We start from the raw sequence: 144179 nt of genomic DNA on the forward strand, positions 1-144179 counted from the left end.
TGCCAATGCAGGGGACATGGGTTCGATCCCTGGTCTGGGAAGATGCCACGTGTTGCGGAATGTAAGTCCGTGCCACAAATACTGAGCCTGAGTGCGGCAGCTACCGAAGCCTGTGTGCCTGGAGCCTGCGCCTGAAACAGGAGAGGCCACCAGTGAGGGTGCAGGCACTTCAACGAAGAGCAGCCTCCGCTCACTGCAACTACAGAGCCTGAGAGCAGCAGTGGAGACCCAGTGCAACCCAGAATCAATCAGTAAATAAAATTTTAAAAAATGACTCTGCTTTCTGCAGTTTCAGAAGCGGTGGCCTGTATTAATCATTGCAGAATCATCAGAGGACAAAAACGGAAAGGCTCCCATAAGTGTGATTTCATTTTGTTGCAGCTGAGAGTCCAAGTTTAAAACTTGAAAAAAAAAAAAAAGAATAAGTAAAATGTAAGTAAACAAATGACACAAATTTTAAAACATTTCCCCAAACGGTACCACTTTTAGACCCAGGCAAAGGGCCAGTGCCCTGAGCCCTTCTTTGAAAGACCCTGCATCACACACACACACACACACACACACACACACACACACACACACACACACAGGGAAATTAAAGAACATATGATTTCTCTGTTATTTGGGAGTCAGGACTGAACAAGGATACAGTGCAACTTTAAACTTCAACATCTGCTCTTGTGACTAACTCCATTCAGGACCCATGGAAATGCTTCTACCATTTGTTGTGTGTCCTCAAAGTAGAAGGCATTCACATCCCAACGTTGTAAACATTTGGGCTATGCTGCTCAGAACACTGGAGGTGAACACTGCTTCAAGAGCAGGCAGAAAAGACAAATGAATCAACCTGGCAGACCCCACAAAGGCCTTCCCTCATGCAGTATCATTTCCCAGCAGGCCTGGCACTGTGTTCTTGCTTCTCTAATACACGGCTCTGCAGGTATTGAATGTTTAGCAAATCCTTGGAATAGCTGCCCCTAGCAGCAGAACATTCTACTGTCAATTCATATCATTACCAGGTTGGTAACTATAAATCCACACAAGTAATTCATGAAATCGAATACCAATACCTTACCTTGGAAACCAGCTACATTAGCAAATACTTGTATTTGTTTAAAATAGTTCAAATTTGTTTTCCAAAAATTAAATAAAATTTCAGCTTTTAAAAAATCTTATATTCATGAGTTATAATTTTTCTTTTCTATTTGTATGTATAATTTGAGTATTTTAGAATAAAAATAGCATAAATAGTAAGTATTAAATAAATTTAACTTTAAAATTTTCCATATTCATATTAATGCACATTCTTGATAAACATATATTCAAATTTTTGGACTCTTTTAGTAGAATTACAGTGTATTTGCAACCCTTCAAGGACACAAATTATGGGATATTGATTGTAACAATACAGCGATTTTTACTGAAATGCAGACAAAGAAATCAACTCAATGGGAGAGATAGTAAATTATGAATTATTTCTCTTTCATTTTATCACTCATCTAAACATTTCCAGCCCAACAACAAAACACCCAGACATATGCAATAACAATTATACTTACTTGTCTTTGATATTTTCCCAACAAAAGCCATAACTTTACATAGTGTTCCACTTTTTACCATGATGGTATATTTGTCAAGGTAGAAGGATGGAACATATTTTATTTAACTGTGTTTTAGCTGATTTTATAACTTTTAAATATTTAGACATATGGTCTGTGGGCGTTCATTTGTACTCTTGCTGTGGGCTCTGCAAATGTTAGAGGCTGGCGTGACAAAGGAAAACAAGACAAAACAAAACATAACAGAGACAAAACAGCAAGCCAAAGGTTAGGAAGTTGTAAGGACCACTGTCATCTTAACCAAAGCTTCTTAACCAAAGCTGCTGGGCTTTAACCGCACTCAAGATATGCCACTTTCAACCGTGCTGTGCCCACTCCTACAACAGACAACGTTCCAGCCTGCTGCGGCAGTTCTGAAGCATGCTGTTTTTCATTGCTGAAGCACTTCAATACCCAAAGGGGAAGGATCCTCTCTGGATTTAGAGAACCCGCAGAAAGTGCAGAAGTCACTGCCTTTTGAGTGTGAGCTCACACAGGCAGACTGACGTGACCTACAGCCTTTTCACCGCCAGGTCTGGGCCGTGGGGTGTCACATCCGGGTGACACTGACAGTCCACATTCTCCCCATCCCGGGAAAAGGCCATGGACAGAGGGAAGAAGAGCACAGTGGCCTCGAATGCCGTGCAGTTCAGTGAGGAGCCAGGAGATGTGCGACCACACAGTTAGCTGTGCCTACAATTATCCAGCACGTGTTTACAGCTCTTTTTCTCTGTCCTGCCAATGGACCTTCAAAGAAGCAGTTAGTCTGAGCTGGGTGACTCAGCAAACAAGCTCTGGTATCTGCCTGATTCCACTCAAATCCTGACTTCGCCAGTTACCAACTAGGGACGTAGGGCACTTCTATGCCTCTTCTACAAGGTGGATACTAATGGGTACTTCCCCCAAAGGATGGCTGTGAGAATTATGTGGGTTGGGTTCCTAGAAGAGTGTGGGAGCACGTGTTACTGTTGTTCAGTCGCAAAGAGTTGCGTCCGACTCTTTGCAATCCCATGGACTGTATCACGCCAGGTTTCCCTGTCCTTCACTATCTCCCGGAGTTTGCTCAACTTCATGTCCATTGAGTCAGTGATGCTAACCATCTCATGCAGTAAGGGCAAATAAAAATATTCTTAATTATGCCCCCATTTAAAATGTCTGAAGGAGTAGTATTAGGACATATGTCTTTTCAAGAATTATAGTGTAGTAGATTTACAATATTATATTAGGTTCAGGTATACAACATGATGATTCAATATTTTTTATAGACAATGCTCCATCTAAAGTTATTATAAAATAATAGCTATATTCCATGTGCTGTACAGGCTTCCCTAGTAGCTCAGATGGTAAAGCATCTGCCTGCAGTGCAGGAGACCCAGGTTCAATCCCTGGGTCAGGAAGATCCCCTGGAGAAGGGAATGGCAACCCACTCCAGTATTCTTGCCTGGAGAATCCCATGGACAGATGAGCCTGGTGGGCTATAGACCACGGGGTCGCAAAGAGTCGGACACGACTGAGCGACTAACACACACACATGCTGTAAAATATATCCTTATATCTTATTTATTTTATACATAGTAATTTGTATTTCTTTTTATACCCTCCCCTGTCTCACCCCTTTACCTGCCCTCTCCCCACTGGTAACCACTAGCTCATTCTCTGTTTAGTGTTATCTATGAATCTATTTCCAATTTGTTATTCATTCCTTTGTTTTATTTTTTAGACAGCACATATTTTTTAGACCGTTTCTCTGTCTGACCTATTTCACTTATCATAATACTCTCCATGTCCATCCAAGTTATTGAAAATGAGGTCATATGTTTTGAGCGGACTGCTACTGCAGGTCCAAGAAAAAAAATCCGGGCTATTTGTCTATTGTAAGGCTCCCCTTATCCTAGACTTTAGGTCACTTAAACAGAATAATTAATTGGCCTAACGTCTTTTTCCTTTTCCCTTTCTCACAGCCCAAGCTCCCCTCTGAGCAGTGTTGTGATAGCCTACAACATCAAAGGGGTTCCCTGCTGGCTCAGTGGTCAAGAATCCCCCAGTTCATGCAAGAGATGCCAGTTTGATCCCTAAATCGAGAAGATCCCCTGGAGAAGGAAATGGCAACCCACTCCAGTATTCTCGCCTGGGAAATCTCATGGACAGAGGAGCCTGGCAGGCTACAGTGCATGGGGTCGCAAAAGAATCGGACATGACTTAGCAACTAAACAACACAACATCAAAGCCCACTTCACGAAGGTCAATGAATACCAAAACAAAGAGATAGAGAATTTCTCAGGGCCGCAAATGCAGTCCAAGGTGCAGCTGCTTTCCTGTGGCTCTGTGGCCCAGACATATGGGCCAGAGTTACAATTTCTCCCCTGCAACCTCTCTCTCCCTTCAACACTTTTCCTAAAAGTGTAAAAGTGGAGGAAGGTTCAAAGAGGCCTGGACATGGGAAGGAAGAGAGATGGTGCACTAACCTCAGTATATTTATTTATTCTTACTGTTCTGGTTGCTGTTGTTCAAGCAGAAGCCCTAAAATTCTCTCCTGAAACTCAGACGTTTGGGGCATAAACCTAGAAAAAGTCTGATGTAAGAGGTCAAGATGCTGTTTTTCAATCAGGCTCATATTTCTGAAATAACGATCTTTTTTTGCATGTTTTTGGGAAGGACTGTCTGTGATTTGGTTACAAAATTTTTAGCAGACACACCAAATGGCCCTTCTATCATCTTCAAGATCCCTCATGTGTTTCCACAGATGATTTGCAGATTACTGGATTCAAGCAATCTTTATATCAGACCCTCAAACTTTTTAGATGAGGTATGTATGTCTCCCTGTGTTTTCTTAACAGATCTGAAAGCTAGGCAAGGATCATGTCTTTTAAAGTAAATTTAATGCCGTTGTTGGCAGGATTTTGCATACAGGTGCCCCATAAATATTGACTGTTGATTATTAAAAAAGAAAACAATGAAAAAACAGCTCAAATTTTGTGGGACTTTTTTTGGTAGGGGAGGGCTAAGCTAGAAATAGTCATTCTTATCAACTAATCACTATTTTCCATGACTACAAAAAACAAGCATCAAAAGTCAAATATCAATACCTTAAAAGATGCTTAAAATTTAAAACGTACATGGCTTCAAAACTATCGTGCAAGCAATTAGACTGATTCTCTAAACACACAGCCTGTTTGTAGGAGAAGAGAAAAGAAAGCAGTTTGTCACTCCACCTCCATTCCAGTTCATGTCTGTGGCAGCTTCTAGTCACACAAAAAGCACTCCTCCAAGGTCACTCAAGGTAACTAAGATCATCTTTGCATAGGAGTATATTACATAAGGTACCCGCTAGGTTCCTTTAGCCAGAATCCTCAAAATACAGCAACTCAAAGAAGAGGAAATTTGTCTCCCAGTAGAGTCCAGAGTTCAGTAGCCTAGGTGGTAGTAGGGGGAGTGAGGGGGTAGGGGAACAAACACCGTGGTGGTTTAGTCAGCCACTAAGTTGTGTCTGACTCTTAGGGCCCCACGGACTGTAGCCTGCCAGATTCCTCTGCCCATGGGATTCTCCAGGCAAGAATACTGAAGTGGGTTGCCATTTCCTTTTCCAGAGGATCTTCCCAACCCAGGAATCGAACCCAGGTCTCCTGCATTGCAGGCAGATTCTTTACCAACTGACCTACAAGGGAAGCCCACCTGGGGTCAATCTAGTTTGCTGTCTGTTTCTAAGGTAAGAGTAATTTCCACATCTTTAAATGGCTGGGGGCGAGGCGGGGGGGGGGGGGGGAGCGTAAGAAAGGTAGCATATTTCGTGGCACATGAAAACTTTATACAATTCAATCTTCAGTGTCCATTAAGTAAACTTTTACAGGAACGCTGACCCACGACTCATTCACAGTCAAGTATTATCTACCTCTACTTCTGCACTACAAATGGCAAAATAGAACAGAGAGGTTATGACCTGCAAAGCCTAAAGCATTTATTATCTGGCCCTTTACAGACTTAGTCTGCTGAGTCCAGGCCAGGGAGCTCTAACTCAGGTGGTCCATCCGAGGCCCCCGGTTCTTTTCATCTAGCGCTGGCTCCACTGTTTTAGAGGCTGTTTTCCGATTGGCAGATTCAGGCCACGCCCACATCCGTGCCCCAGCCCTCCTTAACAAAGAACAGTTAAAAAGAACGCAAACAAAACCTCTTTTTCAGCATGGTAAGCGGAAGTTGCACATAGCAGTTTTGTTCCCAAGCTTTCTCTTGGTGAACTTATTCAGATATCCTACACAGTTTGCCCTACAGCAGAAACCAACACGTCCCTGTAAATCAACTATGTAAATCATCCAATAAATTTTTTAAGAAAGATTCTACCCAGAGATGAAAACAAAGAGGCTGAAAGTGAACGCAGGGAGGGTGGATAGAGGACGGGGTGGAGTGAACCAAAAACTTGATACAGGCGTGTACATATTGTAATTAAATCTTAAAAACCTATTGAGTGCCTTAAGTCCATTTTAGGTTCCAAATATGGAGAGTCATCCTTGCTTATGATGAAAAGTCTTCATGATATTTATTAAAATGGCCACTTTTTGATGCGAAGGCAAATTGATTTTCAAGCTAGAACTTCCGCCAGAAATTCTCATATTTCAATGCACATGTTGAGGACAAAATGTTCTCCAGGTTCCCCTCAGAACCCATGCAGTAAAGACAAAATATTCTGGAATTAAGAGAAAAGATGAAGCCTCAGTTAGGGCTCGGGGTTACTTCCAGTCCTGTCTCAAGCTGTATGAGGTAGAAGAAGTCATGAACTCACCCAGATCTCAGCTCTGCTGACGCTTATTACAAGTATTTTCTGCACTTATATGTAGGTAATTTTTTTTAATTGCAGTGATAAAATTTTTGCATTTTTGTCCGAGTGAACTTGCCTAATTTGCGATCCTATCGAAGGTTCTCTTCTTGACTTGCTGTTTTGGGGAGGGGGGAATTAATTCACATTCTATAAGTATGTATGTGAGAAAAAAGATGAATTTTCTTTTTTCAAATCACAGATGGCAGGGACTCATCACTTTTACAAATAATGTTACATTGCTGGTGGTTGGTTATTGCTTGGTATGTTTGAAGAGCTCCAATCAGCTGTATTCTATCCTGGAGAATGTGGCTGCCTGAAATTACTCTCTTATTTCTTAGCAGAACCAAGACAGAAAAAAAAAAAAAAAAAACAGCAGCTTCATCCTAGAACAGTACTGAATTAGCCTTCTAAACAAGAACCATAACCTGGCCGCACATATTACTATTCTAATACTTGACATGTTCTGAAATTAGAAACAGAATAATATTGGAAGTTTTTGGAGCCCAAGATGATTTTAAAAATTTGAAGATTAAATTTATTACAGTCTATTGGGTACAACATCTCTCAAAACCTTGCTAGACCAATCTACATATGGAAAGGAATTCACCACATATACGAGAAAAGTTATTTCAAATTGATGGGGGGAAAGCTCTTTCATAAGTTCCATAGGAATAATTGACCATTCAACTGAAGAAGAAAAAAAAAATCAAATTTGACTCCTCCCTTACAACACATGCAAATTCATCCCAAAAGGATTAAGGAGCTGAGTGAAAACCATTTTTTGAAGTATTAGAAGAAAATACAGACTTTTGCCTGCTTGCTAAGTTGCTACAGTTGTATCTGACTCTTTGCAACCCTATGGACTGTAGCCCACCAGCCTCCTCTGTCCATGGGATTCTCCAGGCAAGAATACTGGAGTAGGTTGCCATGCCCTCCTCCAGGGGATCTTCCCAACCCAGGGATTGAACCTATGTCTCTAATGTCTCCTGCATTGGTGGGCGGGTTCTTTACCACTAGTACCATCTGGGAAGCCCTCTATTGACCTGTGTTCATGTTTAAACCTTCTGTAAGGCAAAAACCAAATTAGGTAAAAGGCAGTCTTCTTAATTCACATTGTCAATATATAAAGTATATATTTCATGGAAGAAATGTTCTTTAAAGAAGCTTTTTATAAATGAATAAGCATCTAACAAGGATATAAGCACATTTCTTCAACAAAGAAATACAAATGACTTATAAATTAATGAAAAGTCTCTGAAACAATGAGACCTTATTTTACTTATCATACAGGCAAACATGATGAAAACCAAACATATGGAATGCTATGCAACATGTGAGGAAATGGAAACATTGTAGTTGTAAGTTGGGAGAAGATTGGGGGTATAAGTTGGGGGGAAATTTCTAAGACCTATAAAAATTTTTAAATCCTGTTTCCCCCAATCAAGCAATTCTACTTCTGTGGTTATTCCTTGAGAAACACATACATGCAGAAAGAGTCCCCTACAAGAGTATTTAATGTTTATAATAGTGAAAACTGAAAAGACAGAAAAGTTCATAGGAGAACGCATAAGCAGATTATGGTGCATGTCATACCAGTTAAAAAGGTGGAGTTCCATTTATATGGACCCATATGAAAGTTCTTAATGAAATCACTGAGTGAAGAAGCAAGTTTTAGTTTATTATTGTGTGTGTGTGTATGTTCACATATGTAAAGTATGGTCTCATTTACTTCAAAAACTCATAAAACAATGATTTGCTTATATTTGTGTATGTCACTACATGGAAAAAAAGTTGAAAAGAATGGCCACCTCTTGGCTGTTGCCTCTCAGAAATGTGACTGGGTGGAGCTGGCTGAAGGGGAACTTTCACTTGTACTGTTTTGATGTTTGAGAGTGCATTTATGGAGAAGGCCCTCTGAGGGAGTTTATTCTGTACTGTGTATGCAGTTACAGTTATATTATAAAGAAAGCAAAAATGAGATATTTCGGGGTCATCCATCCTCCTAGTTTGCTCAGGATGTCTCTGCAGCTGGTTCTCTGGCTGCTTGCTCTGTTGTTTCACTTACCCACTCCAGTGTGTATCTTTACAAGTCAAACTGGCCAAGTGTGAGGAGGACCGGCTATTTGTTCATAAATTTACTACGTTATACTATTTGGCTGGGGAGCAACAGTTATTCCCTGGCTTTGTAATTCATTACATTGCTTATAAGTAATAATTGAAAGAGAATTTAAAAGCAATATTAGTTTCAAAAACTTTGACCAATAATTGTTCTGAAGTGTCAGGTTCCTTGGTAACATACCAAAAGGCTTAACATGAAGACTTCTTATTTTTTTCTTTATTAGAAATTTCAAATTACTTACATTTATAACTACACTCAAAGTTCAATAGGATGGATGAAGATTTCTGCCAAATGCTCTTACTTAACATTTTTCTAGTTTTAGCAATAGCAATTGTTACTTGCACATTAAAAAAAAAATCTTAGTAGCATAAGGCAAGTTTGTGGAAAACTTAAAATCTGTATTTTACATGTTAGTAAATTCAGGCTAAACCAACATCAGATTAATTATAATTAAGATTAGGGTTCAAGTTTTGTGACTTGTGGCCTAAGTTTTGGGTTTTTTCCCCACATGTGACCAATATCCACAAACTACATACACTTTCTTAAATCTTCTGATAGTTCTTTCTAAAACTGAAAGTTTTACTTCGGAGGATTATAAAACAGTATTTCATATACTGGAGATTGGAATATAGCATAAGAAATTGAGTAATATTCATTTTAGAAAAAGGTGAAATTTAAGATGATAAATGCATCTGTACTGTGGATTAAAAGAAGGAATTTCTCTCTTGCATAGATGACACTTGCAAAAATAAAATTCTTGTCTATCACACAGTACACACTCACTTGTATATTACAGAGGAATTCTCCACACTATTTCACTTTAAAATGGATCCTCCACTGTTCTTTCATTTTTAAAATGGATTCTAATTATTAGGCTACAGTCTAAAGGAATTACCATGTATTAATTTTTCAGTGACTTAATTTGAGACTGAGGTGTATGCTATTCCTATGACAAAAACATTTTGCAGAAAGACTTTTTGCTGTGTATATCAGATTTATGATGATCTTACATGTAAAAATGCCTCAAAAAGTCAAAATCCTCCAAATACATTTTACATTTGAGTAAATACAGTTAAGACTAAACAATGAAATTCACTTGTCCTCTACTAGACTAAATACTACAAGAAACAGTTAGGTAAGCAGTAGAATACTGTGAAATTGCAAGCAACTGCATGCATGCCTGGTGCCTTATCCAGCACAGCTGACCAAAATATATATCAGAGGGGCGTGTTACAGCCGATTCAATTCCATTATATATGGCTGATGACCACCATCAGTCACAGAGTCCTTTGAAGAGAACCAGCCTCTTCTTCCTATGAATTATAAACTGGATCTGCTTTTGTTGTGAAACTTATTCGCTGCAAGTCAATGGCTGAAATCTTATGGTGTATCCTTGACTTCAAGTCCCCACCGCGAGGTCTGTAGACCCACGACTTCACTGAACCCACCCTACAGAAGTCAAGTGCAGCGCCCGGGGCAAGATGCGAGAGTGCCACAACCGCAAACTGTGCGATAAAAGAGAACCAAGGGCATCACGAAACGGGAACAACTGGTAATATTTGTCTGCCGGATGCACACAAATTTAAACCAGCGCCCCTCTCTGCTTTAGACTGTGGCCAGGGCACAGTCGCGTATTTCAGGGGATAACATAATGGAAAATTCGGGGGTGATCAGTGCTGGAAACAATGGCTTTAGTGTACGTTTTAACTACTTCCAGCCACATTAAAAGGAAGAGGCTTGTAGGGCCACCGCGCCAGGCTGGCCAGCCACCTTTAGGGGAGAAAAGAACAAATGATCTCATAACTGTCAAGCTTGGGGGAAATCTACTTTCGCTCTTAAAAAAAAAAAAAAAGAAAAGTGTCGCTGCCGCAGTGGGGCCCGAGGCGAGAACGCGCGCGACGTGGCGCGCTTCGCGCCGTGGGGCCATACGGGTTGCCAGAAGCCTCGAACTTCCATAGTACCTAAACCACAGCTTTCGTTCCTCTATTTGAGGCGATGGTGGGAAGGCAAGTTTCACCTGTAAGAGAATCTGATAGGAGTCTCTCTCTCCTTGCATTGTGTCCAGGCTCGGGGTCCTTCCGAGTTCCATCCCCTTTGCTCCACGCAGGTCCTGGCCCCGCACTCGCCGCCTCTTCCACACCTGGGTCGCCGTGGGTTGCGCACCTGGGTCCGCCTTGACCCCGCCTAGCCTCCCTCCTTTCCAGCGCTGGCCCTGGAAGGTGACTCGTGCCTGACTTGGAGGCAGCCAGGACCGCAGAAGCCCAAGGACACGAGAAAAGGGCGCAAACATCTTCTGCGATCCGCTCTCACGCGTTAGAGGCACAAATCGAGCTCTAACTAACCTCACTCCAGCTCATCGCGAGGGGAAAAAAGTCGGGGGAGGGGGGCGTCGCAGGGCCCTCTCCTGCCTAGCCACGCGTGGCGAAATTTCCGGCGCTCGGGCCAGCGAGAGCACAAGATGCGCACCGCAGCCGCCCAGCTCCAGAGCCTGAGCCGGGAGCTACTGCATCTTCTCCAATCGCACCCCGAAGGGAGAAGGAAATCGCCCCTTTTGTTCCCTGCCCACGAGGCCGAGGGATCTGGGAGCCGGGCCCGACTGGGTAGGAATCGCGGGCCGGGGGATCCCCGGCGGCGCCGGCTGCGGCAGCTCCTCGGCGGCGAGGGTTAACAGAGGTCCCTGCGGTGGCTTCCTCTCGCTGGCCCGGGAACGTGTATACCGCGCCCGCAGGATGTTCGCCGGCTGGGCTGGGCAGTCAGGAAACATGAGAAGGCCTCGCTATTCCTGTTCCCGGGCCGCGCGCGCCCGTCCGGGTAAATAAAGCCGCGACGCTGGCGGTGGCGGCGGTGAGCGCGCCGGAGCCCGCGCGGAGAACATGCGGCGGGGATGGGAGCGCGCCTAGCCTCGACGCGGGAGAGCCAGCCGCTCTGCCGCCGGCCGCGGGCCCCACCGCGACAGGTACAGCCCCGGCCGCGCCGTCCCCGCGCGGAGTCGCGGGAAGGCAGGCTCCCTCCCCTCTCCAGAAGCCCCTTCCCTCGGCGCCCGGCGCTTGGAGCTCCCGGCCCTTCCCCCACCTCCCTCCGAGGTCCTTCGGGGACGCGCCGGGGAGGGGGGTGGCGGGCGGTGGTGGTGGCGGCCGAGGCTGGCCGGATGGGCTTCGAGGAGTCGGAGAGCCCACCTGGCTGTGCCCCCTTTGCTTAAAATTGTTCGCGGGGGTTGGGCGGGGCGGATCCGAAGGGAGGGCGCTCCCCAAGCCACAGTGGAGGGAATCTGGGTAAGTGGGGGAGCGCGGGATCCGAAAGGCGGCGACGGGGACCGCGCAGGGCCCCCGGGGAGGGTTAGGAGCTGCAATTCACACGCCCCCGGACGTCGGGGACCCAGCTCTCGGCCCTTTGCCGCGCTGGGATCTGTAGTGAGGACCTCCGTACGGGCTTGGGGCAGCGGGGAGGGTCGGCAAGGCGAAACTCGCGGCGCAATGGCCAGGGAAAACACGCCGTCGCACACAGGAGGACAGGGCTGAGGTGGGGACAGACGCGGGCCGGGAACGGGTGTGCTTCCCAAACAGAGCAGCCTGGACGCAAATCACTAAGTACACAGATTGTAAAAGAAAAACAAGGCGCGTCCGGACAGGGGAACATGGGCCGCGAGCGCGTATGTCCGCTTTCCCCGCTGCTGGCTGAGGCTGTCTGAACCTCAGACGTACCTGTGTGAGTCGGAGGGCTCGGCCCTGCGGTACAGCGGGCAGCCGGCAGAGGTCTGACTCCACCTCTCCACGAACACTGCAGGGAGCTGAAGTTAACCGCTGCGGTCACGACCCTAAACATCGCGCGTGGCCGCTGCTGCGGTGGCCCGAGGGCGGGGCGGGGGCGTTGGCGAGCGTGGGCACCCGGCGTGTGTGCCTGGGGGTGGTTGCCCTCGGTGGGGCCGGACGGGGTGAGGGGATGCGGATCGCGAAGCGGGGGCGGCTCGGAAGCCACGCGAGCTGTACCCCCCTCCTCCCCAGGCGCGAGGCGAGGAGGTGCGGCGGCTGCGCGCCTCCGGGCGGCCACCCGGCTGCCCCCGGGCGAAGCGGACCGGCCCGCGAGGCTCAAGCGCGGCGGGCAGAGGCTCCCGGCGGTCGCGACCCGGGAGGTGAGCTGCGGACTTTTCCCCGCAAGCTCTGTGGAGCGCGGACCGCGACGCCTTTCCCCCGCTCTTTTAACATCGTTTGCAACTTCTGCACTGGTTCCCTGAGACCCCAGAAAGGGGTGGGAGGGAAAGGACTCCGAGCTCGCGGCTCGCGCCCGCGCTGCGGAAGAGGACAGCGCTGACAACCAGCTCTGGAGGGCCGGGACTCGGGCGCGTTTGACCTGCCCGGACCCTGCGCATCCGGGGCGGCGGGAGGGGTGGCAGGAGCCTCGAGGGAGGGCCGTTTAACTCCCTGAGGCCACTTAACTTTCTATCTGTGGAATCTGCTAACTTTCCCTGCCCTCACCCCGCCCCCCACCCCAAGGGCTGTAGCTGGAAAAAAAAAAAAAAGGACGCAGAGGTTTCAGCCAAACCACCCAGGATCTAGCAAACAAGCAAATCCCTGAAATCCTGTTATGCGCTGGGACTCATTAACTGGGGCTGGCGGAAGCGGTCGTTCGTGGTACCCCCAATTTTTCCTTTCTTCCAACCCTTCCTGACGAGCCCGAGTGGGAGCTCTGGGAGGCTTTAGTCTCCGGTTGTGATTGAAGAATCACGCACGGCCCCGCGTTGTCCTCCCCCGCTTTCCGGAGTGTGCATCATCCAGATTAAAGGCAACTCTGTAAGGCTTGTTTAGGAATCACTTTCCTTTGTCAGGCGGGTAAACTGTTTCTGGCTGACATTCCTTGCGGGCTGGGAAGGCAGGGCAGAGAGGAGGGTGGGTACCAGTCCCGGGAGTGCTCGGGGGCGGTGACCCGGGTTACCCGGGAGCGGTGTAACCAGGTAGGGGAAGGCGGGAGTCCCCGGGTTCAGGTGCCGCGGCGTCGCTGCTCCCTGGGCTCCGCAGCCCCGCGCCAAGGCCAGCTTCGGACTTGGGACGCTCCCGAGTGTGAGCACTGTCAGCGAGTAATGTGATTCATCTTTATCTCCTAGAACCCGAGCCCTGCGGAGCTCCTGGCGGCCCGGTCCCAAGGCGCTGCGGCCGCGCCGCGCGCCCTTGCCTGCCCGCGCCATGAACACCATCGTCTTCAATAAGCTCAGCGGCGCTGTGCTTTTTGAGGACCGCGGGGCTCCGGAGCGGGATCGGGGCGGCCGGCCCTACGGCGGCGTCCTGGACAGTCCCCACGCTCGCCCCGAGGTGGGCATTACGGACGGCCCGCCCCTCAAGGACAACCTGGGCCTGAGACACCGGAGGACCGGGTAAGCTCACCCTCCCGGGTCCCCTGCCCGCCGGCTGCCGGGAGAGGTGGGGACAGAGAGACGCGGGCGCGCTGGTGCCAACCCGGGCGTGCGGGTCAGGGGCCCAGAGTTTCCTGGGAGGACAGTTCTCCGGCACCCAGTTTCGTACATTCTCATTTTAAGATACTAGTTTTTCTAAGTAAGGGGGGCGGGGGGAGGGGAGGGGATCGATTCGTTAGACCAGCTCAAAGGAGGCTCGCTGGAAGCGGAGGACTCCTGAAAGTGCCCTTGAGTGCTCTGAATCCTGGACCTCAGGGATGGGGGTGGGGGTGACTTGTCCCTCTCCGGACCGTTGTGCAGTTGCGCGGCTGAGGATGAGGCAGAAAGGCCTGCTTAGGGTGCACGAGCACGGGGCAGGGTCAGGCAGTCGGGGCTCCCCCCGGTCAGGCCAGCCCCGTGGGCTTCCCTATCTTGTGTCACGACAGGGCCTTGCATCGGCCAAGGTGTTTGGGAAGGTCGGCTCTGCGCAGGACGCCCAGGATGCGCGCGCGGCTCGGCGGGGTCCGCCGCGAGCCCGGAGGGTGGGTGCCGCGGGGCCTGGGTTTCGGTTTAGCGGGCCGAGGGCTGCGGGTGGGGTGGGAGGCGCGCAAGAGCTCGCAGGCCGCCAGCTGCTCCGGTGCAGAGGCCGTCTGCGGCCCCGCCACGTCCGGGCGACTCCGGGAGCGCCCCGCGGGGTGGGGCGAGGAGGGCGGCGGGCGGCCGTGCTGGCCGGTCCATCTGAGAGATTGCATCAGCTGCTTGTTCTGCGGCGTTGCCTGTTAGTGAAGTAGAGATCAGGTTTCGTCAAAATGTTACTACCAGTCCTCACGGATGGAATTGGATTTCAAAGAGTTTAAAGAGGCAAAAGCCCTGGAGGCTGCGGCGCAGGCGCGCGAGCTCGCGGAGCGGCCGGGACGCCCGGGCGGCGGCGCGGCGACCCCTCCCGGAGCCGCCGAGGAGCGCAGCGCCCAGCGCCCCGGCCCGCTCTCCCTCCTTGGAAAAAAACTCTTCCTGAGGTCTTTACACTTTAGCCGCTGGGACAGTCCTGTCCGTACTTTTAAGCTCTTCCTTATGTGGTGGAAAGTCCCCGACAGTGTTTTGGGTTACTTGTTTGTTACTTGTTTTGTTTTTTCCAGTTCAGCATCTTTCCTCCACAAACCCTTTCTTGGACAGTGTCCCCTTTACCCGGAGGATCCAAGGATATAGGGAGAGTTCGCAGAGGAACCAGGGCAAGGGGCGGCCATCACCCCCTCGCTTTATTCCCACCGTCCATTGGCGACCTTTGACCAGCGGCGGGGCTTGAGTCCCTGAAAGAATGTTCTTGGCGTGTGTACACGACCCGCGCGCGAGGCCCGGGCCCCTGGAGGGACAGCCCTGCTGCGCAGATCTGACCACCTAACCCTCCAGCCTCTCGCTTCAGGATCTCTCCCCGCCCCCCCCCCCCCTTTCAGTATAAAGCTGGTGGCCTTGTCCTGTGACTCCCAGGCCATCTGCGCCCTGGCACCTCTAAAGCCTCCTCCACGTCCGCGCGCGCGGGACAGGGGTCCACACTGAGACGCGTGCAGACGCGACCCTCGGGGTCGCGGAGGAGGGCGCGGCTCACGGCCCCTCCTCTCTCGCTGTCCCAGGGCCCGGCAGAACGGCGGGAAGGTGCGGCACAAGCGGCAGGCCCTGCAGGACATGGCGCGACCCCTGAAGCAGTGGTTGTACAAGCACCGCGACAACCCGTATCCCACCAAGACCGAGAAGATTCTCCTGGCGCTCGGCTCGCAGATGACGCTGGTGCAGGTAATCGGGGCCACGAGCCCCTGCCCCTCTCTTGGTGAGGCGAGGCCGGCGCGCAGGCCGCCTTTCTCTTCCCCGCTGCTGGGAAAGGACGGGCCGAGACCGGCCGGTCCGGATGCTCCTCTGGGTCCTCCGGCCTGTGGGTGATGCAAGGCGGGCACAGGGCAGAGCGCTGATGCGGGAAGAGCCTCCGGGTTTCCTCCCATCTTATCTCAGTTTGGTCCGGGAGGGATTGTGTGGTGTTCGTTAGGGAGAGCAGTGAAAAGTCAAGTGCGGACTTATGAGAAGGTGTACAGATTCTATGCAAGTATAGATGGCTACGGATGGACTACCCCAGCGGTGATTTTCAAACTTGTGTACGCATCAGACTCACCAGGAGAACTTGTTGAAACACGCATTGCTGCGCCCCACCCGGAGTTTCTGGTAGTCCTTGGGCGAGAACGATAATTTGCATTCTAACAAGTTATTGGGGGTGATGCTGAAACCACACTTTGAAAACCAGGCAGAAAGACACCCCACATCAGGGCCCCATGTTAAAGGTCAAGTACAGGATAACTTTTAACCATTCTTGACAGAGCTAGGAGGTGGATTGGAAAGGCAAGAAGTGGATTTGGGATTTTCTTTTCTTTTTCTTCTTTTTTAATAAATGACACCCAGGGCATTAGCTAGAATCCACACAGTTTTGCCGCTGTTTATCTTTCTACTCAGGCTAAAATGAGGCAGATTTCAAATGTCAGGGTTACTTGTTCAAGTGTAGAGAAATGGTGTGAGTTTGTTGCCAATCTAGTGAATTACATTTGACAAGTTTTTCCCCTCCATAGTATCACAAGCTTGGGTGACATGGATAGAGCCCTTATCAGCCTTGTGTAGATGATGTAATCAAGGCAGGAAGAAGTTGTGTTCCAAGGGGTAGGGAAGGCCTGGAAATAATGTAATTCTATATCAAATGCTCTTTCCATCACACAAGTTTTCTTTCATAAATGTAGTTAAGATAAACTTTTATGCATCAAACAAAGCATTTAACTGAGAAAAAGAGGAGGAGGAGGAGGAGCTAAATGAGCCAATAAATCTCATGCATAATGTAGCGCTGCATCACTGCATCATGAAATTTTGGTCATTCTGTGAAAGTTACAGTGAAAACCCCCAAATAGCAGGGAATATTTAACTATTAGATAACAAAGATTTCTTTCCAGAGTGTAAGACTGTCCTTTTAGGAATTACTAGAAAGTTTGACAAAGCATGAAAATTGACTTGTATTCAGCCTTATTAAAACTGTAATATGCATTTTCTGCTTATTTTCAGAGTATGATTGTAGAGAAAAACATCTGTTTTGCTTTATATTAACAGGCAATAGTATTAATAGTGATTTGCTGCAGCACTGGAGGGGAAAATTAATTTAGTGTTCTTGGCTTAATATCTGTTTAACATAAAACTATGATTTTTTATTTTAACATAAACTAGTGATGTTCAAAATTAGTTTTTAAATAAGTTATTCCAATCAGAAAAACTTGACTTAAGAAAACAAATGCATGTGTTCAGATTTCAGTTTAACCTGGTATGCTATTTATTTTGAAAATACACTACTTTATAGAGCTGTATGAATATTTCACTCTGATGTCAACAGTAAAGCATTAGATTATTGATTATATAGTTCCATATTTAATACTTGCCATTCTTTCAGACACAAAGCAAAAAATGTTTATGACATATTTAGGACATTTTTAAACATGAAATGTATTTGTCATTAGCAGAGACATTTAAATTTTTATGTGCAGTAGTTTTTTGAGCTGCAATGGAAATAGTTATTTTTTAATACAAAATTAAATTGTTTTCTACCTGAAATGGTCATTCAGATGCAGTTAACAATTCTTTTTGTGTTAAGATCTTGGAAAAATTATTGCATTTTTCTAATTTACCTGAAGTTTTTATACATGTATGAAAAATTTTGCCATTATTTTTTCTATTTCACTATAGTCTTCAGAAAATAAAATGCCCACAAATATGTAATTTTTGAATGGGGCAGAGGTACTTATTTATAATTATAATTGATACCCATTTAATGATTTCCAAATTTTATAGTAAATGAAGTTGGTTTCTAGAATATTAAAGTGATAAATGGAAAAATTCAAAATGTATAGAATGACCAAGGGACCCTTATATAGCATTCAGTTTGGATCTAGTTATTCTCAATTAGGCACAATGGAATGTCTATTGAAGAAAATATGTATATTTATGAATATAAGGAGTCTGTATAAGTCAGACATGTATTAAACATCCAAAACAAATTTTGACTCTGTGGAAACCAAATAAATTATGTCAATGCCTTTTACTTCTGGGGGAAAAATGTCAAGCTGTGATCTGAATAAAGCTTCTTGAGCCCTGGAAATCAGACTTCTGTTTCAGGAGTCAGGTTCTCCCACTGAATCAATTTCTCCTATTCACTCAGCCTTCTTGACAAGAGTGATCATGTCTTATCCATCTTCATCTTCCCATTTCACCCCAGTCCAGTACTTCCCATGTAGTAAACTCTTCATACGTGTTTGAATAGGTCTTAATTGGGGAATACTGCTGGAATCACCATGTGACTTATCCAGACATATTTCTGAAAACTGGAGAATGTCTTGAAATCAGAGGAAGATATTCTGGTTTGAAAATTTATCTCATTGTAGGAAATACATGGAGAGCAGCAGAAAATGAATGAATTATCTTTAATGACGCATGTTAGTTCTACAGAACAAGCATGTAACCAACCTTATTATTTTTAGTTTATCTAGAAATATGTCATATTTTGTGTCTATAGACAAATATGGAATATTTCCTTTATTTCTGGCTCCAGACTATATTTTTTGTTTATTATAATACTTCTTATCTCTGCTTCTCATAATTTATATTAAGTTGTCAGCGTAGTTATTTATTCATTAACTGCAAGAGTGTCATAATTTTGAAAATTTCTTTTGCACTTAATATTTCCTTTTTGATTGTGTGGTCAAACTCTCAAACTTTTCATAAGAAGTGCTTTTGCCTTATTTTGCTACTCTGAAGAGTGTAAAACCTGGTTGGTCATCTCCATTAAGCCTAGAAACAAAAAGCTGAAACTTTAATGGAGGGAATGTTTTAAGATCACATAAGTTACTTTTTCCGATAAATAGAAGCTCTAAAGGGCATTAAACAAGACTACGTTTTGTTCATCCCTGGAAGATGAAGCAGAGAGAGATATTTACGCAAACTTCATCTTTTTCCACCCACTAGACTTGGCAACTTGTCTTAATTAGTTATAACTCTTTGTGTTATTAATCTGCCATCTTCCTAATAAGATATAAGGATTTTTATAAAAAATTAACAGGAAGATGATTTGTGTGCGTGTTTTGACTTTTACCAACCAAAACAATTCCATAGTGCTTATTTCCTATGACTGACCATTGTTCAAACATTGTGAAAATACACTCTCTACTCTCAAAATATAAACAACTTTATTGTGGAATAACAAGTGTGTGATTGGGGTTTTGTGTTATTGTAGGATATGGAGCTTACCCAGGCAGTAACTGACTCTGAAGAAGTTTTTCAAAGAAAGGCAGATGAGGGCTGTACCTGGTGTCAGGATTTCCCATTGCTTATGCATGTATATTTAAAAAATATTTTTTTCTGGATTATAAGAGTGAAATGATTGTTTTTTTTTCAGATAACAATACAGAGTGCAATGCAAGTAGAGTTTGAGACTGTATTTAGTGATTGGATGTTAATGCTCCCTTCACTTAACTGAAGTGAAGTGAAGTGAATTGAAAGTTGCTCAGTCATGTCCAACTCTTTGCGACCCCATGGCCTATACAGTCCATGGAATTCTCCAGCCCAGAATACTGGAGTGGGTAGCCTTTCCCTTCTCCAGGGGATCTTCCCAACCCAGCGAGAGAGAACCCAGGTCTCCCGCATTGCAGGTGGATTCTTTACCAGCTGAGCCACAAGGGAAGCCCAACAATACTGGAGTGGGTAGCCTGTCCCTTCTCCAGCGGATCTTCCTGACCCAGGAATTGAACCAGGGTCTCCTGCATTGCAGGGAGATTCTTACCAACTGAGCTATCAGGGAAGCCATACACTTATAGTAGATGTTCCAAATTCCTGTCATATAGCCATGTATCATTTGGTGAAATCTGCTATATTGCAAGATATTGTCTCCATGTTGACATAGCTTTTGCTTAGTATTGAATGTGTCTGCTGAGATATGTGTGCAGTTATCAACTGCAAGGCTTATGGCTACTGTTAAATTTTCAACAAAATCTCAGATTGGTCCTGCATTCTTTTTTTTTTTTTTTGACATTCTGGGTCTTTGTTGCTATGCGTGGGCTTTCTCTAGTTGCAGTGAGCGGGAGCTATTCTCTATTTGTGGTGCACAGGCTTCTCTTTACAGTGGTTTCTCGTTTCAGAGCACAGGCTCTAGGGTACTCTGGCTTCAGTAGTTGCCAAGTATGGTCTTAGTTGCCTTGAGGCAAATGGGATCTTCCTGGACCAGGGATCGAACCCACGTCCCCTATATTGGCAGGCAGATTTCTTAACCACTGGACCATCAGGGAAGTCCTCTTCTGTATTAGTTTAAGTGTTAAACTACATGATGTAGAAAGGAGGTGTTCAATATTTCAGTAGAGTGACTGAGTATAAGTTAATTCTGTGCGTTCAAAGGTAGACAGATACCAGAATATCCCCTTGGGTTTACCATAATGATTGCTCTGCCAATATGAATGTAAACACTTCAGTTAGAGTAGGATGAAAATGACTTAGTTTTTCTTCCAGCTTCTAGATATTTGGTTTTCTAAGCTTTCCCTATAAAATACAGTGTTTTTAAAAGCTCTGAGTTTGACGTTAAAATGCTGTTGCAGCACCTAGCCTTGGTAAGGAGGCTTGTTGCATGTAAAATAGAATTTCAAGAGAATTTGAATGATAACCTGAAGGAATCCATAGAAAGTTAAGTGTGGCAAATTTGAACTGGTGTTTTCACCTTCAGTGAAACAGAGGGCCTTTGCATCAATTAATCGGGAAAAAACTTGAGAAATGATACTTATGCAGATTTGTTCGCCACCTATCGTCTGCTGTTCGTATGACTTAACACAGGAGGATATTAAACACCCCCAACTATATACAGTCATTAAGGCTGTACTGTAAATTTCTGATAATAAAACATTGGCAGAGTAAATGTGTTAGTAGATTGGGTGCCAGTCAGACTTCTGAAATCAGTTTAGAAAGAACCTATTAGACACCAGCAAACCTTTATGGAAAATCTTCTGGTGTATGATTAATATACTCTGGTAAGAACTATGAATAGGTAAAACATAAAAAAAATGTGATTACTGTATATGAAAATCTAGTCAGTCCCACCATGACATTTAAGGGTTCCTATTTTTGTATGTTAGAATTATAAGTGTATTGATTTTTTTAAATAAGAAGTCCATTGCATTTTAATAAAAACATGAAGAGTTTCATAAGAATTGGATTTTACACTATGTGGTACAATTTGTTGGTTGTATTAAGAGTTAAGATCAGTTAAGATTTAAGATTAGCCTCTGAATTATATGGTGTTTAGTAGAGAAAGTAACAAAAAATTTCTGGAGTTGGATTCTTTTAAGTGACGTGGCAAAGGGGAAGTTGCAGGCTGTCCTGTGTGAGAGGAGCAGAGAAGGACATTAAACACCCCTCTGTGATTGCTGAAGGAAGTGGTGGTCAAGGGCAGAAGGTAGGTTGGTACCAACCATAAAGGAGATAGATTAATACTTGTGTAGGAGAGTGTGGACAATAATTTGCAGATTTTAATTTTCAGAGCTGGCAAGGATGTCAGGAACCATGAAATTCTGAAAAATTGAATGACTTACCTAAACTCACATAGCCTGTTTTTGGCAAAGTCAAAAGAGGAAACCGAGTCTCTTTCTGTTACACCACAGTTGGAGGATAACAGGACATGAATGAGGATTTGAAGATGTTAAGTAATTAAATCACAACAGTGCATCATCACTTGAATTTGAAGATCCATTCACGTGGGCAGAAAGAAAGATAAGGAAGTTCAAAAAATAATGTTCTAAAAAAAAAAATAATAATAATAATGTTCTAAGTGTTCCAGTTAGTACTGATGAGGACATGGACGAACATTTTGGCCATGACTTGGAGACTAGAGAGAGGTTTGAGAAAAAATTGAGCAGGCATTTCATGCCTCCATAGTGCAGGTTCACCCGTGTGTCATAATTAATCTCTTCACTGCGAGTCCTTCTGTGTGTGTAGGGGACAAAGTTTATTCATTCCTAGCACTTAACACCATGGCATACAAGACCTTCTCAGTGTGTGTTTGTTGAATGAATAGCCCCAGAGGTTTTCGGTTTGTAGAGGTTGGAGGAGATGGAGAATTTGAAGTCAGGCTAAAACCATAGTAATAATAGCACAGTTTGGCAGGAAGAGTGGTTGGTAGTGTCTAAGGCTTCTGAAATGCCATGGTGAGATGTTACACCACTGCTCATAAATTTGAGGACAGTCATCATTACTTAAGACAGAAAGGTAGGTTAACATTGAACATATGTATATTATATATGAATTGAATATATATGTTATGTATGATATGGTTTGTGTGTATATAAACTGGGATAGACTACCTTGTTTTACCCACGGGGGAAAAAAGAAAAATAAGTTATTGTTTTTTTTTTAAAGTAGGATTCACCACAGGTTCATTAAATAATTAAGGCTTGAGTAATGTGCAAAAAAAAAAAAAAGTGTATTTATAGACTAAATGTTAAAAAAAAAAAAGAAAAGAAATTCCAGAGCAAGTACCACCACACAAACCGTTAATATACTGTGGGATCATGTTATAGAAAAAATTGACAGAAAGACATAATCTTCTTTCCACATTTCATCCTTTTAAAGGCAAATATTAGCCTTTCAGGTTTTTAATATCTATATATTTGGATGAGAACATGATATTTAAAAAGAAATGTCAAGTGTCATTTTAGCCTCTAGAAATTGTGTCCAGCCCTTTGCGAAACTGTGTCCAGCTCTTTGCGACCCCATGGACTGTTGTCTGCCAGGCTCCTCTATCCATGGGATTTTCCAGGCAAGAATACCGGAGAGGGTAACCATTCCCTTCTCAGGGGATCTTCCCGACCCAGGGATTGAACCCAGGTCCTCTGCATTGCAGGCAGATTCTTTACCATCTGAGCCACCAGGGAAGCCCTCCAGAAATCCAGCAGCACCTTAAACAAAAACAACGGGACTAACTTTATTTTGCAGTATTCATTTCTTTGCCATCACCTATTTAGAAGCACTTAATTTTTAGCTTAAAGCTGGGTGTTATTTGGCCTTTTCTCTCTCTACTTGTCTGATTGCTTTATCTCTGCTTTGCCAGTTGCTACCTCCTTAATTGCTAGAGGTTTCCAGGGTTTGTTCCTTGACTCTCTTTTCATTCTAACTACTGTCACAACCTCAGCTCTCACTTCTGTGCATTTGACCCAAATCTGATCTTCCTTGCCCTTGAATCTCAGATGGCCTTTTTATTTTCTCACTGCATATTTCACCTGTATGCTTTTCTGGTACCTCAAACTATAAACGTTCCCAGACCAAACCCATCATTTCACCCTCAAACAATTCTTTCTTCCTCAGAATGGCACTGTCTTCTCTTCTTATATAAGTTTGATAACTCAAGGGCATCTCTAATTCTTCCCTCTTATTTATCTCCCATAATGTCTCTGTAATTTGATTTCTATTGTTCCAAGTCTGTACTGGAAACACACTTCCCCGCCATTATCCCTGACATATTCCTTCAAAGTCTAGCTTCACGAACTCTTGAGTCACATGAAAGTAACCTCTCTTTCTGTTTCATTGCTGTAAGATTTTATTTTAATGCATCTTAAGCCATTTATCACCTTCTTTCCTATATTAGAATTATTTTTTTGAGTTATAGTTGATTTACAATTTGTTAATTACCAAGATGATTCCGTTATAGACATATATGTATGTATTCTGTTTATATATTACAGACATGTATATATGTATTATGTTTATATGTTATAGACATATATGTATTCTGTTATAGACATATATATATGTATTCCTTGATTCTTTTTTTATTTCATTGTTTGGTTCACTTGTGTCACTTTTTGGGTTCCACATAGAACTGATATCATATGGTAGTTGTCTTTCTTTTTCTGACTTACTTCACTTAGTTTGATTATCTCTGGGTCCATCCATGTGGTTGCAAATTGCATTTTTCTTTCTTATGGCTGAGTAATATTCCATTGGGTGTATGTACCATATCTTCCTTATCCATTTCTCTGTTGATGGACATTTAAGTTGCTTCCGTGTCTTGGCAATGGTGAATAGATTTTAGAGTTATTTGTGTATTCTCCTACCTCTCTTACTAGCTTCAAAATTTTAGGGCAAAGTCCTTTAATATTTTTTTATTCCCAGGATATAGCTAGTTCTCAGTCTGTACAGTAAGGGCTCAGCACATTTGTTGAATGAATGAATGAACAGATATGAATTCTAGTACTGTCATGTCTGAGAATATGTAATGATCAGAGATTATGAGAGAGGCTTAGGTCCTTTCTGGGAAAGTAACTGTATGATGGATAATTTTTTATGTTGTGTTAACTGAGAAATAAAACCTTTTTAGGTGTCAAATTGGTTTGCTAATGCAAGACGTCGGCTTAAGAATACTGTTCGACAGCCAGATTTAAGCTGGGCCTTAAGAATAAAGTTATACAACAAGTATGTTCAAGGGAATGCTGAGCGGCTCAGTGTGAGCAGTGATGACTCCTGTTCTGAAGGTTTGTTAACATTTTTATCTTGCTTTCTTTACTCTGCCTCTGTAAGGAGACATTCACCTCAATTCCTATTTCTAAGGTCGATCCCACAAAACATAATGCTGTCATAATGGTTCTTTTTTATTGTACAAGGTAACTTGACTTTTATAATACTATAAATGACCAGCCAGATTATGGCTGTTTCCTCTTGTTCATAGATTTATCATGTGTCAGAATAACATTTTCTGTGAAGTTTATTAACATTAAAATGCCAAAGGGAGAAATTACTTAGATTCCTGTTTTTCTTTGCCTAAAAATTAATTTTAAATATCAAAGATAACTTTACACACTTTAAATATTCTTCCTACATGTATATTTTAAATCACTAAATATAACAATTGGGTGTCTGGGGAAAAGTACGTGTAAGAACTTCCTAGTGGTATTTTCCTTCTTAGATGGAGAAAACCCTCCACGAAACCACATGAATGATGGAGGCTATAATAATCCAGTTCACCATCCCGTGATTAAAAGTGAGAGCTCAGTCATAAAGGCTGGAGTCCGGCCAGAGTCACGAGCCAGTGAGGACTACGTATCACCCCCCAAATACAAGAGCAGCTTGTTGAATCGTTACCTTAACGACTCTTTGAGACACGTCATGGTCACAAATGCGGCCATGATGGGAAAGACAAGGCAAAGAAACCATTCGGGATCTTTTAGTTCCAATGAGTTTGAGGAGGAGTTGGTATCTCCCTCGTCGTCAGAAACGGAAGGCAACTTTGTCTATCGCACAGGTAAGTCTGTGCTTTTCGTGATAACCTTGTTTAAACAGAATGAAGGCTGCAGCAGAGGGCTTTTTTCTACAGGTGTCAAGACATAATTTTTATAGCCAGCACATCAGATTTGCACGTATGGCCCACAGTTCAATTTGAAAGCTTTCGTTTTGTTCTTCATTAGCAGTTAACGCTTGTTAGCAGATGATGGTCTACTGGGAAGTTTTCATCCTCAATGAAGATCTTCAATCTTAGCAATAAACATACTTAGAGGAGATAAATGTTGGCTTTAAGAATAAATTATAATGGAGGAATGTCCCAGATCATAACCAGCCATGCAAATATTTTGTATTCCATCTTTTCTCTTAAATTCTTTGACTGCTTATATTGATGGAAAATGAATATAAACTAGCATGGGTCGGCGAGATGTTTGTGAAGGAAAAGTGGCTTAAATTGCTTTGGAAATCTTACTTTTATTTCTGAAAAACACAAGTAGGGCTGATAAATAGCTTTGAAATCTTTACTTTTAGTTCAGAAAAAATGAATCAATTTCCACCTGTCGTCAGCTTTCAGATGGAGTGGCAAGCTTGGTAAAATTTTCTATCTTGACTTCAGTTCCCCCAGAACTTTGCATGTAAAGAGTGTTTGAGCAAGTTTGCTTTAGGACAAAGGATTGTGTGTGTTCTACATCTGGTATAGGTAGAGTCCACGTCCTGAAAATGCCAGGCAGTGAGATTTAGAAATGTTACCCCGGGAATTAGCTTCAGGAAGTGTGGAGTCCAGCCGTATTATGTCACAGATAAGAAAGCCCAGACAAAAAACAGATAGCTAGTGACTTTCCTATAGATCAGCAGTGCTGCTGAGCCTGCACCAGGGGTCCGAGGAATGTAATTACTGCTAGACTGCTGTTATTATTACACATGTTGTCACCAGTCACTAATTGAATATTTGTGATATACTGGGTTCTATGCTAAATAATATGCATGTACTACTACCTTGAGTCCTTATAATATCAAGAAGCTTGATATATAAACAATAGAGCTTTATAAAGACATTTAAAGTCGGTCTGCTGAATATATCCTTAAGGCTAGTCATAAATCTGATTTTCAAGTGTCTACAAATATGTACAAGATACACTATCTATGAGGATTCAGAAGATGTCTCAGTACATTTTTAATGACTTAATCTCATTTTCTGTTTGTATCTCCAACTCCGACAATGAAAACATTTCCAGACACTCAGAAATACATAGGCTTGTAAGTAATAATTGTGTCTAGGAAGAAGTGAAACATACAATAAAAGATAATTTAGCCAAAAACAAAAAAGTTCAAACTATCTGTTAATACCTAACTGATGTGGCCAGACCAGAACTTGTAATTCAGAATGTTTATTTTCAGAAAAAGGAAAAAAAAAAAATCAAGTCATTCAAGTACAGATAATTGAAAAAGGAATAAACAGAAAACAAAAAATGGTAAAATAAATACTGAAAAACAGATAAATAAATCAAGAGTTGGCTCTTTGAAGTCAGTAGTAAAAGAAATAAGCAAAAATTAACTCAAAGTTGGAAGTGAGAAAGAGGATATAGCAGTCAACATATTTTTGATTAAAATAATATTTTAAAAAATTATTATAAAGTACTACACACAATCGTTTGACAGTATACCGTATGCAGATGTATGGATAAAGTGTATTATCTACACAAATTGTTAATTCATAGTAAGAAAAGTTTTTTTTTTTTTTTTGTAAGAAAAGTTTTAAATGACTGCTAATGCAGGAAAAATTAAGGTTTTTAGTAAACTCGGTTCCCAAATGCTTGATAAAGCCATTGGATTTCTTTTTCAAACTTTAAAGAAATAATTAATTCCTATGCTTTGTATATGTTTCTGGAACATATAAAAACATAGGAAGTAAAAAATGTAAATGTTTTCCTAACCTCCAACCAGATTAAGACAGCATAAGGTCAAAATTTTTATTTGTGGTACTGATACTGACTATGAAACAATGTAGGAAATATTGATAATCATCTAATGTTAAGTGGAAAAATTTTAATTGAGGATGCCCTGAATATGACAAGTGTGTATGGACAAGACAAGAAAGATAAAAACAATAAAAATTACGGTTGAATGAGGTGGGGGTAATTGAGATCTGTTCTTTAAAATTTTTTTTCTTTTTCTTGTAAATTTATGTTGCCCAGTAAAAACAATATCATGTGCCTGTGAAATTTTCCCAGCATGTGTGGGTCTTCTGAAAATGCAAGCTCTTTTCAAAGGTGACAAAATATAAAATCAGAGAGGGACTAACATCTTGTACAGTCGATGCTTTTCAAAGTGAAATAGCCTGGCCATTTATTTTTATTAAAGCATTCCAGATGCACTTGGTTCGGGTTATGGACTATTCATTTGCCAAATTCTATTTTTAAATAAAAACCTATCTTTTAGTTATGCAAGCAGTGAGATCACAGCCTAGACACGTAAGCTTCTGGTTTCTTGTGCATGTGTATAAGCTTTAAAAGAACAGAATAAAATTGTAGAATTTGTGGATGGAAAATGAAGCAAGAGCGGTTGGTCTAAGACTGGTCTACTAAATTTCAGACCAAAACACCAAATGACTGTCTTCTGTGAAAACTGACAATATTGCTGCAGTTGTAGCTGGGTTAGCAGTCATGCATGAGTAGTAGAACAGGGAATTTCAATAAATACTTTCTGAGAAACTGCTTTGGTTTTCCCTGGCACACAGGCTTGTTCTGAATTTCTTCAGTTCTTTCTGATTATATCTTTTTTCCTCACCTAAACAGCAAACTTCTAAGACTGCTATTGAACACCCCTTCTCCCACCCTTGCTGTATAGGAGTAGGTGACCTACTCAGAAGAGATGACCTTTAAATACAATTTATTGCTTTATCTGTGCTTAAAATTGTATCCATTTCTTCTACCCATTTTTGTAAGACAGCTGCAATCTCATGATGCATTTCATTAAATATATGGAGGCAAAAAGCCAAGTGAAAGAAAGAGTTGGTTTTTGGAAGGGTAATCACTGAATTTCATTTCCCTTGTTAAATTCTAGGAGGGAGAAGTCTGGGAGATCATAAAGCAGTAATCCTAATTGAAGATATTACTAGACACCATCCAAGTAGATACAAACATGTTTTTTTATTTTATTTTATGTAGATATTAAATATTTCTCTGTAATCTGCAATCACCCACATCATGTAGGAAAAAAAGACATTTTTTCAAGGGCATAGCAGGCTATCAATAAGTATTCTGACGGCTTCCCTGGTGGCTCTGATGGTAAAGAACCCGCCTGCCAATGCAGAAGACAAAAGACATGCAGGTTCGATCCCTGGGTTGGAAACGTCCCCTGGAGAAGGAAGTGGCAACCCACTCCAGTATTCTTGCCTGGAAAATTCCATGGACAGAGGAACCTGGTAGGCCATACAGTTCATGGGGTCGCAAAGAATCAGACATGACTGAGCGCTCTCTCTCTCTCTCTCTCTCTCACACACACACACACACACACACACACACACACAAGTATTCTAACAGCAGCAATCATAACATAAGAATTGATCAGAATTATTAACGTTATTCCTTCTAAATAGAATTAAGTAATATGCAAGAAAATCTAGCCACTTGGTCTCATTTGTTCAATGAAGTTATCTAAATTAAAATTACAGTCCTCTTCATCATGTTAGGTTAAGTGTTAGTCGCTCAGGCATGTCCAATTCTTTGTAACCCCATGAACTGTAACCAGGCTCCTCTGTCCATGGAATTCTCCAAGCAAGCATACTGGAGTGGGTTGCCATTCCAATGGTAATTTTCAGATATTGGGTAGAGTGACTTCCCATTGCAAACTGCCCTTCAGGTCTCTAGTCTTTGGATGGGCCTGTTCTCAGAGATATCAGGATAAGGGCTGTAGCTTCATGCCCACTTCCATTCCTCTTGACTCAGTAGTTGAGCTTCTCCAAATGGGACCATCTGTGAACATCTGTAGCATCTTCCAGAGGGTGTCCTCCATAGAGCCTTTTCTAACTTGGATTCAAGTTTAATTTACCCTCCAAACCAAGCCTGTTAAATCTTCTTCAGTGAAGAAGAGAGGAGTCACTTCTAAGAGGTATGCTTGATGAGGGGAAGGACAGGCAAGTCTTGAAATAAAATGTGTGAACCTCCCTGCTCTGTTGCTGGACAAGTTCCTATCCTGCTGTTTCTTTCCGCAGCTCACAAGTGATCAGCTTATAAATGGCTAGTACATGCTAATGGTTACTCTCTGAGCCCCACTGCCTCCCCAGTACATAATTCATAAATTTACTCTGCTCCCTAAAGCCTGAATGTTTCAACTTCATCTTATTAAATTGCCTGGAATCCTTCTTAATTATACACATCTGGTATAGCAAAAACATAATGGTGGATAGAACTCTTTTCTATATTAGTGTGAATTAACCAGGTTAGCTTTCCCTCCACTTGATGAAGGTGAATATCCCGGAAGCAGTGGAGATTTTGATGGAAAGAAGAAAGAAATCATTTATTCCGTAAACCAGTCTCTTTGGGAGGAAATGGCCATTTGAATGGCCTGCAAAATGAGGGAACTAGGGATTTTGGTTACTGGGGAAAGACAAACGAAGCAGCAGAAAGTAAATCTGGGAGGACACAACGCTAAATGCCATTTCCAAATTTTGTTCTTGGCTAACGATGACCCCAGGAGGTGGGGAGTGGGGGGTTGTGGTGGAGATGTTCTTTTTTCGCTGTCTTCCTGCACACTCGTGTACTTTAGAAATTAAGCTGGTATTTTCCATAGTAAAACATAGGGATGCTCATGAGTTGAATAAACCATTGGGTTAACCTTGGATTTAACTGTAATCTATATAGCCTAGTTTCTTTGGAGAAATGCACTCTCTGTTCTCAACCACTGATTTCACAGTGCACTTCTGGGACACGGTACGAGGTGTCCTTCAGGCATTCACATCACATATCGAAAACACTCCAGGCTCACCAGAGCCCTGGGTTTTATGCTGGGCTGCTTGTCGAAAAAAATCATAGATTAAATGAAGCAGAGGGAAAGATTTAAAGAACTGCCTTGCCAGATCTTTTTGAACACTGAATGAGGACTCTTGTTTCATCAATTTCAGGTGTTTGGGGGGTAGCTTAAAGAAAGCCTCATGGTAGCTGAGAGAAGGCGTTACTCTTAAGGATAGTGTGGGTTTCTGTGTCCACGCTATTTTCTCTTTGGAATTTTGTTGACCAGTAAGTCGACTTTGGATACTTTCATCTTCTTTTATTTCCCTTTTTATGCTTGTCACTTCCTTGTTTTTAGTGAAAGATTAAGCTCAGCCCTGTTGGATGATTCCAGACATTCTTTTCCTGGCATGCAAATGACTGTTGATGTGCTCCAGCAGGGAATAATAAAACCCTCTGTCACCAGCCCAGTTAGTGACATTTAAAGGATACGTGAAAGGTTATCCAATTTTTTTTTTCTGTCTTGTGTCTTTTACTACAATAATACCTCACCTATCAGATACCATCTGGAAATGAGGTTTTCCTCCGAAGTGAAATTTCCAGATAGAAATTTCAGGACTGATTTTTAAAAAGATAGAATTTTCTGTTCCTCTGGACATACAGGATGAAACACTGCCTGTGGGTTGTTGTCTCAGCATCCCCACATCTTCCCTAAACTCCTCTTCCTGTTGCTTTTTATATGCTTCCAGACTAAACTTGCTCCTGACACCTTTGAATAAAGAACAGCATCTTTCTGATAACCTTTTTAAAAAGGGGTCTTTCCTAATTACTTACTCCAGAGCAGTAACCTTTGAAATGAGACTTACAGAAATTCTGACCTTTGGGGAGGCTTGGGATAGAATTATAAAAATTTAAGCATGATATTATTGAACACTGTAGATGTTTAAATATTTATCAGTGATGATAATGGCAAAACACATTCACTTGGATTATTTCTGAAGTAGCACATTAGCTTGACTTTTGAAAGTAAATTTTCTTCTTGCAGATTTTAAATGAAGCTGCTTAAATGTTCCACGTAATGTTAAAAGGCTGAGAGAGTCATGGCAAACAAAAATAGAAAAAGAGAACAAGCTTTGGCATAAGCAGTTTAGCATAAGCTCCTTTGGGGGTTAGTTTTTCATTCACTTTTCTTTGTTTGTTATTTGGTATTGTCGACTAAAAAAATACATGGTCACAACCTGAATGTAGAGAGTTGTTTTATTTGATGGGAATGTTTAGGACTCTAGCTCATTTCAGTAGCCCTGAGAAGACTGCTCCAAGGAGGCAGGAGACTATATACAAGTTTGCAACAAAGGGAACAGGCCATCTGAACATCAAAGATCAGGTATCAAGTTACTGAGTTTAGCCTTCTATGTATGCGAAGATGCAAGCGTCTGGGTTCACTGAATTCATTCCTTTCATATGTGCACCTCATGTATCTGGATCAATCCTGTTTCCTTGTTCACCTTGCTTCTTGCATTTCCCCCGCCCCTCAGCAATCACTGTGGTGGGTGGCAACATCTGCTGGACTGCAGTTTTGGGAGCCCTCATTCACATTTGAAGGCTAGAAATTACTGATGTCTGTGACATTTCTCATTTATTGATATGGCAGGAGATATTTTCATTTCAGAGTTATGTGAAAGCCTGAAAAAGTCTATATGCAGATGTTAAGACTTAGCAACCCCATTCAACAACTTGGTTTACAAAGTGAAAATACACAGCAGCTTCGTTTAGAAAATGTACACCTTTTTTAGGGCTGTGTTGGATCCTGACTTTTTTTTTTTTTTCGTCCTCTTATATTGTTTTCTCCAAGTGGAGGCTTAGAATGATGACGTTGTTTTCAAATTTGTGTGTCTGTAGAGAGAAGGCTTCCTGGAGTGCAGCTGTATGGTCTCTCTCCTTTTGTGCTGATACTCACCGATTTGTGTGCATTAAAAGCCCTCGAATGCCCTGAAATAGAATTTTATTCCTTTTTATTGTCCCCCTAGCACTTAACACAGTGTGTCTCACGTATTTGCTCCGGAACTCTTAAGTGAATGAGTTAGTGTTTTCATGATTTCGTCTGTCTGCCTCTTAAATCGCCAAAGACATTGTAATGTACGTGTGTACATGTCGATCTGTGTCTGTGACCGTGACAAGGGAAAGAAAATGGTCCTAAATACGTTTAAATGGGTTTTTAAAAAAGGCAAACGCAGAGAAAGTTAAAACTGGTGGAAAAAACTGAGCAGAATGAAGCTTAGAACTACGAGATGTTTAAGAGAGTTGAAATAAAAACTTAGAAAGTATAAAATGAAACGAAACCAGTTTTCAAGTTAAAAGTGACTTTCAGGAAAATGTAAGGATGATAAGTGGAAAACATACGCAGTTTAAAAAAAAATCCACTGAAGAATAAAAAAGTGTAGCAGACAGGCAAATAGAAAAGGAACTTTTATGGATTTGACTTCATTAAGTAATGATATCTATTGTCCACTTATCTAGGTCGTCACTTTGTGGGTGAGGTTTAAGAAACACAGTGCAGATTTAGATCCAATGATTTAAACTCTTCTGTCCCATTAACTGTCAGGGTTGACATGACTACTTTGGCTTTTTAAGAATGACTGTTTTTAATCCTAAGGTGAAATTGGAGAAAGTCTATGCAGAAATTTTACGTTTTCTCTGCCCTCCACATGTAAGAATATAGATCTCATACATTTTTTACCTATTTTCCTATTAAAAACAAGTTTATCAACGTCACCTTTTGATTCTGTGGGGGTATCCCCTGTATTTTGGCAGGACTGTCTCCTGGCATTCCATCCATGGTAATTGATTTCCTGACACTGTGCATTTCAGACTTGCTGCAGTGTTCAGTCACACCTGGTGTAGTTTCATAGAAGTGCTGGTTCATGTCATTGCATTTAAGACTGTGTCAGTGTTTCCATTAAGAGACTCTTTTCATTCCCTAGGGCTTCTAAATAAGTCATAAAAACTCAAGCCAAACTCAAAGCTGGCATAAAAGGACCTTTTTCCCCTTCTTCTGTGTATAAGGAATATAAGTGCCTAACTCCTGCTAATTCTAAATTTAGTCAGGTTTGTAAACTCTTTACACACTGACAAGACCAAATAAGATCCGTTGACACCTCTCCAGCCTGGGACTGAGAAGGATGTCAAAAAGTTTTTACTGTCTGTGAAAATAACAAGACATTCTGTTTAATGAACATGGAAGTGGTTTCTTTTTTTTCTTTCTTTCTTTTTGGTGAGTCACAGTTAGTTTTTCCCTTCTGCCTCCGACTTTGTTTCTAAAATTAAACAGGTATTTTTCTATGTCAAAATTTGTCTTGTTGATGTAACAGAATTTTTACTCAGAATAAATACCTGTTTTCTTCTAGCCCAGAATTTGGGTACTTTAAAATTTTGTTCTTGTTTCTATTAGACATTGTATCATCTATAATTGTGGTTTTTGAGGAAGAAAAGTAATAATAATTTTATTCACTTTGTTCAGTTTTTTTCACATTTGAATTGTTCATGGTTTTCAGTTTAAATGAAGGATGGCATGTTTAAATGGCAGCTGTGTAATGAACCTTTCTTTTCTTCGTTACCCAATTTGTCTTATTGTCATCTTACTAAAGAGGAAAATGGTCAAGGATTTTTATAAATTCAGCAGTGAACTTTAAAGGGTCTTCCAGTTCAATCCCTTAATTTGCAGATTAGGACATTGCTTTGGGTTCTACGCTGAGCACTGAAATGGTTGAGGTTTTGTTTGCAGGTGGTTGCGTTGCATGGAATTGTGATCCTCATCATTGGTACTGTAAGTCTATGGTTTTTGGCAATTTCAATTAATTTAATTTTATTTTACAAATCGTGTCGTTAGTGTTGAACTTTTCAGAATTTAGGATAGATGGTTGTGCATTTTTTAAAAACTCATCTTTTTTGATAGCTTAGGTCTCTTATTGCTACCTTCCCTTCCCTGATTCTTTTTTTTTTTTTTTTTTAATTTACTTTTGACTGTATTGTGTCTTCGTTGCTGTGAGGGCTTTCTCGAGTTGTGGCAGGTGGGGGCTGTTCTTCGTTGCGGTGCACAGGCTTTTCATGGCAGTGGGTTTTCTTGTGGAGCACAGGCCCTGGGCACACAGGCTTCAATCAGAAACTTGTCTGTTTTAATGGTTGCAGTGGAAAGGTCTTCACACGTGTTGGTAGATGGTAGACTGTAACAGACATCTGGTACCTAGGGGTTATGCTGTGTTGCTCAGAGAAGAGAAATGGTTTGTAGAAGATCTCTAGCGGTCCCTGCTGTGGGGCAGAAGTCTCTTGTGTGTGTGTGTGTGTGTGTGTGTGTGTGTATATGTGTGTAGCAGTCGTAGCAGTAGAATTAAACACAGTTCGGACAACAAAGTAGCTTTTGAAAATGACCAGCAGTATCCTTCCTCTGCCATGGGTCTACCCTGGAGACCTTGCCTCATGACCTGAAAGTGGTCTGAAGAACATGGGAGTGATACCAACAGTCCGACTGGAGAGTGGTTTGGGGAGGTTAGATGGGACTCAGCTTAGCAGTGACATCACTCGTTGGCTTCTCACAGTGCTGAGTCTTTTTTCCCTCAGGCCAGTAGGACGTGGAAGTGCAAAGGTAACACTAAGGTGCTTTGGGGTCAGGCTCACCTGTAGCTTTCCCTCAGGTCAGACACTCCACTCCGCGAGTGTGGGAAAAGCTGAATTGCAGTGTAGACATCCCCAGGCCCCAGGTTTGGGCAGCACCTTGCTATGTGGCTGGATGGCACTGTGAGTTTGTGTGTTGTCTTCCACAGCCCCTGGGCTGCAGTGGGGTTAGAGAAGCCTCTTGCCCACTGACTCGGTGCTTGGCTAGAGGGACCATGATGGACATCTTCGACAGAAAGACTGTGTTCCTTTTTGGGCACCATTATATAAAGCAGTTCTGCCTTTGATTGAGCTTCATGTAAATGAAGAGAAAAACGTATTTTAAAACAGTGATGTTGAAAGGACTCATTTGGTGAGATAAAATTAAAATGGAAACACAATGCAAATGAAAAGGAAACCTTTTTAAAGTGCTGAAAGTTGGAGACAACCATTCATAAAGCGGAATTTCCAAGAAACAGTTGCTCTCAAGCTTCCACACCATCGCCCCTGCATTTGAAATTGAGAACTGATGGTCCCTCACTAAAGCCAGATACAGGTTACGGTGGACAGAGCTCTCAGCATGGCAGAGACATTGCAAGTAAGAAGACCCTGTTCTGCCAAGACTGTCATTATGACACTAAAATGTACCCTTTTGCTGAGGCCAAAATTCAGAGTCGCTGCTTCCAGTTTCTGCACTGATTTAGACAGCAGATGCGTAAAAGGCAGAGTGGTATTCGGGATCATTTGTCACATGGCTTCGGGGCAAGAGGGTGGCTGGCTGGCAAGAACAAGAATTCCTTAGATGTTACTGGGTCTTACATTTCTAAACGTAAACTCCCAACCAGAAGTCACTTGGTGCCAAGTGCCTTTGCTGTGATGTCTTCGCCCAGCACAGAGCTAAATGGCTGCTTGAGAACCACCAGCCTTCCCTGATTTGCAGCCGAGGCCGAATGTTATCATTGTTTTGCATCTTTCTTAATCGTCTTGGTTGCATTTCGTCTCGCTGTATTTTTTCTTTCTTTTCTCCTCTCCCGGGCTGCTAAATCTCTCCAGCTGGATCAAGGAGTTTTTTCACAACTTCGTCAGTAGTGCAGTTGGTTTTGTTGTAGTTTTTCCTGTCTCCTGGGTTCCTTTACTTTAGACCTTTTCAGAAATTATGGCACCAATTCAGATTTACTCATGACCCATGGGACCTCCAGTTTATCTACCCTGTGTACTTTTTTCTTCCAGGAGCTTTTTTTTTTGAATTTATATTTTTTTCTTAAAACGTGCTTGAAAAAGTATAAATGTAAATCATCTGAAATAGTCATTCTCAACTATCTTGAAAGGTGTTTGAGTTCTATTTCACGGTTACTATGACTGAAGCAGTAAAACTTTTAGTTTATAGTTAGAATAACTTTTCTCTCATTAGGAAAATATAAAAAAAGCTCAACTTTATGATTTCATGACATACTACCAACCCCCAAATACCATTCCTAATCCCCAACCCCCTACACACACTCGGTGAAACACTAATAGGAAACTCAGAGAAGAAGCAGAAAGGTAAATGATCTGTGTTTGACCTCACTCTCTGGTGCTCTAATTAAATTAGAATGATAGTATAAAGCTCTGGGTCGAGGCCCAGTGGAAGCATGACCAGTTCAATGTATATTTTACTATAGTTAAATATCTGCTGCTTCATCTGTGGTTTGGAAAATGACTTTACTATGCCCCAAATTTCGCTCCAGCCTCCCTTCTTACCCGACCTGAAATCACCCACTTGTAGATTTAGCCACAGGAAGTTATGGCATCACCTTAGACATCAGGATCTCCATATTCACCCAGAACTGCTAGCAACTGATAATGTGCTCCAAGGGCCTTGGTACTTTTAGCCATAAAATGAGGGCTTGTGACAAGATAACCCATAAGTACTTTTTGTTGTTGTTTAGTCTCAGTCGTGTCTGCCTCTTTGCAGCCCCATACGGACTGTAGCCTGCCAGGCTCCTCTGTCCATGGGATTTCCCCGGCAAGAATATTGGAGTGGGTTGCCATTTCCTTCTCCAGGGAATTACCTTATTACCCTTGATCATCTGAGATCCTGTGACATTTTTAGGGAGAGAAGGGAGCCCACAGTTTACTGAAAGTCATAATTAAATACAGACCATTTTATCTCTGTTAGAAGCAGAACCTGGGCTCTGAGCAACAGGGGGAACATCTCCCAGGAGTATTAGGGAGCCCAGCAGGGGTAGGGGGAACATCTCCCAGGAGTATTAGGGAGCCCAGAAGGGGTAGGGGGAACATCTCCCAGGAGTATTAGGGAGCCCAGCAGGGGTAGGGGGAACATCTCCCAGGAGTATTAGGGAGCCCAGCAGGGGTAGGGGGAACGTCTCCCAGGAGTATTAGGGAGCCCAGAAGGGGTAGGGGGAACGTCTCCCAGGAGTATTAGGGAGCCCAGCAGGGGTAGGGGGAACGTCTCCCAGGAGTATTAGGGAGCCCAGAAGGGGTAGGGGGAACGTCTCCCAGGAGTATTAGGGAGCCCAGCAGGGGTCAGGGCACTGGTGGCAGGTAGACCATCTGCCCAGGTGCTAGGCCGGGAGGTGGGCGAGGGACCCTTGTTAAATCTGCAGGGGTTCTATCTGTGTTGTTTTAGGAAGACTCTCCTAATTTTATAAAAGTTTGCTTCCACAGTTACTTCTACTGCTTGTATTATTTTATTTGTACACTTACATGCTCATAATCAGGCTTCCCTGGGGGCTCAGTCGGTAAAGAATCTGCCTATAATGCAGGAGACCGGGGTTCGAAGATCCGCTGGAGTGGGGAATGGCAACCCGCTCCAGTATTCTTGCCTGGATAATTTCTTGGATAGAGAAGCCTGGTGGGCCACAGTCCATGGAGTCGAAAGGAGTCAGGAGTGAGCGACTAACACTTTCACTTTTATGTTCATAATTTACCTAAAGTGTTTTTATAAATGGTATGAGGTGAAGATCTGATTTCTTTTCCACATTGATAGCCAGTTGTCCTAGCATGACATCCTGAGTGCATCCACTGCTCCTTACTGATTTGCAGTGCTTCCCTTATGTGTGTGTCTGTTTCTAGACTGTACTGAATACCGTCAGACCTAAAATCTGCTCCTCTGTCAGTAGCACACTGCTTTCACGACTGTGGCTTTGTTGTACATGTTGACGTCTGTCAGGCTGTGTCTACTTTATATTCACTTTTTTCAAAGTATTCTCATCTAGACTATCGAATGTACTTTTCTAGTCGGACTTTGGAAGAAGTTTGACAAGTTCTACTTAAAAAAATCCCATTGGAAATTAGGATAGCACAGAATTTAATATCTTTATTATGTCAGGTCTTCCCACTCAGGCATATGGTTTATTTCTCTATTTATTATGAGCATCTTTCATGATGTTCAACACGTTTTTGTATTTTTCCTTTACATAGGGTCTGTGTATTTCTCCTTAAGTTAAGTATAGGATCTTTTGTTGCTCTTATTGTTTCTATTGTGAATGACTTGTCTGTTACATTTTATAATAGTCATCACTAGATATACTAGAAATCTGTTGGATTTGTATATTTTTCTTATATCCAGTTGAATTGTTAAGATACACAAACACATATAACCTTCAGAGAGTAACAGTTTCAGGTATTTATTTCCTCCCCTCTTTCCCTTTCTTCCATCCTCCAGCTATTGCATCTCACTGACCAAGTTTTCTCAGTGTTGAGTAATAGCAGTGATGACAGACACTAAAGGGAATTTTCCTTATTTTTTACCTTTAAGTATAATTTTCACAGCAAGCTTCTGATATGATCACTTCATCATGTTAAGGGATTCTCTTTCCATTCCTAGATTATTTGATAAGGAATCCCCTGCCTAAAACACATATGTAACTAAACAGGTTGCCCCTTTTTATCAAATGCCTTTCCACATTTTTTAAGAGAATCATCTAGTTGTCCTCTTTTAATCTATTTAAATTTCTTAGTGTTCAACTGGCCTTGAATTCTTAGGAAAAGTTCTGTTCCATCAAGATACATTGTTCTTTTAAAGAGATTTCTAGATTTAGTTTATTAGCATTTTATTTAGTAATTTTATATCAAAATTCTCAAATGAGGTTTGTCTGTAATCTTCTCTTTTTCTAATGCTCTCCTTGAACAGTTTTGAGGTTAGAGTCACACTGGTCTTGCGGAATGAGCTGGAAAGTATTTCATCTTTTTCTACTCCAGAAAAGTGAAAATGAAGCATGGATGAGCTCTTTCTGGTGCCTTGAAGGTTTGAAAGAATTCACCTGTGAAATCATCTTGGCCTGACGTTCCTTATTCCTTTCCTTTTCCTCTCACATTTTTCATCTTTCTTTATTTTATGAACAGTTTCCTCAACTTTTTCCTCCCGGTGACCAACATAACCTTCAACTTTGCCACTTCCATTCTATTAACCAACCTATTGCCGTTCTCATTATAGTATCTCATTTTTGTTTTCCAAGAACATCTTTTTTTCTTATTACTCCTTCTTCACAGCAGCCATGATCCCACATTGATCAGAAGTTGCCAAGGCCTCTGCTCTGCATGTCTCTATGGCCTTCATGCCAGGCACCCTCTTTACAGAGGTTTCCTACTTTGTATAAGGACTTCCCTGATGCCTCAGTAGGTAAAGAATCTGCTTGCAATGCAGCAGACACAGGAAATGTGGGTTTGATCCCTGGGTCAGGAAGATCCCCTGGAGAAGGAAATGGCAACCCACTCCAGTATTCTTGCCTGGGAAATCCCATGGAGAGAGGTACCTGGCAGGCTACAGGCCATGGGGTTGTGAAAGAATCGACACGACTGAGTGACTAAACAACAAATACCTTGTGTAAAGACCATTTGCAGAAGCTGTGTCCTGGGTGGGATGAACCAGAGGCGCCGTCCCCACCCCCCTCCCCCCCAACCCCGACTCAGGAAGCCAGCACGGCCTAGCTCTTCACTTAACTGTCCTTTGACTGGTAACCCTCAGGAGTCCTGACCTGCTTACTCCGTGACTTGGAATATGTTCTATGCCCTGCTGGGAGCAGCAGCTCATGCTCGGCCACGGTCTTGCCCTCCACATGGTTTGAGTTGTGGTTCTGTTTGAATTTCCCCACCCACTAGATGCCACATGCATTTCATCTTCCATGAATTTCTCAGCTCTTCTGATTTGGCGATGGTACCTTTTATTGTTTTTGAGGACTGCTAGGCATTCATTTGGTTTTAAATTTACAGTCTGTGATTTTAATGGGGATTTGAGAGAGAAGTAAATCAAGCTTAGTCAGTATACCATCTTAAAGGGAACTCTTTAGTACAGACTTCCAGCAAATGATTTTATCATAAGAGATGTTTCCTTTGTTTCTGTTTTACTGGGAATTTTCATACATTCAGAATTAGGCATCAATTCTGAAAATCAAAGGAAATTGGGTGCATAGGGGAATGTGAGAACTCCTGGAAAATTCCTGGTGGATTTCATGTACAAAAACATGACATGTTGTGATGGGTAAGACTTTCCATCAACTATAGTTTGAAATAAGAACTAAATACACTGTAATTTTTTAAAAAGGTCTCTAATTATAGCACTGTGATATAGTGGTACTTGACAGTCATGCACCTAATAAATACTGCACTTTTGAAATGTGATTAGAATCCAAATCGATACTATGTTACTCTGAAGTCTCTGAAGTGAAGCATGTGGCAGGACATGCTAGAACTAACTTTTCTTTTTGTCCTTCCAGTGGAAAACTTAAGTTCTTTGTTTGAGCGAGTACTGTTGGGAATTTTTAAGTAAAAACAGGAAGCTAAGAATTCCATTCATTTTTGCCAGTCTTTCCTTCTAGCAAAAGTATCAATGGAGCATTAAAGTTGCTTTATATTATTTTTCCCCTTTCATGCTTGGATTACTTTATATGATTTTTAGCTAGTGGTACAAATGTATTTAATTAAAATTATTTATCAAAATAAAGTAATGACATGGGAAGGAAAAGGTTATTATGTTTCAAAAATATATTGGAAGAGCTCTGGTCGCTAAGTCATGTCCAACTCTTGCAAACCCATGGACTGTAGCCTGCTAGGCTCCTCTGTCTATGGGATTCTCCAGGCAAGAATACTAGAGTGGGTTGCCATTTCCTTCTCCAGGGGATCTTCCTGACCCAGGAATTGAACTCAGGTCTCCTACATTGCAGGCAGATTTTTTACCAACTGAGCTACAAGGGAAGCCCCTAAAAATATATTAATAAAGTACATATTGAAATTTAAGTATTCAAGTTATTTGGATAATGTCTAAATACCTTGTCTTTCCTCTAATATCTTTTTTTCTTCTTTCTTTTTTCTCTCTAATATCTTTCTTTCCTTTCTTATTTCTTTTTTCTCTTATTTCTTCTTCTATCTTTCCTTCCTTCCTCCTGCCATTATCCCTGTCTCCCCCCTTCTGTCTCGCTTTTTCTCTCTGTTTTAACAGTGACGTCCCTTGTCTTTGTTCAGGGCTCTGCTGTCCAGAGTCTTTCCTGGTTTGTTCAACTGTGGCTCAGTTGATGGATATTTCACCATATTTCTGTCTCTGGGCAGTGGTAGACTGACCACAGAATACTTTTCTATGAGGTTTCTTTCTTCCCTTAGGGATATGCTTGATTGTCCAGCTGTCAGCATGTGGACACTGGGCTGATTAAACACTAATCAGTTCAAAATGGGCCGCTGTTCCCAATATCATTCTGAGAGCAGCACCCTCTCTTCCTGGAATGTGTAGCGTTCCCAGAGTCCCTTGCTCATGATCTATTGGGTGTCTGTTTTCCTGGGGGAGGAGGAGTTCTTTCCCTGAATGATGTACTGATGCTTTGGTACATCCACAGAAGCACTAGAATCCTCCCAGTGAGGATGAGGTCGAGAGCACCACGTGGTATCACCGGTTTGATCTTGCCATTGGGCAGCAGCATTAACAGGAAATATCCAAGGGACATCATGTCCCGTCTCAAGGTTTTTCCTGAGGAATTTTCCAAATTCCTGTATAGGGATTTGAAGGGTTTTCTCTTCAATTACCCTGCACACCCTCTGCTAGAGATGCTACATGAGCAGGTACAGATCCAAGCAATTATTTTCAGAAAGTATTAAGTGAGGCCCCTGAAACTAAGACAGACAGAGAGATGTCAAAAGACTAACTTGAGATCACAGCACATCCATTGGCAGAAATGGCAGCTTCTATGTCACAGTTAGGGATGGAATGTACTGTTTTTTAATTAAATAACCATCACAGGTTCAAAAGTGATGATTGTGGTTATAAATCATATGCTTATATTGTGGTTTTCTATTGCTGCTTAACAAGCTAGCAACTTAAAACAAGTATTATTATAAATGTATTATATAATAAATATTATTATATATTATCTCGGTGGGCAGTCTGGCACAGCACGGCTGAATGCTCTGCTCAGAGTCTTGCTGGGCTGACATCAAGGTTTTGGTCATATTGGGTTTTTACCTGGTGGCTCTAGGGAAGAACCTATTCACAAGCTTATTTAGGCAGCTGGCAGAGTTCATTTCCTTATGGCTGTAGGACTGAGATCCTGCCCCCTTACATCTCAGCCTCTAGAAGCTGCACCGTTCCTTCTCTCCGGTTCCTGTATTTTCAAACCAGCAACAGTATGTCCAATCCCTCCAAAAGCTTGAATTGCTCTGCCCTCCCTCTGTGGCCCCAACCAGGAAAAAGCTGTGTGTTTAAGGGGCTTGTGTGATTACATTGAGCCCACCCTTCATTTAAGATCAGCTGATGGGTAATCTTAATTCTGTCTGCAAAGTCATTTTTAATGAATAACATAACACATTCACAGATGTGACACTCGAGGGGAAAGTTATGAGGGGCAGAATTCTGCTTATCCCAGCAGAGATCACATAGTGGGGGGATTTGGATGAAGTTTTGCCTCTTCAACCTCAGATGTTTAGACAACAAGCATCATCGTTAGTGTGATCCATTAATTATAAAGTATAAGAAAGATACTGCTGTAAATGCTTTGGCTATGGATAATCTGTACACTGAGTAATCAAACCTTGTCTAAGTAAATTAGTTAAAATTTATATAATTATTTACATATAAGCACAAAGAGACACGCATATGTATTCTCTTCATACCTTCGATTAGTCTTGCTTCCCTGAAGGGTACATAGCTCTTATCTATAACATGCAGGCAGGCATCAGACAACTGACAGGGTGTGTCTAAGGCTGATGGCTAGAGAGTTCCCCGTGGTCTGCACTTACTCACAATAGCTGAAGTTTACTCAGCACTCACTCTGTGCCAGCACTGTGCTCCACCTGCGCATGTTACTTTAGTCCCTGCAGTGATTCTGTGATACATGTGTTAGAATCCTTATTTTGAGGATGAGAGAACACAAAACTTGCTGTTGTTAAGTCATTCAGTCGTGTCTGACTCCGCGACCCCACGCCAGGCTACCTTGTCCTTCACTATCTCCCGTAGTTTGCTCAAACTCATGTCTATTGAGTCGGTGATGATGTCCAACCATCTCATCCTCTGTTGCTCCCTTCTCCTCTTGCCCTCAATCTTCCCAGCATCGGAGTCTTTTCCAGTGAGTCAGCTCTTAGAATCAGGTGGCCAAAGTATTGGAGCTTTAGCTTCAGCATCAGTCCTTCCAATGAGTATTCAAGGTTGGTTCCCTTTAGGATGGACTGGTTGGATCTCCTTGCAGTCCAAGGGACTCTCAAGAGTCTTTTCCAACATCACAGTTTGGAAAGCATCAATTCTTTGGTGCTCAGCCTTCTTTATGGTCCAACTCTCCCATCCTTACATGACTATTGGAAACACCATGCCTGAAGCTACGGAGTTGGAAGAACAGTCACAGAACAAGGTTGATGGGGTAGAGGGAGATGTTACCTTGGAAGGAGCAGAGCATCAGTTGAGAAAATAAGCAGACTGCAATCAGATTCCTTCCTGTAGCATCCCGAGTGGCCCCAGAGAGCCGAGGGCATGAGGTGGGAAGCCCTTGCCTGAAACCTGGGGTCTAAGCATTTACTTACTGCTCCAGCTGATGCACTTGACTGAAAGCTTCTATTTTAGGCCACTCTGTATCAACCCACAGAATATAATAAACTCATGCCTTGGATTTTTAGATAGATACATTCTAAAAATATTAGATTTAAATTAAATCAGATTTTAAGGCCAGCACAGATACTTGGTATTTTAAAACAATCCGGAAGTGAATCCTTCTGTCGTATGAATAATGTAACTCAACTTCTGTGTTTTATAAATTTAGGTTCTACTAGGGTTTTCTTAAATTTAGGGTTAGACAACACTATCAACTGCCTTTTATTAGGTCTGTCATTGTTTCAGCAGTAGTGCTTGTTAAAATATTGCATTCTGGTCATAAAATACAACTGAAATCACTGGAAAATATAATACTGAGTAGACGAACTGTGACTATCATAGTTTAAAAACCACAAAAATGTTGTCTTTGTGTGTGAGTGTGTGCTCTCAGTTCTTGATCTTCCTATATTAATAAAGATTGTTACTTTAGGAGAACTAATTTCAATTGCTTTCTCCAAAACTGGGACTCCATAACATTCCTTAAAAAAAAAAAAACCCAAAACCTTTCACTTTTAATCTATAATTAAAACCAAAGTTTTCTTTTAATTTTAAAAGCTTGTCCTTGAACTAAAATAACATGGAACATTTTAAAACATGGCTCCAAGTTACTGTAGATACATTTTACTTAAACCACAGAGACTGCAGTTAGATTTCTCAGTGCCAGACAGACTACAAATTATAACTGTAGCAGAAGTGACTATGAATTTCTGGATGTTATAGTACCAGCAAGGCTCGTTGTTATTTTGGAGCTGTTCTTCCCTTTGGGCTCTGCTCATGAATGACTTAATCCCTATGTAAGATCAAATGTCATGCTTATTGCCATGCATAGAAAAAAACAGGGAAGCTTCCTTTGTGATTGCACAAATTTTACATGCACCCACAGAGGAGCAAAGCAGGAGAGAGGAAGAGTCACAAACAGAACTTGTACAGCGAGGTTAGAACACCGTGAAACTCCAAAAGTCGGATGAATGATAAAAATATCCTTTAAAGTCAAATGCCTTTATTTATTATGGCAAGAAGAGGGGGATAATGTCCATGATTGAATTGTAAAAATATTTTCACTAAGGTCATTTTTGTACTTACTATTCTGGTATTTGGTTAGCAAATCTAATGCCAGATTAGATCTAATAATATATTGTGTTGCTCTGTGTACGGTAGAAAGTGCACAGACATCTGTCATTTTATTGGATCCTCATTACAACTCTGTGAGGTAAAAGTGAGGATAATTATTTGGCTTTTCTCACCAGGTGGGAGGGAGGGGGCCTGCTGGGGCCCAGCTACCTAATGGTAGAGCCAGAAAGAGGACTTGAGTCTTTCACTTCTCCTTCAGACTCTTTCCACTCGATTTTACGGTGTTTTCCATCCTGGTTAAGTGTACTCAGATTTTTAAAAAAAAATCATTTATAGAGTTGACCTCTCCAAAACAGTGACTCTTAACTTATTTGGAGCTGTTCCTCTTTTGTACATGGACTGCTTTGAAAACTGGTTAAAAAGCTTTGGATCCTTCTCCAAAGAAAAGCACTAGCGTGTCCCCAGCCTGCACTTCTCTGCAACCAGGGACGGCAACAGGGCTGACTCTGATTCTCTAGATCCAGGAAGGACACGGTTCCTGCTGTGGAAGAGCAGACCCTTCTGAAGGTTTCTGACGATGCCTGAGGGTTCTATCTTCAAAGCGTGTCGGAAACGTTTACTTTCCACAGTGCGTTCAGTCTGTGGTCATGCTGCCTTCCCACACCTGTGGTCCCTGCCCTGTATCACATTGATTCTGATGTGCAATGTGGTCCCTTCCTCAGATGCTAGAAGATCCCGCCCCCACCGCCCTACTCCCCACCCCCAGAAGACATGTGCATGCCCTGGACTGTGTGGAGTATTTGGAGAGAGCTCAGCTGATAGAGAATCTGCCTGTAATGCAGGAAACCCTGGTTCGATTCCTGGGTCAGAAAGATCCCCTGGAGAAGGAATAAGCTGCCCACTCCAGTATTCTTGGGCTTCCCTGGTGGCTCAGATGGTAAAGAATCCACCTGCAATGAAGGAGACCTGGGTTCGACCCCTGGGTTGGGAAGATCCCCTGGAGGAGGGCATGGCAACCCACTCAGTACTGTTGCCTGGAGAATCTCCATGGACAGAGGAGCCTGGCAGGCTACAGGCCATGGGGTCGCAAGGAGTTGAACTCGACTGAGCGACTGAGCAGAGCAGAGGACAGGAGGGCCTTACATTAGGGTGGTCACCCCACTTCTTACAGAGCACTGCTTTCCTTGTTTCTAAGCTCTCCTTAGCCACTGCAAGTGGAACTCACCCCTGCCTGCTCTGGCCCAGCGGGTCCCCGGCAGCACAGCCTCTCCCTGACCCATGCCTCCCCCTTCCATCTTTTCCCACTCACCGCCTAACTCCCAAGTGGCTCCAAAGTCTCCAGGTTCTTCCCACGCAGCACTGTGTAATCTAGCCCTTTCTTGCTTCAGCTACAAAACTTCGTCCCAGGCCTGCTGTGCATACTCAGCCCCTCCCCGGGCGCTAAGCAAATCAGAGGGGCTTGTAGTTCATACCTGTCACCTTCCTGCTAAGACATTTGTGATATGAAATGGCAATTAATTTTCTTATTCTGTGGTCGTTGTTCAGTCGCCAAGTCGTGTCCTACTTTTTGTGACCCCATGGACTGCAGCATGCCAGCTTCCCTGTCCTCCAGTATCTCCCAGAGTTTGCTCAAGTTCATGTCCATTGAGTTGGTGATGCTATCTAACCATCTCACTCTCTGCCGCCGCCTTCTCCATTTGCCTTCTTCTGTTATACCTGTTCATTATTTCAGGGGTCTCAGAGATTTCCTAAAACCCCACTAGGATTGGAATACCGTTTGGATATAGCTCTGGGGTTTCTGGTCTGCTTGGGATTATGTGAGTTCAGCACTTTACTGGGGTTCCTCTTTGGGGTAGATTTAGTGATCAGATGCAGAGCACCCTCATGCCCAGGGCAGGGTCCTCTCCAGTTGGGAGAGTTGGTGTAGAGGCCATCCCTGGACTCGGATCCCCTGCTTGTGGACTACCTCGTTCCGCTCAGCTGGCCAGACTAGAAACTGAGGATTGGTATCGAAACTTCTGGGGAAAAAAGAAGACAAATCAGTTAATCCAACAAAAGCCACTGTGATTCACGCTTATGTTCTTTAAAGAGAAGATGATACATGTATTGTTAGGAGAAGTGAAGAACATGATACAGGAATAGAAAATGGCATAAATTATATAATAAGCTGCATAGTGATGTTAGGAAAGGAGTCTTTTTAGATCATTTCTTTCTTCCATTTGATTTAAATCTGAAGCTGTGTTATTCCGAGAGATGAATTCTCTTTTGCGATGACGAGGTCCCCTCCTTGGTCTGTGACCTCAGCGGACTGCTTCCTGCCGTCTTCCTCTGTGTCAGGGTGTCCCGGCCTGTACAACTTTGTTCTTACTATGACTCTGCAGTCCCAAAAGGTTTTTGTCTGACTTGAAAGCAGTGATATGATTGGGCTGGAATTTATCATATTTCTGAAGGAAACTCCAAGATCATGATATGACTTGGTGAATACAGGTATTAGGAAACTGACAGAGGTCTAGGGCTGGGGTGAGACCAGAGATATTGTTACACCTACTGCTGTTCCTAAGTTGCATTGCAGAGGTAGAAATTCTAAAACTGGACACTGCCCTGTCCATGCCTCCGCCTTCCAGCAGTGGGGGCACCACTCTCTGATCAATTGGAGGAAGGCTGGGAGGACGCAGGATCAGGATGTTAAACCAAAGAAGCGACTTCAGGCACATTTTGTCTTGTCTCACTGGCTTACCATGATTCTACTGGCCTCTGCAAGTCCTTCCTGCCTTTGCAAAAAGAATCATCCAGGGTCAAAAATTACTGGGTTCACCTCTTTATTTTAACCAATGACCACTTGGGACAATTTATTTATAAATTTCTTTCCTGGCAAGAAAGGGATATCTTAATATTTGACTGTGTATCAAATAAATATGTCGCTAAAGACTTAGAGAATCTGATTTTGAGAAAGAACCATCCAGGACAACGATATTAAGTATAAATATGATTGCATGCCAGGTATAAGAAATAATGATGTCAGAGACAGAAAGATAAATGAAACAATGAGTAATAGGAAAGAAAATCTGGAGGAGAAAGATCTGAGAAAACTTCGTAGTGATGTGGAGAAAAGGACATTTGGAAAGGTGATTGGATTAAAAAGGAGAGAGCTGGAGGGAGAAGAGAAAGTCAGAACCAAACAGGGGGATGGGTCAAGTTCTGCCTGCTAAGAATCAGAGGATCCTTAGATACCAGGAGTTACTGGCGACTTAGGGCTTCCCCGGTGGCTCAGTGGTAAAGAATCTGCCTGCCAATGCAGGAGACATGGGTTGGATCCCTGGGTCAGGAAGATCTCCCGGAGAAGGAAATGGCTACCCAGTGGTAAAGAATCTGCCTGCCAATGCAGGAGACATGGGTTGGATCCCTGGGTCAGGAAGATCTCCCGGAGAAGGAAATGGCTACCCAGTGGTAAAGAATCTGCCTGCCAATGCAGGAGACATGGGTTGGATCCCTGGGTCAGGAAGATCTCCTGGAGAAGGAAATGGCTACCCACTCCAGTCTTCTTGCCTGGGAAATCCCATGGATAGAGAAGCCTGGGGGGCTGCAGCCCATGGGGTCACAAAAGAGTCAGACATGACTTAGCGGCTCAACAACAGCAACAATTGGCAAATTAGGCCTGAAAGGGCGCTTGAAGAGGTTTGTGGAGCTCATCTAGAGGAGCACTGCTGAGTCTTTACACTGGTATTCTTTACTTACCAAGTACTGAGGGATTTAGTTTAGGTATTTATAAGTCTGTCCAGTCTTCTCCCAGAGGCCCATGAGCAAGGTGGGCCTTTAAGGGAAGGCATCTTTAAGGGAAAAACAATGTGCTGAAGTGTGTTGAGTCAGCAACATCAGGAAACAGCTCCTTCTCAGGCCAATACCGAGACCAAGAGAGACTGGAAAGAAGAAATCTGGTCTCTGTGGCCAATTAGTAGTGAATCCTTTCCACTGAGCCAGAGATTTTTTTTCCAGTAGTCACGTATGGATGTAAGAGTTGGACTATAAAGAAAGCTGAACACTGAAAAATTGATGCTTTTGAACTGTGGTGTTGGAGAAGACTCTTGAGAGTCCCTTGGACTGCAAGGAGATCAAACCAGTCAATCCTAAAGGAAATCAGTCCTGAATATTCATTGGAAGAACTGATGCTGAAGCTGAAACTCCAATACTTTGGCCATCTGATATGAAGAACTGACTCATTGGAAAAGACCCTGATGCTGGGAAAGATTGAAGGCGGGAGGAGAAGGAGACGACAGAGGATGAGATGGTTGAATGGCATCACTGACTTGATGGACATGAGTTTGAGCAAGCTCCGGAAGTTGGTGACGGACAGGGAAACTTGGTGTGTTGCAGTCCATGGGGTTGAAAAGAGTTGGTCATGAGTGAGCGACTGAACTGACTGACTAAGCCAGAGATTCAGAACAGGAAGCAGAATATATGGTGACCGAGCCAGCCCTAACTTATCTTCACCTGTTTCATTGCAGAGCAGCTCTGGGAATCTCTGCTTTCATAGGAAGTCTATAGGAAACTGTGGACATTTCTGTACTTTTGAAGATTCCTCAGAATTCACTCTGTCACTCTGAGATTTAACGAAAAGTTCACGTTTGCATTCTACATAGTCGCTTAGAACTGTGCTATTCATATGCTAGCTACTGGCCACGTGAGGTGACAGCCCTTGAAATGTGACCAGTCCAAAGTGATATGTGTTAGCATGGATAGGGGGTGGGGGGAAACATGGGAAATAGCTCATGGATAATTTGTATATTGTTTCCATGTTGAAATGATAATATTTTGGCTGTATTGAGTTGAAGAAAATATTTTTATTAAAACTGTGTTTTCTTTTTCCTTTTCCTTTTTTCAGCGTGTCTACCGACCATTTAAAATTTCTTCTGAGGTTTGCATGTGTGCTGTCGTCTGATTGTGCTCTCATCTCGTGTGATTCTCTTGGACAGCAGTGCCTTAGTGGTGCAGGGGGGCGGGAGACTAGTGGCTGAAAGATGTGGAGATGATCTTAAGAAAGCCTTGCTGTCTTCAGGGTCCTTCATGCATGTGGCCTCAGACCACATCCATCTATCAGTTAGTTCACCTTTGTTTTACTGTTGTCACCAGATCTCAGAAATCAGTGTGAAGGACAGAACTACTTTGCTGCCCTCCTTAGATTCTGACTTCCCTACAATTTAGAGGCTGTCTCATTCACCTCCAGCTCCCAACATAATGTGGTGTATGGTTGGTTTTCTGTGTGCATTCAAGAAATATGGAAATACATAGCTGAACGGTACCCAAAAATAATATAGGTTCTGTAGGTTCAGGTGTATTAGTGAAGACCTTGTGATGGTCAGTGAACTAAATTGGGGAAAAAGCATGTGAAACTGGGAGCAAAAAAACATGTGTTTTCTACAACACGTGTTAAATATGCAATGGTGGGCATCAGTGTCCCCATCTTTTCAGCCAGCATGTCTTCGAGTTGGTTGGTGTACATGCTGTACCAGCTGTTAACTTCTTTAATAGTTATGGTTGGAAGTGTTTCTTAAGCTTTAAAAAAATTTCTTTAAATCAGTGAGGAGAGGTAATAGTTTCCCTCTTCATGGATAAAATGTAAGAAAACGTTATTTAAAAAATTTATAAAGGCTGGCATCATCCACTTCCCCTTTTTTTTTTAACTTTTTATTTTGTATTGGGGTACATCCGATTAACAAACAGCGTTGTGATAGTTTCAAGTGAACGGCGACAGGACTCAGCCATACATAAACATGTATCTATGCTCCCCCAAACTCCCGTCCCATCCAGTTGGTCATATAAGAGTTTCATGTACTGTACAATAGAACTTTCTCACTTTTTTAAGGGCAAAAATTTGCCCCTGGTTTAACCTGCTCATTTCTGATAGAATAATGCAGAGCCCAGTATAATTTAGCCTGTACCCATATGACATGAATCACTGTGATTTCAAACAAAATTTTTTTAAAAAATAGGATATAAGCTTCCAATTAGAAAAGCACGTTTGTTTGTTTGTTTTCTTTAAATTAATCTCCCTTGAAAAACAAGTGAATTAACTAGAGGAATATTTAGTATAGGGCAGGAAGAAAGTTCTATTTTTCTTTTTTTTTTTTGAAATTCAAAACTTAAGATATTTTTGCAGATATAGCCCATATTTAATGCTACTGGTTGCCAAGTGTTGCAGCCATAATTGTCAGAGAGGGTAGAGAAGCAGTGGTGTGGAAGCAGGGGAGCTTCCACAGCCATGAGGTGGGCATGGTTGAATTTTTGTGCTTCTTTTACGTCTCTATACACATGTTGGGTTCCTGTCTCCTGATCCCCAGTACAGCCTCTGGCATGGTGTGAGTGGCATTGACATATACACACCCACCATATGTAGAATAGATGGCTAGTGGGAAGCTGCTGTGTAACACAGGCAGCCCAACCAGCCAGCCAGTATTCTGTGATAACCTGGGCTAGGGGCGGGGGTGGCGGGACAGAGGCTCAAGGGGGAGGGGAGATATATATATATATATATATATATATATATATAGTTGTTATTCAATGGCTAAGTCATGTCCGACTTTTTGCGACCCCATGGACGTCAGGCTCCTCTGTCCTCCACTATCTCCAGTTTATTCAAATTCACGCCCACTGAGTGGGTGATGCCATCCAACCATCTCATCCTCTATCATCCCCTTTTCCTCCTGCCTTCCATCTTTGCCAGCATCAGGGTCTTTTCCAATGAGTCAGCTCTTCACATCAGGTGGCCAGAGTATTGGCATTTCAGCTTCAGCAACAGTCTGTTTATTCTGTGTATATATTCATAATCTTTTTGCTATCGACCCTCCATTGATAATGTTTTATTAACTTGAAAAGCACTTTATGGGGCAGGGAGATAAGCCTGGGATGTTTGTGAGTAACAGATATTTTGTTCCAGTTAGTTATATATGCTTTGATTTTCCTTTCAGTTTTCCCCATGTAGTCTTTGAAACAAAATGTAATTACGTGTATTGATCTTGCTTTGTATGGCTGCTAGATTTTATGTAATAGAACTTCCTCACTTCACAACCTTAAAGGGAGTGTCTCAGATTTTCTTATGGTGTTTCTGTGAGTCTTAATTTGTATCTCAAATATTTTATTTCTTTGGAATGTATCTTAGCTTGAGAAGTGGTATAATACAGTGTAGAGAAAATAGAGCTACCTAGTTATTCTAATATTGTTTATTGATCAATTTCTCCTCCTTCCCTGTTTGGAAATACTACATTTTAAGCTGAATCTATCTTATCTTTCTGTCTCCTATGGATTTTTTTTTTTTCTCTCGTGCTCCCATCACATACTGTTTTAACTTCTGAGGCTGTAGAATATGTTTAACACCTGGCTCTGCTCATTCTCCCCTAGTCTTCTTTTTTCATAGCTTTTTTTAGCTATTGTTGCTGGTTTATTTTTCAATATTAACTTTAGGATCAACTTGTCTCCTCAAAAAGAATGTTATTTTTATTGGGATTGTGTTACATTTATGAACTAATTATAGAAAATGGGCTTTTTTTAGGATGTAGAATCATGTTGTCCAAAACCTTGGTATGTTTGTTCAGGTCTCCTCTTGTGGTCATTGTTGTTTTTTTAGTTGCTAAGTCATGTCCTCCTATTTTGCAACTCCAAGACTATAGCCTGCCAGGCTCCTCTGTCCATGGGATTTCCCAGGCAAGAATACTGGAGTGGGTTGCCATTTTCTCTCCAGGGGATCTTACCAACCCAGGGATGGAACCCATGTCTTCTGAATTGCAGGCGGATTCTTTACCACTGAGCACCTGCCCTGATCGCATGCGTACGTTCTAAGTCGCTTCAGTTGAGTCCTCCTAAGAGGTCTTGAACATTTCTTGTTAAATTTAGTCCTAAACATGTTGTCTTTTTGTTGTCATGTTGTTGTAATCAGGGTCCTTTCTTCCATAGCTTTTTTAAACTGTTGTTTTTTCATAAGCAATGTTAATATTGTACTCTGCCACCACCATGAATTTGCTTATCATTTTTGGTAGTTTTTTCAGTTGACTTGCTTACATTTTCCAGTACTATAATTCTGTTATTTTCAAATAGGAATGATTCTACCGCCTTTCTAAAATTTTTCCCGTGAAGTTTTTCTCTGGCTTCTTGCCTAGATTGTAGCTCCTGCTCCGTGTTAAGTAATAGTAACGATGGGGCACGTTCTTGTCTTGTTTCTGACCTTGCTGACCATACTGCTGGTGTTTTCCCGTCACTCGTGATGCTGGCTTTTGGGCTTCAGTGACTGCCCTTTCAGATTATGGTTTTAGACTTTAAAGATCTGGGTTCAGATTTTCTTCTCTACCAGTAATTATGAATAACTAAGAAACATCTGGTAAATCATCTAACTTTTCTGATTTATGTCAGTATCTTTAAAATGAGGGGAGGAAAGATCCCTGTGTCTCAAAGCTATCGATGATAACTGTGAAAGCCCTTGATGAGCTGTGTGTGTAAACATGCCTTGTAACTCTGGCTTTCTCCTGCATGAATGTTTCCCTACTGTAGGACTGCCTTCCCCTCTGTGGCTCGGAGCTGTTTTGTAATTCCATTCACAGCACAGTTCCTACACATACTCCAAGGCTGGAAAGAAAAAGTGCTGTTTGAATGATGAGCGAATTCCTTTGCTGACATTTAACCAAAATGTCTTCCAAACCTGAAGCTTTTTGGAAGGCTAAGAAAATGTTGGTCACCTTCTTGTAAAAAAAAAGTGAAATAAAAAAATGTTTATGTACCTCAGCACTTCCTGACTGAGCTGGATGTGAGCGACTGCACTGAGGTGGTGTTATTTTGTGGGGTTTCAGTTCTGGGAAAAGCGAAACCAAAAAATATAGGAAATTTTTCAAGATTTTTGGTTGTGAAAGCTTTCCTTTTTTTTCTCTTTTTTTCCTACTTCAGTTAACATTGAGAGGGCCATATAAATTTGATTCAGCGACAGATCTTCAGCAAGCTAATTCCGGCCAGTGACCCGTAACTAAATTTTACCTCTCTGTGAAATTCTTCTGCGTTTTAGATAATGAACTGAGTGTCTGGAGATACATTGGCTGTTCAGACATCATACTGCTCTCTGTAGCCTTGCCTACGTGTACAGTAACTGGCATGTGTAGGGGGTTTTTATTCCTTTTCCAAGATGAGTTTCCGTATTGGTTTCTGTGCAATTGTGTCTTGGTCCAATCTGATAAAACTTGCCAATTGACTTTTCCTTTGTAAGAAACCACCCACAAGTAGCTTCGTTCTTCACTTGAAGGGTGTCAGCTGTTCCTTCCCTCCGTGCTTGAAATGTACAATGTGTGGTGGTTGGCATGTCCTGCACGTTCTCAGAGGATCTCATGGACAGAGGAGCCTGAGGCTACAGTCCGTACGGTCACACAGTCGGATACGACTGAAGTGACTTAGCACGCGTGCACACTTGTCCTCCAAGTCCACTTACCTTCCTTTTTTAGACGGCTCTCAGGGCACCTAGGTACTGAGCTGGAAAGTTCCTTTTTCAAGCATCAGTAGCCTTCCTCACCTGGCTTGCCGGTATCTCTGTGGCTCTGGAGAGAGCTCTGGTTTTGTCATGTGGCTGAGCTTCGGAAGTCAGCTGCGTACTCCCTCATTTTCCTGAATTCAATTCTCTGACTGCATGTTGAATTTGAAGACTCTGCCCTTTCTGTCCATAGAATGATTGTGGGTGCAGTTTTGCACTAAGAGCTAATGAGGAGGCCTTAATTGTTTTCTCTCATAAAGATTAGTCTGAAGACACTCCAGTCTCCAGCATGTGTTCCGGATTTGTTAGCTGATCTTGAAAGGCAGGCACGTTTGGAAGCATATTCCTTCTTTATTTCTATATGCAAAAGCACCTTTTGTGAACCTCAAAGCCAAAGCATAATGGGAGAAAACAATGGAGAATGTGCTTCACTCCTTTCAGGAGAAATCTGGAAATCCTGTCTCGTTAGGCGTGAATGGCAGCCACTCCAACAGTAGCGATACCATTGTTTACATTATTTCACTTCACAGAGAGCTTATCAAACCAAAATAGCGCATTAGTATAAAAGCCAAAATAGCGTTAAATGAATCACTCAAGAACTAACCCTGTTACAGACAGAGCCTGAACTGCTAGAGGGAGCTGGCCCAGTGAATATCCGTGGCTCCCTTAACACACCTAGCAATTCCAAATGAAGGGCCCCATCCCGAGGGTAATTCAGTAATAAGACAAGGGTCAGGGAAGAAAATGTGTTAGTTTCACCAAAACACTTCATAATCATATAAAATAAAGTGAAGGACGTAGAAGATGACAATATGTGCTCAGTGTATCACTTTTCTCCTTAGATAAACTTGAGAGGACAAAAAGCATCTTCCCTTGCTCACTACTGTATTGTCGGTTGTTGGCAAAATGCAGCGAATATCTGTTGACTGATGCTTCATTGATTGATCGCTGGGGAATTTAATGAATACTTCCACCTCCGAGACAATCTTAGTTTGGAGCATGTGTATATCTTTTGTTATGTAAATATAACAGCAAGCAAAGTAAATAAGATGGGCCAGCATCAATTCTTAGGTAATCGGGAACAGACTCTCTGCCATGCGAATGGTTTACATTACCCCCAAAGCAAAATTTCGCATTTAGTGTAAGAAATAGTGGTAAAACACTGAGCTTTTGCTTTCTACCAATAGTGTAAACATTGCTCTAACATGTAGTCTCTGGAAATAATTTAGTTAACTCCTATTTTTATATGCATGTTCTGTTCTAGAGACTTTGTTGCAAAAATACTGATGGAAAGTTTTTTTCTTTAAGTGACAGTTTGTTTACAGAAATTCCTTGAAATCTTGATGGTTATTGAAAAGACTGAAATAGATGTTGCCTTGAAATTGCCTGTTGCAGAACAACTCTACACCTCCTGGGGCAAGGCGGCACTTTGTTAGTAAATCACCTGAAATCCGTGAAGGTCATGGACACTGCTCCCTCTGTGAAATGAAATATTTATGTTCCAATCCCAAAACATATTGTGGAGCATTTTGGTGTTTTAAGTGGAGGGTACATAGTAAATTATTCCAAAATTATGGAGGCCAAATGTCATTCCCTCTAAAAGTTTGTGTAATATCTATTTATCTGTGGGCAGATGACTATTCAGAGTAATCAGAGGCAGACTTTGTCGAGTTAAGTCTAAGTAAACACAGCTGAACGTAAGCAAGTTGGACTATAAGAGTTTTTTGAGCTTTGCCAACAGCATATGACCTTGGAGAATGCTGCTGGTTTTTTTTTTTTTTTACTGCAATCTGCTTTCAATGGAAAAAAGAATTCTTTTTGTTTCAAATTAACAAGTGATGATTAGAAGCTTGTTATGTTCTAATTTTTAGATGCAAGACAAATGAACATCACGCACGTACCCAACAAAAAGCCATCCTCCTGAGGGAGTTACTCCCTGCTTAAGGAGCTTGGCTTAAACCGCGAGAGTGAAAGCCAATTAAATGGTGTTCCTTTTGAAAAGAAAACCTTTTTTGCTGTTTATTTGTATTTTGGTTTTTGTCTTTGTTCTGTTTCAACAGATTAAAACTGTGGCTCCAAATGCCACTGCTAAATGGACTATATTGACTTATCCATTCTGTAAGAAGCATCTGTCCTCAATAGCAAAGAAACTTTGCCTTGTCAGTAATGTTCGGTTCTCAATGGAAATTCTCATTAACTGCTTTATGCTTTTCACAAGTCCTTTTATTCTTCTGTTTTTTTTTTTAATACTTTTTTTTTTTTTCACTTAACCTATTATGTTCTTCTTTTAGCCTAGTATGGAATCCAGTGTTACATTTTTTTTAAGGGCACTTCGTGGTTAAAGTTCCCATTAAATATTTCATGCCAAAAGGTAGACTTTAAGTGAGAAGTTTGGTAAAAAAAATGGATTAGTGTAGACTTGTCTTGAAACTCCTAGCTTTTCAGAGTCCTCTGGCAGGTGGCCAGGTGCATAGGCTGCTCTTGTCTGTTCCTTCATTGAAGGAAACTGTTTTTTTCCTTCTCACCCTCTGGATGTACATTTCCTTCTGAAAGTACATGTAGTGTGGATAGAGGGCATGACTCATGAAGACTGTAAAATAATTCATCTTTCGAGACTTCTGTGTTGGAGATTGTTTTTTAAATTACATGTTGAATAATATTAACCAGCATTTGGGAGAATATTTAGATACCTGTGCTAAAAGTCATTCTATAGCTAGATTCATGTAAGACCTGTCCATATTCATTTACATGTACACCTCTCTCGGGCTTCCCAAGTGGCCCAGTGGCACAGAACCCTCCTGCCAGGGCAGGAGACTTGGGTTTGGTCCCTGGGTCGGGAAGATCCCCTGGAGGAGGGCATGGCAACCCACTCCAGTATTCTTGCCTGGAGAGTCGCTTGGACCGAGGAGCCTGGTGGGCTACAGTCTATGGGGTCGGACACAACTGAGCGACTGAGCATGCACGCACACATACCTCTCTTACCTGATGCTGTTCAGTTTCCATGTTAAAATGAATATTGCGAGGAGGAAACACCACGGTGTTCCTAAATATGTTGCTAAGCAGTACAGCCATGCTGCTTTCTTTACTGTTCAGGGTGACATCCTATGCGCCTCACATCCACACGTGAAGGTCCTCAAAGCACCTCATGTTCTCAGCATGTCAACATCACATTCATGACAACCTGTCTCCTCCTGGGTGAAACATGTTCTTCCTCCTTCAATCCCTGGTTCAGAGACCCACCATCCTCCCAGTCATCCAAGGCAGATCCTGCCTCCTGCTCCCAAACCCCCTCTAGCCATTCAGCAAGTTTGCCCCGTCAGTTCAGTCACTCAGTCATGTCCGACTCTTCACAACCCTGTGGACTGCAGCACACCAGGCCTCCCTGTCCATCACCAATTCTCGGAGTTTACTCAAACCCATGTCCATGGAGTCGGTGATGCCATCCAACCATCTCATCTTCTGTCATCCCCTTCTCCTCCTGCCTTCAATCTTTCCCAGCATCAGGGTCTTTTCAAATCAGTCAATTCTTCGCATGAGGTGGCTGAAGTATCAGAGTTTCAGCTTCAGCATCAGTTCTTCCAGTGAACACCCAGGACTGATTTCCTTTAGGATGGACTAGTTGGATCTCCCTGCAGTCCAAGGGACTCTCAAGAGTCTTCTCCAACACCGCAGTTCCAGTGTGTGTTCTTAGTCACTCAGTCATGTCTGACTCTTTGTGACCCCCAAGACTGTAGCCCCCCCAGACTCCTCTGTCCATGGGACTCTGCAGGCAAGAATACTGGAGTGAGCTGCCATACCCTCCTCCAGGGGATCTTCCCAACCCAGGATTTGAACTTGAATCTCCCACATTGCAGGCAGATTCTATACTGTCTGAGCCACCAGAGAAGCCCAAAAATACTGGAGTGGGTAGCCTATCCCTTCTCCAGGGCTCCTCTTCTGTCTTGATGTTCCCACCGAGATCCTGCCTGACTCCTCTGACCTCGTCCTCCTCTAAGGTAAGAGGGAGCATACTGAAATCCAGATCTGATCCTGTCACTGTTAACACATCCTTTGGTCATTCCCCATACCTTTCCCCGGTGGCTCAGTTGGTAAAGAATCTGCCTGCAATGCAGGAGACCTAGATTTGATCCCTGTTCAGGAAGATTCCCCTGGAGAAGGGAATGGCGACCCACTCCTGTATTCTTGCCTGGAGAATCCCGCGGACAGAGGAGCCTGGCAGGTTACAGTCCATGGGGTCACAAAGAGTCGGACATGACTGAGTGACTAACACTTTCACTTTGCTACCTTTCAGGATCAGGTTCATATTCCCGCTCTTGGCATGCAAACCCAGAAACCCTCAGTGCCTGGCCTTTAGAGTCTCTCTTGGGTCATTTCCCACCTGGCCCTGCACACACCCCATTTTTTTCAGCTGCACCAAAGATAGAGCTCCCCGAAGGGCCCCATGAGGGAATAGTCACCTGTGCTTTCACAGATGCCCCTTTACCTGGAACGCCGTCCCCCATCTTCACCTTGGCCTCTCCTGCCCATCTTTGCCCCAGCCTGTGCTTTCCCATCTTTCCTGGGCCCTGGTGCCCAGATGATGGTAACATTGGCTGGGCCTGGCATGAACAGAGGAAGAGGCTTGCTGGACACACCTGCCCAGCACCTCTGCTGCCCAAAGGGCATTGTCTCATTCAGAGCTGCTTTCAGGACCACCGTGCCCCTGCCCCCACCATCGCTCCCTCAGCACTTCCCATACTGAGCTCTTGTCCTTTTCTTGGTAAACAGTGAGCTGCGTGGGGATGAGACCCATTTGTAATCTGTGGTATTTCTAGGGCCTGTCATGGTGCCTGATGGTCAGGGTGCATTCAGTAAATGTTTGCTGAACCAACCAGTAAACCCCTGAAGTAGTGAATGAAGACACCATAACAGCCCAGTCTGCTGAACTTAAAATGAAAGATGCAGCTTCTAGTACCAGCCTTATTGGACTTCCCCCAAGGCTCAGACAATAAAGAATCTGCCTATGATTCAGGAGACATGGGTTCGATCCCTAGGTCAGGAAGATCCCCTGGAGGAGGGCACGGCAACCCACTCCAGTATTCTTGCCTGGAGAGTCCCATGGACAGAGGAGCCTGGTGGGCTATGGTCCATAGGATCGCAAAGAGATGGACATGTCTGAAGCAACTGAACACACACGCAGGCACACACCAGCCCTATTGTGTACAAACAGCTTAGCCTTGGACATGTCAGTCAGCTTTTCTGTTTCTCAGTTACAAAGTGGGGAAAATGATATGTGTGCACAGAAGGGAAATGAGATTAATTGCACATTCATGACTTGCAAAATGCTTGATAAGTATTGTTGTCACCACTGTGAATGGTGTTAAGTTGATCTAGACCTTAATTATGATCCCAAAAGGGATGGGGGTAAAATGTGTACAAAGTGTAATTTTCCATTTGACACTCAAAAAAAAAATTTGGATTTTACTTGGATAAGTTCAGCTTCACTGAAGTGTTGTTATACACTCTGTATGAAATTGAGTATTTCGCATTCTTCTTTGCAGTGGGAAGAACTTTTTAATGAATGTTGGTCTCTTTGTAAGATATCAGGAGTATTGAAATAATTGATAAATTCTTGCTCCAACCTAAGAATTTAAGGACACTGTGTATAGCTGTTTGGGATGAAGCAATGAAGGTCTTTTAGGTAATGTATGTTTTAAGTTGTTATTTTTCCCTTGTGGAAGTACATCAGTTAGCTCTTCATAAAAAAATTTTAATAGCAGAGATTAAAAACCTATCTTTTAAGAATTGGGCATTCCCAAAGCTGTTCCCCCACATCCAAATGTTGTATTCTATCTTGAATAAAGACCTTCACATCTAAAACTTTTTCCAAGCCATTAAGAGCAAACTACTCCAGCATACCTATACGATGGCATGGGTACCATGTGTGAACTGCCAGTCTGATAACAGCCACACGCACCAACCCCAGAAATGAACAGCAAAGACCAGTTGCTGACATAATCCTGGAATTTGCCACGGGGTATGCTTATTCTCACTCTCCTAATGTTTTTCGTATTATGGCTACTAAGCAATGGAAGTGACCTTCTCCAAGCGGGCTGCAAAACTGAAGTCTCCATGACATGCATTCTTGCCCTTCAGGGAATTTTCCACACTCGAGTGTCATAGACATAACATGCCTGCCCTTGACCTGGCAGAGAGGATTCTAATACAAAGCCTACGCTGGACTGTTGTGTTATTCGTTATCTTTTCCATTTCAGGGTAAATCTTCCACGTGCATCCTTGATGGCTGCCACTACAAGAAGCGTATTTGCCAATGTGAAATAATTGTAGCTGCTGTAATTTTATTGAGAACTCCTGGTTGCCTGATGTTTTGTAGTGAAACTATTACTAATTTCTACAACAGCCTTCATTGTTCCCTGTTTTGTATCTATTTTACAGATGAGAAAAAAAATGACACGCAGCGATACTAACTGACTTGCCCCAAACCACATGCTAATAAGCAGCAGAACTGGCATTAGGAACCCCAGCTCTCTGGTTCCAAGTCTCCTCTCTTCCCAGCACACCTACTGCTGGAGGAGTAACATGTGGTTAAGTGAATTCCACCCTTCACAGGTCACACTGATCAGCAGCCAACAGGTGCACTCAATCTCTCAATGCAAGATAAACCCAAAAAGGGCACGAATCCCATTACAAACAGCTGTAGGAATTTGGGTAACTAATTGGTTATTCTCTGTCTTAAAGACGGCTAATGTTAGCATGGAATTTCCATTTGAATAATTTTTCAATTAATCATGAACTGGGACTCCCATTTCTAAAGCCACCTTTTGACGGATGCTTTCAACACTTGCCCCACACAACTCCTGTTACCTCCTTTTTTACTCCAGTGTAAAAATAATCATCTTTTTTTTCTTTCCATTTCTGGGCCCGCTTTCTGCTTTTCCTAGCCCTGCTAACTATTATTATGATGATGACCATTCATGTGAATAATTCAGTGCATTTCCGTCATTACACATTCTTCATTTCTTTATGCTTCTCCTATGGGCTTTTATTAGTGTTAGTCGCTCAGTCGTGTCTGACTCTTTGTGACCCATGGACTGTAGCCTGCTAGGCTCCTCGATCCATGGAATTCTCCAGGTAAGAATACTGGAGTGGGTAGCCATTCCCTTCTCCAGGGGATCTTCCTGATCAGGGATCGAATCTAGGTCTCCTGCATTGCAGGCAGATTCTTTACTGTCTCAGCCACAAGGGAAACCCATGAGCTCCTGTAAGTCAGCACAAATACACGTTCCTGAAAGTATTTTTGGGCATCCTTTTGTTCAAATAAGAATCTATATGTTGTCTAATAAACTATCTTATAACTTTAATATTTTTCATTTAAAAAAATTAATCTCATGATTTTATTATTTTCTAAGCAGATCATTCCATTTTTTAAGTTGAAGTATAGCTGATTTACAATATTTATATTAGTTTCAGGTCACAGCATAGTGATTCGTATTTTTACAGGTTATCCTCTATTACATTAACAGTCATTACAAGATAATGGCTATATTCCCTGTGTCTACAGGGATTATTTATATGCTGTATTATCCCTGTATTTTATACACAGTAGTTTGCACTTTTCCTTCCCCAACCCCAGGTTGCCCCTCTCCCCTCCCTGTCCCCACTGCTAACCATGAGTTCGTTTTCTGTGAGCCTGCTTCTGTCTTGCTGTACACATTTGCTTGTTTTATTTTTTAGATTCCATATATAAGTGATATCAGGCTTCACTGATAGCTCAGTTGGTAAAGAATCTGCCTGTAATGCAGGAGACCCCGGTTCAATTCCTGGGTTGGGAAGATCTGCTGGAGAAGGGATGGGCTACCCACTCTAGTATTCTTGGGCTTCTCTTGTGGCTCAGCTGGTAAAGAATCCACCTGCAATGCGGGAGCCCTAGGTTCGATCCCTGGGTTGGGAAGATCTCCTGAGAAGGGAATGGCTAGCCACTCCAGTGTTCTGGCATTGAGAATTCCATGGACTGTATAGGCCATGGAGTTGCAAAGAGTCAGACACGACTGAGCGACTTTCACTTCACTTCTTAAGTGATACCATTCAGTATTTGTCTTTCTCTATAAGGCAATTTTTATAAACCTCCTAAAGTAGACTGAAAATCAGCTAGATAATATATCCAGTTATGTAGAGTATGAAACATAAGAGAAATGCCCTATGGACGGACTCCTGTTTCCCTCTTGTGCTGAGAGCTGTGTAATTAAATGCTGCCCCAGAGCCCAAGGACCAGTGGCTCACTTCTTCCTGCGTGTCTATAATGTCCCCTGTTCAGCTCCCATTGTGGGTGGCCTGGGAAGGGTGGGTTCTCTTCTTGTGTTCAGTAGATGCCTTCAGCTTCCCTGGCTTGGGACCCACATGCAAACCGTATGTGTAGCAGAGCGTGGCTCACTCCTGCTGGCTTTAACTGGGGCGTGTCTAGCAGGACAGACTGCTAACATAGTGGAGGATGAAGAGAGCAGGGCTATGGCACGTTTGTAGTTTCAGGAGTCTTCACAGCTCTGCTGTTTCTGCAAGTGTTCTGCCCTCAGATCCAAGACTGGTCCCTTCTGTTTCCCTGTCTAGAAGTGTGGAAAAGTGACTAGAAGCACCACAAGGGAGGGGAGAGGCCACATGTCTGCAGGAACTTGGGGATCTTGCAAGGAATTACAATTTTCCTGCTGTTAGTACCTAAAGAAGGAGCAAATTTTTGTCCTTTCATGATGACAATATATAGTTTGTTTACTCTTGACTATGAGAGCCAAGCTGTTTATTTAGTCCTTTGATTCAAAGCAATGACTTCTGTCTTCTTCACTCTGCTCACTCATCACCTATTTCTGGCTGTCTAGAGAGAATTTAATACTTAGGTCACTTCTGGGTATGTATGATATATCTCATCACCAAATGCTGAAGTGTGACTAAGTGGATCTGATTGGTCCTGGAAAGGTAACTTTTGTTTCTCTTCTCTTTTTTTGCACAGCTTTCTGCCTTTCCCTCTCTCTCTTTTATTTTAAAATTAGTTTACACAACTGATTGTTGAAACATATTTATCTCTAAAGTCATCAAAAAGTATGTGAAAGGGTAGAAAATACAGTAGCAGAGGATTGTTTCTAGTCCAGAGATAATATTGGATTCATTGTCCTTTTCTCTAAGTCAGTTACGTTTAATGATTAAAACAAATGTTTTCTCTTTTATTTTTGAGGTGTTTTATTTACCTATAACACAGGACTTCCCTGGTAGCTCAGCTGGTAGAGAATCTGCGGGCAATGCAGGAGACACCAGTTCAATTCCTGGGTTGGGAAGATCTGCTGGAGAAGGGATAGGCTACCCACTCTAGTATTCTTGAGCTTCCCTAGGGGCTCAGCTGGTAAGGAAACCCCTGCAATGAGGGAGTCCTCGGTTCAGTCCCTGGGTTGGGAAGACCCCCTGGAGAAGGGAACTCATTTATAGAACTTTGTGAACAGCAAATTTAAATGCTGTTAAATGTTAAAATTAAATCATGTGAACATGCCAGTGTTCTGTGTTTAAATTTCCATGAAATGGCTGTGCAGAAACTTTTCTGTATGTTAAGCTCACTCTTCTTTCTGATGGTCATCAAGCACTTGGATTTTTTCTTTTCAATCTAAGATCCTAAGAGTGTTCTCTCTTTACAATTTCTTTGCTTCATGTTTAACTACTGCATTTTTACTATCTTGTGAGAGAAACACCGCCCTGGAGACTGAACTTCTTCAGGCTGTGGTGTGGAGCCTGTATGTCTAATTTGGGTCAGCATTGGCAGGCGGTGGTCCCAGCACAGGAAGAACCCATGTGCTTCTGCAGAAAGAAGGAACCCAGCTCGTTCTCCAGCAGAAACTGGCCGAGGGCTGTTTTCAGTTTTCAGCCTACCCCTGGACCTCTGGGGGGCTTCGAGGTGACAACCATTAGTACTTAGATCCTTTTCAGCCCTTTGAGTCAGATTCTCTGCCATTTCTGCTCTTGTTCAGAAGCAAAGCCATCAGCAGGCTGAGACAGGAGCCTCTCCGACCTCCTTCACGGCTCAGCTCAGCATCCTGACCACTGAGCTCTATTTTAGTGATTTTGGTCCTGGGGGTGACCACATTCTTTGCATGGTGGTTCTGTTCCCCTTGTCCCCGGTCCTCTTTAGAGATCATATAGCTCCAGTTACCTCTTGGGACTGCTGTAAAAATAACAGATTAAAAATAACCAAAAACTGTTTGTAAACCTCATCACCGTGTGTGATAAAACCAAGGTCTGTTCTTTTTGAAGCAGGCCTGAACAAAATATTCTACTAAGGGCAACAGAAACTAAGTTTACTTTACTTTATAAAGGCTTTTTATCCTACCCTAGAAAGAAAAAAAAATCTGCATTACATTGAATAATTACTTTTTGATGACCCCCATCTGGATTACTATTTGTCACTCTATTTTCCCAAAGGAAAATTTAGAAAAATATAAGACTCTCGAAAATAAAAGGCCCTACCATCACAGCAATATAGAAGTGGGTCTACATGTTTATTTTCAAAATAGAAAACACAGATCTTGTAACAGTCTGTCATTACCATAGCTGTTCCTGTTAGAAGAAGAAGGATGATTTGATTATTTTGAAGAATTGTGCCATGTTTTACAGTGGAAATCGTGGGTTCCTTTATTCTTCAGTTGTATTTGTAATGACTCCCCCTAAGCTATACATTGCTCCATAGCAAAAACTGTAACACCTGGGGAAGATAATGCAAGTCAAGTTTTATATGTTGTTTAGTCACTAAGTTGTGTCCAACTCCTTTGTGACCCCACCTGTCCATGGGATTTCCCAGGGAAGAATACCAGAGTGGGTTGCCATTTCCTTCTCCAGGGGATCTTCCTGACCCAGGAATTGAACCTGCATCTCCTACCTTGGCAAGTGGATTCTTCTTTACTGCTGAGCCACCAAGGAAGCCCAAAGTTTTATTACTCCTCCTATTAATAAAAAGGCAGGGTTTTTTTTCTTTTTTCTTTTTTAGTGGTATTAAGCAAAAATAGACAAAAGCATTTTGAACCTGGAGTCACCCATTTCTGAACGACATTTTCCTAATAAAAGTGTTACATCTGCTACCGATACAAAGATAGAGTCGGGGACTTGGAGCAAAGATAGAGTCGGGGACTTGGAGCATTAATTGCAGCCTTGACTGTCCCTACTGAGGCCTAGGGCGCTTGGCAACACCACGGAGCCTGGAGTGGACCCCTTGGTTGGTGAAGGTCGGCTGACAGCATCAGCATCACTTCACTTGGGGAATGTAGCGTCATAGCCCTTCCTATAGGTCAGGTTCTGTTTCAAGAGCTGGGCCCTGAACACCATGTTGAATCCTCACTGCAAGCCCGGGAGGGACAGTTACTGTTTCCCCATTTTTAGGTGAGGCCTTCAGATGCAGTTCACATAAGTGGCTCGCGCAAGTCCTGTTCCTAGTAAGCCCACACCTATTTTCCTGTGATCTTAAGACACATCCTCCGACTTAGAGAAATCACTGTACAAAATGGTGGGCTTGACCTATAAAATGTTTTTGATTTCTCCCCAAACCGATCAACTTGTTAGAGGTAAGCAACTTAGCCCCTTCTTTTTTAAAGAAAATTTTCGTATCCTACCTTTGGGTGAAAGCAGTGGAATAGGACCTATGTACGCCGTTGTGTGCGCGCTCAGTCGTGTCCAACTCTTTGTGACCCCATGGACTGTAACCCCCCAGGGTCCTCTGTCCATGGGATTCTCCAGGCAAGAATACTGGAGTGGGTTGCCTTTTCTTCCTCTAGGAGATCTTCCTGATCCCAGGAACCAACCCATATCTCTTGCATCTCCTGCATTGGCAGGCGAATTCTTTACCACTGTGCCCCCTAAGAAGCCCCTATGCCATTTAACAAATAGATTCCTGGTGATCGTGTGATGTCTTGGTCAGAGCGGGTTATCAGAAAACTTCTAGACTAGGGGAATGCTTGGACCTACAGCCACACCCACGGCCGGCAAAGTCCTCTACCTCATCTTTATGCCTCCTGCCTTCCACACCATCAACAAAATCCTTCCCAATTTTCACTTGAAAGTCCTTCCCCACCCTAGTTTAGACTTTAAATGACTGTTCCTGGAATTAAAAGCAGAAAATCACAGAACCTTTAAGTGTAGAAATGTGTGAACATAGAACCCTGACATGCCAAGTATAGTTTTAACATTTCAAGTATATTAGCAACATCCAAATGTACTTGAAATGTAGGAGAAGGACTGTAGTACAGTTCATCTATGTCTGAAATATGCTTCTTTTCTATTAATAAATACAACAGATGAACTGTGAGTAGAGAAACTGTCATTTGCTCCTCTTCTGAAAGAGCCAAGAAGTTGGCAAACATCCTCTCTCTTATTGTGTCATTTCTGGTGTTAATGCATTCAGACAGGTTTTACAGCAAGATCGCCTAGTCTGAAGTGTCATTTCTGGAGATGGTATTAAGGAATTTGAAAAGCATGGCCATAATGTGAGCCAAGTCAAGGATACACTACGCTTCATCTATCAAAGCAGAAGTACTTTTTGATGATTTTTCAGAGATACTGACGAGCTTAAAAATACATATATGGAGCCAGATTTTCCAGCCAGTTTCTAGATTATAACAAATACACATTTTTCCATTTAAAAGCCCTTTTTTTTCCGCTAAAGGAAATTGTATTAGTACTTTCTAATCTAACACTATTCAGCTATATATTTACTAACCATCAACCTTTTAGAACTATGGTGTGGCAGCCACACCCATGGCTGTTTTGCATTGTTGCAAAACTTGGTGAATGAATGTCATCACCTTGGGATAAAACTAAAATTTAGCCAGGAATCAAAGTAAGTCTACCCTGTTTTTAGAACTAGTAGCCCAACTTGCATGTAAAAGAGAGCACTTTTATAAACAATTAATGCTCCTTGTAACACACAGGCACACACAGAAGTTATTCATGTGTAATTAGGAAGTCATTTTCTGAGATTTTGGCTGAAAACTTCACTTTCATGGATGAAACATTTGGGTGACATCTCCAGTATTCCCCTTGAGAAAATGAAGTAACAAAATCCATTAGACACTTAAAGTCAGTGGATATTCTTTAATGTGGCTCCAGTGTTCTGTGTCTTGGCGTGTTACCGTACTTTGGCACAAAATAGCATCGGAAAAGCCATTTTGTCTTTGAAGATGATAGATTCTGCACACTTAATCCATTAATCTAGGCTGATGGGCTTTGCCCAGAGTTAAAATATGTCATCTTACATAATGATTTTCATATCAAATCTCTGAACAATACTAATTTTTCTGGTGACTACATTCAACCTCTCCGAGAGGTTAATTTTTACAAGGATTTATGTATCAATAGTTCTTGGTATATATGCTTAAGCTCTCTTGTAAGTAGTTTTAGAAAATATGAAGTCGCACGGTCCTCATAACAACCCCGAATCTAATGTGGTTAGCCCCACTTTCTAGGTGAGAAAGAGCACAGAGTGGTCAAGCCGATGGCAGACTGTCACACAGGGCATCAGGGGTGGAGCAGAGATTCAACTCCAGCCTCTGGCTCTAGGGTCTGGGCTCCACCCACTGCCCCACACTGCCTCTGTACTTCACACCAGACCACCCTCAGAGTTAGTAAGGAGGTGCTAAGAATAGAAATGAGAATACTTAACATTTCCAGAACCCCTTTCTGGTTACTTACCAACAGTTTCCTCCCCAGAGACTACATTCTGATCTTCAAAGTGAAATTTCAGACTGAAGGTTTTCAACTTTGGGAAGGTGGAGCCTTTGAGATCACAGAGGTGCCATCTTGGTAATGGGACCACGCAGAGTAGTTTAGGATTGAGGACATTTAATATCTTTAGTGGGAAAGATGGAAAGTGGAGTTGAGACATTCTAATGGGGTGGTACTGTGCATATTTGAAAAGTTACTTTCAAGTTGCAAATCCCACTTCCTATGCCTTTAGTCCTCTAGTCCAGACTGATGAGGTCAAAATAACTGTGTGTTTTACCAGAACAAAGGTTCAGCTCGTAATTAACAAGGAGGCCCTCTGCATAGTCAAAAAAGGAAGGCTCTGTAGCCCCCTAACTGATAAGGAGCCCACAACATTTACAGGTTTATCCACATGCACATGTGCTCCCCGGAACAAGGAAGGTGTTCTGCTCTTGTTCATGCAACTCTAACCTATCCTGAAAGCTTCCCCCTCTTCACTATTGGTCTAGACTAGAGGGGTGTGGTTTCTAATGTTTTAGTTTCTAGGAGGAGATAGAGAGCAGGCTGGATTGACAGAAAGGCAGCTGAAGGTGGGGACCCTGTGGATGCAGGCCATCTGGGCACCGTTAGCTGTAGCGCGGGGCCAGCCCACATGAGAGGTAACAGGAAGGAGAAGAATCCTCAGCCAGATGGTGGAAGTCATGGCTGGAGGAAACACTGGCTTAATTTTTGGAAAAGATTTTTCTCTAAACTCAAATAATTTTGGAAGCCACTCATTCTTTAATGCCCCAGGATAAATAATGTAGCTAGTATATTGCAAAAGGGAAAAAAAAATACCACTTCCATCCATGAAGCTGAGGTGGGTTTCATTTTATAATTTTCACTATTCCAAAAGGCTTCCCTTGTGGCTCAGCTGGTAAAGAATCTGCCTGCAATGTGGGAGACCTGGGTTCGATCCCTGGGTTGGGAAGATCCCTTGGAGAAGGGAAAAGCTACCCACTCCAGTATTCTGACCTGGAGAATTCCATGGACTGTATAGTCCATGAGGTCGCAAAGAGTCAGACACGACTGAGCGACTTTCACTTCACTATTCCAAAAAGCTTCATAATCCTTCCATGAGCAATAGCCTTGATAGTCACAGAGTCTTCATGGCAGTCTTCTCCTGTAATGCTGAACTTTTAAAGTGCAATTCACTTTTGGTCTGTGGTGCTGGAAAAAAAGCAGCTGAATCATCAACAGATAAATGTTACAGGTTGTTGGATAGGTTTTTTTCCCTTCCTTTTTGGGCAGGATCACTCAGGATGATTTATCTTTACTCATTCAAAAGCTCTCACTACGCCTAAAGAGAGGATAACCACAAACATTTCCTCTGAAAGTGATGCAGTAACAGCTGTCTGGCAGTTACTTAGCAGTTATTCCCTCCTGGTGATGCAAGGGGGATCATAGAACAGAGGCCCCTGGGGCCAAAGGCTGGTCTAGTCCCTGGCCTGTGGAGGTGAAGGATGGGGCAAGTGAGCAAAGCTGCTTCTGTATTTACAGCCACTCCCCATGGCTTGGCATTACCTGAGCTCTGCCTCCAGTTAGATCAGGGGTGGCATTAGAGTCTCATAGGAACACAAACCCTACTGTGAACTACACATGCGAGGGAGCTAGGTTGTTGTTGCTATTCAGTCGCTTAGTCGTGTCCGATTCTTTGCGACCCCATGGACTGCAGCACACCAGGTTTCCCTGTCCTTCACTATCTCCTGGCGTTTGCTCAAACTAATATCCATTGAGTTGGTGATGCTATCCAACCATCTCATCCTCTGTGGCCCTCTTTTCTTTCTGTCCTCAGTCTTCGCTAGTATCAGGGTCTTTACGAAATCAGGTGGCCAAAGTATTAGAGCTTCAGCATCAGTCCTTCCAGTTGAATAGTCAGCATTGATTTCTTTTAGGATTAACTGGTTTGATCTCCTTGCTGTCCAAGGGACTCTCAAGAGTCTTCTCCAACATTGCAGTTCAAAAGCATCAGTTCTTTGGTGCTCAGCCTTCTTGATGGTCCAACTCTCACATTCATACATAACTACTGAAAAATCATAGCTTTGACTAGACAGACCTTTGTCGGCAAAGTGATTGCATGCTCCTTATGAGAATCATCCTGAAACCATCCCTGTCACACACCAGTCTGTGGAAAAAATTTGTTAACCATGAAACCATTCCCTGAAGCCAAAAAGGTTGGGGACCACTGTTGCTGGGGAGTGTCACTCTAATTTAAAGTGCAAGGATGGGGCTTCCTGGTAGCTCAATGGTAAAGAATCTTCCTGCCAATGCAGGAAACATGACAGGAGATCCCACATGCTTTGGGGCAACTGAACCCCTTTGCCACTCCTGAGGCCACATGTCCTAGAACCCATGTTTCGCGACTAGAGAAGCCACCGCAGTGAGAAGCGTGAGCACTTCTGCTGGAGAGTAGTCCCCACTTATTGCAACTGGAGAAAAGCCTATGCAGCAATGAAGACCCAGCCCAGCAAATAAATAAAATTATTAAAGTGCAAGGATAAGCTCAACAGAGATTTAGGTTTCCTATTCTGTGATTTGGACCAATTTTTTTTTTAATATTACAGATTAAATAATAAGGAAGGGGATAAGCCTTTTTGAGGTCTTCCCTGTAGCTCAAATGGTAAAGAGTTTGCCTGCAATTCAGGAGATCCGGGTTTGAACCCTGGGTCAGGAAGATCCTCTGGAGAAGGAAATGTCAACCCACTCCAGTAGTCTTGCTTAGAGAATCCCATGGACAGAGGAGACTGGTGGGCTACAGTCCATGGGGTCGCAACGAGTCGGACATGACTGAACAACTAACGCTACACCAAGTCTTTTTTTTTTGGTGAGGGGTATCTCTATGGTTTAAAATACTAGCAAAATGTACAGAAAAGATGTTGAATAGGTTTTTAATAGGCTTTCTATGTAAACAATGCTTTTGACCTTGCCATAGTCTTTGAAGGTGGCTTTATCAACCAAGATTGCTTAAATGATGAAATGCTGCTGCTGCTGCTGCTGCTAAGTCGCTTCAGTTGTGTCTGACTCTGTGCGACCCCATAGATGGCAGCCCACCAGGCTCCTCTGTCCACAGGATTCTCCAGGCAAGAATACTGGAGTGGGTTACCATTTCCTTCTCCAATGAAATGCTAGTCATTGTTATAGTAACAGTAGCCCCTTCTTATAACATTCAAGATTCTCACTATCCAAGTTTAAACTGAGTGGAGCTAGATTTTGAATTTTTTAAAGCTGTTTCTTTTTCACAGGTTCAAATATAAAAAACAAATATTGCCACATCAGGGTAGGCCAGGTGATAGATTATTATCTTATTTGTTAGCAAAAGGGTAAGGAAAAGGTAGAAGTTAGTGAAAAAGCAAGTTCTAAAACATGTACAAAATGACTCTTTTAAAAAATGTATATGAACTTATTTTGGGAGGCTATTCATCCAAATATTAATTCGAGTTATCCCTAAACTGCCCTCGATTTTCTCTTTTCCACTTTTTCCTGGATTTTCTGCATCAAACCTACACGACTTTCTTATTAGAGAACAACAACAAATGCTACTTTTATTTTTTTTAATGTTTATTTTTTAAGATTTTTTTTGATGGGCACCATTTTTAAAGTCTTTATTGAACTTGTTACAATATTGCTTCTGTTTTATGTTTTGTTTTTCTTTTTTGGCCGGAGGCATGTGGGATCTTAGCTCACCTACCCAGTATCAGACTCATACCCCCTGCCTTGGAAAGCGAAGTCTTAACCATTGGACCTCCAGGGAAGTCCCCAAATTCTGTTTTTAAAAGTAAATAAATGTAGAGTTACAGTGGAACCAGTCTGCCGGGTGTGTGAACCCAGCCCAGACCTAGTGCCTAGGGAAGTAGAGACAGACAGGACAAGGGGAATGGGGATCGATTATGAGATCCTGCAAATTTGGAGCAATCAGTATTTCGGAATCTTAGTGAGGCTTCATATCTGGCCAATTCCCCAAGAGTCTCATTCTTTATCTCCACTGTGCCAAGTATGTAAATAACTCCAGAGATGGATCCGGGTGGTGTGCCAGGGGCCCTCTGGACTCTGAGGTGAGAAGCACTAGGCCTAGCTATCCACCCCTGCCCTCTCCAGCAGTGGCCCCCAAACCAACCAAGGGTAAGAGGGTACAGATGTCAAGCATCTGGAGCTCTCTCTCCACCTTAATTTAGGAAAACATACAATGGATGGATGACTCAGATCACTTAATTAAAAATACTCAGGTTCTTAGACGTCATTTTATTTACCTTTCCTTGGTGTGAGTAGTCTTTGGGGAAACATTTTAAGACATTCCTAACTTTAGGACTTAACTGATTAAATTTGAAAACCATCTCAGCGCAAAAGCTTTGGCCCTATTTTTGTCTCTTTTTATGACCAGAAATATTACCTCAGGAATATATATTTCAGAGTTAATATTTCTGAACCATGTTTCTTAAACTTGAATGGACACTGCCTACAGGGCTTTGCGCTTGCATGACTCGGAGTTGCAGTAGGGCTGAATTTCCTTTCTAATTGTTTCTCTGCTTAACTTTATAAGGAAACACATGTCCAAACTGAGGGTAGCCCCATTTTAAGTTTCAACATGGTTTGGGTTTTACAGCATCCAAGATTTTCCTAACTACGCAAGTCTTTTTTTTTTCTTTTTCATTCCTTTTCTTTTTTGGTCTTAAAACACGCTCTTTTGGCTGGTTCAGTAAGTTGTTCCTGCCAACCAGTTGCTTTTATGGTAATTGACAGCGTAGCTGATTTTTGGAACCTGAGGATCTAAAAAGGCATTTTAGCTCAGACGTGGGAGAGGCTGAGCCAAGCTACTTGCAGAGTAGGAGATAGGCTGAGCTGAATGTAGGACATGGATAGACTTCGGGCCTGTGCATGGTAATTAGCGGCAGGGAAACGCCTGCTCTGGCTCAGACTGCCCTCTTTTCAGCAGTGTTCAGAGCCCTTCCTTCTCCTGTCAGATCCTTCCTTGAGCTACTGGGTGCCACTCCTGGAAGAGAGCCGGGGAGACCGCCCATCTGCTGCAGTGGCGTTGAGTGGGCAGGGCCGGGGGGATGTTTAGAAACCCACCCTTCCTTAAGTCCTGATGATCGGCTGAAAAGACACAAAGCCATTGAACCAGATAACTGCCGGCCGGTTTATACTTCAAAGGAAAAGAGCATGTGGAAAAAAAAAAATTCACATTTAACACAATTATTTCATAGAATGAGCGGGTCGTGCATTTTTTGAACTCCCCTCAGATGATCTAGGGCATTTCCCCAGATTTTGCCTCAGCACAAGGAATAGGGGGGAAAGAAAAGTCTCCCCAAACTGCCAGATCTTTATAGTCCTTTGCTTTCCTACAAAAGCTCGAATGTTTCAGAGTAAAAGGGCCCCTGTTTGCTGTCTTCCCCTGGCTGCTTCCTCTGGGAACTGCGCCTCGGAGCGGGCGGGAGTGGGGGGTTGGGGGAGTGTCTCTCAGATGCATAATAACCAGTACTAAGAAAAGCACACCCTTCTAACACCAGTGTATGTTCTGTACTAAAACCTGGGCACAGAGACCACCCCCCACCTGCCCCCCAAAGCCGTCATAGTCAACTTTTCCTTCTTGGTTTGAAATCTTCGACACTGAACTTTGTTACACGCTGTTTTAACACTGGGCTGATACAGAAGCAAACTGTTTCTTTTCATTCCATTTTTATGAAGCTTTTTCTTCTGTGGTTGGGAAAGGAACCTGAACCCATACCTAATGCCACTGAGTGCCCATCTGCCCTGGAAATAAAGCACAGGAATCCTCTTTGTTGCAAGGACATTGTGAAAATTCCTGAAACTAATAAAGAACTCCCAAATGGGGATGGGGTCTCTGTGCTTACACTTTGAAGTGTATTTGCATAAGCACCAAACTGTAAAACACCCCAAGAGTAAGCAGAGTTTTATGGTTTCACTGTTGGCCGTGGTCAAGGTGTTTCTTGGTGGAACGGTTCCAGCAAGCAGTCACGAAGTTAGGGAGTGCTTGCCGTGTCTAGCTGGCAAGGGGGCCGAGGAGGTTCTCCGTGGACCTTCACAGGGACGTCTGTGTCTTCCTTGCATATGCCGTCGGCAGCCACCTGCTTCCTTCCTGTCCTCTGCTCTGTAACCACTCTCTGTTGACAGTCCAGGTGGGGAATCTGATTCTGTACATTCGAGAGAGCTCCATCCCTGAGCCAGAAGACAAGTCACATGGTCTTCTCTAGATTAGGTTGTGTTATCTCCCTAACGTTATTTAGGGAATCATGGACCTTACTCTGTGTTTGCCAAGACTTTCCATTGAATAAATATCTCCAAAACCTATTGTTTCTCTTTGGCAACAGAATGGTTGCAATTTGTGGACAAAAGTGAGCAAAGGCTAACCCCCTTCTTTATTCTCTCTCTCTGTAAAATGTCCAATGTTGTTAGCTTTTCTTGTCCTAAACAAAGGCATTGCCTTATTCTCTGTTCTGGTTGTGCCTTGTCTCTGTCCTCCTTGAGCAGATTTGCAGATAATGGCACCAAACAAGGAAAGACTTAACAGACAGCAGAGACTTGCTGTCCACACACAGAGTTGTTCAGTTGCTAAGTCAGGTCCGACTCTTGGCGACCCCATGGACTGCAGCATGCCAGGCTTCCCTGTCCTTCACCATCTCCCAGAGCTTGCTCAAACTCATGTCCATGGAGTTGGTGATGTCATCCAACCATCTCATCATCTGTTGCCCCCTTCTCCTCCTTTTCCAGTGAGTCAGCTCTTCGCATCAGGTGGCCAAAGTTACTAATGCCGAATAAGTAGACACAAAGTGCCTAGAATCCCACAAGGAACATAGGACACAGTCAGTAAGCTAGGATTATCACAGTTCTGTGAATTCAAAGTTGTCATTGTTTTTCTTCTGTTTGCATGAGTAATATTCTAATTCCAAAATTATCAAGCAACAGAGGTGGAGCTAACCATCCAAGCCAGCCTTGCAGGGGCCAGAAGGTCCAGAAGGTGATCAAATGCTCATGGATCCACTTACTTTTCCAAACATGCCTTAAAACAAAAGGAAACCAAAGGGTCTAACATTTATTGTTCCATTTGGGTCCAGACACATGTAGTCTTGGGCTTCCCTAGTGGCTCAGATAGTAAAGAACCACCTGGGTAATATCCCTGGGTTGGGAAGAACCCGTGGAGGAGGGCATGGCAACCCACTCCAGTATTCTTGCTTGGAGAATCCCATGGACAGAGGAGCTCAGCGGGCTACAGTCCATGGGGTCACAAAGTCAGACAGGACTTAGGGATTCAGCACAGCACAGCCGCACACACAGTCTCGTTTATTTATTTATTAGTTTCATTTATTTTAACGACCTTGTCATTTATTCGCTAAGTGCTTTTGTTTCGTTTGATGTCTTCCATTTTCCTTTTTTTGGTGTGGGGGTAAGGTGGGCCTTGAGGAAGAGGTTGTGCAAAGAGCTCACGGTGACCATTATTGTCTCAGGTCTTCACTGCACAGCCTGACTCAGGATGTGTGAACACATTTCATTGACTCTTTTCTGAAGGCATCAAAGTTTAGCCACTATGTTGATGTGGCCACGTTGCTATTTTCTCTTCCCTCTCATCCCTGGAAGTGCTGCCATGGCTGGGCTAAATCATGATCATGTTCATACTTTTCCTCCCAGGTCTCTCCTGGTTCCACGACTCTCTGGGAGCCCAGGGCTGGACATTAGGGTGCATGGCCTAAATAGCCTTGAGCATTGCAGAGAAAAAAATGGCCTTCAGAAATACTGGGTTAGGAGAGAAGAAGAAAAGGAGAGGACTGGGAGTAGGAAAAAGCTTTCCAGAAACCATGGAGCTCAGAGACCACTGTGAGCAAATGTTTCTTGTGCTTCTCGCGTGCAGCGCCTCCTGCAGCTTCTTGGTGGTAGTGGTGGTTGTTGATGGCAGTGACTTTACTGTATTTTGGGGTCTCTAAAGCTAGTGGATGTGATGGAATTCCAGTTGAGCTATTTCAAATCCGGAAAGATGATGCTGTGAAAGTGTTGCACTCAATATGCCAGCAAATTTGGAAAACTCAGCAGTGGTCACAGGACTGGAAAAGGTCAGTTTTCATTCCAATCCCAAAGAAAGGCAATGCCAAAGAATGCTCAAACTACCACACAATTGCACACATCTCACACGCTAGTAAAGTAATGCTCAAAATTCTCCAAACCAGGCTTCAGCAATTCATGAACCGTGAATTTCCAGATGTTCAAGCTGGTTTTAGAAAAGGCAGAGGAACAAGAGATCAAATTGCCAACATCTGCTGGATCATCGAAAAAGCAAGAGAGTTCCAGAAAAACATCTATTTCTGCTTTATTGACTATGCCAAAGCCTTTGACCGTGTGGATCACAATAAACTATGGAAAATTCTGAAAGAGATGGGCATACCAGACCACCTGACCTGCCTCTTAAGAAACCTGTATGCAGGTCAGGAAGCAACAGTGAGAACTTGACATGCAACAAGAGACTGGTTCCAAATAGGAAAAGGAGTACGTCAAGGCTGTATATTGTCACCCTGCCTATTTAACTTATATGCAGAGTACATCATGAGAAATGCTGGGCTGGAAGAAGCACAAGCTGGAATCAAGATTGCCAGGAGAAATATCAATAACCTCAGATATGCAGCTGACACCACCCTTATGTCAGAAAGTAAAGAGGAACTAAAAAGCCTCTTGATGAAAGTGAAAAAGGAGAGTGAAAAAGTTGGCTTAAAGCTCAACATTCAGAAAACTAAGATCATGGCATCTGGTCTCATCACTTCATGGGAAAGAGATGGGGAAACAGACTTTATTTTGGGGGGCTCCAAAATCACTGCAGTTGGTGATTGCAGCCATGAAATTAAAAGACACTTACCCCTTGGAAGGAAAGTTACGACCAACCTAGATAGCATATTAAAAAGCAGAGACATTACTTTGCCAACAAATGTCCGTCTAGTCAAGTCTATGGTTTTTCCAGTGGTCATGTATGGATGTGAGAGTTGGACTGTGAAGAAAGCTGAGTGCCAAAGAATGGATGCTTTTGAACTGTGGTGTTGGAGAAGATTCTTGAGAGTCCCTTGGACTGCAAGGAGATCCAACCAGTCCATCCTGAAGGAGATCAGTCCTGGGTGTTCATTGGAAGGACTGATGCTGAAGCTGAAACTCCAATACTTTGGCCACCTCATGCGAAGAGTTGACTCATTGGAAAAGACCCTGATGCTGGGAGGGATTGAGGGCAGGAGGAGAAGGGGACGACAGAGGATGAGATGGCTGGATGGCATCACTGACTCGATGGGCATGAGTTTGAGTAAACTCTGGGAGTTGGTGATGGGCAGGGAGGCCTGGTGTGCTGCGTTTCATGGGGTCGCAAAGAGTCGGACACGACTAAACGACTGAACTGAATTGAACTGAAGGCTGATGGGGAGTTCCAACCCCATTCTTTGTTCTTCCCCCGCCCTTCTTTACCCTCTGGAATCTTTCCCTCCAGCATGTCTGTTTTTATGTTCCCAATATCTTGTTCTTTTGGCCAAAGGAGTTCCCCTAGAGAGGCTTAATCCAGACCAGGAACCCATTTCATCCTCCTTTGTAATAATGTGGTTTTGATAGACATGCATGTTCTGAGTGAAGGAGCCAGTCTAAACCAAAGGTGAAAATGCATGAGCAGAGGCAACACCCTAACCTTCATTCCCTGCAGTGGAGGATGCAGGGCTCATGTGGACCTTACACACCAGAGCTGCTTGTTCTAATGCACCAGGAATTCCAGGTTGTTGTCAGCATGGGGTCATTTGTTCATCTGCTGACTTGCCAGAGGGGACTGTTTGCCAGTCTTTTTCCTGAGATGAGGTTTGATTTCCAGGCAACCATAGACTATTGAGCTACAGGCACCCCGAAGATCATCCAGGAACCCCTATTTTATAGTTCAGGCTCTCCTGGTGGCTCAGTGGTAAAGAATCCTCCTGTCAGTGCAGGAGAAGGGAGTTTGATGCCTGGTCCGGGAAGATCCCACATGCTGTGGAGCAACTAAGTCTATGTGCCACAACTATTGAGCCTGCACTCTAGAATCCGGGAACTACAACTCCCGAGCCTATGCACTACAGCTACTGAAGCCTGAGTGTGTTAGAGCCTGTGCTCTGCAACCAAAGAGGCCACCCCATAAGAAGCCTGTGCACTGCAACTACAGAAAAAGCCCAAGCAGCCACAAAGCTCTAACACAGCCAAAAATAAGTAAATACTGGTGGTGTTTTTTTTTTTTTTTTTTTGGAAAAAAGAAAGCCAAAAAAAAAAAAGTAATCCAATTTTTGCTTTTCTTTACAGACACTCTGGAAAATGGATCTAGTAAGGGTGACAGGTGAGTGGTATGTTTTTATTTGCCATCTGTGCTTTCAGTGATGATCTTTTCTACGTACGCCGCTGTGAGTTTGATCATTTTCTTTCTGTTCTGCTTAAATCCAGTGCAGCTACTAGAAAGGGACCGAGCAAGGATGACACGTACTGGAAGGAGATCAATGCAGCCATGGCCTTAACCAATCTCGCGCAGGGAAAGGACAAGCCGCAGGGAACCACCAGCTGCATCATCCAGAAGTCATCCCACATTGCGGAAGTGAAGACAGTCAAAGTGCCCCTGGTTCCGCAGTTTTAAGAGTTTGTCACTTTTCAGATGGATGGCTGTTCTTCCCATCAGTGTTTTTTTTTTTCATAAACCCTGATCCTTAAAGCTGGAGCAGGAGTGACAATGACTCCCTCTCAAACCTCTTCTTATTTTTAATTATCCTAAATGTATCATTTAGTTGCTTCTATAAAAGACATATAAATTATAAAACTCCACTTTAATCGAAAATATTAACTTATTTTATGTTACTCCAAGTATGCGTAAAATGTCTGTGTTGCCGTTACAGTAAGTGCCTTGCTTCTTGAAAATAAGTTACAACGTGGGCACAGCAGAGCAGCAGTGCCTCAAAATAATAGCACCACAATGCTTACTAAACTGTGAGCTTCCTTCTGGATGGACCTGCCTCCGGTGCCAGGACTGAAACCAAAACTGCTGAACACCTTGAAATGTGTTCACTAGTTCACATGTTAAAGCTTGGAAATCTCTTCAGCCCAAATGAAATGTTCCTTAAAAAAAAAAAAAATCTGCAATATTTAAAATTGTTCGATGTGCTTTGCAGAGTGACAGTGAGAATTTTATGCATGTATCCTGCCTGGATATCTGGTGGGTTACAAACTTCCGAAAGGAAAGGCTTGGGAATGACATAATGTATACGTTCACGGAAAATGGCAGTGTATGCGATCAGAAAAATAAGTCTTTAAGCACTGCTGGAAAACACCATGATGCTCTTTAGAATTGATTTGGATTTTTTTCTCAAGTTTTGCCGAAGTTTTCAAAAACTTCATTATCTAAGTAACTCAAAATTTTCCTGTGTAAAACTCAATTTATAATTTAGTTTTAAAACATAATCCCATTTGCATTAGAGTTCAGTGTTTTTTGTGGTGGAAACTGTTTTTCATATGGAATAACTCTTTTTCATATGGAAAAAACCTCTTATTTGGTTCATTTCAAATCACAATTGCTGATGGGCAACTTACACTGCATTGAGAACAAGGCAATAAAAGAAATGGATCTCTGTGCTTTTACATATACACACAACATTGATTTTTAAATTTAAAACATATGGAAAACAAACATTGAACAGTCTCTGAATTTTGCCAAGTAGGACAGTAAGATGAAATCATGCATTAAAGTACATTTTGTTTCTAAATTAGGGTATCATTGAGTGAGAATAATCAATATCAAGAAAGAAGATCTTTTTCAGTCAAACGTTAGTATTCTCATCAGCTTGGGGAGGCTTGAAGTTTGAATAAACAGAAGAGACGCCAAATATAACAGAGTATTTGTGCTCAGAGAAGTAAAAGGGCTTTGACTCTTTTATGGTGGGATGTTTTTTCTGGGTATGTAATCTATTTTATAATTTTTTTAAAAAAAACTGGAAAGCGTTTTTGTCAGTGTGAATGACAGCCAACAGTGCAGCCGCTTGGTGACATTTTTCTTTATTTTGCAAAATGCATTTAAAACCAAAGGCTGCTCTAGTTGATATATGGACAGTATCAGTCTTGATATAAATTGTAGGACACTTTTTCATGTAACATAACATTTGGGGGTTGGGTTTATTTAGTGTAATGAAAATAATTTGATATAAAAATATTTTGTATATATATATATTTTTACTTTGTTTTCTAAGTTGCTGTTTGCAGTAAGAGTAAGTGCAAAGCAAGATATGTAAGTTATGACTGTATGATCAGATGAAGTATGAGTTCTTTTGGTTTATAAGATCCTTAAATAGTTATTGATCCATGATAAAAACTTTGGAATCTTTATAGAACAATTTTGCCAAAATGTAATCATGTCAGTGAAAACTAAGGACAAGTACTTCACTCTTTTTCATACTATTATAAGTTATTCTGGTATTAAATATTTTAATAAAATTGTTTTTGTTTTTACATATTTCAGTTAGATAAATGGATGCTGGTTGCTCTTTTATTTAAATTAGCCATAATTGATTTTTACCACCTTTTCAAAAAGAATCAGCAAATTTGTTCTATGTTATAAACTATGGATGACAAGTCAATAAGGACAGCTCTTCACATGATTTTTTGTTTTTAAACACCAAAGCTTGGAGTCTGGTCTATAAATACATCAAGACAGTTTTATAATTAGCACATCCTAGGCAGTATCTCCAGTTGCAATTACTTTTACTTTTTTTTTTTCTTTTGCTGCTTTAATATTTTCTGGAAATGAAAGTCCTCCCCCCAGTCCTTAAAAACAAAAAAAACAAAAAAACAAAAACTTCAACAATGCTGAGTCAGCAGCTGAGACCCTAACTCATAATTTATGTTGTAGAGAAATAGAATTACCTCTATTCTTTGTTTTGCCATATGTAATCATTTTAATAAAATTAATAACTGCCAGGAGTTCTTGACAGATTTAAAATAAAAGTTAATTTCTAGACCTCACAATGATCATAAGAATGTTGTTTTCCTTTGAGAGCTGACCAGGTGGAGACAGAAGCAGAACAGAAGGGTCCATTATGTGCCAGAATTCTCCTAAGGTTGGTCAGGGATGTGACGTGGGAGCTTCACATTTGGATCAGGGTTGAATTTCATCACCTGAGACCACCTGAGATCACCACCAACCCACCTTTTAAGACCTGAGGAAAAGAATGTATGATGCTCACTGTTAAAATACAGAACTTTAAAATGAACGTTTTCATTAAATACCTTCCTCCAGTAGCCAATACAATATGCATTATTACTGCGAGCTGTGAGTTAGAGAGAACCTTGGCTTTGAGGCTACACGGATCTGTGCCTGTATCCCAGCTCTGCCACTCACTACTGACAGGTCCAGACCCAGTCGCTCTCTGCTTCAGTTTCTTCATCTGCAAAGTGGAGAGTGATGAGTTATACCCTGTAGAGTGTGCCGCAAGGTTTAAAGGTAATACATGATATACCAAGTGCCTGCCACAGTGGGTGCCTGTGTGCTGAGTCGCTTCAGTCGTGTCTGACTCTTGGCGACCTGACAGGTCTCCAGCCCACCAGGCTCCTCTGTCCATGGGATTCTCTAGGCAAGAATACTGGAGTGGGTTGCCATGCCCTCCTCCACGGGATCTTCCCAACCCAGAGATTGAACCCAGGTCTCATGCCTCCTTCACTGGCAGGCGAGTTCTTCACAACCACCACCACCTGGGAAGCCACCTACCACATTGTTTGGCAGTTAATAGGTGCTCAATAAGTGGAAGGTATTATCACATAATTTTAATTCCTCTCTGTAGAACTTATGTGCAAGGAAATAGAAATATAAATGGAATGCGAGATGTGGATAGTTTAATAAAGAACCTTGGGAAAGGAAAGCTCTCTGACATGGAAGATTGCAAGAAATAAAGTAGGTATCAAAATTAGGCCTTCAAGAAAGATCATTTTATTATCGTCACTTTGAACTTCCTAGAGAAAAGCTTAAAGTAGAACCAAGGTAGGAAGAACAGATGTGCCCATAGGAAACGCAGCATGTGCTATGGCTTCCTTCATTCCGTCAACTAGAATTGCTTTCCCCTCTGTCTGTCCTGCTTGATCCTGTTCGAGACGACCAAGAACTCAAACTGCTCTCTGTACTCTGCTCACTCCAAGTAGCGATGTTTAACAAACAGTGGCAGCAGCCATGGTCTGCTTTTAAACTCATCCAGCTCAAAGGCATAACATCAGGCAAATAAACACAGAGAATAAAAGCAAGCTGCCCAGACGCTTCTGTCTGCACCAGTTGGGTCGGATGCCTTGGAAGGCAGTGTGGGGTGGTGGTAAGAATCGGCTGCCACAGCCTGGGTGCGCCTTTTCTCTCCTCAGTGTCTTTTGGGAATAAGCATAAGCCTTCAGTACCCCGTGTTTACATCTATAAAATCTGATCTATGAAATTTACCTACCCCAAAGGTCTGTTATGAGGATTGAGTAAGACAGTGGATAAAAAAGTGCTTTGCAAACTGCATGGTACTGTACAAACGTTAATGATTATTAATGTGTTCCAGATGACTCTGAAAGGCCTAATATCCCATAATTTTTGGCAGAATAAATTGTGGTTTCCATGAAGCATATAGGAACCCTAGATTTTGAAAAGACTTGTTATGATCCACTATCTTTGGGCCTTTTTGAGCACAAAGTGTCTTTTGGTCCTGTATTTCTTTGTGACAGTCATGATCTGAATTAGGTCACTGATTGTCACACTGCAGGGACAGAGTCCTGACTTCACCAATTCCTAGCTTTGAGACCCATCCTAGAGATGGACTGAAGATTTGGTTTGGGAGGTATGTGCATTGGCCATAATAAGGTGAGAAAAATGGATTTCTGAGTTAGGAAAGACAAGCTGATGTGTTCTTACATCTTCACACAAATGCCTCCATGGAAATTCATCCCATATAAAGATTATTTCAATAAGTATTCTGAAACAAATTTCAGCTCAAATTTCCAATTTCTGGAAATTCAGTCTGCAGTGAACCTGATTCATGACTTAAATAAAATTTTCAATTCATATTTTAAAACATCATAGATGTGACTTATGCTAGTTGTAGAGACATTTAAGCTGTACAGAGGGACATAAGCATAAAAGCCCCACACCCGATCCCATGTCCCAAAGATAACCATGGTTCAAAATCGTCTTGTGTATGCTTCCAGAAACTCTATGTACCTGTACTTTTTCATCTTGTATGTTTTGTACTTGTACTTCTTCATCTTGTACTTCTTACTATTAATGTATTCCTACTGCTTTGCAAAATTTTTTCCATTCCATCCTGTGTGTATACATAAACAGTGCATGGGAACATGCTCAGTCGCTTCAGCTGTGTCCAACTCTTTGTGACCCCGTGGACTGTAGCCCTCCAGGCTCTTCTGTCTGTGGGATTCTCCAGGCAAGAATACTAGAGTGGGTTGCCATGCCCTCCTCCAAAGGATCTTCTTGACCCGAGGATCGAACCCACATCTGCTGCAACTCCTACACTGCAGGTGGATTCTTCACCTGCTGATCCACTGGGGAAGCCCATATATATACAGTGTATATATGTATATACTATGTGTAGATTTCCTTATCTTAAATGAATGCATAGAATTGGGGTTTGGGGTTATTAAGTTTATCCAACAAATACCCCTAAGGACTTTTGAGTTATTATAAACTAGTTTTAGTTTTTATAAACTAGTGATATTCAAAGTGCTGTTTCATAGTAAGCTTTTACCAAAATACAAATCAATATACTGTTTTCTTAAGAAAGTCTTTCTATGAAAAAAAATTGTCACCTGAACTCATAGTGCTCTTAAAAGTGAGATTGATCTGCATTCTGGCCTCTGATCTCCTGGCAGACAAATAACAAGCCATCTATAGATTACCATCATTATGCAGACCGTATTTGAATAGCTCTGTATTTGTGTATATATGTCTTCAGCCACTTAAGCGTGCTCAGTTGCTTAGTCGTGTCTGACTCTTTGAGACCCTATAGACCGTAGCCCACCAGGCTCCTCTGTCCATGGGATTTTCCAGGCAAGAATACTGGAGTGGGTTGCCATTTCCTCCTCCAGTAGATCTTCCTGATTGAAGGATTGAACCTACGTGTCCTGTGTCTCCTGCATTGGTAAGTGGATTCTTTAACACTGAGCCACCTAGGAACCCCTCAGCCACTTATACATCTGTTGAATAGATAACTAGATGTGGAATTAATGTCAAACAATAGGTACGTTAAATTTTTGATGTTCGTTGCCAAATTACCATTTTAAACTTTTACCATTGTACACTTCTAACAATAGGGCATGAGTGTCCGTTTTCCTCCTCTTGATCAAAACATTGAATATTACTATGCTTTTCAATACTTGAGAATGTCACAAGTAAAAATTAAATCATTGTTTTAATGATGAGAGACATTATGCATAAGCTTATTGGCCATTAGTATTTCTATTCAGTGAACTGACTACCTGTCTGTCTGTTTTCCCTTTCTTTCTTTTGTCTTTGTGTATTTAAAACTTCATTACCATATCAGGAAGAGATGGCTGGACAGCATCATCAATGCAAGGAACATGAACTTGGGCAAACTCTGGGAGATGGGATGGACAGGGAGGCCTGAGGTGCTGCTCTCCATGGGGTTGCAAAGAGTTGGACATGACTGGGCAACTGAACAACAGCAACAACCTTGTCTACAATATAGGTTGCAAATATTTCCCCAGTTTTTAATATATTTTTACTTCCCTTATAATATTGAAAGGACTCCCCTGGTGGCTTAAATGGTAAAGTGTCTGCCTACAATGCAGGAGACCTGCGTTCGATCCCTGGGTCAGGAAGATCCCCTGGAGAAGGAAATGGCAACCCACTCCAGTACTCCTGTCTGGAAAATCCCATGGACGGAGGAGCCTGGTAGGCTATAGTCCATGGGGTTGCAAAGAGTCAGACACAACTGAGCAACTTCACTTTCACTTTATAATATTAAAAAAAATTTAGAACCTTAAACATCACATGTGCATACACCTACAGTGTGTAAGCAGGAACTACACGTATTTGGTCATCACAGATGCAATTAGGCTCTAGAGCCAGACTGTTGCGGTTCAAGTTCTATCTCTTCTGCTTAGTAGCTCTACAATCTTAGACAAGACACTTAACCTCAGCTTCCTCATCTGTAAAATATGAATCATAATGATACCTACTTCCTAGCATTGGGTTAAATTCGTTATATATACAAGAGCACTTATACCTGATACATAGTTAGTGCCTAGATGATAAAAAGATTCATCTAACTTTTCTGCTATTAGCTTTCTGGTTTATTTTTGTATGTTGACTCTTACTTCTATTGGCAATATATTTTGGCACTCAAAATGAGCTAGGCACTTCTAAAAATTAAATACTTATGTATTTAAATACTTAAATATTTATGTATATCTAATGAACTATGTATAAAATCTATATGAGGAAAACCACGAAACTCTGATGAACATAATCAAAGATCAAAGAAGAAGTAAAAAAGTTTGTTCCATGTTAATGATTGAAAAGACTCAATATTGTCAAGATGTCAGTTCTTCCCAATTTGATCTATAGATTCAAACAATCCCCAGGAAAATCCCACCAAGTTCTGTTGTGGATATTGACAAATTGATTCTAAAGTTTATATATAGAAGCAAAAAGACTCAGAATAGCCAACACAGCATTGAAGAAGAATTTAGTGGGAGGATAGACACTACCTGACCTCAAGACTTGCTGTCTAGCTCCAGTCATCAAGGCAGTGTAGTGTTGCTGAAAGCAGACAAATTCAACAGAGCAACAGAATAGAGAACCCGGAAATAGACTCACACAAATACAGTCAACTGATATTTGACAAAGGAGCAAAGCCAATGTTCAGTTCAGTTCAGTCTCTCAGCCGTGTCCGACTCTTTGTGACCCCATGAATAGCAGCACACCAGGCCTCCCTGTCCATCACCAACTCCCGGAGTTTACCCAAACCCATGCCCATCGAGTCGGTGATACCATCCAACCATTTCATCCTCTGTCATCCCCTTCTCCTCCTGCCCTCAATCTTTCCCAGCATCAGGGTCTTTTCCAATGAGTCAGCTCTTTGCATGAGGTGGCCAAAGTATTGGAGTTTCAGCTTCAGCATCAGTCCTTCCAATGAACACCCAGGACTGATCTCCTTCAGGATGGACTGGTTGGATCTCCTTGCAGTCCAAGGGACTCTCAAGAGTCTTCTCCAACACCACAGTTCAAAAGCATCAATTCTTCGGCACTCAGCTTTCTTCACATTCCAACTCTCACATTCAGCCATGACCACTGGAAAAACCATAGCCTTGACTAGACGGACATTTGTTGGCAAAGTAATGTCTCTGCTTTTTAATATGCTATCTAGGTTGGTCATAACTTTCCTTCCAAGGAGTAAGCGTCTTTTAATTTCATGGCTGCAATCACCAACTGCAGTGATTTTGGAGACCCCCAGAATAAAGTCTGACACTGTTTCCACTGTTTCCCCATCTATTTGCCATGAAGTGATGGGACCAGATGCCATATTCTTAGTTTTCTGAATGTTGAGCTTTAAGCCAAATTTTCACTCTCCTTTTTCACTTTCATCAAGAGGCTCTTTAGTTCTTCTTCACTTTCTACCATAAGGGTGGTGTCATCTGCATATCTGAGGTTATTGATATTTCTCCCGGCAGTCTTGATTCCAGCTTGTGCTTCCTCCAGCCCAGTGTTTCTCATGATGTACTCTGCATATAAGTTAAATAAGCAGGGTGACAATATACAACCTTGATGTACTCCTTTTCCTATTTGGAACCAGTCTGTTGTTGCATGTCAAGTTCTCACTGTTGCTTCCTGACCTGCATACAGGTTTCTCAAGAGGCAGATCAGCTGGTCTGGTATGCCCATCTCTTTCAGAATTTTCCACAGTTTATTGTGATCCATACAGTCAAAGGCTTTGGCATAGTCAATAAAGCAGAAATAGATGTTTTTCTGGAACTCTCTTGCTTTTTCGATGATCCAGCAGATGTTGGCAATTTGATCTCTTGTTCCTCTGCCTTTTCTAAAACCAGCTTGAACATCTGGAAATTCACGGTTCATGAATTGCTGAAGCCTGGTTTGGAGAATTTTGAGCATTACTTTACTAGCATGTGAGATGTGTGCAATTGTGTGGTAGTTTGAGCATTCTTTGGCATTGCCTTTCTTTGGGATTGGAATGAAAACTGACTAATGTAGTGGAGAAAAAACAGTCTTTTCAACAATTTGTGCTGGGAAAACTGGACATCCACATGCAAAGGAAAGAAAAGAATCTAGACAGAACTTTTATGCATTCACCAAAATTAATTCTAAATGGATCACTGATCTAAATGTGAAATGTAAAACTATAAAACTCCTAGAAGATAACGTAAGAGAAAACCTTGATGACCTTGGGTATGGTGATGAATTTTTATATACATGAACAAAGACATGATACATTTAAAAAAATGCTAAACTGTACTTCATTAAAATTTAAAACTTCTGAAAGACAGTGCCAAGAGAATGAGAAGACAAGTCGCAGACTGGGAGAAAATATTTGCAAACAACATGTAATGAAAGACTCTTGTCCAAAGAACACAGAGAACTCTTAAGTTCAATAAGAAAACAAGCTGATTTAAAAATAGGCTAAAGATCTTAAGAGACACCTCACCAAAGAAGATATACAGATGGCAAATGAGCATATGAAAAGATGCTTCACATCATATGCAATTAAAACCATAATGAGATACCACTACACACCTATCAGAATGGCCAAAACCAGAATAGTGACATCACCAAATGCTGGTGTGTATGTGAAGCAACAGGAACTCTCATCCATAGCTGGTGGGAATGCAAAATGGTACAGTCACTCTGGAAGACAATTTGGTGGTTCCTTATAAAACGAAACATATTCTTACCATATGAATCAGTTATTGTGCTCCTTGATAGATATCCAAAGAGGCTGAAACCTTGTCCACACAGAAACCTGCACATGGATGGTTATAGCAGTATTATTCACAATCACCCAAACTTGGAAGCAACCAAGAGGTTTTTTAGTAATTGGATAGATAAATATCAGGCTTCCTGGTAGCTCAGTTGGTAAAGAATCTGCCTGCAATGCAGGAGACCCTGGTTCAATTCCAGGGTTGGGAAGTTCCCCTGGAGAAAGGATAGGCTACTCACTCCAGTATTCTTGGGCGCTCTTGGTGGCTCAAATGATAAAGAATCCACCTGCCATGTGGGAGACGTGGGTTTGATCCCTGGGTTGGGCCCTGGAGGGGCGGAATCCACTGGGGAATCCCCATGGACAGAGGAGCCTGGTGGGCTACAGTCCGTGGGGTCACAAAGAGTCAGACACGACTGAGCGACTAAGCACACAGATTAATATCATGTGGTACCGACAATGGAATATGGTTCAGCACTGAAAAGAAATGAACTATCAAGCTATGAAAAGACCCGGGAGTAAATTTAAATGCATATCACTAAGTGAAAGAAGTCAATCTGAAAAGGCAATATACTGTATTATTCCTACTGTATGACGTTCTGCAAAAGGCAAAACTATGGAGATAGGAAAAAAGATTAGAGGTTGCCATGGGTTGGGAGACAAGGAAGAATGAACAGGCAAGGCACAGATGAAGTTTTAGGGCAATGAATATACTCTGCAAGGTGCTGCTGGGCTGTGCTCAGTCGTGTCCGACTGCGGGCCCATGGACTGTAGCCCACCAGGCTCCTCTGTCCATGGGATTTCTCAAGTAAGAGCACTGGAGTGGGTTGCCATTTCCTTTTTCAGTCTAGTCCATTTCTTCATAGGAGACAATAAGTCTTGAAGTCATGAAACTAAATGCTCCATGGGATTTCCCTCTTTTCCTGTGACCTGCTCAAGACCCAAGCCCTGGTCTTCTAAAGTAAGAGATTATTCACTGGCTATTTTAGGATTTTGTTTCACTCACTTTTAGGCAATCTATATCCTGCTTGAGATGTAGAGAAGTCTATGCATTAGTTCTCACATCACCCCTCAGAATGATCCCCGTGTCTCTGTACACATCACACAGTCTTCATGTTCCCTGGTCGTGTCGAAGCCAAGTTTCATCAAAGATGAAGCTTTGCTCTCTGTTTTTCTTCTTGTTGGAACTTGTGGGAAACCCTGGCAAAGGGAGTCAAGTAAATATAACTTTGTTCTGTCATCTTCTAACAGAGGTCTCAGGAGGAATTGCAGTCTTAGTATTTTTCTTTATTGTAGTCTTAGAAATAACCTGGTTCTGATGTTTTGTTTTTACTTTCTTTTTTCTACCTTTGCTAGATTTGTGGGACTCTCCGGCACTAACCCCCCTTTCTGCCTGATAGTATCACGTTACCTAGAAATGACTTCTCCCTTCAAACAGCCTGAGTCTTGCCTTGTGTGTCACCGACCCCCTGAGGTCAATAATGAATGGAGTGGCCACGAAGAAGTGATAACCTCTATTTCCTGTTCACTTGCTCACAGGCGGTTAAGCTTTAAATGTGTGCTGTAAAATCTCTTCAACCAACAAGCCCAACCATTTATCACTACAGTCTTAACTACCTCTGCTTTTTTGGATATCTTAACTCCCCAAAGGACTGTCAATTTAACCATAACTACCTAACAACTGCCAAGCCTCACTTTATGAGCTGCTGTTGAGAGTTTAGCTATTTAAGGCTGATTTTTAAAAATTTTTATTGGCACCTCATGGCGTTTGCTTGATTTACTGTGTTGTAAATAACCACAAATTAGGAACATTTCTTTAAGGTGTAGGTAAAGATTAAAATGGATACTGAATTGTCTTCTTTCCATGTTTATTAAATCCTTGCCGGGTCACTCTTCCAAGTCTGATCAGTTCTAAAAGGTCATCTGTGGTCAGTCTTGATGGAGACCTCTCTGGGTTCCTAAGGCAGAACTCTTTTCTTCCTTAGCCTCATCTGTAAGCAGCTGCTACTCCACCAGCCTTGGTGTCTTTTCTTAAAGCAAAGCCTTTGATGACATACATGACTTCACACATCTTATCGAGGACCTTGTGTTTTTGCAAAGGTATCCAAAGTGGGGGAAATGCAATGGTAAAAAAAGAAAAGAGAGACTTTGAACATTATTTAGCCACAAAAAGGAGTGAAATTTCTGACACATGCTATAACATGGATGAACTTTGAAGACAATGAGTAACATAAGCCAAACACTAAAGGACAAATGTTGTATGACTGCCCTTGAGGTTCCTAGAATAAGTGAATTCATAGGGACAGAAAGTGGATTTTATAGGTTAATCAGCAAGCTCCAGGAGTTGATGATGGACAGGGAAGACTGGCATGCTGCAGTCCATGGGGCTGAAAAGAGTCTGACAAGACTGAGCGACTGAACTGAACTGAACTGAGGGGCTGCAGAGGGAGGGGGCAATGGGGATTTACTGCTTCTTTGGGGAGCAATGAAGTTTTGGAAATAGATAGTTGTGATAGTTATGCAATGTTGTGAATCGAGTTGATGTCACTTAACTGTGCATTTTAAAACACTTTCCATGGTTCGTAAAAAGACTTACCTAAAACTGAAATGGCAGGATGTCATTTCAGGACTTCCACTTCCTCCACCCCTTCTGAGGGAGCCATGAGGGTCCTGCCCGGGACCCCTTCTCCTCACTCAGAAAGAAAGGCTCTTGGACTATGTCTTAGTGGCTCTCTCACCATCACCCTCCCCACCCTCCCCATTCCTGGTTCTCCCTCCTGGAGGGGCCCCACTTGACTCCTCGCTCCCACCCTTGCCCACCGCGAAGTCCCTCTGCTCACTTCTGGAGTGTCCTCCACCCCCCAACCCACCCCCAGCCACGGGAAAGTGGCTGTGACAATTCCCACCAGCTGAGATTTAATAAAACACACTTCCCCAGTTCCACGCTGGCTCTGAGACCTCTGGGCAGAGACCACCGTGGCTCCCGTCCCCCTGCAGCCCCTCGGAAGGGGCCAGTTTGCTGTGGTTTTACTGCTAGAAGCAAGAGGCAGGTCCAGGCCATGGACGGGCAGGGCCTCAAGAGCAGCAGTGGGGCGCAGACCAACCAAGACGGAGAAAGCCCTAAACAGTGCTTGCAGAAGACCTCTCTTCTTTCTAAACCACGATTGAGGTGGGGGCAACTGCTGCAGCAGAAGCCCAGGCCAGGGGTCAGCTCTGCCAGAGCAGGAAAAACAGGAAACCGTCTCACCACAGCAGTGACAGGACAGAGGTCGGCCGGGTGGGAGATCTGTGCAGAAGCCATGGCACAGAACTAGGGGTGCGGGGGGAGGGAATCCTTATTAATTCAAGAAATGAGTCATCGAGTGGACGGAGGTTTAGCGAATTTGCTTTCGGATAATGGGAGTGTCTAGCCCAGCAATTCCCCCTTAGAACCAACACTGGTTCTTATAAGTGGATTTTCAGATTTCTCAAAAAGGTCGAATGCGTCACATAACCACAGCAGGAGAGAAGTAGTATGCCAAAAGCACTGATTAAATAGTAAAGTTCTTGTACTCAGTTGTGACAAAGAGGTTCCAGGGAACGCAGGAAGTGGAGTTTTATTGCATATATCTGCTTGAATTAGGTAAGAATCATCAGAGGAACTTTCGCATGAGCAGGTGGAGGTGGTAAGAAGTGGCAGAGCTTCTGAGGCAGCATGGCTGCCAGAGCCACAAATGTGCAGGAGCATAAAGGGGGCTGCCTGTTAGCCTAAGAAAAACATCATTAGGAAGGAAATCTGCTACTGAGAGCTCCACCATCGTATATCATGCACCCCCAAAGCCAAATACATTGGAAAGTTTTGTTTATCCACTGTCTGGAATTTTCCATACTTTTTGCCATTGGCCAATGGAGAAACAGCCTCAGCTTCAAGCTGGCTCATTAAGACCTTTCAGAAAGGAGCCAGTGGATTTTAGCATTTCACCCCAGAGGGAAGGTTCCTGATCACGTTAAACCAGAGTGGAGCTGACTGCTTCCTGTGCTGTTCGCTCAGATCAAAGCCCAACAAACGGCACTAAAGAACCTGGGATTACATTTCACTCCCTTTTCCGCCACTGTTGTCCCCAAACAGCCTACACAGGCTCGCTGCTTCTCTGCCTGGACTGCGTGCTTCTGTTTTACCGCCTCATGTCTCCTTAGTTGTTTGCCCATCCCCCTCCGCCTTTCCCTCCTTTTTCCTTGGTGTTTCTGTCTCAGAGTTGAAGTCAGGGCTCTGGTGATCAAAGCAAACACAACGCACACAATACACAAAACTCCAGCCCCTCAAGTGTGAGACCTTCTTTCTGAAAACTCCACCTTACTATCTTTGGGGACCTTGTAGAATGAAAATGACAGGATTGCTGTTGTGTTTTAATACGGTTTTACTGTTGAATCCACAAGGGTTGGAGTGCACCCCGGTTGGTGGGTGGAGTCTCACTGGAAAGATGGAGAGATTCCTGGGCCAACTTCTTTGGGAAAGAAGCTTGATCCTCAGAAAGGAAATTGGAACCGAGAGCACGAACCCAGTTAGGTGTAAAAGAGGGTTTGGCTTTTCTTGGTCTGGACATCACAGGGTCTGAGATCCAGGGGACGCTCCTAAATGGTGGTTGTTAAATGTGGTGTTTTCAAACTGACTCCTAGGAAAGGAAGTTGAAAAGCAAGGCTGGATGTGACATTCTGGGTCCCCCACGTGGCTGTGACCTTGGGCCACAACTCTACTTCACAAAGCAAGCAGACTGCCTCCCCTTTCAGTGTTTTCTACGTTTATTTCCCTTTGGTAATCCCATCCATGATCAGAGGATTCTTAGGGAGTCAAGGAAAGAATCTCATTGCAGATGTTTAGGTATGAGTGTCTTAAGGATTTAGTGAATCCCTGAGGTTGCATGACTGTATGGATGATGCTCTGTGGCAGGGACAGACTCAGGGTATCTTGTCAAAATGGGAGTCCTCTGCTGATATTAAATTTATTACAGAAGTTAGGATTTCTTTTGCCTTCTCCTTCCAGTTCATTTAATGATCTCCTTCCTTCCCCAAATATTTTCAGCCAGCTACTAACTTTTGCTCAATAGAGTAAACTCTGAAGAAACGATATCTTATTCTAGCCAGCAACCACGCCCCACAGAATCTGCAATTAGGGTATTCCGCCACTAGGTGGAGTAGTGCTGTAACTTTTCCTGGAAACCGGTAGCTTTAAAACCCTGGTCCTGACCAGCTATGTCAAAATGGACTGGGATCTTTTTATTTAAAAAAAAAAAAAAAAAAAATTTACAGATTCTTAGGCCCTGTCCCAGATACACTCAATAAATCTCTGAGAACAGGATTCATGACTTTCTGTTTAACTGTTCTCAGGTGAAATCAGATTCACAATTGCTTTTTAAAATTCCTGGTACAAACTGAAACATTTTTTTTATAATCCAACTTTTTTTTTTAAATTTCACCAAAGGTCCCTCCGATTTATAACACATCCATTTTGCATTTACCAAAATATATTAATAGAACTTGTTGCTAAGTCTACAAAGATAGCTTCTAAAACTATTTTCTCAGAATAATTTTTCTTCCTTTTCTCTTCATTTTGACAAATATTTTAAGCTGCGAGGTGTGTTAAGTTGCTTCAGCCGTGTCCGACTCTTTGTGACCCGATGGACCATAGCCTGTCAGGCTACTCTGTCTAGGGGATTCTCCACGCAAGAATACTGGAGTGGGTTGTCATGCCCTCTTCCAGGGGATCTTCCAAACCCAGGGATGGAACCCACATCTCTTACTTCTCCTGCATTGGCAAGTGGATTCTTTACCACTAGCACCACCTAGGAAGCCCCATCTTCCATATCACCAACTTGATATTCCAAGAGAGGAATTTGGATCTTTGCATTCGTTTTGTATCTCATAGCGTTCTTCCTTATCCCATTTCGCTTTTTCAGAAAATCTCAGCTTGATGACTGATTTCGGTCCTATTTCATAGATTCCACATTTTCTTAAATTTTGAGTCTTGGCTACTTTTTTCTGCAATAAATCTTTTTATAAAATTAGGTTCCCTCTACCCTTTGGACTACTGTGTTCTTCTTCCTAGAGAATTTCTTCCTAAGGCCTGTGTGAGTCAGAATTCAATCAGGAAAACATAAACCTCCTGGATATTTCAAACAGGCAAGTTACAGAGGGAGAATCTGCAGGTGGTGACAGAGGTCAGACAGGAACGCTGAGGTGCCGCCCAGGGCGGAGGGTAAGAGCGGAGGTGCTGGTGGAGGATGGAATGGGCTGCCTGGGGAAGCCGGAGCCTCGGCCACCTGACGTTTGGGGAGGTGTGGGGGGCTGGCGGGGGGCAGTGCTGGCACAGGCAGGGGAGAGGAGCCAGTGTGGTGGGAGCCTGAGCCCCTATCAGGGGCCTCAGCCTTCCTCCTCCCTTCTCCCACCTGCCGCCTCTCATCAGCATCTCCAGGGACCAAGATAGCCCTGGAGGCAGAGCAGTGGATCCAGGAGCTCGGCCTCATGGTCCCTGCCTCCCGGTTTCCTTTCTCCTCTTCTGAACAATGAGGGTTCTATATGGAGCCAGTATTTGTGCCAAAAGGATTCCTCTCGGAAGGCGCCGTGCTTCCTACTGGCAGCTCACCTGGGGGGATGAGGAGAGGACTGACCCTCCAGGAGAGGCTCTGGGGGGCCTCTGTGAAGCCCCCCCACCCACGCCACCCATCACCCCCATTCCCAGGGCCTGGTCCACAGTCTCCCCCCTCTCCAAGGTCTGCAGCTTTTTCTCCTCCGGCTCAGTCCCCCTGGGGCTGCAGCCCTGGACCTGGACAATCTCTTCCTGCTCAGCCTCTGCCTGATGCTGTGGCCAGAGAAACCTGAGGATGCGCGGGCCCCCAGACCGTCCGCCCTGCCCTGGCCTGGCTCCTCCTGAAGAGAGCACGATGACAGAGACCCTCACCCCTGCTGCAGAGACATCCCCCTCCCCCCGCGGTCTTTCCAGACACGGGCCCTGAGCTGGGGGGCCAAAAACGACTCCCGCCAGGGCTCCCCTTCTCTGTTTGGGTCATCTCTCCTCCTCCTTGGACTCAGAGGATATTCGTGGACTTTGTGATCCTCTCTGTGTACTTCCTGCAAGACCCTTGTGGAAAATCTGCTTTAACTATATGTTTTTGGAGCACAGTCATTGCACACAAATCATAAGAATGCTTGTTGGTGTAGATAAATTTGAGGTTCCAACTGACAATATACCATTCCTTTATAAACTGCAATGTCTGACACAAGTGGCAAATCATAACTGAAGATTCTCTGTCTCTGCTTGTATATGATTCCGTACTGTGACTGTGACCGTTTTTATTAGACTGTGCCCGTTTTTATTAGACTGTGCCTTGTGGTGACCTAGTCAAAGTTCTGCAGGTCAGGAGATGCGTCGAGTCTGAAGAGCGACCTGAAGCCTGTTGGAAGGACCGGCAGAAGCATCAGCTGCTCGCACAGGCGTCCTTCATGGAACTGCTGGGCTCTTCAGAAGCTCTGGCTCACAGTGGCCGAGCTGGACAGGCAAGTCTGTCTCCGTGAGCAAACACAGCCAAGTCAGCAACTGCCAAACTTGGTCTCTATCACAAAAGTCCCCAGAGAGCCTGAAACTCATTTCGAGCTCTTTCAGGGAGAACACGTTCGAGGAACACGACTGGCCCCGGACGGCACCTTTAAAATAACAACGTTCCATTAGCTGTGAACACTAAGGAAAACATTTCTCCCAAATGTTTTTAACCAACCTCCAACAGAGCGTCGCCTTATGCAGCCGCCCTGGCTGAAACACTGCTTTCGTTCTGTGAGGAGCTGTAGGGCCTCCTGCAGACTCGCAGGGCATGGCCCTTTGCAGCTGTTTTAGGAGCAACGCTGACTGGGAATTCTTCACACCATTTGTAATATTCTTTGGCTCTGTTTCATAGAAATGTGTACCAGAATGAAAGCAATGGTAAGACGAATATGGGTTTACTATTGAAATTCCAGTCTTCCTTCAAAAACATAATTATGAGCATTTACTAGATCCATGCATTGTTATAGGTGCTGGCAACACGAAGGTTAAGATTTCCCATGAAATCTATTCTCATGACGCTCACATTCTAATGTGGAGAGAAAGATAGTAAACAAGAAAACATACACACGAACAAAATAATTCCAGCTTCTGCTGGATTATGTGAAGGACTGCGTCAGGTATAGAAGAGCATGAGGAGTTGGGGCGGGACTACACTTAACAAAAGTAGTCAGGAATGTTTAGTTCAAGCATTTCACTGAGTAGAGTATTTAATGATGTGAAAATTAAATAAAATTCAGAATTTAGCATCCACAAAGTTTTATTGGCACATAGCCATGTTTATGTATTGTCTATCGCTAACTTGTGCTCTGGGGCTTCCCTGGTATCTCAGTAGTAAAGAATCCACCTTCCAATGCAGGAGATGTGGCTTCAATCCCTGGGTCTGGAAAATCTCCTAGAGAAAGAAATGGCAACCCACTCCAGTATTCTTGCCTGGCCAATCCCGTGGACAGAGGAATCTGGTGGGCTACAGTCCATGGGGGTCACAAAAGAGTCAGACACGACTTTTTGACTAAACAACAACTTGTGCTATAACACCAAAGTTGAATCATTACAATAGAGTCAGTATAGCCTGTGATGCCATTTTCACTTTATTTTATTTTTACATTTTTACATATACTTTGTGCTTCTTTACAAAAATAGTTTTCTAATGTGGCCTAGATTTAAGGAAATAAAATGGAAATGTAAGGAATGCAGATGTGCTCAGTCGTGTTTGATTCTTTGAGGTCCTGTGGGTTGTGGCCCTCCAGGTTCTTGTGTCCATGGAATTTTCCAGGCAAGAATACTGGAGTGGGTAGCCATTTCCTGCTCCAGGGGATCTTCCCAACCCAGTGAGTGAACCTGCGTCTCTTGCATCTCCTACATTGGCAAGCAGATTCTTTACCACTAGCACCACGTGGGAAGCCCAATGAATCAGTTCAGTTCAGTTGCTCAGTCATGTCCGACTCTTTGTGACTCAATGGACTGCAGCACAAGGGACTCCCAAGAGTCTTCTCCAACATCACAGTTCAAAAGCATCAATTCTTTGGCCCTCAGCTTTCTTCATAGTCCAGCTCTCACATCCATCCATGACTACTGGAAAAATCATAGCTTTGACTGGACAGACCTTTGTTGGCAAAGTAATGTCTCTGCTTTTTAATATGCTGTCTTGGTTGGTCATAACTTTTCTTCCAAGGAGCAAGCATCTTTTAACTTCATGTCTGCAGTCAACATCTGCAGTGAGTTTGGAGCCCAAGAAAATAAAGTCCATCACTGTTTCCATTGTTTCCCCATCTATTTGCCATGAAATGATGGGACCGGATGCCGTGATCTTAGTTTTCTGAATGTTGAGTTTTAAGCCAAATTTTGACTCTCCTCTTCCACTTTCATCAAGAGGCTCTTTAGTTCTTCCTCGCTTTCTGCCAAAAGGGTGGTGTCATCTGCATATCTGAGGTTATTGATGCCCAAAGAATGCAGATACTTAATTGTTAAAATTGAGAGTGTTGTGACTTTAAGTGTGAGCATTAGCACAAAAATTGGGAAAATATTCTCTCAGTATTCAAAAACTATTATATAGTTCAACAAAGAAATTCTCACATCCTTACCAAACAAGTAAAGATCTGGCATTCTTCCATGTTGCTTCACTTTTTTCTTAATCAAAATAAACAAAATTGTCAACTGACATTCATGATGTGAGTGATTCCTTTGCTGAGTCAGACAGTTCAGTTCAGTCGCTCAGTCGTGTCTGACTATTTGAGACCCCATGAATCGCAGCACGCCAGGCCTCCCTGTCCATCACCAATTCCCGGAGTTTACTTAAACTCATGCCCATCGAGTCGGTGATGCCATCCAGCCATCTCATCCTCTGTCAGATAGTAACCAAACATTATTCCTAGCCTGATTTTATTGACACTATTTCTGGAAATAGTATAAAAATAGAGAGTGGAGGACTGACATCAGGGAAGATAGTAGGGTAAGAATCTCCAGAAATTCATTTCTCTACCTTCACAACGATTGTCCTGTGAGGATCTGTCTGATGTATCTAATTTGCAACGCTTGAGTCTATTCAAAAGCTTGCAGCTTCCAGGGGAAGTCTTGGTCTGTAAACTGAGGTTAATTTTAGTCGATAACAGCTATTAGTAGGGTAATGGCTACCAAGGCCCCAGCCCCAGCCCCATGGCAGGCAACCATGACAACAAAAGTAATTCCTGGGAACCAGAGTAGCCAAGAAGCCAAGAAGGACCTTGCAAATATTGGGGATCTGTGTTCTGATCTCTGATTGCTGTTTCTGATCATAAAGTTGCAGACGCAGAAGTGGGCCACCATTGTTGCAAGACACATCCATTGACTGCAGTGGGTTCCAGTGAATTTAAAGAAACAGTCTCTACTCTTCATTTTCTCCTTTTTTTCCTTCTGGGAGCCTAACATTTAAGGATTAGGACATTTAAAAGCAACCACATACCCCAGGCAATTTATAAAGTCATTACATATGCCCAAGGGAAAGACACAGACTCAGAAAAAAAAAAAAATCTGAGATCTTACGGTTATGCCTCATGCTATTCCCAGGCAGAGATGCCCTATGAGAATTTTTGAAGCAAACCCTGGGGAAGGGGATGAATATGATTTCCAGAGTTACCACATTGTAAGATTTATAAATTCAGTTTTAAATAAAAAAATTACAAGGCATGTAAGGAAATAGGAAAATATGGCCCATTCAAAGGAAAAAGTAGATCAAAAGAAAATACCTTTGAAGAAGATCAGATGGCAGACTTACCAGAAAGATTTTAAAACAACTGTCTTAAAGATTATCAAAGAGATAAAGAATGATATAGATAAATTCAAGAAACTGATGTAGGAACAAAATGTAAATATACAAATATATAGAAAAGTTTTAGAATTGAAAATTGCAATAACTGAAATGAAAAATTCACTAGAGGGACTCAAATGTGGATTTGAGCAGGCAGCAAAAATAACGTGAATTTAAAGAAAAAAAAAAAACAACCTAAAATATCAAATCTGAGAAACACAAAACCAAAAGAATGAAGAAAAGTGAACAGAGCCCAAGGAACCTATGGGACTTATCAAGAAGATCAACATATGCATTGTGAGAGTTTCATAAGTAGAAGAGAGAGGAAGGGGCAGAGAGATTATTGAAGAAGTAATGGCCAAAAACTTCCTGAATATGATACAATATGTGAATCTACAAACCCAAGAAGCTTGATGAATTGCAGGTATGATAAACTTAAAGAGACCCTCCAAGAGACACATTATAATCAAACTGTCAAAAGACAAAGAGATAATCTTGAAGATTCAAGAGACAATTAACATGCTCCTTACCAGCAGATATCTTATCAGAAACCTTGGAGGACAGAAGGCAGTGGGATGATATATTCAAAGTGCTGAAAGAAGTGACTTTTGACTGAGAATCTTACATCCAGCATAACTGTCCTTCAAAACATGAGGGAGAATTTAAGATATTCCTAGATAAACAAAAATGGAAGGAATTTATTACTGCAAGACTTACCTTAGAAGAAATACTAAAGGGAGTCCTTCATGTTGAAATGAAGGCATACTAGACAGTATCTAGGAGTCACATGAAGAAATAAAGCTCTCTAGTGAAGAGAGGTTTATGGGCAATCATAAAAACTAGTTTTATTGTGATCTTGGTTTGTAACGCCACTTTTTAATTTCTACATAATTCATTTAAAATTTACTAGGCTGTGTTTCTGGACACACAATGTCAAAAAGATGTAATTTTTGACGTCAGTAACTGAAAGGAGATAGGGACAGAATTATATTGGGACGGAGTTTTTGTATGCTATTGAAGTTAACATCAAATTAGAGTGCTATAACTTTAGGGTGTTAAATGCAATGCCCAGGGTAACCACAAAGAAAATATCTGTAGAATATATACTAAAGAAAATGAGGATGGAATTTGAGCATTTTATTGCCCCCCCCAAAATCAAACACAAAAGAAGATAGAAATGAAGGATATGAGCAACAAAAAGTTATAAGATACATAGAAAACAAATGACAAAATGGCAGAAGTCCTTCTTATCAGTGATAACTTTATGTATAAATGGATTAATCTGTCCAATCAAAAGCACAGATTGGCAGAATTGGTTTTAAAAAATGATCCAACTATATCCTATATCCCACAAAGACTCACTTTAGATCCAAAAACACAAATAGCTTAAAAAGTGAAAAGATGAAAGAAGGTATTCCATGAAAATAGTAACTAAAAGAGAGCTGGGATGACTATAGAAATCAGACAAAGTAGAATTTAAATCAAAAAAATTTACAAGAGACAAAGAAAGAACCTATATATTGTAAGAGACAAAGAAGGAAACTATATATTAACAACAAAAGACATAAAAAACTGTAAACAAAGGTGCATAATAATTCATCCAACAACAATAGTATGCACAAATTATCCTCAAGTGCCCATGGAACATTCTTCAATGTTAGATAGGTCATAAGTTAGTCTCAATAGATTTAAGAAGATAAATATACAGAGTTTCTTCTCCAACCACAAGTAGATGAAATTAGAAATCACTAACAAAGGAAAACTGGAAAATTTACAAATATGCGGAAATTAAACAACATACTCTTAAACAACTAATGGGTCAAAGATCAAATCACCAGGGAAAATAGAAAATATCTAGAGATGAATGAAAACAAAAGCACAACATATCAAAACTTATTTGATATAGCAAAAGCAAGGCTAAGAGTAAAATATATCTATTAACTTACATTTAAAAAGAAGATTCCAAATCAACAACCTAACTTTATATCTAAAGTGACTAGAAAAAAGCAAACTAAACCCAAAGCTAGTGGAAGAAAGGAGAGATAGAACAAAGATAAATAGAGACTGGAGAAAGAGAAAATTAATAGAATCAAATTTTTTTTTTTTATTGAAAAGATCAACAAAATTGACATTGACTATGCAGATGACACCACCTTATGGCAGAAAGTGAAGAGGAACTAAAAAGCCTCTTGAAAGTGAAAGAGGAGAGTGAAAAGTTGGCTTAAAGCTCAACATTCAGAAAACTAAGATCATGGCATCTGGTCTCATCACTTCATGGGAAATAGATGGGGAAACAGTGGAAACAGTGTCAGACTTTATTTTTGGGGGCTCCAAAATCACTGCATATGGTGATTGCAGCCATGGAATTAAAAGAGACTTACTCCTTGGAAGGAAAGTTATGACCAATCTAGATAACATATTAAAAAGCCAAGACATTACTTTGCCAACAAAGGTCCATCTAGTCAAAGCTATGGTTTTTCCAGTGATCATGTATGGATGTGAGAGTTGGAATGTGAAGAAAGCTGAGCCCTGAAAAATTAATGCTTTTGAACTGTAGTGTTGGAGAAGACTCTTGAGAGTCCCCTGGACTGCAAGGAGATCCAACCAGTCCATCCTAAAGGAGATCAGTCCTGGGTGTTCATTAGAAGGACTGATGCTGAAGCTGAAACTCCAATCCTTTGGCCACCTCATGCAAAGAGTTGACTCATTGGCAAAGACCTTGATGCTGGGAGGGATTAGGGACAGGAGGAGAAGGGGACGACAGAGGATAAGATGGCTGGATGGCATCACTGACTCGATGGGCATGAGTTTGAGTAAACTCCGGGAGTTGGTGATGGTCAGGGAGGCCTGGCATGCTGTGATTCATGGGGTCGCAAAGAGTCGGACATGACTGAGAGACTGAACTGAACTGAACTGAACTGAGAGCAAATTTGGAGAAGGCAATGGCAACCCACTCCAGTACTCTTGCCTGGGAAATCCCATGGATGGAGGAGCCTGGTAGGCTATAGTCCACGGGGTTGCTAAGAGTCGGACACGACTGAGCAACTTCACTTTTACTTTTCACTTTCATGCATTGGAGAAGGAGATGGCAACGCACTCTAGTATTTTTGCCTGGAGAATCCCAGGGACGGGAGCCTGGTAGGCTGGCATCTATGGAGTCGCACAGAGTCAGACACGATTGACATGACTTAGCAGCAGCAGCAGCAGCAGAGCAAATTTAGACAAAACTAGAAAAAATTTAACTAGAGCACCACGAACGAAAAGGGTAAGGCTAAAAATACTAAAATCAGATGTTAAAGTGAGGATAATACTACTGATTTACAGAAATAATAAGAAATATAAAAAGCACTGAAATAATTGTATGCCAACAAGTTGGATGAAACGAATTATTTCTTAAAAACACAAAACCTGACAAGACTAATTCACAACAAATAGAAAATCTGCAGAGACCTATAACATATCAGTATGGAAATAGAATCAGTAATCAAAAATTCCCAACAACAAAAGTAAAAAAAACCCTGTACCTGATGGCTTCACTAATGAATTATACCAAACATTTAAAAAAAGAACAATAGTCCTACTCAAATGCTTCCCAAAAACTGAAGAGGAAGAAACTCTTCCTCACTCATTCTATGAGGCCAGAATTACTCTGATACCCAACCCAGACAAAGACACTACAAACAAAACTACAGACTTATATCCCTGATGAATACTAACACAGCAATCCTCAAAAATATACTAGCAAACCAAACCCAAAAGCATATTAAAAAATTATGCACTATGACCAAGTGGGATTTATTCCTGGGGTCTCAGGGCACTTAAACATGCAATAATTAATCAGTGTGATACACCACATTCACAGAATGAAGGGGAAACCCAACATTATTATCTCCATTCATGCAGAAAAATATTGAAAAAGTGCAACCCTTTACTGATAAAAACACTCAAAAACTAGGAATGGAAGGAAACTACTCAACACATCAGCTTTTGCTTGAAAGTAAATCAGAATCAAGTTTCTCTCACTTCCACCGTTACCATCCCTGTGTGAACCTCCATTCTGTCTCATCCACAGACACTTCAATAGCTGGTCTCCTTGCTTCATTCCTGGTCTGTTTTCAAAATGGAAGTCAAAAAGATCCTGGCAACATTTAAATCACATTTAACATTTAAATCGTGTTAAAATTTTAGCATTGTTAAATGTTAAATTTTTAACATTTAAATCGTGTCCCTTCTTTCCACAAACCCCTCTCATGGCTTCCCATCTCACATGAGGAAAAAGCTCGAGTCTTCATTATAACCTCCATGGCCTCTGAGACCTCTCTTAAAACATCTTGGGCGGCTCTTGGCCTCAATCCGCAGCTCCAGCCGCTCTATCAGGCACCTTCCTGCCTCACAGCCTTCCCCTAGGGATTCCATCTGCTGAAACTCTCCTGTTCAAGTGCTCCAGGTCTATCCTCAAGTGTCACTTTCTCAGTGAAAACTTCCCTGGTTACCCCATCTAAAACATCAACCACCTCCATCCATCCTGACATCCTTATCCCTGCCTCAGTTTTAAGTCTTAGCTTTCACCACTAGGGCTTCCCAGGTGGCACTAGTGGTAAAGAATTCTCCTGCCAATGCAGGAGACTCGAGAGACCCAGGTTCAATCCCTGGGTCAGGGAGAGCCCCTGGAGAAGGAAATGGCAACCCACTCCAGTATTCTTGCCTGGAGAATTCCATGGACTGAGGAGCCTGGTGGACTACAGTCCATTGCACCACTAAGAGTCGGGTACTATAACCAACAGGAAAGCAGGATTTGGGGTGTCTGTTTTGCTTTCTCTCTTTGTATCACTATGTCCTCAACACTTGAGCAGCTCCTGGCACCCAGTGCTCAGAAACTATTTGCTGCATGAATGCATGAATATAATACTTGGCAACTGCCATTTCAGTGGGTGCTTGTGTATTTGGAGAGAGAGGACGGGGGTGTGAGCAAGCAAGGACCCAGCGTGGCACATTTCCACTGTCGCTTGGGTTTGTGATTCAAAGTAACATCATGCTAGTCTGTTGGTAGGGACCATCCTGCAATTGTTTTGAAAGGAATAATCATTTCCAAACTCAAACTTTCTTCAGAGGCTGCAAGTGAGGACAAAGACGAGATGATATTGGTAGTATTCAAGATGGATATTTTTTTAATACATTTTTACCTTTTTTGGGATGAGAGGAAGGGGTCGCAAAGAGTTGGATATGACTTAAGGACTAAATAGCAACAAGTCTGCAGTGGAGAGAAGGCCCGTGAGCAAGAAACAGGAGAACCCTTATGTGAGGCTAAAAGACGGGGCAAGGCCAAGAGAAAAGTGAGTGAACAGGGCCAAGAGTGATACAACCTTTGGCTTTTGTGGCATAACCCAAATATGACTGAAACCCACTTGGCGTAGCCTCAGCACATACATTTTGATTCAAAGAACCACACTCTGCTGAAATATATAAATGAAATCAGCTCCAACTTTTACTTAGGGAAAAATTGCCAAGAAATGTAGAGAGAACTACACGTTGAATGCACAGAAATCATGCTGGGTCCTTTCTCTGCCTCTGTCACTTTCAATATTCACCCCAGAATCGCAGTTGGCCCCAGACACCTCCTTGTCCCTCCATCTCAGCTCCCGGTCCAGACCTCTCCGTGGCCAAGTCCTGCTCCTCTCTCTCCTTCTCTGTCCCTCCTCCCTTTCACCTCCAGTGGTCCTTCTCATGAATAATCTGGTCCTTTCCAACGTAAACCCCACGTCTTGGCTCATCTAGTTGTGTGTCTGTCTCACCCGTTGCCTCAATTCCACATCGCACACTCTGAGCTGACAAAGCTAGAACCTCTGGAGAGGCAGGAGGGCTTCTGGAAAGGTTGTGACCACAAAACATTAATGATGTTCTTCCCTGCCACAGTAGAATAAAGTCTCTATTCCCTCCCTGGATTTCAAGTATCTTAAAAGATCTGATTTCAAAAGAAGGAGGAGGAAGAGTCCATTGGAAAGACAGAAATACTGGTGAGAAGAGAAATCCCTTTCTTTGACTGGGAATTTCAGCCAAGTGAGCTTAAAAGCCAGGATTCTTCTTAACCGTCCATGCCACAAGATGTAAACGAATCTATTTACTCAGCAAAATATTTCCTTATTACATTTTGAGTAATTTCCCATTGAAAACAAACAGTGCATGTCAAAAAGCGCCAAAGTCCCTCAGGCCCTTGAGGCTAGAACGGCCAGTCATCTTTCCTCTTCTTTCAAGGGAGAAAGTCAGGCAAGTTTATTTTTACTTTTGTCTTTCTATTTTGACATTCAGAATGCCACTACTCAATTGAGCTTTGAGAAAGACAAACAAAAGCAGCAACTACCTTAGTTTAGAATGACTACAGACCTTTTGAGCTGAGTGGAATCTTCGTGGGCAACTCATCTGATCGTGTTTTGTCTTACTGCTTGGGTAACATGAGTAGTCACAGGGACCAGCTTAGACACAGAGCACCCAGTTTTCCAGAAATCTTCATTAATTAACCACTGAAGAAGAAATAAAATCATTTTCCTGTCCTTTTTCTCATGATTATCAACACAATTCAGTATTTCTGTCTTTCCAAGGGACTCTTCCTCCTCCTTCTTTTGAATAGCTTACGTGATAAGTAAGGTATTGTCTTTTATATTTATTATTCTGGATGAAATTTAGGGTCATCTGACTGATTTTGTTAAAGACTATTAGGATTTATGTATTAAATTGTTATTGTTGTTCAGTCATTAAGTCATGTCTGACTCTTTCCAACCTCATGGACTGTAGCCCAGCAGGCTCCTCTGTCCTCTGCTATCTCCTGGAGTTTGCTCACATTCGTGTCCATTGAGTCGGTGATGTTATCTAACCATCTCATCCCCGGCCCTGCCTTCTCCTCCTGCCCTCAGTCTTTTCCTAGCATTAGGGTCTTTTCCAAAGAGTTGGCTCTTCTCATCAGGTGGCCAAAGTATTGGAGCTTCAGCTTCAGCAATGCTCCTTCCAATGCATTAAATTGTTGTTGTTCACTTGCTAAGTTGTGTCCAACTCTTTTCAACTCCATGCACTACAGCATGCCAGGCTCCCCTTGTCCTTCACTGTCTCCCAGAGTTTGCTCAAATTCATGTCTGTTGAGTATTAAATTAGGGAGCACTTAACATCATTATAGTTTTTTTTTTTAATTCCTCTTTTAATATTCATCACACATTTTTAAACATTCAAATTGAGTTGTCTTAAACATTCCCCTGACTTCCCTGGTGGCTCAGACGGTAAAAGCGTCTGCCTACAATGTGGGAAACCCGGGTTTGATCCCTGGGTTGGGAAGATCCCCTGGAGAAGGAAATGGCAACCCATCCACTCCAGTACTCTTGCCTGGAAAATCCTATGGAGAGAGGAGTCTGGTAGGCTACAGTCCATGGGGTCGCAAAGAGTCAGACACGACTGAGCGACTTCACTACTAAACGTTCCCCCAGATAGAGTAGAAAACCCAGGGTAGGTGGACCCTAGGGATAGGTTAGGATATTGGTTAAAAGTTCTCCAGGTGACGTGTAGAGTCTACAGAACTAGTAGCCTGGGCTCTTCAGCTGACTGGCTGACTCACTTGGGTCCTGCTGAAACCCAGTTGCTTGGGCTTCAAGAACACAGGGCTCTTGCAAGGAAGGATGAGAGCAGTCTTTTTATTTGGGTTGGGCAGCTTCCTCAGAGAAGAATCAACTCATCCTCTGCTGGATGGTTCATGCTGGCTGTTAGTTTTCTGAGATCTACGTGAAGGAAGAGGACCAAGGTCTCACCTCGGAGGACGCCAACTTTCATCCTATCCTCTGTGTTCAATGTGGCACCTCACTCTCACTTTTCTGCTGTGCTGGGTGTGCCCAAGTTTGGAGCCTGTCAGACCAACCCTCTCCAAAGAGAAAGCTTTCAGACTTCTCTTGAAAATGGGGAGATAGTGACAGTGTGGGCTCAAGGGGAAGGATCCAGGAGTCTAACTGCTCACTATGAGGACTTTCAACCAAGCTTCCTGATCTCAGCCGCTTGTTCTGCTCTTGTTTCCCTGAGCTTTTCTGGAGCTGTGTGTGGAAACTATCTCAGTTCCTGTTGGTTTCTCTGCCTATAGGCTTAGATTTCAACTTTCTCTCTACTTTGTTAAGTCAGTCACCGTTTTCCTGCTTCCAAAATGTTGACATTGTTTGCTATTGATCTGTCTCCTTCTCTTCTTGTCTTTGTGGATTTAAACCTTTTGAATATTCTTTTATAGCCATTTCAGGAGAATCTCTGGAGAGAGTAGAACTCAAATTTCCAATACACTGTTTCCATTATTTCTTTTTTAAACTTTTTCTATCCTTTATTCGGAGATATGTCTTTTGAAAACAGCGTATAGTTGCATTTTAAAATGCATTGAGTCTGTTAGTTCTTTTTTCTTTACTTTCTTTCTTTTTTTTTTTTTTCCCTGAGGTATGATTTGCATAAGTAGCTGAAGGCTGCTCATTGAGAGCACTTTCAGAAGCTGCAGCAAAAAGTCCTTCCCTGAAGGGGAGACCTGGGCAGTGCCTCCTTGTGTCTGCCATATCCTCCTTGTCAGTAAACTCCCAGGGAAAATAGCATTCTAACTTCTATCACCATGGATTGTGCTTAGTCGCTCAATCATGTCCAACTCTTTTCTACCCTTTGGACTGTAACTGGCCAGGCGCTTCTGTCCGTGGGATTCTCCAGGGAAGAATACTGGAGTGGGTTGTCATTTTCCTCCTCCAGGGGATCTTCCCAACCAAGGGATCAAACCCACGTCTTCCTGTGTCTCCTGCATTGCAGGCAGATACTTTACCTGCTGAGCCATCAGGAAGCCCAAATTAGTTTTGTTTAATTTTGAATTTCATTTAAATTGAATATCAAGGCATACAGTCTTTTCATTCTGGTTAATTTTGTTCGACAATATGTCTGTGAGATTCATCGTGTTCCTACATGTAGCAAAAGTCATTATTTTTATTGCTATATAGTATTCCATTTAAACCCATAATACAACTTGTTTATCCATTTTTTCATTTATGGAAATGTGGGTTACTTCCATTTATACTTATTATAAAAATGTTACTGTTAACATTCTTATACACATCTAGTTCATGCCTTATATGTATCCTATTATATATATGTGTGTATATATACATACATATATATATATATATATATATATATGTAGGACAAAAAAAATAATTTTTCTTGATATGCACCCAAAGAGAAGAACTGTTGGATCATAGGATAACCCCATGTTTATCTTTAATAGATATTGCTATATAGCTTTCTTAAGTGGTATGTACTGTCACTTTATTTCATTTCCATTATATCTTTACTTTCTATGTCATTGATTTCCCCTTTAACTTTAGCTTTCCTTCCATTTACTTATTAATAAGATTTAATTTGCCTTTTACTTTATAATTTCCTAAGACAGAGATTTCAATCACTGATTTTCAACTTTCTTTTTTCTTATGTACTCTTTTAAAACTACAAATTTTCTTTTGTCAGAAATTACATTCCATAAGTTTTGATATGTCAAATTTTTACCATTATTGAGTTCAAAATAGCTCATAACTATTACAGTGATTTCTTTATTGATACATATGTTACTGAAGTTGGAGATTTTCTACTAACTTTTCTGTTCTTGATTTCAAGTTTAATTCTACTGTGGTCAAAAAACATTTCCTGTATGTCCCTTGCTGCTACTGCTGCTAAGTCACTTCAGTCGTGTCCGACTCTGTGCAACCCCATAGATGGCAGCCCACCAGGCTCTCCCATCCCTGGGATTCTCCAGGCAAGAATACTGGAGTGGGTTGCCATTTCCTTCTCTAATGCATGAGAGTGAAAAGTGAAAGTGAAGTCGCTCAATCGTGTCTGACTCCTAGCAACCCCATGGACTGCAGCCTACCAGGCTCCTCTGTCTATGGGATTTTCCAGGAAAGAGTACTGGAGTGGGTTGCCCTTTGAAATTTTTTGACTTACTTTGTGATCCAGCATATGATCTATTTTGGTAAATGTTCCATGTAAACTTGAAAAGACTGTGTTGCAGTTGAGTGTGATGTTCTATACAGTATTTGTCAATTAGGTTCAGATCATACCCATTTTTTCTCTACGTATTACTATGAATTATTATCAGTTACTGAGAAAGATGTATTAAATCTCTAACTTTAATTGTGGATTATCAATTTCTACTTTTAGTTCCATCAACTTTTGCTTTATATCTTTTGTAACTATTAGGTATAATCAAGTTTTAAATTATTATGTCTTCTTGATAAATTGATTTTTCTATCTTTATGGATTTTCCTCTGTCTCTTTTAACATTTCTTAAATCTTATCATTTGCTATTAATACAACTATATCAGCTACCTTTTGGTTAGTGTTTGTATGGAATATCATTTTTGTCTTCCTCTTTTTCCATCTTCTGTGTCCTCATAAATAAACTAAGTCTCTTGTAAATGGTCTTCTGTTTAAAATGTGTCTCTTGTAAACAGCATATTGTCCATTTCTTTTTAGAAAACCAAATTGGCAATTGGCTTTAGAAAGAAAATAGCTGGTAATTTCCAGAAGACCTCAGAACTGAAATTCCAATTCATCTAGTTCTGTTTCCACAATTCTCCTATGTCTTTGATATATAATTTTGGAAATTTTCAGCACTTTTCTAGATGATATAGTGAGAACATTGAGTGACTATGACCTACTCTATTCTGCCATAAAGTGCGAGTCTCTGAGTCCTTGTCATTTAATGACACATTTAGCTACTCACATAACTATTTTATTTGCTCTAACTTCTTTTATTTCATTTAATGCTTTGTGGCTATTTTTCATTTTACTTTTTGATAGATTTATCTTTTCAACTCTAATACTGTAGACACTATGTATACAGATATCACATGGCTTCTTGAGATTTCAAAACAAAACCACTGACCCTTGCTACCACATTCAATGAGAAATCTACCATCCTCTACATGATCTGGGCAAATTTATAGGGACTTGCATTTTCATGGCAAATTTGCTTCTGATTGTCTGTGTCTTCTACCCTCAACATCTCTTGAGCACTTCCCATGGCTGCACAGTACCCACAGCTTTGTCCTGGCCCAGATGTTTCTCTGTTCATTTTCTCTTTATTCCTCCTCAACCTCTCCACCCCTTCAAATCTTATACTAAAGCTTTTAATTACTTCCAAGCCTTCTGCAAAGCCTTTACTGAAGACTTGAGGTGATGAAGAGATTATGACTTATAGCAGCACATGTGCTCATGCTAAGTTGCAGGCAAGAATACTCGAGTGGATTGCCATGCCCTTCTCCAGGGGATCTTCCAGAGCCAGGGATTGAACCTGGGTCTTTCATGTCTCCTTCATTGGCAAATTTCTCCTTAAAACTTCTTTGGTCATCCTGACATTATAGATTCCTTGTGAACCATCTTCCCCGACAGGTGATTGTTCCCTCACCATGTAAATCTGACTTACATCTCTCATTGGACATTCACATTTCATAGATAATATTTTAGCTCTCCGTTCCTAGTCAAGCCTACCCACCTTTGTAGATCCCAAAACTTACTAACTTGCTATGCTAGATGTAAAACAGCAACAATATTGTAACAAATTCAATAACGACTTTAAAAATGGTCCACGTTAGAAAAAAAAATGCTATGTTAGAAAAGGGGCATGCATTTTATGGATCTTCTGCTTACCAGCACCAAAGTATTTGCATGTGTTTTGTTTTTTTTTTAAGATTTTTTTGATGTGGACCACTTTAAAAATCTTTATTGAGTTTGTTACAATATTGCTTCTGTTTGATGTTTTGCTTTTTTGTCCACAAGGCATGTGGGATCTTAGTTCCCTGATGAGGGCTCGAACCTGCACCCCCTGCATTGGAAGGCAAAGTCTTAACCACTGGACCACCAGGGAAGTCCCCACATGTGTTTTTAACTTCAGTCTTTGCCTCAAATTGTCTATATATGTTGAAAGGACCAATATAAAGACTTTTTTTTTCCTTTTGACATAACTTACACTATGATTTTTTACCTCTCTCTATTCCTACATTTGTTCTTTAGAAGGTTGCCTTTCAATAATATTTGAGCCAAAATTCTTGATCACAATCAAGCATTGCCCCTCCCTCTAGTAAAATAAGACACTTAATAGCCTTTTATTTCATATACCCTGGATCTAAATTGCTGTTGAAATAATCGAAGCTTTTGGATCTAGGTTACTAATAATATTAATTTTTTACATTATGCTTATTACCTTCCCAGTAACTTTTATCAATCTGCCCAGGAGCTGCATCTAAAAATATTAGGATCAGTTTTCCTTCCCTTTACTGCTCTTTTCTGTCATATTTGCTTTTGCAAAAACAACTTAAACACTAATGCAGAGTTTTCTGTTACATATTTGGTTATTTCAATGGAAATTTGGAATCTAAGCAAAATTATCTGCCTGCTTAAATGCAGGGGAGGTTATCTGCAACTTGAATTAGAAATCCCTTTGTTTACTTTTACTGGTTCAAGGTCTCCTATTAAAACTCATTCCTTAGATGATATCATGTCCAGTTTTTAAAGTTAAATCCATACTCCCTTCCCTAATCTTACCTAATCCTTCAACTTTCTCCTACACAATGACCCTCCCATCACACTTCTAGGCCACCATCCTGATACTTGCCTAGTAAGAATTTATTCAAAGAATACAAATTTATTTTCATATTCACCCCAATCTGTTTTTATTTTAAAATGCCTACTGCATTTTCACTGCATAACACAGACGTTGTTCCTAAAATTCTGTTTAAAATTGATTTTTTTGGTAAATTAAATGCACCAGCAGAGCTGTTATTTAAAGGAAGCTTTCAGTGAATCATTTTGCAAAGTAAAGAATTTTTATGCAATGTGAATAAACTCCCATTCCAACTCATTTCCACTTCTCTTCCCACTAACAACAATAACAAAAAATCTGTTTTATAAATTTGGAGTTCTGAATAGTAAATAGGGCTTACCATATTTCATTTAGAAACCAAATATAAACATTTACAGACTCTGCACTAAGGCTCTCTCATATCGGTATAAATTATTATACATTCTCTCTGTTTGAGAAGTTACTATTTCTTTTCACTGCTTTCACTTTCTCTTTTTTCTTCTCTCCACAGTTCCCCCCTGTCCATCCCCATGGTGCAGATGCTTAATGGGAACTGAAAAGAGAGACAAGAAAGATTAAAGGGAAATAATGTTTTTCTTTGTAAATATTAAAAGCCTCTTAATTTTTCTTCCTGGGCTCAAAACTCCATCAGTTTTCTTCTGTTATTATTACCGGCTTTGAGAAGTAAAACAAAGGTGCTAAACTGCGTGGACTCACTGGCAGAATTTTGCATTTGCTTCTTTCTTGAGCAGTGAAGTCAGCAGCCTAGGATAATCAATTCATTTGCTCGAGTTTAACTTTTTTTTGGCAAAAACTACCACTCCAACGTGAATGTCTGTTCCCATTTCAAGAATTTCTTTGCATATACCTTTCTCAGCTGTGCACTCTTGATGTAGTTAGTAATGATGACTGTAATGGGGACGGAGTTTCCAAAAATGAGAAAACCTTGCAGTGAAAGATAAGCTTTTGCAGTTGTCCAAGAAACACAGTCAAGCGCTGTTCCCGAGTGCTGCTGCTCCCTAACTTCTGATGATTAAGGGAGAGAGCTCAATGGGCTTCATGCTGAAGTAATTAGCGGAATTTTTGATTATATTCTGACAAGTTCAATACAGAGTTGTTTGGTTACTTTCTACAGTCGCAACACACATGGAAAACATATGTGGTGGGGACTGGAGTTCCTACTACTTTTGAGTTATTGATACATTTTTTTTCTAAATGTAATTCACAAGCCTGTAACACTCCTCAAACTTACAGCATGTGAACCTGCCTACCAGTCATGCCACCATGCTATCTGTACCACCCCAAGGTAGCGCCACCCTGCCCTGGCCCTGACCTTGGCCTCAACCCAGGCCACTGCTGGGACCTGGCTCAGCACAGGTTAGCTCTGCCTTCCAGAGATGGAAAACCTCAAGCCAGGCCTATGCTCACTCTTGTCGTCCCTTCCAGCCCCTCCAAGGCTTCTGTGCTCCTGGAACCCAAGCCCCAGGCTGCCAGCAGAGTCCAGTTTAAAATCTTGAAGTGTTAGTTGCTCAGTCATGTCTGACTCTTTGCGACTTCATAGACTGTAACTGGCCAGACTCCTTTGTCCATGGAATTCTCCAATACTGGAGTGGGTTGCCATTTCCTTGAAATATATATAATTGACCAACGAACATAGTATTCTTGTGATATATAAATGACCAATGAACATAGTATTCTTGCCTGGAAAATCCCATGGACAGAGGAGCCTGGTGAGCTACAGTCCATGGGGTCACAAAGAGTTGGACTGGACTGAGCGACTAACACTTTCACTTTCAATGAACACAGAGTAAATACAATCACCAAGTCCTTGGAAGTCCTCTTACACAATATTTCTCATTCATTCTGAATTCATCCATCATCATGATTGAGCTCTTAATCCTGGCCATCATCACCTCCACCTTGGATGAAGGCAATAATCTCCTAAAATATCATTGTTTTCTCCAAAACATTCTTCCATTGCAGCCAAAGTAATGTTTCTACAATGCAAATGTGATTGTGGTTTCTTCCCTCCTCAAAGGCCTTCACCAGCTCCTTGGACCTTCAGGATTGAATTCAAATTCTTTGGTATGGCTTGGATGAGGTGACTACATCATTTTAGGGTCCAAATCAGTTACTACTGAGAATGAAGGAGGGGGTAAGGTGGCTGTGGTATAGAGTAGCAAGTGTAGGTAGATACCACCCCAGGGCAAGTGGGGCCATCTGGTCACCCGGAGCACAAGGGGTCTTCCTGAGCTGGTCCAAGCTAATCTCCCTTCCCTCACTCCACTCATTTCCCATTTTCGCACATGCTATTCTCACTGCCTGGAATTCTGTTCTCCTTACCACCCTTGCCTTCACCTGGTGTTCCTTCAGGACTCTGCTGAGGCTCTTCTTCTAGGAAATCTTCCTCCACCTTTGAAGACCAATGCTCCCTTTCGGATCCTTCCCTTCCCCTGTGCTAATTCCAGCCCTAGCAGAGATCACACCCTATGGTTTCTTTGTTTTTCTCTCTTATAGATTGTTCAGCTCCTTAGGAGTAGAGATCCTGGTATTGGTTGGCTGTCAGTGTGTATGGCGTGGATTGAATTTTTTTTTTTTTGGACTGAATGTTTATGTCCTCCCCAAATTTTTATGTTGAAATCCTAATTCTGAAGTAGACGATATTAGGAGGTAGGGACTTTGGGAAGTGATTAGGCCATAAGAATGGATCCCTCAGGAATGCCAGTAGAATAGGATCTTCTTTCAGTGACTCAAGACGATAAAGAATCTGCCTGCAATTCAGGAGACCTGGGTTCGATCCCTGGTCTTCCCGAAGATCCCCTGGAGAAGGGAATGGCCCCCACTCCAGTATTCTTGCCTGGAGAATTCCATGGATAGAGTGGCTTGGCATGCTACAGTCCTTGGGGTCGCAAAGAGTCGGACATGACTGAGCCACTAACACTAACACACTCAGTCCTTCCATCATGTGAGGCAACAGGGAGAAGACCAAGAATCAAGGTCCTCACCAGACACCAAATCTACTGGCACCTTGATTTTGGACTTCCAGCCTCCAAAACTTGAGAAATGCCACCTAGTCTGTGATATTCTGTTATAGCAGCCTGAACGGATTAAGGCAACATATGAAATGAGTAACTTTATAAACTCCAAGGGCCTCTGGAATGGAGGAGCCAGTGATCTGGAGAGATTTCGGGGCCACAGTGTTCAGGCTGTGCTCTGGGTGGTGCTGGAAGCCTGAGGAAGACACAGGCAGCCAGCGGAAGCTGAGGAGGCTCTGGGTGTGTGCACAGCACACCGCTGGCCTGGACTCACTTTGCCCTGAAGTTCTGGCACAAAATAAACCATTCTCATCTTTAGTGACTGACAAGAAAATTGTAATTTAAAATATAATGATGAGAAGAAGAGAGCAGTGCCGGGCAGAGAGCTGAATGAGGCTTCTGGGTGCTGATCATACAGACGTGTTCAGCATGAGAAAGTGCTTTGACCTGAGACACACTTCTCTGCACGCATGTTATAAGAAGTTTTAAAGCAGGATGAATAGTTTCTCTCTAAATCCTGTTTCCAAACTGAATCTCTTGGGAATCATAGGATGTTAACTGTAACAAACCCAGCCTCCATCCTGCCCCCTTAGCCTTAGCAGGGCTCTGGAAAATCTTCCCTGGACTTAAAAGGTATCTGTCTCCCACCACCGCGGCCACCACCACAGCATAAAGGTTTGGCTATCCGAGCCCCACAACCCAGCAAATCAAAATGAACCAGCTTGCTAATTGCTTGGGTACAAGTTCAATGTTTCTAAGATATGCTTTCATTTTTGTTAATTGTGCATGTGTTTCCAATGAAAATTCCAAATGTGCGTTCGAGCCCCTCCACCCTTTTGGGGGATGTTCACAAACAACCTCCGGGATACCCTGCGTGTGCGCGTTAACATTCCATTTGAAACACACACTGCCCAGACATGCATATTTATGGCTGGAACTCTGTCTTCAGTCTCCTCGCGTCTCCTCACCCCCACCCCCCCTCCATCTTCTCCCAGCCCCGTGCCCCCAATCCCATTTTTGCTTTCTTGGAAGAAGACTTCTCCAGGGACGCCTGGGATTTTTTCACTGGCGCGTCCCCATGGACCTAAAATGACCCTGGCTGCAGACATCCAGTGGCCGCCCAGCTTCATTACGGATGTATATTCTGTCTGGTTATGCTGGACTCTGTCCCTTCTAAAGGGGGCCCCTCCTGGAGCCGCACAAAAGACCCCGGCGCAGATGGAAGGGTCCACGCGGCGGGCTTTGAGGGACAAACGGAGGGCCTGACGCCCCCCACTGCAGCGGGAGGCGGCCTCGCTCCGGACAGAGGGCGCAGCCCCCTCCCCTTCTCCACCCCGCCCCGTCCCCTCCGCCTTCCCCCACTCTAAAGGGCTAGCCGGCACTCATTTCCTGACAGAAAACTCGAATTGTGAAACAGAAAGCCAGCTTAAAAGAAACCGACCCCACATTTTATTATTTTTCCAGCGAAAGCGGGGCCCGCCCCGCCCGGCGTGGGTATGGAGGACGCGGGTCGCGCCGCGCGCAGCCCTGGGTCCGACCGCCGGCGGCGCGCTCACCGCTGCGCAGGGGCGGCAAGCGCCCGCACTTCACAGGAAATCATTCCTCCCGGGTCCGATACTGGGCGAGGGAGGGAGACTGTAAGAAGGAAAAAAGTTTGGTTTTAATATGTGAAATTGGTTCCCCTGGGGGAAACTTTAATTCTTGTCAAATGTTTTAGGAGAACGCACAAGGGAAACTTTCCACGTTTGCAGATGCTTTTCGCCGCGCCCCAACCCCCAGGCTCTGTGCAAAGGAGATTGTGTAGCGAACGAGCCCGGGTTGGTCCGGGAACGGGAATGTCGCCCAGCAAGGCGACAGAGGGCCTCCGCAGCCTCGTGGGGGTGTGACGGGGAGGGGACCGAGGTAGGAACAGGACAAGTGAGTCGGGGGTGGGGGTGGGGGCGGTCCAGGGGTGAAGCAGCCCCTTCCCAAGATGGCCAAGGCTGAGCAAACGCTTCTCATCAACTTGGGCTTTTCTTCTGGCTGCGTAGACTCTGCAGGCCTAGGGGGTCTGTGTGTCAGGAGATCTAGAAGCCCCCCAGAAGAGGGTGTTAGCTGACAGTGCCCTCCGCGCATCCCACTGGGCCACATTCACGGAGCTATGGTTAGAGTCGTCAGATACCCACGTCCCAGCCCTAGTTCTGAAATCCAATGTCTCCGTGGTAGCTCAGATGGTGAAGAATCTGCCTGCAATGCAGGAGACCTGGGTTCGATCCCAGGATTGGGAAGATCCCCTGGAGAAGGAAATGGCAACCCACTCCAGTATTCCTGCCTGGGAAATCCCATGGACAGAGGAGCCTGGCAGGGCCACAGCCCATAGGGTCACAATGGCTGAGCGACTTTCACTTGGGACAGAACAGTCAGGAATTCTGATTCTAATTGGTTACTTTGAGGCACTTGTGAGCATAGCTGGAGTTTCGAAGAGGAAGGGGGAGAGCTGGCCACTTCAGAAATGAGCTAGAAATCTTGCAGGCATTTCTCCTGCAAAAATAAATCACCCTGCAGGTAAATATTCTGCAGATAAAATCTGGGACAAGCCCAGAGTTTAAATTGAGATGAGCTGTGAAATGAGATCTTATTAGATCATCTTCCCAGGACAACGAGGGCGCCCTCAACCACAGGGGCACAGAATGTGGGTGGACAGGACTCTGGGCACCGTCCCCAGGGACAGCTGGCCTCTCTCAGGCTCTTAGGTACACTCCTGTCGTCCATGTCACCTCCCACATCATTGCCCTGAACTTCTGGAGCAAGGTAAGAGCTTATCCTCCCCATAACCCTCTTCTCACACAGTCACATGTATATGTTTAAAAACTGTCTTCCTAGTTGACCCGGTGACTTCTCAAGGGCAGAGCTATGCTGTGTTGCTCACCTCTGAATCCCTAGTACCACCTCAGATTAGCATACAGAATATGCTTAACAACTCTTTGCTGAATGAATGAACCCTCTTGCTTTTTGGTAATGAAGGAGCATGTTGGGAAGGGAGGTGAGGAAAAAAAAAAGGTGGGATTTTTCACCACTGACTGGTCGAACTTGGTTTAGCATGGTTTAGGCAAGAGCTTTGAAGGGAAAAATCCCTTGAGGCCATTTCCAATACTGGCTAAAAGAAGCCTGGCTGGGGTCCCATGGAGAGGTCCCATTGTGTAACCAGAGTGCCTGTCTGCCATGCTGGGGGTGGAGGTGGGGGTGGGCTTGGGGAGTTGATGGCACCAGAAGAGTTGCCAGACATAGAGACAAGCAGATTGAGAAGAGGTCACCTTTATGGAATAAATGGCAGCTCCCATCCTGGATGTGATGACCCTGGTCCTTGGTGTTGCCACAAATTCTCCAGCCCCATACTTTTGGGTTGAGGCACAGAGGGTTGCTGTTAAAATGCAGGTGTTATCTCAGAGGACAAGCTAACAGGAACTCAGGGAACAAATTAGGTAAATTCTTTCATGGTCCACTAAAGGTATCTTGGTCCTTGGAACAAGGAAGCAAGGGGATCCAAAAGGGAAACCAAGAATGATGCCAGCAGCAAAGGCAGTGAAGCAGATAAGTTCATGAGGTTACTTAGAAGAGAAATTTTCTGCCCACATGACCAACACAGGTTTCTATTCTAGATTTAGTTCCAGTTTTATAGCATCTCCAGGTTGATAGATGAGGAAACTGAGTGGACACACTGTGCAATGATTTCAGCAAAATATGTGACAAAACATCCAACAATATTTTTATAGAAAATGTGGTGAAATATGAGCTGTATGTCTTCTGATTCCAGGAGCACCAAGGAAGCTTTTATTTATGGTACTGAATTATACAGAAGTATGGGCTTTCTAGGTGGTGCTAGTGGTAAAGAACCCGCCTGCCAATGCAGGAGACACAGGAGACACAGGTTCTATCCCTGGGTTGGGAAGAGCCTCTGCAGTAAGAAATGGCAACCCACTCCAGTATTCTTGCCTGGAGAATCCCATGGACAGAGGAGCCTGGTGGGCTGCAGTCCATGGGGTCACACAGAGTCAGACATGACTGAAGAGACTTAGCATGCATGCACGCTCCAAGCATTACAACAGACCATCTTGATAAGAATGCACATCCTCGGAAATAGAGAACAGAGAACAAAACACTAAAACAAAGACCGAGTGGTCAGTGGCATGGACTTCGTCGGGGTGGATGTTTTACCTTGTGGACAAGGGTGGGTTTGAAATAAAGGACAGCAAAAGTGGAAGTTCCATAGCCCACAGTGGGAACCGCTTAGTGGAAAGGTGGTCTAGCATCCTAGAAGTTCCTCTCAGACTTTTGATTCTGGGTCACTTTTTTTTTTTTAATCCTTTTCCTTGCCTCGGTCTTGGCAAGGACATACATCATTAGGTCGCTGAGTTTTCCTTGTGAATCATTCATAGAACAAGCAGTCACTCTGCCATGTCATAAAATATTTTTCCACTTAAGGACACAAAAGAATTTGTTGTGAACACAGAGAATCCTGACACGCTGTCCTCTTTCCAGCAGTCCCAGAAATTGTCTGAAAGAAGAAGAGAGCCTGAGGAGGGAGGAGAGAAAGGGGTGACTCCACACTCTTAAGGCACGGGGCTCCTGCAGGCAGGTCTTATTCAATTCGACTGGCTGGTCTCATGAAACATTCTGTTTTGTACCTTCTGGGGCTGTTGAAGCAGCAGAGTGGAGATTTATCACAACAGTTGTTCAATCCAGCCCAACTGGTTTGGCACCCGGAGGAGCTATGTTTTTCAGAACAGCTTTTCGACATTCCTACATGAGCTGAGATGCATGAAAATTTCAGTTTTGAAACAACCAGATGTTTTTGTCAGGAAAGAAATAGATGACCTAAAGGAGGCCAGGAGGATAAACTCGGGGCTCGGGGAAGAAAATGGGACCGCAGGGAGCTCATGTCTTTCTCACAGCTCCTACCAGCCACTCACCATGATTAGCCTACTTGTACCAAAGCCAGACCCCACTCAGCATTTCCCTTCCCACTGGGGCTGCAGAGCTGCCCAGCTCCAGGTTAGGAGCTGAAGACTCAGCCCACCGTCTTCCACTGCAGACATGGAGAGTGGGCGGGGAGGTGGCTGGGAGCAGACCTCTCAAGGCAGAATCAGCCCACATGAGTCAGATACACAGTGGGCTGCAGAATGCAGAGAAATAACACTGAGCTTAAAAGCAGGGGTCTGGGTAGTCAGCCACTGTTTTGGTTGTTCCCTGGAGCCCCAGGTTCATTTTCTATGAAACAAGGAGGGGCTGGGAACAGATAACTTTCTGCTCCCTTGATTCAGAAAATGTCCATTTCCTCTCTTCCTTCACAACAAGTGATACATTGAAATTGATCATGAGGAAATAACTTCTCCATGACCAGTTATCAGATAAAAGAAAAGCTTTTATTTCAACAAAAGCTGCATTTCCTAATTTGAAGAGCAAATCACTTCAGTACATTCATGAATCAAGCCTATAGTATGGTGACCAACCACAGTCATAGGTTTTTCAAAACTGTCAGGATTTCAAATATTCTGACCTGCTCTCTCACCATGGGTTCTGATTTTCAGTTAAGGAACCATGGTCAGGTACTTAACAATATTGGTGGGAAAATGGAGAAAGACAGAAGAGCCTAGAGTTCATGTTTCATGTGACTGTTTTAAATAATCTACTGATTTATTTATTTTTGACTATGCTGGGTCTTCATTGCTGTGAGGGCTTTTTTTCTAGTTTTGGCAAGTGAAACTAGTTGCCATGTGCGGCCTTCTCATTGCAGTGGCTTCTCCTGTTCAGAACACAGGTTCTAGGATGCCTGGACTTCAATAGCTGGGGGCCACAGGCTCGGGAGTTATGGTTCCCGGGCTCTAGAGCACAGGCTCAACAGCTGTGGGACACAGGCTCAGTTGCTCCGTGGCATGTGGGATCTTCCAGGACCAGTGGTCGAACCCGGGTCTCCTGTATTGGCAGGCAGACTCTTTATCACTGAGCCACCAGGGAAGACCCCATATCCTTTCCAATACATTGTTTTTTGGATTCTTGAGCCAGAGAAGCCAAGGAGTGGCACACCTCCTCCTCCTCCTTCCTGGTCTCCAGCTGTGAGTCCTCTTCAATGCGTCTAAGACACTGAGCTACACGAGGTGTCCATCCATTGCTACAGCCAAGAGCTCTGGGCATCCTAACGGATGCTCCTTGGTGGTCTGGCACCTGCTACCATTTCCACTCTAGTTACCTCTCTTCTCTGTTTTTACAAAATCCTGCTTGGTTATAAAGGGAAAGGGTCTTGATTTGGTCAGAGCTTTGAGGGTGCCTTGCTTCCTCTGCACTCACCATATGCCACACTGGTTTGACTTCCAGAGCCACACATTTGACTCCAGCATCGCTCTTTGCCTGATGAGCCCCCGCTCCCCAGGCAGCTCCCCATGCTTTCCAAGTGCTACTAGCACCTGGGTGATTTGTTTCACATTACTCTTGTAAAGTTGCTGCCTCTCCTAGAGCCGCGTCAGCATGCCTCCCTCTTCTTCGGAGGGAGCCAAGAGAAACTATTAAAAATGTGTTTGAAATTACACATTCCCCACTCTCCTTGACAGAGGAGCTTTGCAGAGCTCGTTAAGAGAGCTGGAGAAAATTCCACAGCACATTTCTGGGTTTATGGTTATTATTTTGCATGTGCTGCTGAGCTAATAGAATGTGACTTTGGACATCCATGATCCAAGGGAAAATGGCTGCCTAAGTCCGGAGGCTTTCCTACCAGAGCAGCAGAGTGGGCTACCATTTTGGCTATTCACCTCTGTTTGCTCTGCTTGCAGACTTCTTGAAAGAGATGAGAGCCAAGGAGACGAAGACAAAGAGGAAAGGAATAAATTTGGGTGGATTTGGGAATGAGTCCTCTTGCTTCCCTTCCTCACTGTTCCCCCTCCCTCCTTGCTTTTTTTTCAGAATATTGGATGGCCTGATTTAGGATTATTTTACAGTCTTTCTCTGACTCCATGAAACTGAGCTCCACCAGAACTGGACCCAGACTTGTAAATAATCTTCTAGAGAAGCCTGGCTAAGTGGAAGCAGCCTGTTCAGTTCAATTTTCTCCTCCAGTTACCACCGATGACCTCCAGACATCTCAGTTTCTTACATAATCCTCCAGAAAGCAAAGCCACCTCGCCATTGCCTCTGTTGGAAAGAATGTGATGCTTGACCTTCTCCCTTGCTGGTGTGCGAGGCTGACAATGTGTGAATCCACCCGGCTCAGATCAGGAACCACCACATCAAAACTCCAGATACAGACCTCAAGATTTTATATCTTCTCCAGGAGATTTGAGTGCCTGGTAAATGTATTGCTAAACAGACACATTAGAACTGAAGTTCTCTACCACTTCATTGAAACCGATCTTTTGCTATAAAAACAATGGGGTCCAGTAAGGTTTCCATCAAGCAAAATGTGAAAAAAATACCATCTGACCTCAGGCCATGTAAATAACTTTAACAAGCAAAAGCTAAACCATGAGTCCATCTAACAAGAAACATATATTGAGAAATCTAGCATGTGGGAGAACTTCAGCAGAATTTTGAAAAGTCAGCAAAAATGGGAACTGAACACTCACAAGTACCTGGTTACCAGTGTCTTGTATGTTCTGGATGGATTTCCTTGGTGCCTCAGCAGTAAAGAATCTGCCTGCCAATGCAGGAGATGTGGGTTCTATCTCTGGGTTGGGAAGATCTCCCGGAGAAGGATATGGCAACCCACTCCAGTATTCTTGCCTGGGAAATCCCATGGATAGAGGAGCCTGGTGGGTTGTAGTCTGTGGGGTCCCTAAGAGTTGGACATGGCTTAGCAACTAAAGAACAACAACAGTACATTCTGGAAGACATGCAATTCAATGACTATGACTTCACCTTGAATGAACCAGAAGTGTAGAGAGCTTGGGCCATTCCTTTCCTCCTATCTTCCTGCTTCCTAGGTTCTTGAATTGAGATCCCATTGTTAACTAGCCAGCCAGCCCCTAAAAGATGAACTCCATAGTTTTCATTCATTCCCTCAGTCTGAAGAAACTGGCAGAGAAAAAATATATTCATATCTTATTAGATAAAAATGTCTCTTGATAAAAATAAATGCTGAATTCTTAACATGACATTATACAACCAACACCGAAAGCATTCTTTATTCTGCAAGATGTTAAGCACAGTTTCAGGTCAAAGAGTTAAGAAACAATTTCCAAAAAACAATTCTGAAACTACATCCATCTGTCTAAAAAGACTGTTTCCAAAACCCTGTTGTAAGCTTTTTTGTTCCCCTGAATATGTTTTTCTTCCCATCTTAACTTTTACCTAAAGCGAGGACCAAGATTGACTTACAAGAATATCTCAGAAAATTTTTTCATGAGAATACTTCTCTTCTTGATTTCTAAGCATCCCTACCTCAAAGAAGGACCTCTTTTTTTGTTGTTGTTTGTGATCACTACTGCCTGGAAAGATCTGATCCTTTTATGTGAAAATGTGTTTTTTGAATTAACATCAACTTTGCATTCAATCTGTTGTTCAAAGTTCACAGGCTTTCAACAGTCGTCTTCATCTTTCCACAGTCGTCTTCATCTTTCCATTGTAGCCACAGAGGTGTATGCACCCAACAGGAGACCTCAGGTCACCTAATAGGGACATGTGCTCCTTGTATTTAGGAGGCACGTGGAGAACTTAGTGTCCTGAGAGTTTAGAACCATCTGTTCATGGCATACAGCATACATACATACATTCCAGATGCTGGACTCCAACGCACTTTCCTCTGTCCAACTGCAGGGTGGCAGTTGGCTAAGGAGGAACTCATGCATCAGTCTAGTGGCTGGAACTTGAATTCTTGGTCCAGAAAAATAGTGTTTTCTAACTCGGCATAACTGAAGTCTTTCTCTGATTTGGGACAGGAAGTCCTTTTCTCAAAGTGTACAAGTAGTCAAGGCGTGGAGGTGTTAAAGACAGCAGCCTCAAATGGAGCCCTTTATGCTAAACTCCACATCACTGCACTCAGACTTATTTACAATTTTGACCTCCCCAAGAGATGGAATCTTAAACTAGTCCAATCAGGAGTCACCTGATCAGCACAAGGCCTGGTAGCCCCCGGCCTTCCCCTAAAGGAATGTGACCTTTTCAAAATCAACCGGCTGTTTTGCCTCTCTGTTCCCACTCCCTTCTGCCTATAAGAGTCTTTCACTTTGAATGCACATGCAAAACAGAAACAGACTCACAGACATAGAAAATGAACTCGTGGTTGCCAAAGGAGAAAGGGAAGTGGGGAGGGACAAATTAGTGGTATGGGATTAAGAGACACAAACTGCTAGGTATAAAATAGATAAGCAACTAGAATACGTACTGGATCTATATGGAAGCATACCCGTTATCTTGTAGTAACCTACCATGGAATATAATCTGCAAAAATATTGAATCATGATGCTGTGTACCTAAAACTAACACAATATTGAAAATCAACTGTGTGCATGTGTGCTAAGTCGCTTCAGTCATGTCCGACTCTTTGTGACCCTATGGACTGTAGCCCACCAGGCTCCTCTGTCCATCGGATTCTCTAGGCATGAATACTGGAGTGGGTTGCTATGTCCTCCTCCAAGGGATCTTCCCAACCCAGAGATTGAACCCACATCTCTTACGTCTCCTGCGTTGGCAATTGGCAAGCAGGTTCTTTACCACTGAGCCACCTGGAAAGCCCTGAAAATCAACTATACTTCAGTTTTTTTAAAAAAAGTCTCTCATTTCGTCTGCTAGATGGATACTGCCTGATTCACTGAATCATTGAACAAAGGCAAGGAGATCTTGAAAATTTACTCTGCTGAGTTCTGTTTTTCTGCAGAGGGCAGGATTGGGTCACTTTAGTGCTTCATTCACCTTGAGCTTGAGACAGCTGAAAAGAAGAACCACCCTACAAAAGCAGAGCCCTAACCACGAGCAGTGGAACAACTGATTTTCCCAGCTGAGAGCATCTAAAACCTCAGGCAGCTCTTAAGTCCCTAGCCTGTACTTAACTTGGCTTTCAGTGCTTTGGGAAAGGTGAAAAGGGACAGAGAAACTTATCACACTCCTGATGGCTCTTCCCGCCACCGTCTTCAGAAGCTGGTTTAAATGAAGTAGGAAATGCACAGAAGAAATCTCCTTTGACCTGCACAGAGTTTAAGGAGAAACAAAAACATACTTGGCAGAGCCCAGCTGATGTCTTATTTGCCTATATCATCCTTTTGAAGAGTGAGTGACTCAGGCACACAGTCTACCTGCCCATGACAGATGCCGGGGCCCCTGTGCTGCAGCACTCTGACTTTGTGTGTGTGTGTGTGTGTGCATGTGTGTGTGTGTGTGTGACACACATGGGAAAGCCACCATGCAGTGCTGAGCTGACTTTGGAAGAAGGAGGAGCAGCTTCGCTCCAATCACACACACATGAAATCGTCACCATCTGACAAGTAGAAAAGATAAAAACATGTAGGAATAGACGTTTGAAATACCTGTGTTGGAAATATAAACAACTAGGGGAATGTAAATGTGGGTTGAAAAAAATCTGTGTATTTGGTGAGGAGAATTTCTTAACGCTTTTCAAAAAAACAAAAACAGAAAAGAAGGAAAGGAAAGGGGGAAAGTCAGTGAATTCAAGTGTAAAAAGCCTTGTGCAGTTGAGCTCCACTGGTCTCTGCAGAGTGGCCACTGCCCCCCACCACACACACACACACCCACACACACACCCACACACACACCCACACACATGATTTCCTTCTCTCACGTGTAATCTGCTTACAGTCAAGCGAATGACCAAGTTAACACCAGGTTATCAAGCGGAAAAATCCCCTGGTGCTTCAGATCATATCGCTCTTCCAGGGAAGCACTCCCTGGGCCCCTCCATGAGACCAGCCTCCTGTCACAATCCATCCTGCACCCCGATATTTCCCTTCACAGCCCAGCCACAGAACCAAGGTGGGGGCGTGAGCCTCTGATGGTTTGTCTCCTCTCCGTGGAGGTTGGTAGGTGTTGGTTCTTGCTGTTGATCCTCAGCCACCAGCAAGTACCTGACACATCCACTCATTCGTGCATGCTCAGTCATTCGTCAACAGATGTTTCCTGTGCTCCTTCTCCTTACAGGACGTGGGCAGGCACTAGGGATGCAGGTGGCAGAAGCGAGGCCAGTGTTGTTGTTGCTCAGTCACTCATTTGTGTCTGACTCTATGTGACCCTATGGACTGTAGCACACCAGGCTTCCCTGTCCTTCACCATCTCCTGGAACAGGCTCAAACTCATGTCCATCAAGTCAGTGATGCCATCCAACCATCTCATCCTCTGTCATCCCCTTCTCCTCCTCACTTCAGTCTTTCCCAACATCAGGGTCTTTCCTAATTAGTTGGCTCTTCGTATTAGGTGGCCAAACTATTGGAGCTTCAGCTTCAGCATCAGTCCTTCCAATGAACATTCAGGACTGATTTCCTTTAGGATTGGCTTGTTTGATCTCCTTGCAGCCCAAGGGACTCTCAAGAGTCTTCTCCAATGCCGCAGTTCAAAAGCATCAGTTCTTCAGTGCTCAGCTTTCTTTATAGTCCAACTCTCACATCCATACATGACTACTGCAAAAATCGTAGCTTTGACTAGACAGACCTTTGTTGGCAAAGTCATGTCTCTGTTTTTTAATATGCTGTCTGGGTTTGTCATAGCTTTTCTTCCAAGGAGCAAGTGTCTTTTAATTTCATGGCTACAGTCACCATCTGCAGTGATTTTTATGTTGTTCCCTGTGGTTAGAGCAACCTTTTAGGAACCCAGACACCCAAACTTGGTGACTCTGGCACACGCCATCTCCTCTGAGGCTTAACAGTAAAACTTCGGACAGAGGATGTGGGGGAGAAAGAGGAGGCCAGGGTGGCTTCTGTCGTTCCCATAAGGCTGGATTTACCCATGAAATTTAGCTATCTTCTTCAGCAAGGAAATTTATTTCAACCCTGTAGGGTTGGGGGCAGCCATAGCAAGAGTCACAGATGATCACTTTTCAGAAAATAAAAGCACTCAAACACCTAGGAGTGAGGGAGGGTGGCCCCAGGAAAGCAGCCTGTTCACTGGAGGCTGAGACTGTGTTATGTGCCGTGCCGTCTGCCATAACCCTTTGGTTTGTGGGAACAGTGGAGCCAACCAGAGGTAGATGTCCCACATCCTTGGGCCATGCCCTCTGTCCCTCCTGGTGGGAGGGGTGCAGCCTGGAAGGTTCTCAGGTAATGACAGGATTGGCTGCCTATGGAGCTTTTAAGAGGAGAAATATGGAATATTTGAAAAGAAACGTCTTCACGGCTCCCACTAACATCCTGCTCTTCTGATGGAATTCCATGTGCTTACAGCTCAGTGGAGGGAGCCCTTGGTGACCAGAGTCAGTTTGCAAGGACGTCATGGAGGAGGGCTTGAAGAATGAGTGCGATTCAGGTGGGTGCTGTGGTTGGAACTGCTTGTGTCTCCTCAAAATTCATGTGTTATAATGCTGACCCCTTAAGGGACTGGCATTACTGGGCGGAGCTTTGCGAGATGCTTAAATCATGAGGGTGGAGCCCTTATGAGTGGGATCAGTGCTTTTATAAAGGGGGCTCCAGGGAGATCACCAGCCTGTTCCATCACGTGAGGACCCAAGTCTGCAATAGCACAGGTGCCCTGACCTCAGCCTTCCAGCTTCCAGAACTGAAATTTCTTCTAGTCTCCAGAAATAAAATTCTGTTGTTTAATTAATTAAAATGAAATTTAAAAATTGTAATGTTTTGAAATATTTTATCAATTGAGCTATTTGGTTTTGCCCTCAAAATGTTCTGATAAAAAAAAATCCAATCCCCTGATATCCCCGCAGGGTGCTACAGGGTGTGAGATGTGACATTCTAGGGCCATTAGTGCCACCCTCCCCCCACCCCATGCCCCAAGAATCAGGTCAACACACTGCCTCAGGGAGGAAGGTAGGAAAGGAGCGGCTGAGAACCCTGCCCGGGTTCCACGATATGCCTGGATTTTTAGATGGTGCTCAAGTCCTTTGGGCTTCCCAGGTGACACTAATGGTAAAGAACCTACCTGCCAAAGCAGGAGACATAAGAGATGCGGGATCAATCCCTGGGTTAGGAAGATCCCCTGGAGGAGGGCATGGCAACTCACTCCAGTGTTCTTGCCTAGAGAAAGAATCCCATGGACAGAGGAGCCGGGCTGGCTGCAGTCCCTGTGGTCTCAGAGAGACACGACAGAAGCGACTTAGCATGCTTGCACACAAGTCCTTTACTGCAGCAGTCCCCAACATTTTTGGCACCAGGAACTGATTTTGTGGAAAACAATTTTTCCGTGGATGGGGTAGGGATGGTTTCAGGATGAGTCAAACACAGTAGGGTTCCAGACGCTGTGAGAATCTCATGCCAGCGCTGATCTGACAGGAGCCAGAGCTCAGGTGGTAATGTGAGTGATGGGGAGCGGCTGTAAATACAGACGAAGCTTCACTCGCTTGCCCGCCACTCACCTCTTGTGAGGTGCCTGGTTGGGCACTCTGGCTTCACTGCACCCTCTCCTCCAGGGTGAACCCCTAATTTTCCTGCAATCCTTGAGACCTGGGCTGACTCCAAGTCCTATAGCTATTGCTTCAGCCTTCAGACCAACCTCTCTTCTTGCTAACTTTTGAAGAAATGCCATGAGCTGTGCATTCAGAGAAGAAAAACAAAGAGGCCTGCTTCATCCTATGTTGGCTTAGAAGCATTGTTCATGAAGTCTGCACGCGTCTTTCTGTTTTGCAAAACCATCACACTCCCAGCCAAACCAGCCATCAATGGTTGTCTTTTTAAAATTTCAAATTAAGTATTCTTGTTTTCTTGAAATGTCTTGAAGAAGTTATTTCCATGCTGACACTCTGCTCACCAGCTTTTATTTAGAAGCACATTTTTAATATATTCGATTCTCTGCAAAAGAAAAAGGCCAGGAGAGTAAATAAAGCAGAGGCTGAGGTTACTACCCGTCCGTCAATCCCTGAGCCCAGATTAAGCCCAAGCCAGAAAAACACAGCATTTGAAGCAGTGGCACCAGCCAGACCCTCTTTCAAAAGGGACCCTTGTTGCCCTTGAGGGTTTAGAACTGAAAAGGAAAGCTTTTCAAAGCCATCAGAAAGTGAAAATTAATCTAAGTGCATCCATGTAGCACAGGAGTGTCAGAATTCATAATTAGGGGTCATAAATCTTTTTGCAATGGAACAAAAATAAATAAGCACGCGAGAGCACAGATCGAAAGGCAGCGGGCGTCCACACACTCCCAGTGTCAGCTTTAATTTATTTCTCTACTTGGAAAGGGGAGACTTTGAAAGCTGGCTGCCAGTCTGAAGGGAGCCTCCTCAAACTCTTCTTCTGGCCCAGACAAAGGTTTGAATGTTGTGGGGAGACATGCAAAGAATAACACAGGAAGCTTTTGACTTCTTACATTGAAAAAGAGCTCTTTGGGAGGTGGGGGGTTGGGGGAGAGAAATTGAGAAAGAGAAGAAACCTTTTTTCTAGGAATCTCTTTTGTATGATTTAAAATGCTCGGCACGTTAAAACCAGATACCAACCAACAAACAAAAAAAGGAAAGTCTGATTTAAAGTATGCTGTTGGACGTACCTGGAGGGGGCTTTGGAAAGACATTCACAGACCATTTTAACAGCATTGAGAGCTCTGCCAAGACAACAGAGATCTGTACATAAATATGTACATATGTATTTACACAATGCAGAGTGCATACAATCATTTCCCTTGTGAGGGGAAACGATGTCATTACAGCATTAAAATTGGAAGGGATCGATAGTAATGGAATTTCCTGAGACTCCACGTGAAGAAAGGTCTAGGAAAACAGTACCTGTGGAACTAATTACTTGTCATCAGACTCAGCAGCATGAAAACACACTCATTCCCTCCCTTCTGCTGTCACTCACTAGAAGGCATCAAAACAGAAAGCTTCAGGTGAGCAAAGTAAAAGAGCCACTCCAGAAGATTCCAGAAGTTCTCTGGGAAGAGGTCTCCTGCAGCGTCCTTCCTAAATGAGAGCTATGCTAACAAGTGTATGAGCTGAGTCAATACCACACAGGAAGCTGCCAGGCTCCTGGGTCACCCCTGAGTTTTTATGTCTCAGTCCTCACTTATCTATGAAATAAGGAGACCCTTCTGTCCTAGTGAATCATTTTAATGTTTATGATAAAATGAGTTAAGAGACTGAAAGCACTTTTAAATTACGAAGTGCCTTAAATATTCAAGAAATGTGTTGCTCCCAGATTGAAAGTACAGGGCAGAGTACAGTATAGTACCATGTGGGTGAGAAGGCGTCTCTAGTCTCTCATGGTGGCCAGCGTGGGGTGGAAGGTAGTTCCATGGTGACTCTGCGCTAGACTTGCATGCAGGCAGCTGGGTTGGAATGATGGGAGCTCTCGGGCAGCCGTGGGCTTGCTTGAGAGACCCTGCCTCTTCCATGTAGGAGACACAGAGGAAGCCTGACTTGCTAAAATCACAGCCTCACTTTTTTGATGCATCTGTCTTCCATCGTCAAGAAGAACTGAGGAGTTAACCAGCTTTGGGAATTATTCTTTGGGGAGGAAAATACCTGATCTTACACTAGATTTCATCATTTCAGGAGACAAAGCCCACCAGTTTATCTAAGATCTACCTAGAGAGTGCGAGTGCCATAGAGAACAGGGCACTTGTAACATTCCTTGGCCATGCTAAGTCGTGGCTCTCATGAAGAGTCTCTCAAGAACCAAAAGTCAGTTGAAAGGACTCTCTTGAACTCTCCTGACACATCTCGTGGCGAAGGAAGTGGGCATCTGCAAGCAATATGGGCTGAGGTTTTGGCCGGTCTTCCCTATTTCACCACCCTTCCCCTACATTCAGTCTCTCCCTAAACTAGCAGTTAAGCATCCTTCTGCTTAAAAGTCTTATTTCATCTGAGAATGCAACTCTTCAATGTTTGGAAGATATTGTGGAATAAAAATCTGCTATTCCGGCAGTCATTAACCAATCCAGGGGCATAATAACATTAACTTCTTCAATAAATTCACTTCTTTCTGCTGATGTCCTCCCCTTTGGGCTGGTCCCCACGGTCTTTTACTTCCATTCCCCTCTGTTCAACAGGTTCCTTTCTTACTGGCCTCCGTCACTCCTCCTATACCCTTTATTGCTTACCACCAAACCTTAGGGGGCATTGAACAATAGACATTTATCTTTTGCTCAAGTTCTTTGGGTCCACCAGGCAGCTTTGCTGATCTGGGCAGGAATGGCTGATTTCGCCTGGGGAAAGAAATGGAAACAGTGGCAGCTTTTATTTTCTTGGGCTCCAGAATCACTGAGGACAGCGAATGAAGCAGCAAAATTAAAAGATGCTTGCTTCTTGGAAGAAAAGCTACTGCAAACCCAGACAGTATATTACAAAGCAGAGACATCACTTTGGCACCCTGGTGGGTTCATATATGTACCCACTCTGTTAATGTGCTTATTTATCCCTTAGGTGAAAATGAAAGTGTTAGTTGCTCAGTCATATCCAACTCTTTGCGACCCCATGTACTGTAGCCCATCAGGCTCCTCTATCCATGGGATTCTCCAAGTAAGAATAGTGGAGAGAGTTGCCATGCCCTCCTCCAGGGGATCTTCCTGACCCAAGAATTGAACTCAGGTCTCTAACATTGCAGGCAGATTCTTTACCATTGAGCTAGCCGGGAAACCCCCATCCCTTAGGTGGCTAGATCCAATTCGAAAGCCTTTGGATTTTGCTTAGTATAACCATCTACTCAGCGATTTAATAATTTTAGAAGATCGGAGAGTCAGGATTGAAAATGGTCTTGCCAAAGTCTAGGGAAATCTGGTCTGGGGAGAGAGTTTCCTGTGGTCCCTCTTTCCTGAAAAAGAGGTTGAGGTCACTTCCCATTTCCTTTTATTGGAATACTCTGGCCCTACAGTAAAGAAATTATTGGTACCTCTGTACCTAGTCCCTTTGCCATGTGATTTTCGCTCTTCCTTCTAGGTGAAATGTTCTTCTTCCCTTGACTTTGGGCTCTGCCACATGACTTGTGTTGTCCACAGAATATTAGCAACATGATGCAAGCAGGGGCAGCCTCCATCATGAGAAGAACATGCCTTGGGTAACTGAAGAATCCCAGAAAAACAAGAACACCTAGAAGATGCTTGAGCTACTGAAATCCAAGCTGCTCCAGTTGGCCTAAATTTGAAGCCAACCTGCACCAACTGACCAGCAGATACATAATCTAGAATACAAGTTTATTTTTTTAGGCAACCACATTTTGGAATGGTGTACTATGTAGCAGTATTTGGCAATAGCTGACTGATATCACTCCTCATGGAAAGTAGAACACGTTATAAATTACAAGTGGAAGCCTGACATTTGGTGTGTAATATAGGATATTTACAGCAACAAAAGTTGGGAATTGTATCTTATCAATGTGGGTGATTGGTCCTCACAGACATTCAGTTGACACCCAAGATTCCCTCGGCAGCTGAGATTTCAAATAGATAAATTGGATAGAAGAAGATTAGATATTTCATTTTCCCCCATTTTTGCTACAAAAAATGACCATATCCCAAAGAGAGCAATAAGCTGTCATATATCCATCACCCAGCTTCAACAATGATCAGCATTTTACAAGGTTTGTTGCTGTTCTCCAACTCATTGTTTTCTTGAAAATTATCTCTTTGAAATTCCAAATCCGCTACAGTATACCTTGGGTGAGTCCCTAGACTCAGTTAAAGTAGGAAAGATCCTTTCTTAGGATCTCTTAGGGCCTTAAATTTGAATTCAGGGGCCTTCAGAAATTTATGCACAAATTTGTGTATATACATGTTTCCGGGAGGATGTCCCTGGTTTCCATCAGATTCAAAAGATCTATGTTTCTGCAAGAAAAAGCATCAGCCATTCTTGCCTGTTTTCATCCACCCTTGCCGGATGCCAGCATCTTGCGCACCCTCTACAGGCAGAAGGAAACCCAGGTGGACAAGGCATCAAATCACCTCAGCCCAAGGGTAATGGCAACCTCCCTAAATGGGCAGCATCACTGATTTGCTTGTACAGGCACAGAACTAAGACGAAGTGTCAGCTTTCATTTTAGTTATACCAGAAGTCACAATCTTTTCAATTATCAAGAAGAACAGCTCTGCCTTTCAGTGAACGTATCTTGGGTGGCTTATGGGCTCAACTTCTAAATCTCAGCTGTCTAACAATCTCAGATGCAGCTGAGTGGAAAAGAAGCATCTCTAGGTACCACTAGTGCAGTGGTCCTTGCAGTCTGGAGAATGTACAAATCACCTGGCAGACTTTAAAATCCAGATTTCTGGGTCCCATTCCAGACCTACCAAATTGGAGTCCCTGTGAAATCTGCATTTTTAACAAGCTCGCACGATTTGTAGCAACTGGTCCACAGACCACACCGGAGAGGCACAGCATAATGGGCAGCCAGGTCCAGAGTAACCATCTGACGTTTAAACTAGGTCTTCCTTTCTTGAATTTTCAGTCTGTAAATGGGAACAGATTAAAAAAAAAAAACAAAACAAAACAAAAAAAAAAAACCTCTAAAGTCTCTATCAGCCTAAAAATCTGTGATTTCTAAGATTTCCAATTTCCTTTAGGGCCTGTGACCCCTACTATTTTTAAGACTGCTATTGTACTGGGCTGATCGCAAAGGTTTAGGTTCTGGGAGAATTCTCATCAACCCAAACTGGGGAGTGCAGGCCAGGGACATGCATCCCCAAAAGTTATTCACGCTGCATGGGTGGCAGGCATGGAACATACAGTCAAGCACTATTTGAACTTCTAAACCAGGTCTTTGCAGGAGAAATGTCACAAAAGCAATGGGAGCTCCAGAAAGCATCTTCAGGTTCAAAAAGGAACAAGAGCACAACGAGGAGCCCAGAGCTCCGAGGGACAGTAATGCATGGTCCTCCCCTCTTTGTTCAACATCAAGGCCACTGGTGCAATGTGGGTTTCATTACTGGCTCAAAGACAACATTTCACAGAGTTATAAGTTCAAGATGTTATTGAAAAACCCATATTGTGTTTTTTTATCCCCACCTACTCTCTCCCCCAGAGTTTTCTTAAATCATTTGAGAAAAAGAGAAAAACTTTTTAACATGGTTCCACCCAAGTGGTCATGTTGCTAAGGATATGGAACAGCGTACACCAGGGCCAGTGAAACCCAAATGGTTTGGTAGAAGGATGACGCTATTTCCTCTGCCTCCTGGGGTCTGGGGGGAAGCCGTGAACCCATTAAGTACATAAGCAGGATCGTGTGGGTGGCCCCAGAGAGGGACACCTGTTTTGCTACTAAATGCAGGATCACAAACACAATTTTTCCATAATACTATCCCGTCTGGGGCTCAGCCAGCAGTGCAAGGCAAAGGGAATTTCTAGAGAAATTTAGAGCAAGATCTCACAAGTTCTTAAAGGCATAATCTTGGGAAAGAGCCCCTCCATTAAAATAAAAAGCCTACAGACATTCTTTTTCACAGATGCAGACTATTCCATGGTTCCACTACACTGTTTACTGTGGGCAGTGTTTCCAGTCTCTTCGTGTTATAAACAATGTAGCAAGGGATAAGTAAATATCTATTAATATAAATTAAAATGCTGCTTCAATTTCCAGAGGGTGGATTCCTCCAGTCACTGAGAATGGGTTAAGAGTGTTAACAAGCATGGACATTTGATATTTCAGTAAATATTGTCATATTATTTTCAAAACTTACAATAACAAGTCTTCCTTCCACCAGGAGTAGATACAAGCATCTGTTTTCCCACATTTCTGTGAGCACAGGTTAGTTCTCCTCCCCTTCCCCACTCTGATGAGCATGAAATAATCTTTTTAAAAATTTTATTTATTTAAAAAAAAAGCCTTTTTATTTTGTATCAGGGTGCAGCCGGTTAACAACGTTGTGATAGTTTCAGGTAGACAGAGAAAGAACTCAGCCATGCATATACATGTGCCCTTTATAAAATGATCTTATTCTTTTTATCTGCACTTTTGTATGTCAGGTTGACCATATCTTCATGTGTCTTCTGGTTTCGTGAATGCCTATTCTCACCCATATTAGGTTCTTTTTCTTACGAATCTGCAAAAGCTGAATAACATTAGCACTTGGTCTCTCACATGTGTTAATAATTTTTCTTCCCCACAGACTTGTTTGTCTTTTACTTTTGCTCTTAATCTTGTCCTTTAACACAGAGAGATTTTTTTAATTTTTAGGGAGTCAATTCTTAATGGATTCTGGCTTTCGCCACTCAAGTTTATAAAGTATGTATCTTAAATTTTCTTTAAAAATACTTAGTTAAAAAGATCAAGAACTTTAACCCATCCATCTTAAATCTATTGTTGTGTATATTATGTGAGGTTCGGGTCTTGTTTATTTCTTCTTATCTGTGAAGTCCATCAGGACAATGCCATCTACAACATGACACATTGGTCTCCAGTAAGCTGGGATACCATGGGGTCATATATTAAGTCCCAAGGATCTGTTTCTAAACTTTTATTAAATTCCTGTGCCTATGCTACACTGTTTTGTTTACAATACTTTCATAGTAAAATTTAATAGTCTATTTTTTTCTAAATATTTGGGGGCAACTCTAACATATGGATTTTTACATAAAAACTTTAAAATACTTTGTGCACTAAAAAACTGCCCACTGAAATTCTGGTTGGAATTACATCTTGTGTGATTAAGTCTTCCCATCCAGAAATATCTGAGATTAAGACCTTTCCATGTATCCAGATCTTGTCTAATGCCCTCTAATGTGTGATGGACAGGGAGACCTGGCGTGCTGCGATTCATGGGGTTGCAAAGAGTCGGACACGACTGAGCGACTGAACTGAACTGAACTGAACTGAATACTATTTTATGATTATCTTCATTTGGGCTATTAGTCCACAAAGAGAACTTTGTTGCTAATATGAATGAAACTTTGCCATGTAGTTAATAACAATCTTCATTATTCACAAATCTCATATTTGTAAACTCACCTACTTACTAGAATATATTTGTAATCTCAAATCAGTATGGCTGTGCTTCTCCGTCATTCATAGTCATGTGCAAAGTGGCAAAAAATTTGAATCACTTGATATGCAAGTTCCCAGCTGAGAACTGGGAACTTGTTCAACCAGCTGAGGCTGAACAAGGCAACATTCAGCCTTTCTATGTCAGCTTATTCATAAACGTATCCTTCTCATGGTGTATTGAGTGCATTACTTTTGCATTTTTGTTCTTTTTGTTGGTGATTTTGCTATTTAAAATGGTACCTGAGCATAGTGTTGAAGTGTCATCCAATGTGCCAAGGTGCAAAAAAGCTGTGACGTGCCTTGAAGAGAAAATTTGTATATTAGAAAGGCTTTCCGCAGGCATGAGTCATAGGTCTGAGTTGGCTGTGAGGTCAGTGTTAATGAACTAACGTGTGTGCATGCTCAGTTGCTCAGTTCTGTCTGACTCTTTGCGATCCCAGGGATGGTAACCTGCCAGGTTCCTCTGTCTATGAGATTTCCCAGGCAAGAATACTGGAGTGGGTTGCCATTTCCTCTTCCAGCGGATCTTCCTGACCCAGGGACCGAACCCAAGTCTCCTACAATTCTTGCATTGCAGGCAGATTCTTTACCACTGAACCACCTGGGGAGCCCAATGAGCCAACAGTATATATTAAACAAGGTTTCTCTAAACATAAACATACATAAAACAAGGTTATGCACCTATAAGTTGAGAAAATTTTATGACCAGAGGCTCGCAGGAGCCTAACCAGATATTTCTCCCTGTGTTAATGACAACTTTATAGAACATAATTACTGCAAATAACAAGAACTGGCTGTATAACTTTATCTGTTATTTTTATATCAGAGTTTGACATTAAGATTATGCCAGCATCATAAAATTAATTAGCAAGCTTTGCACCTTTAATGTGGTCTGTGTGTGTGCTCGGTTGCTTCAGCCATGTTTGACTCTTTGCGACCCTGTGGACTGTAACCCGCCAGGCTCCTCTGTCCATGGGATTCTCCAGGCAAGAATCCTGGTGCGGATTACCATGTCCTCCTCCAGGGGATCTTTCTGACCCAGGGATTGAACCTGCTTCTCCTGAGGTTCCTGCATTGCAGGCGGATTCTTTACTACTGAGCCACCATGGAAGCCCTTAATACAGTCTAGAATAGTTTAAATATATAAATTATTTTCTTTATGGCAATCTGTATTCAAAGCTGAATACTCACTTCCTCTTCTATATTTTCCAACCTAATTATATCCACCCATGCTGTTAGAGGTTCTTCAATGAAATGGAGATAATCCACTATGTGTTTGTATTAAATCCCTTATTATTTAAGTTAAATGGTAAATTCCCAATAATATAGTGCTACTTCAAGTTTGACTAGGAACCTTATCCTATTATGAATTTCATCTTGAGAAGTTAAAATTTGAAGATTAAATCCTAAAGAGATCAAAATCCAAAATTCTTAAGTTACAGTCCAAAAAGATAATATCCAAAAGCATTTGTCCTTTTGTATTAAATATCCAAACAAATTCTTCTTTCTCCCTAATGTCTGGTTTTGCCATCACTAGACGGTCCTCAGTGCTTGCGTAGAGTGAGCATTGGTCAGCACCTGCAGCCTGGGGGCCCTCTGAAAGATGTGGTTCACCTTGAACCACAGGTTGAACTAGCCTCTCTTGAAAAAGTCCAGTGTGTTCAAAGAAAGGTAAAACTATCTCAACATTTTTTTAATTTTTTTAATTAACTTTTATTCCAGTATAGTTGCTTTACAATGTTGTGTTAATTTCTACTGCACAGCGAAGTGAATTAGCTGTGCCTACACATGTATCCCCTCTTCTTCAGATTTCCTTCCCATGTAGATCACCACAGAGCACTGAGTAGAATTCTTTGAGCTTTATAGTAGGTTCTCGTTAGTTATCTACTTTATACATAGTAATGTATATATGTCAACCCCCATCTCCCAACTGATCCTACCCCACCCTTCCAGCCTTGGTAATCATAAGTTTGTTCTTTATATCTGGAACTCTATTTCTGCTTTGCAAATAAGTTCATTTGGACCATTTTTCTATATTCCACATATAAGAGATATTATACAATGTTTGTTTTTCTCTTTCTGACATACTTCACTCTGTATAACAATATCTAGGTCCATCCACATCTCTGTGAATGGCACTGTTTCATTCCTTTTCATGGCCGAGGAGTAGTTGTATACATGTATCACATCTTCTTTATCTATTCCTCTGTCGATGGACGTTTAGGTTGCTTCCATGACCTGGATATTGTTAATAGTGCTGCAGTGAACATAGGGTGCATGCCTCCTTTTGAATTCTGGTTTTCTCTGGATATATGCCTAGGAGTGGGATTGCTGGATCATATGGTAGCTCTATTTTTATGTTTTTGAGAAACCTCCATACTGTTCTCCAGAGTGGCTATGCCAATTTGCATTCCCACCAACAGTGTAAAGAGGGTTTCCTTTTCTCCACAACTTCTTTAGCATTTATTGTTTGTAGATATTTTGTTGATGGTCATTCTGACCGACTTGAGATAATGCCTTATTGTAGTTTTGATTTGCATTCCTCTAATAACTACTGATATTGAGCATCTTTTCATTCTCCTTTCCTCCTCTCGTCCTTCCTTCCTTTCTTTCTCTTATCCAGGCTCCATAATTTATTCTTTCTGGAAGGTAACTGGAAGGTAAGCTAACAAGAATTTTGCTAGGAAGACTTGTACAACATTTACATAAACCCATTTCCTAGAATTTGCTCTGAGAAAAGAAGAATGCGTTGGAGAATAAGTACAAGAAACATTTCATTTGTCTCTCTGTCGGCATGAAGGGGCATCTTCAATGCTGTGCTACAGGGACTCTTGTGTGGACGCCCTTGAAACTCACCTCCAGGGGTGGTTTCTCCATTGGTTTGAATGAAATGGGTTTCATTCCCCATTTCTGTTTCAGCTAGATTGCTGTTGCTAACTGTGTTTGGATTCCTAGAGCCCTGGTGAAAATCATGCTTCTATTTAGTCCGCTCCTTCATACAATAAGCTGTACAGTTTCGGTCCGGGCATCTACAGCTATGTTAAAAGCATGTATAATTGATAGATCTAGTATAGAGTAACCGAATACGATAGTATCCTCAGTTAAATATGAATTTCAGATAAACAAGAGATACTTTCTAGCATATGCCAAATGCTGTGTGGGATATACTTAGAAACTCAATTTTTGTTTTTGTTTATTTGAAATTCAGATTTAATTGGGCATTCTGTATCTCCATTTGCTCAATCTGGCAACTCCAATCTAGAGCTAAATGGACACCACGTGGTGGGGGTGACTCTTCAGTCTGAGGACAGACACTCCCTCCCTTGGCCTTAATGGGAAGTGCCTTTTGGAGCAAACTGGTCCGGTGCTGCTCACCTGGGCCCAGTAACCACGTCAGCCTGGAGTCTGCCTAGTGCCCTGTGGCACAGGTAGAATGCAGCTCCTTTGCAGTTTAATAGCACTGAACATTGTTCCCAGGTGGTGCTAATGGTAAAAAATCCGCCTGCCAATGCAGGAAACACAATGAGATGCAGGTTTGATCCCTGGATTGAGAAGATCCCCTGGAGGAAGGCATGGCAACACACTCCAGTTTTCTTGCCTGGAGAATCCCATGGACAGAGGAGCCTGGCAGGCAACTCTCCACAGGGTCGCAAAAGAGTCAGACATAACAAGCAACAGTATGCATGCATGCAAACATTGTTTTCATTGCCAATGCTTGAGGAGGTCTAACCTCACCTCAGTCTTTCCTGAAGACTCTATTCCAGTGAGAACCAAGGATATGCTGCACCAGCCTCAGCCTGAAACCCCTCCCCACACAGCAGCCTCCACACCTCTGCCTGGCTCAGGCCCACCAGCCCACACACCAACTGCACTAGGTAATCTTAGCCTGACTGACAGTGTACAACTGCTTGTCTGCACAAAAAGCGTCCCCTGTGTGTGGATAAAACCACGCTAAGGGCAGTAACTTGCCACGAGGTAATGCCACTTGACAGGCTCTTGAAAAACTTGAGTGTTAAACATCTCAGTCAGGCTGTACTAACCGTGACCTAATGGGACTTCCAGAGTCAGAACAGAAAGGTAAGAAAGGAAAAAGTATCCCTTCACTCTAGAAGAAATAGAAGTTTGAATGTAATATAGAAAGTGAAATTTTGCTCAGTTGTGTCCGACTCTTTGCGACCCCATGGACTGTAGCCCGCCAGGCTCCTCTCTCCATGGAATTCTCCAGGCAAGAATCCTGAAGTGGGTAGCCATGCCCTTCTCCGGGGGATCTTCCCAACTCAGGGATCAAACCCAGGTTTCCTGCATTGCAGGCAGATTCTTTACCATCTGAGCCATGAGGGAGGCCAAAAACTTCGCCCAATGTGAGGCTAAAACCCACGAAGCTGAGATTAAGAGTCTCATGCTCTACTGACTGAGTTAGCCATAAAAAATGCTCAATTTCATTTATAATTTTTTTCAAACTAGAGGAAGGAGATACAGTTTGAGGCCTATATACTTGGCAAAAATTAAAAGATTTATGGCTTTCCCTGGTGGCTCAGTGGTAAAGAATTCACCTGCCAATGCAGGAGACACAGGTTTGATCCCTGGGTTGGGCAGATCCCCTGAGGACAGCATGCAACCCACTCCAGTGTTCTTGCCTGGAGAATCCCATGGACAGAGGAGCCTGGTGGGCTACAGTCCACGGGGTCACAGAGTCGGACACAACTAAGCACGTGACAGAGGGCAACTGGACACTGCAGAGAACTGTAGCTATAAAGAGTACCCTCTATGTGAAGAGAACTCTGCCCCTTTTCCTCTAACTTCTTCTCCTCCTCCCTTGTCCCACCTCCACTTAGGAGAATGTTAGTGAGGGGAGGAGAGTGCCAGATCAAGGTGGAGTGTTAATGAAAGCACAGCCCTCCACCCCACCCTGCTGTGCATTCCTGAACCAGGCCTGGGGGGCTGGAGAGCAAGGAGAGAGGGGGCTGGACCTGGAGGCGAGGTTGAGTTTTGTGTTATACTGGACTGGATTTCTAGTGTCTGGAAATGTGGCAGTTCTCACAGCTGCAAGTGAACTGAAAAGCATGGGATTGAGTTGTCATCAATGAGCAGAGAAAAGGGAGGTGATGGAGACTTGGTTAAAAGGCAGTGGTGAGAAAAGAAATAGTGCTGTTGCCTGACTGTACCCTCACTTTGTTCAGCCCACTAAGGCAGTCAGTGACACAGGATAGAGTTCTCATTCAATTAAAAAAAAATCTTTGTAAGACTGGTTGTGATGGAGAATTTACCTACATTATCATGGTAACACTGCACTAAGGCATGGTGGTTTGCAATAGAATTTGCAACTCCCAAGCATGACACCTGATCCCCTCAACTCACATTCGTGGTCTTGATCACCATGAACAAAACATTTACAAAGTTCCCTTTCATTCACTCCCTTGATTCCCATCCCCTCCATCTTTTCCAAAGAACGGCAACCAAAATTTGTAATCATAATTGACACTGATTTCTCTATGATTTGCTTTCAGTTGAATTACGTGGGTGAGACTGAGGGTCTCTAGGGCAACAGAAACGTGTGATTGCAGACTTTGGTGCTGGCCAAAATTTCAGTAGAACAGTCTCAAATTTTGTTACCAACGTATATAATTTCCAGATGCCTATAAACAATGTTTAAAACTCAGAAATAGATTATCCCTTCCTTTGAGCAGTGTTTACATAAACTTCCCCATTTAATAGCAACATGCCTTGACTCTCTTAAAATTTTCCTCCATTTTATTTTTCATATCACTGTGGCATGATTTCAACATCCACCCAAAGATACCATTTTCTAAAGCTGACATATTTGTACCCCTTCAGTGCCACCCTCAAAACATCTACATGCATCATTGCTCCCCTGCCACGATGCTTTCACTCAACAAATGGTTGTCTGCATAATTTTTATGACCTGGTCTGGACATTAGAAATATAATAGCACAAGACAAAGTTATTGCCTTTATGGAACTTCTACTCTAGTGGGCAGTTAATTAACAATAAATTGAGAGATATAGTAGTACTCTTCAGAAAAGCAGAACCAATATGGTAGCTGATAGATAGATAATTAAGTATTGGCCTATGGAATTATGGAGACTGCAAGTCTAAAATCTGCAGAGCCAATGTCCTGGTTTGAATCTGAAGACCAATAGGCAGCTCTAGAACCAGGAAGAACTTCTGTTCCAGTTTTGAGGTCATCAAAGAGGAGAATTCTCTCTTAAGTAATGAAGGGGGAAAAAAAAAGTAATGAAGGATCAACCTTGTTAGGGTCTTCAACTGATTGGATGAGGCCCACCCATGTTATAAAGAGCAATCTGCTTTCTTAAGTCTACCAATTTAATGTTAATCTCATCTAAAAATACCCCCACAGAAACACACAGAAAATGACCAAACATTTGAGCACCTCATGACCCAGTGAAATTGACACATAAAATCAACCATCACAAGAGATAAAAAGTAAGCTGATAAATAAATGTTTATGACTTAGGCTATAGAGAAAATAAAGTTGTGATCTTCTTACATGGCAATTTCAGAAACAGTGACCAGGGAAAGGAAAAGATTAAAATAACCATGTGTTTAAGTTACTGCCCCAAACTTTAAATACATTAGTATTCAAATGCCATCTTGTGGCTGATTATTCACATTAGGTTTTATTTATTTTGTGTCATTCATCTCACATCTGTTAAAATCTGTTGAAGTGCCTGTTGGAGTCAATGGAGTTGCTGTCTTAAGCCTCCAGGGTTTTTGATCATGTTTCATGTATGTTGTTAGTTGTGATTCCATGCTTGATAGGGTCAGGATACAGTCAGTCATGCCAATTTTACTCCATGTTCAAATGCCTTCTTTGGTTAAAACGGATTTAATTCAAGCACACTATAAAATAAAATATTCATGGTCAGTGTACATAAGGATGCCATAACAGAAATATTTACACACTTGAACTAACATACAGAATCGCTTTACAACCCCTAAGTTTAGTGCAACAATAACATCATTACATAGAATAAACAGGACTGAACCATTTCCCAAATTCTGGGCCTCCATAAATAGCAGTCTGCATTTTCGGCTTAGTGTTATAATCTTTGTATTGTAACTATGCAATCTAATAAAAGACTTATCATAAAAATGGTCTTGGACATGGCTCATGATTCATGATTTGTCTTGAAGACACTTTGTCATTATTGGGTAGGTCAAAATTTTAAATTCTTTTCACACACAACTAGCCCCATCACCTGCATTGTTCAGAAGGTCCTGTAAAGTCAAGAGGCAGTTTTCTCTTTAATATATAAATTATTATATAATATATAAGATATAATATAATATGTATTATCTTATATTTAAAATAATTATATACAAATAATGTATAAAATATTGTATAATATATGAAGTCAATTATTAGCTTTCTCTTTAATATATAAATGTATCAAATCAACACTTTGAACACCTTACACTCACACAGTGCTATCTTTCAATTGTCTCTATAAAAATAAAAAATTTTAATTCTGTAAATTAAAAACATTATTAAAGAATGAAATCACACTTTTATGCTATAAATAAAAGATAATTTATAGCGTAAGTAAAAGGTACAAGTCCAACAATATAAATGCCTATGTATATTGGTCTCCTACTGCTCATTACCACAAGCAGCACCCTTTTATCAGCTCACAATTCTGTATGGAGGTCCAGCATGGCTGGACAGGGCTCTCTGCTGAAGTTGCCACAAGGATGCAATCAGGGTTATGGCCAAGCTTAATTCTCATTGGAGGCTCTGGGGAAGAGTCGTTTTCCAAGCTTATTCTTGGCAGAATTCAGTTCCTTGCAACTGTAGGATTTAAGTCCTCACTTCTTTGACATGTGGCCCCCTCTGTCATCAAAAAAGCAATGACATGTCAATCAAACTCTTCTCATGTGTTGAATCTCTGACTTCCTGTTCCCCGCAACTAGCTGGGGAAAATGCTTTGCTTGTAAAGAGTTTAAGTGATCAGGTTAGACCACCCAGACAATCTCCCTTTTGATTAACTCAGAATCAACTGACTAGTCACCTTAATTACAACTATAAAATCCTTTTGCAATATTAAGTGACATAATCACAGGTGTAACACCAGGGGACAGAGATCATTGAGGCCATCATTCATGCCACACTTTGTAGCCAGTACCTAGGTAGAAAGATGGAAACCTTGCTCATCATCTGTGAGTACCTCCCTGATCTTACCCCTTCCTACAATCTTGAATTCTGGGTTTTACCTGCCCTTACTTTTCTTTCCCCCTCATCACATTTGCACACAGCATGAAGTCATGCCATTCTATAGTAAGTACATAACTTCAAACTAGTCTAGCTGAAATAACATGAAAATAACCTTTTGAGTTTTGCATCTATATGGATTCAAGCAGCTGTCATTCATAAATGTCTATTACTGATTATAAGAATAGACCACAGTTATTTTTAACCTATCTTT

At 42.5% G+C, this 144179-nt stretch overlaps 1 protein-coding gene and 1 long non-coding RNA gene across 9 annotated transcripts in view; one reads left to right on the forward strand and one right to left on the reverse strand.

The window, feature by feature from the left end:
• The first annotated feature begins 11005 nt into the window (after positions 1-11005).
• Positions 11006-80710, forward strand: MKX (mohawk homeobox). 8 transcript variants are annotated; one of them, XM_043479559.1, is made up of 7 exons: positions 11006-11127; positions 13626-13892; positions 15539-15698; positions 24331-24484; positions 24916-25251; positions 78508-78541; positions 78646-80710. In XM_043479559.1, exons 2-7 carry the CDS (start codon positions 13705-13707, stop codon positions 78830-78832), a joined length of 1059 nt encoding a protein of 352 aa, XP_043335494.1. In that variant the 5' UTR covers positions 11006-11127; positions 13626-13704; the 3' UTR covers positions 78833-80710. The 8 variants fall into 8 exon arrangements, with proteins under 8 accessions (XP_043335494.1, XP_043335500.1, XP_043335493.1 ...); XM_043479565.1 differs by lacking the exon at positions 11006-11127 and adding an exon at positions 11257-11483 and having other exon boundaries at positions 78651-78772; XM_043479558.1 differs by lacking the exon at positions 11006-11127 and adding an exon at positions 11266-11483.
• Positions 80711-141461: 60751 nt separating this feature from the next.
• Positions 141462-144179, reverse strand: part of LOC122448591 — a 7183-nt gene continuing 4465 nt past the window's right edge. The window contains exons 2-3 of the long non-coding RNA XR_006271686.1: positions 143390-143587; positions 141462-142596 (exon numbers count right to left, since the gene is read on the reverse strand). This is a non-coding gene — a long non-coding RNA (uncharacterized LOC122448591). The remainder of the gene's footprint in view (positions 142597-143389; positions 143588-144179) is intronic.

Source organism: Cervus canadensis, chromosome 10, assembly GCF_019320065.1.
Source record: "Cervus canadensis isolate Bull #8, Minnesota chromosome 10, ASM1932006v1, whole genome shotgun sequence".
Classification (NCBI taxonomy): Eukaryota; Metazoa; Chordata; class Mammalia; order Artiodactyla; family Cervidae; genus Cervus; species Cervus canadensis.

What these genes read in the sequence shown, in the direction of transcription:
- MKX (XM_043479559.1), top strand. Translation starts at nt 13,705, where the DNA reads ATGAACACCATCGTCTTCAATAAGCTCAGCGGCGCTGTGCTTTTTGAG. An exon ending in CTGAGACACCGGAGGACCGG is followed by an intron (nt 13,893 to 15,538) that starts GTAAGCTCACCC and finishes TCGCTGTCCCAG; the next exon opens with GGCCCGGCAGAACGGCGGGA. An exon ending in TGATGACTCCTGTTCTGAAG is followed by an intron (nt 24,485 to 24,915) that starts GTTTGTTAACAT and finishes TTTCCTTCTTAG; the next exon opens with ATGGAGAAAACCCTCCACGA.